The sequence below is a fragment of the Carex rostrata genome, chromosome 28 (genome assembly GCF_964058835.1).
Source record: "Carex rostrata chromosome 28, lpCarRost1.2, whole genome shotgun sequence".
Taxonomy (NCBI): domain Eukaryota; kingdom Viridiplantae; phylum Streptophyta; class Magnoliopsida; order Poales; family Cyperaceae; genus Carex; species Carex rostrata.
Genome location: NC_135945.1, coordinates 6,751,379 through 6,895,557, shown reverse-complemented (window position 1 = coordinate 6,895,557; position 144,179 = coordinate 6,751,379). Strand labels below are relative to the sequence as shown.

The 144,179-nt window shown below is 35.8% G+C and overlaps 8 protein-coding genes, 4 long non-coding RNA genes and 2 pseudogenes across 18 annotated transcripts; 11 read left to right on the top strand and 3 right to left on the bottom strand.

The window, feature by feature from the left end:
- Positions 1 to 12,429: 12,429 nt before the first annotated feature.
- On the top strand, positions 12,430 to 14,324 carry LOC144546022 (uncharacterized; annotated as a pseudogene).
- LOC144546023 (receptor-like protein kinase) lies at positions 14,324 to 17,200 on the top strand. Its single transcript, XM_078294574.1, has 2 exons — positions 14,324 to 15,434; positions 16,652 to 17,200. Exons 1-2 carry the CDS (start codon positions 14,591 to 14,593, stop codon positions 17,023 to 17,025), a joined length of 1,218 nt encoding a protein of 405 aa, XP_078150700.1. The 5' UTR covers positions 14,324 to 14,590; the 3' UTR covers positions 17,026 to 17,200.
- Positions 17,201 to 27,825: 10,625 nt separating this feature from the next.
- Positions 27,826 to 35,715, top strand: LOC144545775 (glutamate receptor 2.8-like). The gene is made up of 5 exons (XM_078294338.1): positions 27,826 to 28,147; positions 28,269 to 29,617; positions 33,950 to 34,262; positions 34,445 to 34,839; positions 35,009 to 35,715. The coding sequence occupies exons 1-5, from the start codon at positions 27,865 to 27,867 to the stop codon at positions 35,516 to 35,518; spliced, it is 2,850 nt and encodes a 949-aa protein (XP_078150464.1). The 5' UTR covers positions 27,826 to 27,864; the 3' UTR covers positions 35,519 to 35,715.
- Positions 35,716 to 36,285: 570 nt separating this feature from the next.
- On the top strand, positions 36,286 to 68,878 carry LOC144545783 (glutamate receptor 2.8-like). Of its 3 annotated transcripts, none has more exons than XM_078294351.1 (5): positions 36,286 to 36,915; positions 37,019 to 38,298; positions 39,334 to 39,649; positions 40,843 to 41,237; positions 41,802 to 42,167. In XM_078294351.1, exons 1-5 carry the CDS (start codon positions 36,630 to 36,632, stop codon positions 42,150 to 42,152), a joined length of 2,628 nt encoding a protein of 875 aa, XP_078150477.1. In that variant the 5' UTR covers positions 36,286 to 36,629; the 3' UTR covers positions 42,153 to 42,167. The 3 variants fall into 3 exon arrangements, with proteins under 3 accessions (XP_078150477.1, XP_078150475.1, XP_078150474.1); XM_078294349.1 differs by lacking the exons at positions 37,019 to 38,298; positions 39,334 to 39,649; positions 40,843 to 41,237; positions 41,802 to 42,167 and adding exons at positions 60,318 to 61,597; positions 66,451 to 66,766; positions 67,403 to 67,797; positions 68,340 to 68,878 and having other exon boundaries at positions 36,512 to 36,915; XM_078294348.1 differs by lacking the exons at positions 36,286 to 36,915; positions 37,019 to 38,298; positions 39,334 to 39,649; positions 40,843 to 41,237; positions 41,802 to 42,167 and adding exons at positions 59,863 to 60,229; positions 60,318 to 61,597; positions 66,451 to 66,766; positions 67,403 to 67,797; positions 68,340 to 68,878.
- On the bottom strand, positions 41,502 to 68,389 carry LOC144545797 (uncharacterized). Its single transcript, XR_013508589.1, has 2 exons — positions 68,272 to 68,389; positions 41,502 to 41,621 (listed from the first exon to the last, which is right to left on the bottom strand). It is a non-coding gene; the product is annotated as an uncharacterized LOC144545797 (long non-coding RNA).
- Positions 68,879 to 71,717: 2,839 nt separating the features above from the next.
- Positions 71,718 to 76,480, top strand: LOC144545776 (glutamate receptor 2.7-like). Its single transcript, XM_078294339.1, has 4 exons — positions 71,718 to 72,075; positions 72,696 to 73,912; positions 74,495 to 75,202; positions 75,758 to 76,480. The coding sequence occupies exons 1-4, from the start codon at positions 71,742 to 71,744 to the stop codon at positions 76,268 to 76,270; spliced, it is 2,772 nt and encodes a 923-aa protein (XP_078150465.1). The 5' UTR covers positions 71,718 to 71,741; the 3' UTR covers positions 76,271 to 76,480.
- Positions 76,481 to 86,135: 9,655 nt separating this feature from the next.
- LOC144545937 (glutamate receptor 2.7-like) lies at positions 86,136 to 91,862 on the top strand. The gene is made up of 4 exons (XM_078294489.1): positions 86,136 to 86,351; positions 88,241 to 89,469; positions 89,875 to 90,582; positions 91,140 to 91,862. The coding sequence occupies exons 1-4, from the start codon at positions 86,216 to 86,218 to the stop codon at positions 91,650 to 91,652; spliced, it is 2,586 nt and encodes an 861-aa protein (XP_078150615.1). The 5' UTR covers positions 86,136 to 86,215; the 3' UTR covers positions 91,653 to 91,862.
- A 5,306-nt stretch (positions 91,863 to 97,168) lies between these two features.
- LOC144545784 (glutamate receptor 2.8-like) lies at positions 97,169 to 135,668 on the top strand. 2 transcript variants are annotated; one of them, XM_078294352.1, is made up of 5 exons: positions 97,169 to 97,363; positions 99,269 to 100,587; positions 133,863 to 134,163; positions 134,310 to 134,713; positions 134,992 to 135,668. In XM_078294352.1, the coding sequence occupies exons 1-5, from the start codon at positions 97,195 to 97,197 to the stop codon at positions 135,412 to 135,414; spliced, it is 2,616 nt and encodes an 871-aa protein (XP_078150478.1). In that variant the 5' UTR covers positions 97,169 to 97,194; the 3' UTR covers positions 135,415 to 135,668. The 2 variants fall into 2 exon arrangements, with proteins under 2 accessions (XP_078150478.1, XP_078150479.1); XM_078294353.1 differs by lacking the exons at positions 133,863 to 134,163; positions 134,310 to 134,713; positions 134,992 to 135,668 and adding exons at positions 101,056 to 101,356; positions 101,507 to 101,910; positions 102,216 to 102,635 and having other exon boundaries at positions 97,174 to 97,363.
- Positions 101,321 to 104,772, bottom strand: LOC144545794 (uncharacterized). Of its 2 annotated transcripts, none has more exons than XR_013508585.1 (4): positions 104,620 to 104,772; positions 102,532 to 103,557; positions 102,190 to 102,451; positions 101,321 to 101,844 (listed from the first exon to the last, which is right to left on the bottom strand). It is a non-coding gene; the product is annotated as an uncharacterized LOC144545794 (long non-coding RNA). The 2 variants fall into 2 exon arrangements; XR_013508586.1 differs by lacking the exon at positions 104,620 to 104,772 and having other exon boundaries at positions 102,532 to 102,609; positions 103,397 to 103,603.
- LOC144545788 (uncharacterized) lies at positions 105,707 to 108,188 on the top strand. Of its 2 annotated transcripts, XM_078294358.1 has the most exons (4): positions 105,707 to 106,094; positions 106,898 to 107,004; positions 107,089 to 107,350; positions 108,055 to 108,188. In XM_078294358.1, the coding sequence occupies exons 2-4, from the start codon at positions 106,915 to 106,917 to the stop codon at positions 108,186 to 108,188; spliced, it is 486 nt and encodes a 161-aa protein (XP_078150484.1). In that variant the 5' UTR covers positions 105,707 to 106,094; positions 106,898 to 106,914. The 2 variants fall into 2 exon arrangements, with proteins under 2 accessions (XP_078150484.1, XP_078150483.1); XM_078294357.1 differs by lacking the exon at positions 105,707 to 106,094 and having other exon boundaries at positions 106,792 to 107,004.
- On the bottom strand, positions 106,654 to 108,059 carry LOC144545795 (uncharacterized). Its single transcript, XR_013508587.1, has 2 exons — positions 107,645 to 108,059; positions 106,654 to 107,324 (listed from the first exon to the last, which is right to left on the bottom strand). It is a non-coding gene; the product is annotated as an uncharacterized LOC144545795 (long non-coding RNA).
- LOC144545923 (uncharacterized) lies at positions 114,689 to 115,127 on the top strand. The gene is made up of 3 exons (XR_013508631.1): positions 114,689 to 114,770; positions 114,887 to 114,938; positions 115,060 to 115,127. It is a non-coding gene; the product is annotated as an uncharacterized LOC144545923 (long non-coding RNA).
- On the top strand, positions 118,438 to 125,634 carry LOC144545922 (glutamate receptor 2.7-like). Its single transcript, XM_078294479.1, has 4 exons — positions 118,438 to 118,843; positions 122,037 to 123,265; positions 123,668 to 124,375; positions 124,930 to 125,634. Exons 1-4 carry the CDS (start codon positions 118,516 to 118,518, stop codon positions 125,422 to 125,424), a joined length of 2,760 nt encoding a protein of 919 aa, XP_078150605.1. The 5' UTR covers positions 118,438 to 118,515; the 3' UTR covers positions 125,425 to 125,634.
- Positions 135,669 to 137,885: 2,217 nt separating the features above from the next.
- Positions 137,886 to 143,269, top strand: LOC144545452 (glutamate receptor 2.8-like; annotated as a pseudogene). Its single transcript, XR_013508528.1, has 6 exons — positions 137,886 to 138,356; positions 139,788 to 140,553; positions 140,827 to 141,105; positions 141,802 to 142,000; positions 142,229 to 142,643; positions 142,964 to 143,269. The product of XR_013508528.1 is annotated as a glutamate receptor 2.8-like (transcript).
- The last annotated feature ends 910 nt before the right edge of the window (positions 143,270 to 144,179 follow it).

The window sequence follows — 144,179 nt, the reverse complement described above, 5'->3', positions numbered from 1 at the left end:
TGTACTTTAATCAACATGACAAACTTATCATGGTACATTATTGTTTCATGCTAATAACCAAGTTTGTGAACATTTTAGAGATTTATGTTTGTCATCATATAGAGTTTTATGGTTCAAGACCAAGAGCATCTTCTTGAACACTTCTAAAGATAAACATAAATTTCATGGAACAAAATGCATATAACATCCAATTCATAAACATAACATATAAAAGTAATCAACATAAGATAACTTTTAAAACACATATCTAACACTATCATGCGACTCGCATCATCTCTGATGCGACCCGTATGATGCGACTCGCATCATCTCTGATGCGGGTCGCTTGGCCCTCGAGCTGAGCTGACATGTGTTCGTATCTAAGTTGATTTCTTGTGCGAGGCTTCAACCTGTAGCTCTCACCTACTGGTATCTAACATAAATTGATTGTCGAGTTTGTTAGAAGTATTCACAACCTTTCGATAATGGAAAGTTCACCTCTCGGCTACTATTGATCATAAATCTACTTCAAATACTAAATCTCAATTGCAAGAAACATCAAGGCCAAATTACTAGAAGAGATGCTATAGACATCTAACAGTAGACAATCAAGAATCAATCAAGCAATCAAAATCAAGCAATCAATGAATACTCAAACAAAGAATCACATAAGTTCAAACTTAGATCAAAACAACATGCAACTTAAAGACAAAGTTTAGAGACTACATCCTAACCCTAGGAACTAAAGATCTACTCAAGCATGGTGAAAGAAAGCATAAAAGAGAGAGAGAATAGGCAGATCATGATGAAGCTCGAAGATCCAAGATGGATTGGAGAGGATCTTGCAATATTCTCTTCTCTTCTTCTTCAAGCAAGCTCCAATCTCTTTCTTCTCTCTTGATCTCTGCTCTCCAAGTGATCTGGAATGTAAAGGGGAAAAAGCTCTCGAAATTCTGGCATAGGACCTCCTTTTATAGGCAACGGGTCTGACTTGGGGCTTGTCAGGTTCAATTTGAATTAGGCGGCAACCCGTGATGCGACTCGCATCAGGTGGATGCGACTCGCATCATCTGGTCTTCAAGTGAGGAGTGAGGGTCACATCGTAGGTCTCTTTGGGCTTTGATGCGACCCGCATCATGGGTGATGCGACTCGCATCAGATCTTCCTGAAGTCTACCATTTGCTTGATTTTGCCTGATTTCGCCTGATTCCTGCAAAGTAAGAACCAAAACATAGCAGTACCACATTCTATGGATATTCAATGTAAAAGGCACTATTTGTTGGTTCAAAAAATAGATTTTTGTATGGAAACAAGTCGAAATAATAGGTCTAATAAGGTGATATCACGTGTATAAAAATCAGAATTTGTTTGAACCGTTTGATTCGATCTAACACAAATATTTAGATCATCATAACCTTTAAAATTCAAATTTATGAACTATATTATATTCTGAATTGATTTGGCCTTTGGATTACAACCCAGCACGAATCTTGAAGCAGCCTTTAATAACTCCTCTCCCTTCTCTCTTTCTCTCCTCTCCCTCCCTGTCCGTAAGCCCCAGCCCCCCCGTCCCTTCCTCTTTCTACGCCAAAGCCAAAGGGGCTCCGTCCCCTCCCCTCTCCCGTCGCCGGCGAACCCACCAAACCCGCCCCCTTTCTCTCCTCTCTTCCTATCTGTCCGTGAGAGCCCTAGCCCCCGCTCCCTCTCCTCTCTTCCACGCCAAAAACAGGGGCTCCCCCCCTCTCCCCTTCCGTCGCTGCAACGACCACCCCACCGGCCGCCACCCCACCCTCTCCTCTCTCTCATTCTCGGTTCAGGAAACCCCATCACCCGCCCCCTCTTTCTCTTTTCCCGCCTCCCCTCCCCTCTCATGAAACCCTAGGAATTAGGGTTGAGGGGTGCTGCCTCGGTGTTGGCTTGGTGCCGTGCTGGTGTTGGCGTGGTGCTGCCTCGGTGCTTGCTTGGTGTCATTCTGTTCTGTGCTAGTGTTGGCTTGGTGCTGTTCTGGTGTTGATCTCTGACGGCCGTGTTGCTGTTCTCCTTCGTGCTAGCTCAATTCGGGTAATCTTTGAAATGCTCGTTTAATTGATCGGATTTTTGCCTTATCGGGTTTGTTAGATTAAATTTGCCCTTGCTCGGGTTATTGATTTTCCCGGCAAAGTTGCTGACTTGTGGCTTGTGCCTTATGAGATGTTCTGTTTTGCTGGTTGGTGCTGATTTGCTTCTGACATGTCTGTTTCCGTTTTACTGGTTGGTGCTGATCTGATTCTGGTCTGTCTGTCTGGTTTCGCTGGTGAATGTGGTGCCTTGTATCTGACCTATGCTTGTCTCTGTTTTGCTGGTTTTATTGTGCATGGCTGTGTTGTGTTGTATGAATGGCGAAGTGCTGGTACCAGTGGTACCAGCCCAGTATAATACTGGTATGGTGCTGAATTTTGCATGATTACCAGCATTTGACCTGACAGGGACCATATTGCAATTATTGCAAAACTTTGGTTGATTATGTGAGAAACCAGCCCTTGTAGAAATTTATTTAAGAGAGGGGCCTAAATGCAAAACTGTTATGCCTTGTGGTGAATCCGGCTTTAAAATGATGTGAATTAATTGTAACTTTGGACCTCTCCTTACTGGGCCGAATTGATGTTGTATTGTAACATGGGCCAAGTTGAAAATGTTAATTAATTGGATGGCTTAGGCCTTTAGTACATACATACATACTTAAAATTGACAAATGCAATTGGACTTGAATTAAAATGATTATAAATGAGCCGAAAGGTATAAAAGAATTGAGGGATTTAAAAGACGGCTTTTGAAATTTAAGTTTTGATAATGCAACCGAATTAAACCAAGTATACGTATAATATAGGTGTAGGCTCGGTCGAGCAAGATTTTGCGAGGTAATTCGAGACGCCCGATCCTTAGATTAAGCGGTACGCTTGTCATAATCAGGTGCGGGATTCTTGGACTTGTTTGATACTTTATTTTCAGGAATTAAACTGTGTTTTTGTTTGTCATGTTGAATATCATTGATTGCATCATTGAATTATGTAAAGCATTTGCATAGCCCAATCAAATTAAACTCGAATTGGTGTGACTTGAGTGATTTGCATGCTGGTATGGTTGTAGGTTGTGTCGATCTATTATGATCTGATTTGATTGAAAGTCACCACGATTTGATTTGATATGTATGTGAATGGATTTACGAAGTTAAGCACTTGGATCCAATGAATTTGCCAAGTCGGGCTGTATGCTGACTTGGATTCCCAGGATCCTAAATGGCCTTAGGTGAACGGCCCTCGATGTTCCCAGTACCGGTTGGGACGAGGGAGGGTGATTATGTTATGAGATGTGATTGGAAATCGTGGGTGACATGTGTAACGTCTGTGGCTCGGTGGCATTCTCCTACGTGTTAATGCATTTGGAAGATCAATTGAATATTACGACTATTGGAATGATTCTAAAGAGGATTTTCTTTATATGATTCGAACCAGACCTTAATAAACTGTTAAGCCAAGCGATTGCAGATGGGTGTCAGATAAAGGGTCCAGCGGTTGGCCATCTGTAGGCGTCTGTAACCCTACAGATGTGGGTTTGATAAAGGTCCAGCTCGAAAGAACATCTGTAGTTGCTACTAGCCCTAATGAATCGAGTTAAGCCAAATATATGTTGTGTTTGAAATTCATCTTGGAAATTCCGTGAACTGTGTTTCAGGTTGATTAATTGTTGTCGAGCATTGGCATACTGTTATTTATGATTATATATATCTGTTTGCATTGTTATTGTTTGGGTTTCATTTTTTAATATAGAGTTTGATTACAAGTCCAATAATCTAAACTGTGGCAAATTTCGCACTGAGGATTTATTCTCACCCCCACCCTTTGGGTTATTTTCAGGTTTATTACATGGAGGCAGCGAATGAGGATATTGGTAATGCATATAAAAAGATCCACTGCCTTGCGTGTGTTTATATGTGACACTTAATAGATACACGCGGTAGGCTGTCAGACCCGGGATTTGGGGTGTGACACTATGGTACTATGCATATCACGGGTTGATACCGTGCTACGGCTCTATATTCGAGTTTTTAAATTCTAACGGTCGATCCGAACCGTTCATCTTGTTCTCCATATTAATATGTGTTAGGAGACCAAATTTTACATTTTTTTTAAATTTTTTTACTAGTTTTTTAGATATTTAGAAAATCACTTGATATGAAAATTCTGGACCATCCAAAAACAGTGATTTTCAATAAATCTAAAAAAATAGTAAAAAAATTTCAAAAAATGTAAAATTTGGTCTCCAAAGACATATTAATATGGAGAACAAGATGAACGGTTCGGATCGACCGTTAGAATTTAAAAACTCGAATATAGAGCCATAGCACGGTGTCAAATCGTAATATGCATAGTACCATAGACTCACTCTTATATTTGCTATTTAACTATTGAAGTATTAAATGCACTGAACACTGTCTCCGTAGTGGACATATCATGTCTTACAGGACTGGAGATGATTTCACAAGTGTGATCTCGTTCCCAATCGGCTCCCCGCCTAGGGGTGAAAACGGGTTGGATATTATCCGTCCGTATTCGGATCTTTATTCGAATTTTTGCAAATTCGGATATTCGGATACGGATAGTTTGCGGATACGAATACGAATACGGATATTATTATTCGGATACGAATACGAATTTGGTATCACTTTCAGAATCGAATACGGATACGAATATGGATAATTATCCGAATCCGGATATTTAGTCTTTTCGGATGTCCGTTTTTTGAGTTTATTATTTTATTCAAAATCTCCATTTCTAGTTTCTCGCTCCTCTCAATTTCTTCCCACTGTTCATAAGAGCATATCTTGATTCTTGATACATCTTGCAAGTAGTGGGACCATGGCATGCACCTCTTTCTCTCCATCTTTGTTTATTGTGGCAATTTTCATGTATAACCCTGAAAATATTTTAATAAGAAAACATTACAAGGGAAATATCTTTTTCGGAAACATGGAAATTGGGTAACTGTTTGCATGTACATTCTAAAATTATAATAAAGTACAAAAAATATTTTTATCAAAGTTGCTTAAATTATACATTACACATATAAAAAAGCTAGAATTCATCCGTAAATTGATATCATGATATATGCTAAATTTGTGTCAAGACCTGCTAAGGTGCTACCAGTATGTATGATATCTTTCATTGATATCCTGAGTAAATTGATATGCTAAATTTTCGGTCTATTTTTAACAGGAAAAAATAATTTGTTATATAATATGTTAATTTTGTTGTAATATTCGTATTTGTATTCGACTAATATCCGATCCGTATTCGTATCCGACTAGTATCTGATCCGTATTCGTATCCAACTAATATCCGATTCGTATCCGTATCCGAAAAATAAAAATGAATATGAATATGATTTTATCACTATCCGATCCGTTTTCACCCCTATCCCCGCCACCACACAAAACGTAAGTATTGCTTTCCCTTGTGCTGGAAGTTTTCGGGAAAATTTACAAAATGACCTACATTGACAAAAAGTAAGTCAAAATATTCCCTCTTCAAATTTTTTGATTAAGTAACCATGTGGGACCCAATAATATAAAATTTTTCATTTCCTTAGCTTTACACCCATTCGTTTTCTTTGTTGATTCGTTTTTCTTGGACAAAGAGGTAGCAGAAGTCATCATTTTTAAGTAAATACATTGATGTTCCCGAATTTTTTATGAATATTCAAAAAAATAATTAAATTTTAAAAATTAACCAAAGTTGTACATGATTTCGAAATTTACCCGAATCGCAAATTTTTTTTGCTATAATTCAGTCTAAATCTGCAAAAAAAAATTGCAGTTTTGAAATTCCAAAACAGCAGTTAAAAAAAACCGTAATTTTTTTTTACGGTTTTGGAATTCCAAAACAGCAGTTTAAAAAAAAAATTGCGGTTTCATTTGTTTTTTCATTTTTCATATTTTTTTTTATTTAAATAGACTGCTACAAATAACCCGGATCAATATTTTTCATGCTGGATTTTTTGCGACTGTAAGAAAAGTTAATATATTTCTTTATGTGTTATTGGAAAAAAAATAAAAATGCTTGGATTCTCGGTTATTGATCCCGGTTCAAAAGTCACTTTTAAGTAAATACAAAAAATATTGTCATCCTTCTAGTACATTTAATTTCTAAAAGTTGTATCTATTTTTGAAAAAAAAAATTTAAGTTATTTAATGATTGTTATTAAAAAGAATTCTCAAAATATATACAATTTTTTATAAATTAAATATACTAGAAAGATCACAATATTTTCTATATGACATAGAAGTGACTTTTAAACCGGGATCAATAACTTAGAATTCAAGCATTTTTATTTTTTTTCCAATAACTCATAAAGAAATATATTAATTTTTCTTACAACCGCAAAAAATCCGGCATGAAAAATGTTGATCCGGATTAATTGTAGCAATCTTTCTAATAAATCAAATTATATAGTATTGCATCTATTTTCAAATAAATAAATTAAATATTTTTAATATTTCAATACAATAAATAAATAAATTATAAATATTTCTATTTAAATAAAAAAAATATGAGAAATGAAAAAATTGAAACAGCAAATTTTTTTGCGGTGTCTTTTTTTTTAACCGCTGTTTTGGAATTCCAAATTTTTTTAATCACTGTTTTGGAATTCTAAAACTGCATTATTTTTTTTGCAGTTTTAGACTAAATTACCGCAAAATTTTTTTGTGATTTGGGTAGATTTCGAAATCCTATGTAACTTTCGTTAGTTTTTGAAATTTAATTATTTTTTTTGGATATTTATAAAAAATTCGGTTAATGTTTTATAGTCATCATTTTAAAATTAATTTAAGTCTATGATTCTTTATTGTTATCAAAAGTTATTTCTTTTTTACTTCTTTATAGACTGAAACATATGAATTTTATTTTATGACATATATGTGCAAACTTATCACATATTATACATACAAAAATAGTTGAAAAAAAATATTATGAAAAGTTCACTTTGTTTTAATGGAAATTTTAACAAAACGATATCTATTAATTATATCCATGATACTTAAATTTTACAAGATGAATTTTGCAAGAGAGATCATAGAATAACAATAAATATAGTTTGACCCCCTTTATATTATAAAGTTTTTGCCATGTCCTTGGTTACGAAATATGACAAATATATTGAGATAACACATGCTTCTGATTTCATAACAGAGTTTGCTCTACTACCACTTACCAGTGTTAATGTGAAAAAAATATGTGGATGAAGACTAACAAAATTCCAATTGAGTTCCAAACTTTTTTTTTATTTTAAAAAATTGGCAGCAGCTGCATGTTAGTGTGATTATATTAACTTTAAAATGTCATTGCAGTACACACAAAGTAATCTAGGTTGCTACTCCAAACTTGAACATTAAGTAAAAATTACAACAAATTAACTATAGAATCTAGCAACCTTCAATCATCCAGCTAACACTAGCATACCATCATCAGTGTAGAGTTGTACCAGCGGTAGTGAAGCACACTATTTTTGTCAAATAAATTAAAACAAATCAAATGAAATATGAAACAAAGTTAAAAAAGTTAAAACAAATAAAATTTAAAAGGTTAGATTAAAAAAATCAGAATGTACTCAATTAATATTTTACCTATTTTCACTCGTATCAGCAAAGTGAAGCACATTATTTTTGCCTTTTTTTATAGTACTTTGTGCTTATCCCCTTTAGTTCCCCTCAAGAAAAAAAATTCCAACTATAACAAATAGTTAGGTATAGCAAGGTCAGAGATTTGGTAGTTAATGATTTGCAATTATAATCTCCATCTAAATTTGAAATTGTTGAGGGTGTGACATGATATAACTAATAAATGGGGTCCATTTTATACATTTGCAAAAAAAATTCTAGTAGATGAACTATATGAAAGTATATTTATACAATAATTTGTAACGTTATTTTCCCATTGTATATTTGAAAGTCCATTAAAAAAAAATCATCATCAGCATATATATTTTTTTTTTACTTTTACCAGAAAAATAATTTAATTATAATCCAACAATTACTTATTTGGACACATAAACTGGTAGTTACAAAGGTACTCAATCATAATTCACATAAACCTTGATAAGCTCAATTATGGCATCTATACAACTGATCTCATGGTATTTACAAAGGTTTCAATTTAATTATCATTCATTCATCATTCGATCAGAAACTGAAAAAGGCATAGAGCATAGATGGGTAGCGTAGAACTAGTGGGGGCGGATAGCATAGATGGATGGAGTCGAACTGGAGGGAGGGAGAGAGGGCAGAGATGGGTGGAAAGGGGGCAGAGAAGGATGTTTTTAGCTTAGAAATTAATTAAGAGAGGAAAGAAATCATAATTTTTTTTGGAGTGGCGAAGAGACGGGAAAGGGTGAGAGTAAACTGGAGTGAGAGAGATTTTTTATTGTGGGGTTTCATAAAGTTATTTTGTCAAAGAATTTGAAGAGGGGGTATTTTGATTGACTTTTTTAATCAAAATAGGTCATTTTGTAAAATTTTCCGTAATTTTTCTATGACCAGTGCATTATAACCTATGATGTCTCACACATACAGAGGTCAGAGCCTCAGAGGGAGATAAAATGAACAACATCCTCAACTCGTTATAGAAACTAAATAGCTCAAGGGACACAGAGGAGTTCACAGTCAGTAGTGTACCAACCAGGCCACACTGTGAAGTGTGAACTAATACTCTAATAGAAAAAGACGAGTTCAGATCCAGTACGTGAAGTAATCCAGAGATTGGGTTTTAAATCGGGACAGTCCGATTTGAATCCGTGATAATTTATTCGAAGTGGAGTGCACACATTCTGAGAAATGAATTCGAATGGAGAAGCAATCTCGAATGACGGATTCGAATTGGACGGTCACGATCCAAAATTCAAAGATTGGGTTACTTTAGGGCAGTGCCGGCCCTGGTGGGAAGCCAGGGTGACTGCCCCGGGTCCCAAGATTCAAGGGGCCTCAAAAGAATTTTTTTTTTGCATATATTGAAAAAAAATAATCTTTATATATTAAAATAAATAAAATATTAGGGTCCAAACTTTGAAAGGTTCAAACTTTTCTACATATAGGTATGATCTATTAGCATTAGGGGGTGAAAACGGAGTCAGATTATTTGGCAGATATCCGCTCTGAATCCAATTCCAATTCGGATAAATGGATTCAGATAATTATGAATTATCGGATATCCCATAGAAGATTCGGATTCGGATACGGAGTCCTAAACGGAGCGGATATCCGGACCATTCGAAACCCAATAATTTGGCCGGACCCAAATAAAAGAGGAATTAATATTGCTATAGGTGAGATTTGAACCCATATACTTCTATCTCAAGACCTTTGAACTAAGCTTCAAACCACTAAACCACAACATCTTTTGTGACAGTTCCTTTATTTGATATATATATTATATGAATATAATATCTTCCATCTCTCCATCAACTTATAGTTATCATTAATATTTATATTAAATTTTTTAATTAATATTTGTATCTTAGTAGTTGATATATCTTAATTATCCGACTATTATTCATTTTATATCCATATTCGAATTCGAATCCATGGACTATCCGTATCCGTATCCGTTTAAGGCATATTTGGTTTTGAATTTTAATATCCGTTTACTATCCATATCCGTATTCGTATCCGCTCATTGAAAGACAGATGTGGATATGGTATTAGCATTATCCGCTTCGTATCCGCTCACTCAAGTTAGTTTGTAATAACAACTTAATTTAATACAGAAACATGCTATATTAATTGAAAAAACTACATCAGTAAGTAAGAAAAATATATGGTATATAAATAATAGAGGAATTAATCAATCAATTCAAAATAAGAAAAAAAAAACATATATAAAAAAATTAGATGTATAGCTAAGCACAAATAAAACTGTAATGCATGTTTATGAAACTTATTATCACACAGTCACATAAAAAAAATGTAAAAATAAATAATCACTGAAATAAACAAAATTAAATGGAAATAAACGGACGATCAAACGGGAATAAACAAAATAATTGGAAATAATCGAAAATAATCGGCCGATTAATCAGAAAAATTCACTAATAAACCTCCGATAAGTGTATTCATAACGGTTTAACCGCCATTAACGATTAAACAGGTATATAATCGGCCGTTAATACTATTTTTTTACAACACTAGTATATATAAAAGGTCCACAATTTTCTTCCGTCCCGGATCCTAAAATTTTCAAGACCGGCCCAACTTTAGGGGATTCGGACCCGAAAAAGACTGCCATCTCTTTCACGAGCTCAGCCCAGCCCTGTTTAAATTAATCTACCCGTTGCGCCATCTTTCTCCTCAAGCGAAGTTTTCAATCGCAAACAAGCTGCCTCCTTTCAAACGCAAACCCCTACTCAGTTCCATTTCAGGTACTTTCCTTGCTTGCTACATGTAAATTCCAAGGGAACTAATACAAGCAGATCAGTTCTATGCTTACTAAATCCGAAGCTGCTTGTTGTTTTTACAGAGAGTAATAGTTGGTTTCATCCTGTGTCATTAATCATTATTGACTTCATTAGTCGCATTTTCTTTTTTTTTTCTAGACATTTTTTTTTGTGTCCTTCAATTTATAAAGTAAAATAAATTTCTCTACGGCCTTAAAAAAGTTTGCAAATTTTCACTTTTGAACTTCAAGAGCTCAAAGTTCATACTTTCCTCTCCTAAATGCAAACTCTTCTCAAATTTTAATTGAGTTGAGCATATTTAGTTGACTAGTAAGTTTGATCATAAATTATTTAAATTTGTATTCCAACCCGAATTTTCTATTGACTTTAACCATACAATTGTTGGCATACAAGTTTCTACTTTGAGCTACAATTATAATTAAGCGATGATAGGAAGTTACTTTTGTTTTCTTATTTTATATTGGTTGTATGAACCAGTGTTGTAAATAACAGTATGCGCTTGTCGGACGGATGGGGTACTGCCAAGTAATTAATTGGTATGTAGCCGATTAATCGATATTATATGGACAATTTAACGTTTTTATTAAATTTAGGTATATATATATATTAATTTATAAAAAAATATTTATTTAACTCATTAAACTTATCAAATAAACTTAATTTAACTTAATTTCACCATTATAATATGACACTATGTTTATTTTTTCTTAACACAAAGCACTTTACATGTGTAAGTAACACATTTATTTATTGAAAAAATAAATTTAAAAATAATTTTCTTCTAATTACCAATAACATATTATTTGAAAGAAATGAAACATTCAAACATAAAATCACTAAATTTAGTTTATGGTAGCAATTTAGTTTCATAAATGAATATGTCGTACTAATTAAAAAAATTACATCAGTAATTAGTAAGAAAAATATATAATATATAAATAACAGAAGAATTAATCAATTTTAAAGTAAGTAAGAAAAAAAACAACATATATAATAAATATTGAATGGATGTCCAAGCACAAATGAAACTACAATACATGGTTTTAGGGGTGCAAACGGGTTGGATATTATCCGACCGTATCCGACTCCGTATCCGAAAATTTAATACTGATATCCGATATCCGAATATCCGTGCGGATACGGATACGGATATGGTTTTGAATTTTAATTATCCGTATCCGAATAGTAGATATATATTATATAATTTAATATGAATTATGAAAAAAATTATGCTATTCACTATTATAAAAAATGGATATCTGTATCCGTATCCATATCCGGTTAATATCCAATCCGTATCCGTATCCGTCTAATATCCGATCCGTATCCGTATCCGGAAAATAAAAACGGATACGGATATGGTTTTACCACTATTCGATCCGTATCCGATCCGTTTGCACCCCTACATGGTTTATTAAATTTATTATCATACATTATCACAAAAAAATGTCAATGTGAAAAATATATATTTACTGGAATAAATTGGAATAAACGGGAATAAATGGACAATTAAACTATAAAACTGCTGATTAATCAGAAAAAAATGGCCGATTAATCGTTTTCATCCTCAAACAGACATCCATTAAGTATTTTTGTAACGGTTTGATTGCCGTTAAGACCATTTTTTACAACAGTGGTATGAACTAGCAAGAATATTTTTTCATAAAATGGGCTGTTCAACTTAAATATTCCGAAGTTTCATTTTTTTCACTTCATTACTACTTGAACAATATGATTCCCATAGTTTAACAGAAAGGAACTTTTATATCGCTGGGCTTATTGGCAAAATTCAAAGTAATTATTTATTTTCTGGTTTTGTCATATGTAACAATAAGTAATGTAACTATAATGTACAGGTTAGCATTTTAAAAAATGATTTTTTATGAGGACAATATATATATCATATATGGTTCTGACAGGTAATTGTGAAGCTTTCAAACTTTCTAAGTTGTGCAGGAGCAAATATTCGTTTCTCTATTTTCAACTTAAGTTGATATTAGTTTGTTACTTGAAAAATTGTAGGATTTAATGGCTCCCTCTCTACTCTGGCAAATTTCTGTACTGTTTTCTTTCTACATCACATCTTCTCTCTCCTTAAACTCAGAAGGCCAAGCACTCCTTTCTTTCTCTAAAAACCTCACCTTACCACCTTCAATAGCCACTACATGGAAAGCTGACGACTTGACTCCATGCAACTGGAGAGGTATCAAATGTAATAAGCACAAATCTGTGATTTATCTAGATCTCTCTGAGAATGGCATTTCTGGTACACTTGGCCCCCAGATTGGTACGCTAAAATACCTCCAAACCCTAGACATGCAGAACAACAACCTATCAGGCGCAATCCCTTTGGAATTGGCCAATTGCACTCGGCTAGAAAATCTTGACCTCTCGATCAATTCCCTTTCGGGAGAAATTCCTGATTTGTTTTCTAACATGAAGAAGCTTAGGTTTGTTTACCTTCTTCACAATTTTCTGAGTGGAAATATACCCAAGTCCTTATTTCAGTGCATTTTCCTTCATACAATAGACCTTAATTATAATAAATTAACTGGGCAAATCAATCCTGCAATTGGGAGCTTGACCAATTTGAGATTTCTCTGGCTTGGGGGCAACTTTCTATCGGGCATTTTACCAGATTCAATCGGTAATTGTACAAAGTTAGAACGTCTATACTTGTACAATAACAACTTTAGTGGGCCTCTCCCGAAAAGTCTAGATAATATCAAAGGATTGAGGCAAATGTATATACGTACAAATAATTTTGGTGGTGAGATTGTGTTTTATTTTAATGAGTGCCGATTGGATAGTTTGGTGTTATCCTTCAACCAATTTTATGGAAAGATCCCTCCATGGTTGGGTAATTGTATCAGTCTGACAACTCTGGAAATTGATCAGAATGCCCTCTCTGGTGAAATACCAGCCTCTCTAGGGTTATTATCCAATCTCTCTTATCTTCATTTATCTCAGAATAATTTATCTGGTCGTATTCCACCTGAAATTGGTAACTGTATTTCTCTGAACTGGCTTGACTTGTCTGGAAATCAACTTGAGGGTCCAGTTCCCAGAGAATTGGGAAAGCTAGTTAATTTACAAGGGATTTATCTGTTTACAAATCAGTTAACTGGGGAGTTTCCACTTGAAATTTGGAAAATTCAAAGTCTTCTAGATGTATTTATCTACGGGAACAAGTTCACTGGTAATATCCCGTTGGAAATTGCCGAGCTCGAGAATTTGACACAAATTTCCCTTGCGGACAATCAATTTACAGGGCTGATACCGCAAGCAAAGTTTAGGGATGAAGAGCAGCTTATTCTTAGTTGATTTAACTAACAATACATTTGTTGGAGAAATCCCAACAAACATTTGTTTTGGTCAAAATTTGTGGGTTTTGGATTTGGGTTTCAATTTCCTCAATGGAAGCATACCTTCAAATGTGGAGAATTGTTCAAGTTTGGAGAGGCTAATACTCCGAAACAACAAACTAACTGGTTCAATACCCGAGTTTGCAAATGAGCTGAAATTGAGTCACATGGATTCAAGTTTTAACAGTTTGAGTGGTTCAATACCTTCCAGTATCGGAAAATGTACTAATTTAAACATGATAAATTTGTCTGGTAATAATCTCTCTGACCTGATTCCACTGGATATTAAATATTTAGCAAATTTGGGAGTTCTAAATATTTCGAACAATGGCTTCTTTGGCTCCCTACCCTGTCAAATTTCTAACTGTACCAAGCTGTATATTCTTGATTTGAGCTTCAATTCGCTTAATGGATCGATCCCACCGGGTCTAAATAACCTAAAATTCCTCTCCCACCTGGTATTACATGAGAACGGCTTCACTGGATAGGTACCTGACCTCTCTCAATTGGAGAGGCTAATCGAGCTCCAACTCAGTGGAAATCATCTTCAAGGGAATGTACCATCGTCACTGGGGAAACTAACTAATCTGTATATTGCTCTCAATCTTAGCAGTAACAGGTTAACGGGTCCCATACCACTTGAATTAGGGAACTTAGTTCTTTTACAAAATTTGGATCTATCTCGCAACAATCTCTCTGGAGCCCTGGCCCCACTTGCCAGCCTCAGCTCTTTGCAAGGTCTCAATGTTTCAAATAACCTTTTCATGGGGCTGGTACCAAATAACTTTCTGAAATTTCTCAAATCCTCACCCAGTTCATTTTATGGGAACCCTGGTCTCTGTGTAACTTGTCTTGCTGATGACTCCACATGTGTTCAACCCAACACCCTTAGATCATGTAACTCATCTAATAATAAAAAAAAAAATCACAAGCTTTTGATTGTAATTCTTGGTTCGTTTGTCTTCTGTGCATTAGTTGTCCTTTTACTTTGGTACCTCTTATGCTTGCGTAAAACTGTGAAAAGCAAGGAGCCAATGACGGAACCGTCATTATTCAATGAAGTGATGGAGGTGACCGAAAACTTGAACGAGAAATATTCAATTGGTAGAGGGGCCCAAGGAACAGTATACAAGGCCGATCTTGGTTCTGGTAATGTATATTCTGTGAAAAAAATCATGTTCACACGGAAACAAACTGTGGATACTAGCATGATTAGTGAAATCAAGACCGTCGGTAATATCAAGCACCGTAACTTGGTCAAACTAGTTAATTTCTGGATTAAAAATGATTATGGTTTGATCTTGTATGAGTACATGGAGAATGGGAGTTTACATGATGTGCTACACGAGGCCGTACCGGCGCAGAGGCTGGAGTGGAGAGTAAGGTACCAGATTGCACTTGGCACAGCCCACGGGTTGGAGTATTTGCACAATGATTGTGACCCGTTGATAGTTCATAGAGATATTAAACCAAGGAATATATTGTTGGATAGAGATTGGGTACCGCATATATCTGATTTTGGGATTGCAAAGCTGATTGAACAGTCGTCAGTTTCACTTTCACCGCCTTCAACAGCTGTTGTGGGAACCATCGGGTACATGGCTCCAGGTTAGTTTTAAAAGAATTATGTTTTTGTATATAATATATTATATAAATTAGAAGTACTTTGGGCTATGTGGGGTTAAGTACTAATCAATTGAGGCAAACTTGCACAATTTGGGGTTTGATCTATTGGAATTGAGTCAATTAATGCTTAATTGAGTTAACTTGGGCTAATTTGTTAAGTTGGAGGTTCTGGTAACATACTGTACCAGTAATGCCATTATATTTAGTGAAACAAATTTGACATTGATTTTTTTTTTTCCTGTATTTTACCATAGTAGTATTTATGTTGCTTTCTTTCACAACTAAGGGAGTGATTATAAAAGTTGAAAGTTTAGCATTATTGTTTTGTATCGAACAGTCTATCCGTGATTTTTATCTCAATCTGTCAATTATAAGTATGGCCGAAACCGTATTAAATTGGTTCAAAACCATTGCCAGCCTATATAAACAACCTAAGCCTGATTATGTGTTTTACTTTCATTTTTTGTTGAGTCTGGTTAGTGGTTTGCTTTTACCCGAACGGGTATGACCCGTTTTACCCGACCCGTACCCGTTACCCGAGGTACCCGTACCCGTGCCCGGGTATAGGCGGGTAAACGGGTACACGGGTACGGGTTTGAGACGGACCGGACTCAATGATTCGGGAAAAAACCCGCCCAACCCGTACCCGTTTTACCCGTACCCAAAACCCGTCTACCCGCACCCGTTTTACCCGTACCCGCACCCGTTTACCCGACCTACTTTACCCTTTTACCCGTGTACTTTTACCCGTTTACCCATTACCCTTTACCCGTTTACCCGTTTTTTTTAAATTCAAAATTCAAAATTATTTTGCCGCCGAAAAAAATAATATTAAAAACAGAAAAAAAAACTAAAAAACAGTATTAAAAAAAAAAAAAAAAAAAAAAAATACCCGTACCCTACCCGCCCTACCCGACTACCCGTACCCGAGGTACCCGTACCCGTTACCCGGGACGGGCACGGGTTTGAAACGGGTAGGGTACACTTTTTTAAAACCCTACCCGACCTACCCGTACCCGCCTACCCGACTACCCGCCCTACCCGTACCCGCCCTACCCGACTACCCGCCCTACCCGTACCCGAGGTACCCGTACCCTACCCGAATTCAATCCACTAAGTCTGGTTTTGGAATTGTTTTGCTTCAAATTCATTTCCAATTAAGCCCTTGACTCATACACTATTTTAAAATTTTAATATAGAAGCAGCATTTTTAATAAAGAGGAGCACGGAATTGGATGTTTACAGCTATGGGGTGGTCCTGCTTGAACTCCTAACCCGAAAGAAGGCTCTTGAACCATCATCTCCTTCTGACAGCACCGACTTGGTAGGCTGGGTCCATGCAAATTTAGAAAACTTGAACGGTAGTGATCAACTGGGGGCAATCTGTGATCCAGATCTGTTGGACGAGGTTATAGGCTCGGCCAAAATGGAGGAGGTGCACAAATTGCTTTTACTAGCCATTAGGTGCACGGCTCGAGAGGCAAGTGAGAGGCCTATTATGAGAGAAGTTGTGAAGCAGCTGAGAGATATCAAGTTGAATGCTCCTAATGGTGTTTCCCTAAATATTTTGTAAATATGTCCTTTGCTTTTTTCTTTTTCTTTTTTGTGAGGGGTTGTTATTTTTGTAAATAGGCCTTTTTTTTTTTAGAATATATTAAGTGCTAGCATGAAATATAAGTGTTTTAAGACTTGACAAAAGAAAACAGAAAACATCAGTATACAACAAATCATTTGGTTGGTTTCAGAAAAAGATGAGAGGTCCAAGCCTCCAAATCTGATCAGTTACTCTTCACGCTTTGATTTGGTAACTTATTCATGCTATTATTTTCTAGTGGCACTTGATAAAAAAATTTAGATTACATTTAGTATTTAATTCACAGCAATAGCAACAACAAACAAAGAAGTTGCGAAAATCAAACACAATCAAAAGAAGGGCACAAGCACACAAAAGTAAAATGCAAACAGAATACGAACATGGTCCCTGCTTCCAATGTAAATTGGGGCTTGTTGGAACATGGCCCAACAAACTTTCATTTCAAATCAGGTAATTGTGACATGATATTTTATTTCACCTTTTAGCCCAAAAACCACCGTATATGTAATGTAATTAGAGCGTAGAATAAAATGTAGCCCAATAATACTTGAAACAATTGAAAGTGGATCTTCGTATGATATGTCACGTCTGAAATTTGAAGAAAAAGGTTCCTTGTGAAAATTAAATATAGTGACTTGACTTGTAGTTTTTGGATTCAAATGTGCTGTAGTTTCTCAGCCTTCAATTGAGCGAGGAAGTGAGAAGCTCAATAACATACCTCTTTATCTTGTTCGATCATCAATTTAAAATCATTGGTTGGTTTAAATTTTATTATCAAATTGTTGAATCATGCCTTGTCATGATATCATTTTTTATTTTATTTCGAATATGTCTATTACCATAATAACTAGATTTCTCAAAAAAAAAAAAATATATATATAAATATGTTTTTAACACTTATTTATTATTTTATTTTATTTCACCTCTCCATTTTGGGGTTGCGTAACAAAGAAAAATGTAACAGGGAATTTGCAATTTTGGAATTCATTCAGCGCTAGACCAGTCAGTCAACATTTCAATTTTTATTATTATTATTTTGTGGTGGTTCCACTTCCAGCCTTCAAGTTCAAGGCGCATGTCTAGTCTAGGACTCTAGGTCTAGGGTCAAAATATTCAATTTTCTTTCATGGCGACAGGAATTTGGAATTCCTGTAGAAGTACATAATATATGTATATGTAGAGTAGAAGTATTTGGTGAGCTTAACTCCAAAATTCATCAAATCGGTTTCAAATGACGAATTCGAACTGTTGAAATCCATCTATCTTACGAGTGATGTATCTATATGTGAAAATTTTAAACATTCGAATTAATTTAGTATAAAGTCAAACATTCAAAAAATGAATGCACTAAAATTAATTTATTAACCTTCTAATTTTGACCGCTTGACTTTATACTAAATTAATTCAAATGTTTAAAATTTTCACATATAGACGAATCACTCGTAAGGTAGGCGGGTTCTAACAGTTCGGATTCATCATTTGAAACTGATTTGATGAGTTTTGGAGTTAAGCTCATCAAAGTATTTGATGAGCTTAAGAACACCCTAGTTCTACTCGTATATGTATAGTTCATACGAATTTTGGTGGTGTTTCGGTATAATTGGTTTAAGAGTGAGGCTATGATAACTACGGATTGATTTGTAATATAAAATTATATATATATTTTTTTTTTCAAATTTCAATTAGTTGATCTGAACCAGTAAACATAATCTCTATTATATGAAACATGTACTAGAAACCAATATTTATATATGTTTTCAGAATATTTTTACTATTATTTAAATAGGTAGAAAATTACTACAATGGGATGGTCCAAAAATTTTATATTACAAATCATTTTGTAACTATTTGAAAAAATAATAAAAAATTCTTTAAAATGTAAATTGTTTTCTCCCATTACGTCACTAAGCAAGATAATTCTTAAAAAAATATTATTTTTCACACAATTTTGTATTGACATAAACAATAATATTTTTAATGTCAGAGCTGAAATATATCTTATGCTTTTAATATTATTGTGAAATAAAAGAATGCTTCTATTATTGAATCAACAACTTATTAAAGAAAAGTCACGTGAAAATTAAATTACGGAGGCACCATGAATTATGTTCAATACTAAACTTTGAGTGAGGGTATGATACATTGCAATGTATGGATCGGTTCATGCATTGAATTATATCTTCAATTTCAAAATTTAAATAATTAATTCGAATTGTTCGACATTATTATCATATGAATTTATACCTGGAGATCAAATTTTATGTTTTGTTGATTTTTTATTTGTTACTATTTTTTAGGTAGCTAGGTAGAAAACCACTACTTTCGGATTCCATAATTTTTTGATCAAGTGATTTTCTAATTGTTTAAAAAAATCATAAAAAGTTTACATAAATATATAAAATTTGATTGTCAAATATATAAAAGTTTTCATACAATAATAATTATAATATTGAACGATTCAAATTAATTATTTAAACTCTATAAACAAAAACAAATACACACACATAGAGAGAGAGAGAGAGAGAGAGTGAGAGAGAGAGACTGACTAATATGTTTTCAGTAGCACTTCGGCTGAAGTGCTACCGATTCAAATTTCAAAAAATCAAATTCGAAACTTCGAACTAAGTAGCTCAGTAAATTGGTTATATATTGAACTTGTACAATACCAATTTTTACTATTTTTGAATTTTTTTATATTTTTATGATTTATGAAAGATGACAATAAATGATCTAAAAATAAAAGAAAATTGTTAATATTTTAGGCCATTTATTGCCATCTTTCATAAATAATAAAAATAGTAAAAAAATTTCAAAAATAGTACAAAATTGGTATTCTACAAGTGCTGTAAATAACGGCATGCGCTCGTCGAACAGACAGGGTACCGTCAAACGATTAATCGAAAATAATTGAAAATAATCGGCTAATTAGTCAAAAAAATATGTAACGAATTGATCACCGCTAACAACTAATCGGCCGATTAATCCTTCTAAACAGCCTTTTTTTTAAAACACTGATCCCCACATTGCATTTAACCACAGCCTCACTCTTAAACCTTTTTTTTTTGCTCGTAACGGTTATAGAAATATTTGATTTTTTTTTTTTTTTTTTTATCTCAATCCGATATCTTCTCTGAACAACTCCACCTTATAAAGCAATTCTGCAACTTTTTCATGACCTGAGCCGACACCTGTGCGGAATTGTGTATAGTGGATATAAAATCAAACCTTTTCCAAACTAAGATCCTAAATAAAATGAAAATAAAAGCACTTTAACACCAAACTATTTTAATAAAGCCACATAAGATCCTGAATAAAGTTGTTGGGGAGGCAGGACACGTGTGGCGTTCTATTGGGGGAAGGAGCAACTGGCCCGCATGGCCAGGCCAGGTTCTCCCAACATGTAGGATGTTCTGTGTTCGCCCTTTTCATCTAAAAGTGAAACGGGACATCATTTGTGCCCTTTATCTACTGAATTTGATCCGCTACACATTTTTGAAGTATGTTCATGCCATAGAGAGCGTGTGCAATCTTCATCCTGTTTTTTTTGTTTTTGTTTTTGAAAAAAGAAGAATATCCTTCTTGTGTATTAATTAAATTAGACACAGAGCCTTCTCCGAAGGGCTCCGCAGTATGAGTATGACTGACTGGTGACTGGTCCATGAGCCTAGGCCTAGGCCTAGGCCTAAGTTAAGTAGTAGTTTTTAATTTATAGCAAAAATGGGGATAAATTTTGACCATAAATTAATTAATATCTAATGAATAGAGCCTTAATTAGCTGGCCTGCTAAATTCGTTTTTATTGACTGAATTCTTCGAGTAAGTGTGTAATACGTCTAGAAGATTAAGACAAGTGTTGACAATTGCCAAAACATATATATTATATATATTACATTGAAATAGACAACTATGCATGCATATTGCATTACGACCATGACTTCAATTCTTGGGTCAATTGTCTCCCATTGCGACAGACAGATACATGGAATTTCTACACCCATTGTTTTCGTATAATTAATTTAAATATATATTATTCTCATAATATATTAATTCTACAATTACAAACCTAAATTACAACTACATACGGAGCTCAGTTCATATCTCTTAATGTTGTTTTTTCAATAAATATCCGAGGTCAACTTATCAAATTATTTAATATTTTAAAAAATTCTCTTATTCGGATTTCAAATGAAGACGAATATATTAGTATCAAATAATCATCGATAAATTCAGTTTATAAAGTCACCTAAAAAAACTAAATCAAGCATAATTTATTTATATAATTAATTTTGGATCCAAGTAGCATTTCATCCTAGGTATGTTAAATTATGATATAATATAGAGAATATTTTCTTGCACAACCAATAATTTGATACTTATGTTTTTTTGTTTAAAAGAAAAGAGATCATATATAATCAATCTCTTTTTGTTATTTTTTTTAATTACGATTTATAAAAAAAAAATCGAAAAAAAAATTCATAGAGATGAGAAAGAGTATGCGCACTGGTCAATTAAGAAGAATAGTAGCAAGGCTAATTGACCCAATTTCAGCCTTCTTGTGTACTAAATTGGGGCTTTCTGGGGATTTTTTTTTTTTCCAATAAAGAGAATAACAAGTCTCTCTCAATTTAAATATTTAATAAAAAAAAATTTGATCGAGTTTTCAATTTGTGATTTATCACACAAAAATGATATATATATATATATATATATATATATACCACAAAATTAAATGTTGGTCTTTATTCATGAGCCTAATCTTGAGATACAATTGTTATTTATTTATTTATTTATTTTTTTTCATTTTGGTCCAGACTGAGAATTAAAGAAAAGAAAATAATTTCACTGCAAAATAAACAAAAATGGCTCCCTTTCATGACGGAGACAATTTATGTCAGATCGCTTTGACATCCATTAATTATGTGTACATATCAAATAACTATGATAAGACTTTGAAGACTTACTATTATTCTTTAACATCTGAGATTTCAATATTTTTCTCTATGCAGTAATTTATTGACAGCCATATGTATTTTTAGTGACAAGTAACAACATATTGAGCTTTAATTATAGTTTTTAAATATTAAAATAATATTATAACATTTCTAGCAATAGGGCTTTTTTTGCAATCAAATTAATATAATCATACAAAACTTAAATTACATACTGAAGCATCACCAAAGTTTATATTAGTTGACTCGACTTCATTTTCATCTTCTCAATTGTCTATTAAATTAATTATAGCCTTCTCCCAAATTTTCAATATCTAATAGAGCCTAAGCCTAAGTTTTTTTTTTTTTTTTTTTCTTTAGCAAAAATGGGTATAAAATTTGAACATAAATTAATATCTAATAGAAGCTATGCCTGCTAAACTCTTTTTATTGACTGAATAAACGTCAAGAAGATATTTAAGACAACTATTGACAGTTGTCAAACATATTTTTTATTTGGTCAAAATCTAATTGTCAACAATTATTTCATATTAAAATAGACAGCTATGCACTATGTTATAAATAAATAAATATATTTATTATGAGTTATTTATTTTAATACATTCATTTTTCATTATTTTTAAACGACTTAACTTTATACTAAATAAATTCAAAATTCAAAAATTTTGTATACACACTAAATTTAGTAGACTTTTTTTTGTTTTTTGTTTTTGATGAAAACTAAAGTAGATCGATATTTAACAGTCTCTCAATCAATCAATCAGTGAGTGGCAGTGGGTCAGCGGTAGAGCAGTCAGTCAACAGATGAATTGTTTTTTATTTTTTATTTTGTCCTTGTTCTACGCACATGCTCATGTCTACTGGATCAATTCAACGTTTTCCATTGTTTTGGTATAATTAATTTAATTATTATTACCATTATATATTTTATAATTTTCAAACTAAATAGAAATAGAAATAAAATAATAAATTCTTTAATATTGTTTTTAAGGCGAATGCTATGAATTTTATTATTTTATAAACCATTATATTAGTTTCAAATAATTATCAATAAAGTTTATAAAGTCACCTAAAAACCTTTTCACACGCAAATAAACCAAAACAGAAATTTTACCACAAAATTTTCTAATAAGGAGTCTACAAAACCTTTAATTCTGCAGACCCCTTTTTAATACTTTTTCAAGGTTTAGTACATATTTTTTAAGACTTAGTACAAAATTTTTAAAGTAAAAAAATGAAGTGTACCGAATCAAAACTTCAGTACACCCCTAAAAAAAATGACGTGTACCAAATTATAAATTCGGTACACCATTTTTTTTTCTTCCAAATTAGTGGGATCTTGTATGCAGGGTGTGGCAGGGGCATATGAACCCTTAATTCAATATCCTCTGGAGTATACTGAATCAAGAATTCGGTACTTTTTTATTTTTTTTGTAAAAAAAGAGAATCAACTTCTTTTGTTATTTTTTATTTTTTAATTACGATTTATAAAAAAAACGAAAAAAAAAGAATTCATAGAGATGAGAAAGAGTGTGCGCACTGGTCAATTAAGAAGAAGAATAGTAGCAATTAAGGCTAATTGACCCAATTTCAGCCTTCTTGAAATTGTGTACTAAATTGGGGCTTTAATTATGAGGATTTTTATTTTGGAAGCAGCTAACAGTCCCCCCAACTCCAGTTTCCCAAAAATCTCCGGAGATTTTCAACTAATTCTGTAAACATCAATACTAAATCCTGTAAACTAATTCAACAAATCCTGTAAACATAAAAACGCGTGAAAGCTGTTAAAAACGCATGAAAGCGGTTAAAAACGCGTGACAGCTGTTGAAAACGCGTGACAGCTGTCGAAAACGCGTGACAGCTGTTGGGGACCACCTTCTGTGAACATACACATAATATCCTGTAAACATACACATATTATCCTGTAAACATACACATATTATCCTATAAACATATACATATAATTCTGTAAACATACACAGTGTACTTAAAATTATAGCAGTTGAAATATCCTGTAAACATACACATATTATCCTATAGACATACACATATTATCCTATAAACATACACATATAATTCTGTAAATATACATAGTGTACTTAAAATTATAGAAGTTGAAATTATGGCAGTTGTGGCAGTTAAAAACGCGTCAGAACTAAGCTAAAGAGGGAAGACTTTTATACACGGAGATTTTTGGGGGATTGTAGCCCGGGGGACATTAACTTTTCTCTTTTCTTTTCTCCAATAAAGATAATAACAAGTTTCTCACAATTTAAATATTTAATAAAAAAAACTTTTAATCGAGTCTTTAAGTTTGTGATTAATTTCTCACACAAAAATGATATATCTTTATCCTAAAATTAAATGCTGGTTTTTATTCGTGAGCTTAAATTTGAGATATATACCTTTGTTTTTTTATTTTATTTTACTCACGACTGAGTCGAGAATTGAAGAAAATAATTCCTTTGCAAAATAAAAATAATGGCTCCCTTTCATGACGCAGACAACTTATTTCAGATCACATTCGAATGTAATGTGTATATATCAACTAACTATGATAAGACTTTAATTTTATGACTTACGATTATTCGTTAACGTTTGAGCTATCGATAATTTTCTCTATTCGTTATTTAATTGACACCGATATGTATTTTAGTGAAATTTTGTACTATTTTTTTTTTTTTAAAAAGAGGTTCAAATCTATTATTTTTGGACCATAAAAAAAGCAACGATTTTGTATTTATCTAAAATATAGTACAAATTTCCAAAAAAATATAAATAAAAAATTGTTCGCAACTAAAGCACGTTTTAATACAAAGATTATGTTGAATAGTTCGAATTGACTATTTAAACTTTAAAATAGAGATGAAAATATAACATAATAAACATGAGACATTTAAAATCTACTCTTATAATTTGAACTATCCAAAAAAATTTAAGATGATCCCACAAAACCTTATAATATATATATTAAAGCATCCCAAAAGAACAATGAAAAGTTAGGCACAGTAGATCAATAATTATGCTCGATACCATTTCCATTCCCTAGTTACATTCAATTGCTTTATAAATTAAGCTTTTTTTTTTTTTTTTTTTGAAACCTTGACAGTGTAGTTATCAAGTATAATTTTTATTAATTAAGTATGCTTTATAAATTAAGCTTCAAACAACATCTTTCTACATGTTTGGTGTGTTTATTACATGCATGTCGGTAATAATAACAAGAAAAGTAACAGAAAGAAATTGACAACTAGCATATAGCTAGCTAGTAAACGCAGTCTTTTTCTTTGTACAAAAATTAATGTGTAGTCGTGGAAATGCCAGGACTTCTAAAGAGATCACATATTTGTCCAATCCATTATATTTAACATTAATTTTCTATTATTCCCATTTTACCCTTCTTTTATTTTTCCTTCTAGACCGGTGTATTAAAAAACAGTATTAAATCGTACCAGTATCAGCACTGAACCGTACCAGCACCAGCACTGAACCGTATTTGTACCAGTACCATGAATTTTTTGCTGTATTAAACACCTTGATTGCATAAAGAAAAAATAACAGTATATTTCAAAAACAACGAAATTCACAATAGATCAAAGGTCCATGAATTTTTTGCCTCCAATTATCTTCTAGATAACCATTGGTTCCTTAGTTAGTGAAATAATACCAAAACGTCAATGCACTTTTATTATAGTAATAAAGCTTGCTTAACATTTTGCAGCATACATAATTAGACCCTTAAACAAGTCAAGTTTCAACCATAACAGTGACAGCTTGGCCAGTAAAACAGACTCTCTTATATTTTTCATCCAATTCTATGTGCAATACAATTCATCAAATTGAGCATGGCGGGTGATATATAGTCTAGAGGTAAGAGATAGGAGGTTTTGGCACTGCCAAGACTCAACAGATTAAAGAGAGAGAGATGAAGAAAGGGTAGAATGGTCATTACAAGATTAATTAATATTGGAAAATAAATTTTAATATTTAAAAAATATTATTTAATTATATTTGGAGATATTTGATATATAATAGAGTTAGATTGGATAAATATGTGAGTTTTTATAATTTTTAAGGATAAATATGTAATTATAGATTTTAGAAGGATAAATATGTAATATTGAAACTTTTGAGGGATATACATGAAATTCCCCCAAAAATTAATGTGGTAGTCATGGAAATGTCACGACTTCTAAACAGATTCTTGGACCCACCCTCCCATGTCTCATCTTGGGACCACCTGTCATTTTGACTGTTTCAAGTTTCAACCCATTAATTCGATCTAGCTAGCTACTGTGTTAAATCATATTTCAATTTTTACAATTAATATGATTGAGTAGTTCCTGTTTGTACGTAAACTGACAACTTGACTTATTCACTATTCTTCTGAAAATTTTCACTTGAATTAGTCGGGGTTGGTTATTTCATCGCAATTTCACTTTTAACGATTTTTTTTTTTTTTTTTGGCGTTTTTAACGGACCTAATTAATGCATGTACCTGCATATGTTGTTTCCTTATTTTGCTTGTTTTGTTTTTCTTCTCCATATTAATCGATCGCTCAATAATATTATCTAGCTATATTTGTTTTAATAAAAAATAATTAACACATCAATTTTGTCTTCTATAAGAATCAGTTTTTAATTTAGTGACAAAAAATAATTCTATCAGTGTGGGAGATCGCAAACTTGATAAAAAAAAATTATATTTTGCTTCCAGAGATGGTATTTTTTTAATTTACAAATAAGTCCTTATGTCCATAGAAGCATCACTCTAAAAAAAAATGTGCCATTCATTGGCATTCTAGCAAGTGAATGACCTTAAAAATCAAACTAGAGAAGTAGCTTTTGTGGCATATATAAATTTTTTATTAATCATTTGTACTGATAGATGATAATTTTTTTAAGCTGCAGTTATTTCCTACACAAAATTGAAAAGCTTGACTAATTAATCATTCCGTTCATTTTTTTAAAGAAAGAGATATTTCTATTTCGATTCTCTAATTGACTATATAATATATAAGAGGGTAGATAACTCATATTATTAAAATTGAAAAGCTTGGCTAAGTGTATGTATACAGAATTTTGATTTAAAAAGAAAAGTATTGGACATATATATTCTCTAATCATCAGCAGAACATATTCAATTAATATAGATTTATTCTGTTAATAAAAAAATAATTATGACAGTAAATGTTACCTAATTTAAACATTACAAAAAAGAATTTCATGACATCTTAAAATATTTAATTAAATCCAGATTTATATTTCTATTTCTATATAATATATTAAGGGAATAATGAGGTACAAAATCCAAAAGTGTAGAATTGTATCATACATATATATAATCCGCTGCCGCTAATTAATTAAGGTTGTCACATAATAGAAGAAATGCTGGCCGTCTGATCCGCTTAAAGATCTTTTGAGTTAATGCATCAGGATCGTCTGATCCGCTTTAAGATTCCATTAGAATTGACTTAATTTGTTTAAAATCATATGATCTAAATGCATTAACTAACTCGAAAGAACAACTTTTGAGTTAATGGAGACGAGGCAGATATATTCCATTATAATTAATTGGATCTATATATAACGAACGGAGTCGTAGGATGAACATCAGATCTACGGTCAGTCATGCATGGGTCCCCCGTGCACTAAACGAGAGATTAATTTCCTCTTTTAATCCGCAACGGTTTCCTTTAAAAGTATAATTAAGGATCCAACATCATAATCCAACCCGTTTACCGCATATATATATACAACCCGCACCCGCACCCGCACCCGCTCCTTTATATCTCCACAAGTCCTTGTGCCTTTTGATATTATTCCAAATCAAAATTCTCTTCTCCTCTACCTCCTATTCACAATAAGCCATGAAAACAAAACCGCTTCCTAATCTTCTTTCCCTCTTTCATCACCACCTATTCATTACTTCTCTGCTGTTCATCATACTCCCAACCCTAACTTCATCTCAGCCCATCAATTTCAAAGTTGGATTTATTTACCACCCGGACTCGCCAAACGGGATGATCGCCAAGACCACCGTCCCGATGGCTTTGGATGATTTTTATGCTAAATACCCCAACTCCATCAACCGTGTAAGTCTCGTACCTCGACCCTCACCGGGCGGTGATATAATCACCTCTGCTTCTGCCGGTTAGTTCCTTCTTGCATCTGTATTAATTTTACTGTACAATTAATTAGTTGTGGAAATTATAAGGTCTACTTGCTCAATCAGATAATAATATTATATATTTCATTCTTTGTATCTATTCAGCCTTGGAGCTAATTATGGATGAAAAAGTGCACGCTATTCTCGGTCCGGGTACGTCGCCTGAATCGGCTTTTGTAGCTGAACTGGGAACCAAAGCAAAAGTTCCAATAGTATCTCCCTCGGCTACTAGCCCTTCGGTGTCACACTCTGAAGCTCCATATTTCATCCGTGCTGCGACAAATGACACAACGCAGGCTCGTGCAATCGCAGCTGTCGTGAAGGCATTTGGGTGGCGCCGTGTGGTACCTATTTACCAAGACGATGACTACGGTTCCTCATTAATTCCTTACCTCGTGGATGAGCTCGATGGTGTGGAGGCACAAATTCCGTACCGTCAACCCATCGCAACCTCTGCGAGCGACAAAGATATTGAAGATTTTCTTGCTGAGCTCATGAATGGACAAACTCGAGTTTTCATCATGCACATGAGGATTCCGTTAGCCACAAAAGTAATTAACGTGGCAAATAATCTGAAGATGATGTCCGATGGGTATGTTTGGATACTGACAGATGCCCTCACAAGTCAGCTCAGCTGCATTCATGCTATCACTCCCCCCGGATCATTAGAAGGGGTGCTGGGCCTCACGACCTACTACAACATGACGGGCACGTTATTACAGAACTTCAGAAAGAGATGGACCCGACAATTCTTACAAGATCATCCTGATGCGGACCCCGTTGTTGCCCGTGACATCAATCGTTATGTCATATGGGCATACGATGCTGCCTGGGCTGTGGCTATGGCTGCAGAGAACATGAAACAAATTGATCACAATCAATTTGTTAATGCTAGAAAAGGTAGCACTGATCTTTTGAGCATGGGTGTCTCGACCACCGGCGAGGAATTCCTTAACTCTATCTTGAACACAACATTTAATGACAGCCTAGGTGGTGTGTTCAAGTTAGTAAATGGTGAGCTAGACTTGTCACAATTTCGCATTGTTAATGTAAATGGTGGCAATGATAGGAATATAGGGTATTACACCCCAGAACTTGGGTTATTCAAAGAATGGTCTGCTGAAATTAGTAACGCTTCATACTCGACCTCTCCCTCTCGAAGCGACCTTGGGTCGGTGATATGGCCTGGTGATTCGACAGTGCAGCCAAAAGGGTGGGTGGAACCTACTGTTAGCAAAAAGATAAGAATAGCAGTGCCGGGGCCTGTTCAAGAAGGATTCAAGGTGTTTTTGAATATGGAGACAGACAACGTTACGAACCAGACAACAGCATCAGGATTTGTGATAGACATGTTCGAGGAGGCGGTGCAGAAGTTGCCATACGCATTGCCGTTCGAGTATGTACAGGTGCTGCATAAGAAATATGACGACATTATGAAGATGATCGGTGATGGGGTACGTAAGCTAGCCTTTTCTTAATTTAAATCCTTATTGCATTTAATTTATGCTTACTAAGTAAATCTGATGCTTTAGCTAAGTAAACTGGAAGGTGGAAGCATATTAATTATGATAGCTATACTGTGGATATTATAAATTTAATTACAATTTGATTCGGTCAAAAGCTTAAGAACTAGAACAATCAGGAATGATTAATTTTGATCGATCACACTTGCGTTACTTATTGAATAAGGCACACATTCACTATCACAAAAATTGTTATATAGTCAAATATAATATGAAAGATTCAAACATCAAAATTACAAGGCTCATGAGACTCCAAATTTGAAAGATTAATTCAAAGTCAAACAGTATACTTTATATTCTAACTTCCTTGCTCTTGGCCAGGGCTAATTTAAAAAATACTTTCATATTAAAACGATATGTTTATTCAGAGTTCACATACATAGTATAAATTTGGAATGTGATATATAGTAATAACTTAATAATTATGACAATTAAATTAGATTTAATCGCTGGATTAATTAATTACACCTTTTTGCAGAAGGACCAATTTAATTAGTTCCGTTAACTGAAAGATATATATATACATTCCAAATCTCTAGTATATATTAAGCATATGTACATGCATGCATGTACTTTTATGAATATATATATATATATATAGGTCTATGTAAGACCTATACCCTCTTGAGTACTGAAAGCTCATAATATAATTCCACCATCAACACTATGTAATTGATTTATATTATAATTATGAATATAGGTTTACGTAAGACCTATATATATATATACACACACCCTCTTTTCAGTACTATTCCTAACTACTTTCCCTACTTGGAGACCCACTAGAGCAACTAGTGTTTACTTTAAGTAAATTTATATGGTTTGTATGAAATTAATCATGACTCATGAGAGATCGATGAAGCATATATATATATATATACGAGTTAGGCTGAGGTGCTATGGATAGCATAGTGGCCTCCCGTGCTACGGCTCAATATTTAAGTTTTCAAAATCCAAACGGTCGATCCGAACCGTTCATCTTATTCTCCATATTAATATATGCTTGGAGACCAAATTTTATAATTTTCTGAATTTTTTTACTATTTATTAATTCACTTTGAAAATCGCTAATCCAACGGTTTTACTGTTTTGTGCAGCCACCGTTGGATCAACAATTTTGTAAAATACTTAATAAATAGTAAAAAAATTCAAAAAAATGTAAAATTTGGTCTCCAAGCAGATATTAATATGGAGAATAAGATGAACGGTTCGGATCGACCGTTTGGATTTTGAAAACTCGAATATTGAGCCGTAGCATAGAGGCCTCTATGCTATCCATAGCACCCCAGCCTAACTCTATATATACTTACCACTATATGTACTTACATCATTTGTCATATCTATATATATGACATTAATTAAAAAAAATGTAAAAGTTTCTTGTCTTATTATTAATGATATTTGAGAATCTTAAAGTCTTTTTGGTCGTTCTTTTGACGACCAATAACAATTAATTCTAGTAAAGAGGAACAATTAATATTGGTCGTTGCACATATCTTTTCAAACCGGTCAAATTATACATAGAAATTAATGAATTTGACAATATTGGTGGTCAATTGTTATAAATCAGAGAGAATCTATATATACCAACCATATATTGGATCCCTATAGCTATCCATCTCTATCAAAATTGTGGGGGCATTGATTGGTTCCATAATTAATTATTAGCTATTGAATTGAAGTTTGAATGAATTAATAAATCACTGGTCACAAATTTAGTTTGAATTCTACATTGACTGGAATCGTTCAAATGCAATCCCTATCCGTCTCTATAAATGCGACTTGACTAGCTATTAATTAATTCCTCAAGTCAACTATATATATTTTTCTTTTACTAAAAAAACTATATACTTTTATTTTTGCTATAACTAATAAATAATTTAAATAATTTATGAGTGATCGATCCACACAATTAAAGGATAGATATATATATATATATATAGGGTCTGTCTAAATTGCTGCTGGCAGCATTTCGGCAGAGGTGCTGCCGGGGCTATATTTAGCCGTGTGATGTCCAAACAACAAATCCAAACCGTTAGATGTTTAATCTATATTATAATCTACTTGGAGACCAAATTTTACATTTTTTGGAATTTTTTTACTATATATTAAGCTGGTTTGAAAACCGCTGATTTCAGTAAATTTCTGCAGCATTGAAATCAGCGGTTTTCAAACCAGCTTAATATATAGTAAAAAAATTCCAAAAAATGTAAAATTTGGTCTCCAAGTAGATTATAATATAGATTAAACATCTAACGGTTTAGATTTGTCATTTGAATATCAAAAAATAGAAAAAACAGTGGCAGCACCGCCGGCAGAAATGCTGCCGGCAGCAAATTAGCCACAGCCTATATATATATATATATATATATATATATATAGATAGATAGATAGATAGGCTAATGTGCTTTCGGTAGTATATGGGTCGAAATACACACGGTTCAAATTTGAAATTTCAAAATTCAAAAAGTCGATCTGAACCGTTCATCTTGTTCTCCATATTAATATGTGCTTGGAGACCAAATTTTATATTTTTCTGATTTTTTTTACTATTTATTAAGCCACTTGGAAAATTGTTGATCCAACGGTGGCTTAACAAAACAGTAAAACCGTTGGATTAGCGATTTTCAAAGTGGCTTAATAAATAGTAAACAAATTCAGAAAAATATAAAATTTGGTCTCCAACCACATATTAATATGGAGAACAAGATGAACGGTTCAGATCGACTTTTTGAATTTTGAAATTTCAAATTTGGACCGTGTGTATTTCGGCCCATATGCTACCGAAAGCACATTAGCCTATCTCTCTCTCTCTCTCTCTCTATATATATATATAAGATGCTGGCCCAATAGAATAGTTAATTATTAGTTGTCTTTTTCAATGAGGTTACTATATATACCATTAATCATGCATATAATTATGTCTTACTGTTAATATATGGATTGGAATTGATTGAAAATATATAATTTAATAATATGACAATATATATCTAAATAATTAAAAAAAAAAATTAAATGATAGAGAAATTAAGTTCAAATGCAACTTTAGTGCCATTTTAATTGATATCATGTGTGGATCATGATGCAAATAAAATAGTATAGGATAATAGTAGGAGATGAGTGTTTAAAATGCTTTGATTCTCAACCTCTTTTATGGAGAGTACACAATTTATATTTCATCAAATAATGATAAATATAAATTGTTACAAATGTTCAGTCATCTGATGGATTAATGGTAAAACTTTCATCAAATCCCAGCATTTTTGGAAGATCATGTCTTAATTTTTCTTGTCATGATTAATTGTCAAGTTTGCAAGTTTCGGGAGTGCTATAACTAAATTATTAGTTACTAATTACTACTTTTAGTGTTTTTTTTTCTAAGATTTTTGGAAGACTCTTTTTGATATACAAACAATTATTATTTTTATTATCTTTTAACCATCTTTCCAAAATTCAAAAAATAGTAAAATAAATTATAAAATATTAAAATTAATTTTCTGCAAAATTTTAATATGTGCACTAAATTTAATAGTTTCGAAGGGACCGTATATTAAAAGGCTTGATTTGAGCTGTTTGTATTTTATTAAAATTTATATTACTCGAATTGGCTAGATGCTATAACCCAGCGCTGGAGGGGATGAAGATTTAGGAACAAAGTTTTGAAAGTATTCCCTAATTTAAATAATGTAAAGGGCTAAAATGAAAAAAAAGACTTCCAGTAATTTGTCTTATTGTCGTCACATATTTATACGCCATCAATGGCCCACCATCTTATGTCATCTCTTACGAATGTATAAAAACAAATAAACGCTAAAAGTGACATCTAAACGGTGAGCCACACTCATCTACAATTATATCAAGTATAATCTATAGAGATTTTTTTTTTTTTTTGAAGGACCTTTGTGAAAAGTAGCTTTCCAAATCTGAGTTCTCTCTTGGAATAAACTTGTGCATCTGTTATATAAAAAACACCAACCTACCGCCATTTTGATATTCAATTGGCCAACTACTTGTGGAAGACATTTTCCTACTTATCAATTGGGTGAAATTAAAAAATTGTTTAGATCATGATGCATCATCTTCTAGGCCACTTATGCTAATTATAATTTAAATGTTATGATAAGGTGTATATATATTCTCATTTTCTATTGGAGTATATCAAGATACTGCTGCTACTCAACATTCAATTCTATTTTCAAATTTTCCACTGTAATTTTGTATTAAGAAAATAAGTTAAAATTAAAATAATCAAACTTGTTGCAGATGTATGATGCAGTGGTTGCTGATATGACGATCACCTACAACAGATCACAGTACGCTGATTTCACACTGCCGTATATGGCGTCGGGCTTGTCAATGGTGGTGCCGGTGAGGAATGAACGGAGCAAGAATGCATGGATCTTCCTCAAACCCCTCAAGGTTGATCTCTGGTTGGGTAGTTTCGCATTCTTTGTTTTCACCGGTGCGGTCATCTGGGCTTTGGAGCACCGCATCAATGATGATTTCAGAGGACCGCCAGCGAACCAACTCGGCACCGTTTTTTATTTTTCGTTCTCTACGCTTGTGTTCGCTCACAGTAAGTTTGATTGCCTCCAACTTTGCCCTTTTCTTTTACTACATAATTTCACAAAAAGAAAATAATTAGCAATCATCTCTTCATCACAGAAGGACAAACTGATTTCACCGAAAAAAATGATTACATACTTGAAAGAAAATTAAGGGAAAGAAAAAAGGGTCTAACAATGCACCTTATTGCAGGGGAAAAAATAATTAGCAACTTATCAAGATTCGTCATAATTGTGTGGGTGTTCGTGGTGCTCATATTACAAGCAAGTTACACTGCTAGCTTGACATCGATGCTAACAGTTCAGCGCCTTACTCCAACTTATTCTGACATAAATGATCTTGTGAATAGTAAAGAGAAGATTGGTTACCTAGCAGATTCCTTCACCAAAGATTTCTTGCTAAGAATGCGTGTCGATGAAAGTAGACTACTTGCCCTTAAATCACCCGACTCATATGAAGAAGCAATGTCGAATCACTCCATTGCCGCTATTGTGGACGAGACGCCTTATCTCCAAGTTTTTCTCAACAAGTATTGTGACAACTATACAATGGTCAACCTACCCAACAAGACGAGCGGATTTGGATTTGTAAGTCTTCCTTGCTCGTAACTATACCAAATCTGCATAGAGTCAAGAGTATCAGATGAATTAAAATGTTGAAAAAAAAAATATCGACATAAAAAATGTCCAAAATTCTGTTTTTTTACGGGTTCAGGAACAAAACCAAATTATAATAATGCTCAAAACAATTATACAGGTATTTCCGAAAGGCTCTTCTCTGGTCACCGATCTCTCTAGAGTAATCCTAAACCTAACAGAAGGGGATACAAGCACAAGGCTAAATGAAAAATGGTTTGGTGAGCCGTTGTCATGTCCGAATCAAGATAGCCTCTATTCCCAAAGCCTCGACATCGTAAGCTTTTGGGGGTTATTTCTCATCACTGGTGTGACGTCAGTGCTGTGTTGCCTGATACAGTTAGCTATGTTTGTAATGCAAAACAGCCACCACATAAGGCACATTACTTCAATAAATTCTTTCAGATCGAGCCTTCGTACAGTGGCAAGGATATATGATGAAAAAGACTTATCTAGCCATACATTCCGGAAAACGCAACCGAGTTCCCCTTACAATTTTAATCCAGGCACTCCGATGAGCATATCAAATCACGGGGGACCATTTTCATCTGAGCGGATGAGTCCTGACACATATGAGGTGGAAATGCATGGTAATGCTGGAAATGAAACCCCAAATAATGTAAATATTTAGAGCTTGTATATGTTGCTAAAAATTTAACTTGTATACTATGTAATTATTTAGTAATAGTTACCTTAGAAGAAGTGTCTCATTTGAGAATGGCCCAGGTTTGAATAGGTTTCAATAGGAGCCCCGGATATAAAATTTTATATTGTATTTGTAACGTAATATGTAAATTTAGAAAGAAAAGAAGATCAGATTAACTCCTACTTGAAGTTCGTGCTAATGAATTTTTTTTAATGGGTGTGAAAGAAGAACTCTCATATTTTCACATATTTCTGTTAAAAATCTATAATTTCAAAATAAAAGATGCATAATAAAAGATGCAAAAAAAAAAAGAAAAAAAAAAGAAAAAAAAGAAAATCACCCCCCGGCACACAACAAGAAAATACATCAACCACAAAACCCAATGTGATGAGGCTCTTGTTGACAGGCACACACATCATATTGTACACCCCAAACATATAACCACAATCACTTCTAATTATGCAAAGACTGTAAAGCATGATATCTTACGCCCGGTACCAGCCCTAGTACCTGTTTCTAATTATGTAAAAGCCTCAGCCCTCACCTGGTTCCCCGAAATCTCCTTGTCAGTCAAAGTTATTGGGAGGTGAGATCGAGTACCAACCATCCAGGACAGAGCCTGCCACTTACTTAGAAGAGGGGGAGGGGGTCTAGATTTATTAGAATAATAATTTGTTAAGTGTTAAGTGTTAACCACCAATTATCATACCAATAAAAAACTCGGTGTGTATGGAACACTTTTTCTCTGGTCAAAGTCTTTGTTTAGTGTTAGTTCAGCTCCTCTCCATTTCAACAGAATCTTGAGTTCATCTAATTAAAATCAAAACATCTGAAAAAACAACTCCATGCTGCATTGGTTTCTATTCTTCCGGTCATTGTCTCCCAGGACTCAATTATTCACCAAAGGACAACTCTAACATTTTTAATAGGTAATGGAAAAGAAACAAAAATTGCTGCACTGACTCTGTCTTCTTCCTATTTTTTCTTTGCTGATATCCCAAAGTAGTCTCCCTATTTCATAAATCTCTCTTCCACAGTTACTGGTTCTACAGGATTCACATCCTTCTTGCACTACCCGGCCCATACCTTCCCAGGCATGAAAGACCCAAAAACACAACAAGATACTAAAAAGAAGCACATTTTCTTCCTTTTTTACATAATGCTCCACATTCCAAACCCAGCATCCACACAACCAACACAGACAGCTGCACCATTCAAGGTGGGGTTAATCCTTGACACCAATTACCCGATTGGTCAGATTGCTCTCACCTCCATCAAAATAGCCATTGCTGACTTTTACACTGTGAATACAAATTCCACTAAACACCTCGTAGTTGTGCAGCGTAACTCCTCAAGCAATGTCCTTACTGCTGCCTCTTCCGGTATATATATGCCTCATTTTTTTTTTTTTCACATAAGACCTGAGGTTCAGTAAAATTCATATACTAAATATATACTAAATAGAAAAGTTGCCCCTTCATGCAGCCTTGGAGCTTATTACAGGGGAATCAGTTCATGCAATTCTCGGACCGGATACTGCTTCAGAAGTTGCATTTGTTGCCGATCTTGGAACAAAGGCAAACATACCCATTATATCATACTCAGTTACAAGCCAATCAGTTGCCCCCAGTTACGTCCCCTTCTTTGTCCGAGCTGCCCCAAGTGATGCCCTCCAGGTAGATGCCATTGCAGCACTGGTACACGAATATGGGTGGCATCGTGTCGTGCCTATTTACGAAAATGACGACCATGGAGTAGCACTTCTTCCATTCCTTGTCGATGCTCTGGATAACGTTGAAGCAGTGATTCCTTACCGTTGTGGTATTCGGTTTTCGGCAACTGATGACCACATTTCATCTGAGCTCTACCGGCTTCAGACATTACAAACTCGTGTATTTGTCATCCACACTTGCGTGCAACTTGCTGTACGCATTTTTACCGTTGCTAACAGGATTGGCATGATGTCTGATGGCTATGTTTGGATTCTGACTGAGGGGCTAACAAGTCTTCTTGGTTGGATTGAAAGCAAATCGGTGCAAGGTGTGCTCGGAGTATCCACTAAAATCCCAGATTCAGAAAGGCTAAATGGTTTTAAGCGAAGATGGACACGTCAATTCTTAACTGAAAACCCAGTTGCTGACCCTTCAAGAGTCTCATCAGAGCTAAGCAACTATGCTGTTTGGGCATATGATGCAGCATGGGCTCTGGCCCTTGCTGCTGAGCATCTAGGCCCGGTGACAAACTCAACTATGAGAACAAGTAACAGGTACGACGATCTCTCCACCATGGCTGGATCTGACACAGGGAAAAGCCTTCTACAAGCTATATTTAGCATACAATTTGATGGCCTCGGTGGAAAATTTCAGTTGGTGAATGGAGAACTATACAGGACAGGAGCATGTCGAATTGTCAATGTCATTGATGGGAAGGCACAAGAAATCGGTGTTTGGACACAGAATGAAGGGTTGAAGTGGCGGCTCAGGCCTGTGATATGGCCAGGAGAATCAATGGTCGTACCAAAGGGGTGGGATGTGACGACTAGTGGTAAGAGGCTCAGATTAGCTGTACCAGGATCAGTAGATCCTGGGTTCGAGTCATTCCTAAATTTGAAGGTGGATAAAACAACCAATCGAACCTTGGCAAAGGGTTTTGTCTTTGACATGTTTGAGGCAGCAGTACGGCAGTTGCCATATGCGCTGTTGTTTGACTACATACCGGTTGAGCATGACAACTATGATTCACTTGTGGAGTTAGTCGCCAATGGGGTAATTTAGTTTCTCTATTCTCTTATTTCATACATAGTTGGTTTCTCTCTTTGTTTTTTCTTTTCTTTTCTTTTCTATATTTGATAGTTACTTCCATCTGTATATTCAGTTCCATAATTCCACACACGTCCACACATATACACTTGTTGATTTAATAACTTGTTAAGATAAAACTTTCCCCATGCTTGGTTTATTGATAAAGTGTGTTTTCTTGATGAATTAGGAGGATAAGGCCATAATACTTGTTTTTAGTTATAATGAAAATGGGGCACATGTATAGAGAATAACCTAATAGGATGACCCTTCATGTGCGCAAACATATATATGCAATATAAAATTCTCACATTGTAAAATATGAATAAGATAACACCAACTTGTAGAAGTTGCACATGGGATTCTTCTGAGAAAAGTTTGCCTCGTCTCCCCTTTTTGTTTCTTTCTCCAACAATACTATTGGAGGAAAATTGTTTAGTGCTTATCCTTGCAAAATGTTAATTAATAGTAACTTCTGAGAAAGAACGAAAAAGGTAATAGGGAACTTAATTATTTGTTGGTAAACTTCTCATGTCTTGTCTTCAGTCCCGCAGTACTAAAATAATTGAAATACTTTCAAGTTAGGCAAGATAAGTATTAAATCAATCTAGGTAAGATTCCATTTTAGTTGCACCCAAGTACCAAAGAAAAAATAATAACAACGTAAGTCCAGCTGTATCACTGCCAAGATTCCACTCCTAAAGTGTCACATTCCAATTTTTATGGTACTAACCCAATATAATATGGAGTAGTTTTGTCATGTTAACCAATTTAAAAATGACACAACCCAGTTATCAAAAAAGTAATTAAAAATCTGTGGATAACAGGCACAATTTCTGGCAAAAGTAGCTGTAACCAAATGAACCATATAGAAAATACTGAGACACAATATATTCACTGTTGGTGTTGTCGTTGTGGGCCATTTATTGAATTTTATGCGTCTCTGTTTTGAACACAAGTTACCATGATTCTAATTGAGAATATGTCTTTATTCAATTTTAGAGTTATGATGGCATTGTAGCCGATATGACCATCACGGCTGAGCGGTCCATGTTTGTTGACTTCACTCAACCGTACAAGAAAACTGGCATTTCAATTGTGGCGCCGGCAGTAACAGACAAGGGCAGCAAGTGTACCTGGGTCTTCACAAAACCACTCAAACCAAATCTGTGGGTCATCAGTGGAGCCTTCTTTATTTTAACAGGAATTGTCATCTGGTTAATGGAACATCGGGTGAACGAAGAATTTAGAGGGCCATGGTGGAGACACCATGGCCCCATCATCAGCTTTGCATTCTCCACACTAGCTTTTTCACACTGTAATCTACTTTCTTCATTTAATTTCTTGCAAATTGTTCCTATTTTTGCAAAAAGTAAATTACTACCTTGAACAGACTACCAATTTGCCGTATCTGGTCATGGCCAAATTGTTAGGGTTCTTGTCCCAACAATTATGTTTACTTGGGCAATATCACAAACAACAGTTGTGCAGCTGAAAACAGACCCATAACAGTACTGGTACAGCCAGAGTTCCGCACCAATTTCAGCAAGAAACATGATTAAAGACAACCAGAAATAAACACACAAATTTTAAAACCAGAGACACTTTAATTGATGAATATCAAGGACTTTACAAACTATACACACACATCTTAATCTTGTACAAGTTGAAGAGAGAGATCAAACCAAATGAGATAAACAAAAAGAGGTGAATAGAGGAAACTAGAAAGGTTCTAACAAAGCCAACTGTCACAAGTCAATTTGGACAGCCGACAACTCCATTGTACTCAGGGGCAGAGGAAGACTTTCAATTTATGGGGTCGAACACGCAATGAGGGTTGATCATATAAATTTTTCACAAAAATACGGGGGTCAATTTTATAGTATCCTTATCATTTTACTCTAAATTATACTATAAAATCATGTGTAAGCACCGTATTTTTAAAATAAATAGGGGTCAGTTGACCCCCATTTACCCAAGGTGGATCTGCCACTGACTGTGATTGGCTCAATAGGAGCTTGTACCAGTCTTCAATACCAGCCTATGCATTTCTGTCTTCTTTTACTTTTCTCTCTCCCTGCTCTCTTTTAACCATGATAAACAGAACTTAGAGGGCTAGGCATCAAGCTTCTAGAAAAATACCAAACAGCTCTATTTATCTCTGTTTTTTAAAATGGACCCTAGACTTAATAAAATATTGATATAGCCCTCTCTACTAAACTGACCCAAAATTAGCCCAAATCGATTTGGGCAGGAATAACAAGGGAGCCAACACAAATCAAACTGGTACTGAATATGCACCAATTGGCTAATGAGAGTAACTCACATGGAATTTCCATTGTCTTTTCTTTAGTTTTTACGGTGATACTCATCCTCGGGGACTTCCATGCTATGTTGAGTTTACCATGTTTCCCAAGCTATTATGAACAATTGGCATGCGATTCAAAACAATATATCATTACAATAGAAGGGTCTCAAATTTGTTTTTTTTTTTCGCCCTGTATAACATAGCGGAGAAGATGCGGAACAATTTCTCAAGAGTTACCCTCATCGTGTGGTTGTTCGTTGTTTTCATCTTGACCAGCAGCTACACTGCCAATTTGAGCTCGATGTTAACGGTGAAACAACTCAAACCATCTGTCTCTGATATCAATGACCTTAAAAAAAGTGCAGCTAGCGTGGGATATCTGCAACCTTCATTTGTAAAGGATAATTTACTGAAGTTGGGATTTGATAAGTCGAGGCTCGTGCCATTAAAATCGCCTCAGGAGTATGCAGATGCATTGTCAAGTGGCCGTGTTGCTGCCATTGTAGATGAGACTCCATACCTTGAGGTGTTTATAAATGACCATTGTGATGGCTATGAAATGTCAAGTGAGATTTACAAGACAGGCGGGTTTGGATTTGTGAGTTTTTTTTTTTTTTTTTTTTAATATAAAAATCCTTGCATATACGGTATTAAATTGGGACTTCCATCCTGGCGTTATATACCAGTTGAGTTATGCAGCAGTAATACTCCTTGGATTTTGTGTCAGAATCTAATATTAAGGCTAAGTTAACCCTCAATAATTTAATTATATAGATAGTCAACACCATGGAAATTGATAGAACCAAAGAAAACTGAAAAACAACCTAATTGTCAGGCAAGTCAATGAAACCGAGAAAACTGGAAAACTGCAGTATTACTCCAGGTATAATAATATATTGAAAATTTTGTGGGATTCATTGAGGGATGTTATGCACATTTGCAGACCATGCCAATAATGGAACCTACTGGTAAAGAAACATATCTGGTACAGCAAGAATTCATACCACTCAGCTTATGGGTATAAATGGAAAGATTGGTTGGATAGATGGCACTTGCCTTCTTTTTTTTCTTACAAAAAACTATGTGCATCAAACATATCATATGATCATGCATTAATTTTCTGACTCGCTACCTCTACCAAATGTTTGCATTAAATTATTAGGTCTTTCCAAAAGGTTCAATGCTAGCCGCTGATCTCTCAAGAGCAATACTGAAAATAACCGAGACTGATGAGAGCTCTTCTATACAACAAAAATGGTTTGACCTAGACCAGAATACTTGCTCTTCCGGAGATAGCTTACTCTCATCAAAACAACTCGGTTTAGACAGTTTTGTAGGCCTATTTTGTATAACTGGTGCTATATCGAGCCTGTGTTGCATCATTTTTCTTATCAAGTTTTACATCCAAAATAAGGATGAGTTGAGGGAAATTGTAGCGAACAATCCCTGGAGAACTTCATTGCATGAAATTTGGAAGCTCTTTTTAAGGGATCCAACTCTGCTGTTATCCTAGGAACAATAGCAGGGTGGTGCTCTCCATTTCTCTCTCTCTCTCTCTGGAAAAAAGGAGGAGAGAGAAATAGAAGAGAGAGAAAGAGGAGAGCATGGATAACAGGGCTTTTGGATAGCAGCGGATCTTATTCCCTTTTTAAGTGGTTGATGATACGAGCAATTCTTCTGGAGCATCTAGTGCGTTTGTGTAGGGAGAAAGTATTAGTTTGGTAAGTTACTAAGGTTTGTAGTCTACATTTATTAGGATCGCATAAGATTAGGTTTAGAAGTTATGTAGCCGAAATTTTGAGCAATATGCAGAACATTTACTTCTGTTTTTCATATCTTTTTCATATTAACGGGGCATGTCCATTCATTTTTCTTCTTTTCTTTTATGCTTGTACACTCTAGCCAGCTCTACGACATGAACCATATAAGGTGTAGGGAAACTACAATAGACTATGCATTTTCCTATTAGGATTTACATTTTACAAGCCGATATCTTTTTATGGAGGCACAATAGAATGACTCCCTTTGGAGCTTAATGGAATAGTTTAGAATGAGTCCCTTTCTGAAACCACCCAAAGAATGTATTTGTATAATGAAATTGATTATCTATGCTGTCAGTTGTACAAGAAAAGCCTTTAACTGGAAGAAGAAAAGACAAAATAAGCTGCCTAATTTGAATATATATAGGCTGTGTGCACAGAGAGAGGGTGGTGCAATGGTCAGCTTAATTACATGGTCGTGGCTAATTTGAGTATAAAACAAATCACCTCAAAACCATGTCAGCGTCATCTTCTTGCTGTTCCAAACCTGAAAACAACAGCTGCAACTCAAACAAGTTACTAGTCATTGTAAATGGTTAATCGAATAATTATGCATAGCCAGGAACTAGATGTGCACGGGCACGGTACCGGTGTGGTGGTATAAGGAGAACTGACCTTGTGCAATTCAGTTCACATCAAACCAGACCTTGGTGCAGTAGCCTACAGTTGGCTAAGTCAAGAAGGAGGTATGCATGGCATTAATAGGTTACGTATAAATCAATTTCATTTAGAGACTATGTATGGAGCAAACGGTCGAACACCTTATGTGCATTACGTAGACGGGCCGGGGTGGTGCGGCTACTGTGACATAATTCCTGGGTAATTTCATTTACAACAAAAGAAATCATGGGCTTCAGGCCCATGGGCTTCAAGGATGAGGCATGGTCAGGTCATAGTACTGCCATTTGAAATCAGTTGGTTTCTTGTCAATGATAAGGTTACATTTCAGCTCTAAGAGAACACACATGAGAGATGAGAAAAGGCATCTTGAAAAAAAAATATTGTTTCGGGATGGTACAATGATGTAAACCTAGGGGTGAAAACGGAGCCGGATTATTCGCTCCGTATCCGCATATAATCCGAATCCGGATTAAACGGATTCGGATAATACCCGGATATAATCCGAATCCGGATTAAACGGATTCGGATAATACCCGGATACGAATTCGGATAATTTTTGGATATTCATAAAAAATCCGGATTCGGATACAGAGTCTTAAACGGAGCAGATATCCGAATTATCCGATACCCAATAACCAAATACAACCCACTTAAAATAATTTATTCATTAACAAAATAAATCTAGATTTCTAAGATCCGAAAATATTCAGATCCATAATTCATTGTTTGAGTCCCAATTCCGAAAACATTCAGATCCAAAACCCATCTAGGTGCTGTACCCAGCCATCCCACTCAAGGTGTTGTTATATAGTCTCTCTACTTACCTCTCTTTATTGTTATTAAATATTGTGGGACTTAACCAAGTACATAAAAACCGGAGCTGCTGAGTGGTGACCGGTGAGGCGTTAGGCGCTGGGTCAATCGTTCTCATCTTTTAAATATTAAAATCTGGGCTGAGGCGCTAGGCTACTATCTAAATCTGGGCTGGGCCTGTAAATCATGTTTTGATTGATTTGAGAAGTAATGTTTTTATACTTTCATCTTTTTAAATATTAAAATATTCATATTCATGCATGATTAATTGATTATGGATCTGAGTCCCCGGATTTATTCAAAAAAAAAATACTAAAAGCTTATTAAATATTTAATTGAATTGAGGGTATCATATTAATATTTTACGAAGTTCATATATCTTAATTATCCGATAATTATTCGTTTCGTATCCGTATTCGAATCCGTATCCGTGAACTATCCGTTCCGTATCCGTATCCGTTTAAGGCGGATTTGGTTTTGAATTTTGATATCCGTTTACTATCCTTATCCGTATTCGTATCCGCTCGTTATCCGACGGATGCGGATATGGTATCAGCATTATCCGCTCCGTATCCGCTCCGTTTTCACCCCTATGTAAACCCCTTTAACCCGCTGTTCTCATTTGCTTTGAACAAACTTAACCCTCCCTTCACCGAGAAACACGCTCCGTTTACCCGTTTCCTTCCTTTGTGACCCGACCTCATTAAATCTTTTGCATTTCTTCTCAAAGGGTAAAAGATTTTATTTACAAATAATTTTATGCATAATTTTTTTTTTTCATAAATGATTTGTTCATAAACATGTATTTTAGTGTTAAATAACCGAATTTTTTATTTATACCATAATAAAAAAAATAAACCAAAACACTATGTTTTTAGAAGAATCACAAATCTACCCAAGCCGCCAAATAATTTTGTGACGCCAAAGACTAGGGGCTGCCAATTGACCCCACAACCCTAGTTTAGAGGTCTTCAAATGCTTCTACGGTTCTATTATTATCTCTTTTTTTGTTAAATGGCACAGAGAAAAATATTTTTTATCTGGAAACCAATTCTCCAAAAGTGACACAAAGATCAAGAATTTTTGTTCTTTAATTTATGTCGTAAATTAGTTATATACCTAATTAAATTTCTGTAAAAAAAAATAGGACCGCTAAGCATTAGGCTTCACCTAGACTGAGGCAGCAAAATTATTGGGCGGCTTTCAATTTTTGAGGCCGCAGGAATATTTGGTGGCGTGAGTAGTTTTCGAATTCTCTCAAAAACATGGTGTTTTAGTTTTATTTATTTATCATGGTATACATAAAAAGTTCAATATGCATCATTTATTTTTTCTTAATTGAGATTGTTTTTGGGTTAAACATACACGAAAAAAAGTACGACACACTGCATATTTGACAGTGACAGAGCAACATAAAGTTAAAATATCTATCTATATCTATATTAATTAAATATCTGTTTATTTGACCATTTTTCTTGTGCGGTCATTATCAGCTGGTCCACTTGTATCTCTTAAAGTTAACACGCCTAACTAAATTACCAGAAATAGAAAACCAATAACTTGTAATTAGTGATCTTGTCATTTGCACTGATTGGTCCTGAAAATATAAAATAATTGTTATTTATAGAAATAATATTAAAATAATATGGGGTTCTTTACGAATTACATTGATATTTTAATTCGGTAGAAAGAACCGAAATTTTTCTTGATATACTGAATGACAAGACAATTTTTTCTTTTTTGATAAGGACCCAAAAAAATTAGTTCTCTTAGAAGAAATCGAAATTTTTTCCGTTTAGAAATGAGTATTATTTTAATATTATTTCTATAAATAAAAAATTATGGAGAACATATAAATAGGCACACTGCTTCGATCATCCCAAAGTAGATGTAAGTACACAAAATCAACGGTTCTCAATTCTTTAATAAATGAAGAGTACTACACTACAAGAATATATATATATATATATTGACTTGACCGGGTCTGGACTCTGAGACTGAGGTTAACTGCTTGTCTGGAGAATTCTCTCCATTGTATAAGAAATGGAGAGTTTGTCGGATTTTTCTGGAGAATTTTTGAAGAATTTCTCGGATTTTGTCAACAAAATTCTAAGTTGAAAAAGTTAACACTACTTATATTACCTACATATCGTGACAATTGAGTTAGGACTCCAGTTACTTATTTTTTGTCTTCCATAGCGCCACATTAATATTTTCTTTCTCAGTTACATGTTTTTTTTTTTTTTTTGTTTCCTCGCTATGCTACTATAATCGCTATTTAGAACATTGATTCAGATCGATCATTAAAATTTTGAAAACAAAAAATATTGATATGTATTACAGACCAACCCGTGATATGCATAGTACCATAATCTCACTCAATATTTCAAAATATACAATCCAAACAACATTTTTATTAATCCAAATAACACTATATTAACATTATTTTTACACTAATTTAAAAATCACTGTATTTTCTCTATTCTCATCTCTAATTTCAATTCCTCTATTCTTACCCAAATTCTTTGAACGATCCAAACATACGTCCAGAGTCTATTTATTTTCATGCTTTTGCTGGTCAAGTCAAGTCCACTGTCAACTTATCTACTATTCTCCAAAAATTAAGAAAGGCTTGCTTTCTTGGAAAGCATAAAAAACAAAGTGATATGATATCCCCAAAAGTTGGGAATAATCGAATAGAGTAATGGCCTCTCATGAACATGGTCACCATCTACCACATCTCATTGTTCTCTTTTTCTTTTTGATTTATTCACCACCTGTTCTTGTTCTTGGAGCTGATCAGAACAGTAGTACTAGTGAAAGGAACAATGTCAGAGATATTGTAAAAGTGGGTGTTATATTGGATACTTCTTCATGGAACGGTGGTATCAGTTGGAGCTGCATGCAGCTGGCCTTGGAGGATTTCTATGTGTTGAATCCGGATTACAGGACGAGAATCTCGTTTGTGTTGAGGGACTTGAAGAACAGCCGTCCTCACCGTACCGGTACCGGCAATGCAAATGGTGATGTCTTTGATGCTTCTGTTGCTGGTTTGTTCCCTTCTGCTTTTATTCATATTTTATTTATATTCAAGGAGGAAAGGGGAGGCGTGATGTGCATAGCAAATATACAAATTAAACTAATCTGAGCTTACATTGGAAAATAGCCGAGAAAACAGAACATTATGTTATTTATTTTTTCTTCATCACCATCTCTCTCTCTCTTATTGTTAGGAAATTATATGGGTTCATTATATCTCTCTCTTATTTTTTGTTTCTTCATCACCATATCTTTAGCGGTCTCTCTGTTTTTTTTTCTTTTCTTTTCTTTTCTTTTCGCAAGCATATTATACCCATGATGCTTTCTTTCAATTTTCTGAAAGCCTGCCGAATTGAACTTGAACAATTAAAAAAGAGTTTACAAGTATGTCAATCAAATCGATCTGGAAGGAATTTTTTTTAATAAGATGGAGAAAAAAGAAAAAAGAATATAAAAAGCACAACCACACATCCAAAATACTAAAAAAAAAAACAGCCATACTAATTGTACGCTGTTTCTATGTTAAAGTTTATTTTTTATCTTTAGATTATATTCCAAGATTCGGAGTTATCACAAGCACTTTACACTCTGCATTCTTGAACATGTTAAAGAAGTATTTTGTTGTTAAAAATATGCAGCTGTTGATCTTCTAAAAAATGAACGAGTTCAAGCAATCATCGGGCCACAAACATCATCTCAAGCGAAATTTCTCGTTGAGCTCGGGAACAAATTAAATGTACCAATCATTTCATTCTTAGCAAAGAGCCCATCTATTTCTTCCAGCTCAACTCCTTACTTCATACGCACCTGTTGGAATTACTCATCCCAAGCCGCTGTCATCGCCTCTATTGCTCAACACTTCAAATGGAGGGAGGTGGTGCCGGTTTTTGAGGATGCCAATTCTGGCAACATGTTTGTCCGGTACCTAATTGACACTTTACAGGGAATTGATACGAACGTCCCTTACCGGTGAAAAATCCCTTCAGGGGCAAGTGATAGTGAAATAAATGCAGCTCTCAATTACCTAAATGCCAATAGAACCAGAGTATTTGTTGTTCACATGTCGTACCAATTAGCTCTTAAGTTTTTCTCAAGTGCTAAAGAGAAGAACATGACCATTACTAATGATTTTGTTTGGATTACAACATACGGGTTAACAGATATTGTGGACCTTGCCGGGTCAAATGCAAGCAAAGTGATGCAAGGTGTGTTGGGTATACGGCCATTCGTACCAAATACAACGAGTCTTCAGAGTGTTTCCATGAAACTGAAAACTAAATACCAGGTGAACAGAGGACACACAGTTTTTGGTTTATGGGCATACGACACGGTGTGCTTGCTGGCCAAATCAGTTGAGAATGTAAAACATGTAAATTTATCCTTTAAAGCATCTAATGCACTGTATAACTCAACTGATTTCTTGAAAATCGGAGTTTCCGAGATGGGGCCAAACCTGAAAGCTTCATTAGAAAGTGTTGAGATTTATTGTATGTTTTCGGTATTTTGGGTTTTATAGGGTTCTTTTGGTAAAAAGGATTATAGAAAAGTTTAGGGACTTGAATGAAAGATATAACGCCTATATAGGCTTGTATGAGAACAAAGAAAAATACAATTCATTTTTTCCTAGAAATCTACTTGGTATCAGAGCCGACCTAACCCTAACCCTAGCCGCTACAGTACCCGCGTCGCTACAGTACCGGATCGCTACAGTACCCGCACAGCCACAGTACCGGATCGCTACAGTACCGCGCGCCTCTACAGTCCCGGGTCGCTACAGTACCCCCGCCGCTACAGTACCGGATCGCTACAGTACCCGCGCTGCTTGGTGCTCTCTTCTTCTAAAGTCGGCCGGCCACCAAAGGTAGCTTCTTTGTGTTGTTTTGGCCGGCGTGGGGGGCCTCTACCCCACGATACCCGAGAAGCGGGTTTGGATTGAGATTTGATCGGGTTTTGAACTCGAATCTTGATGAGATAGATCAAGATCGGGTCAAGGAGAAGAAGAAGAAGAGAGGGGGAGATAATGTGGATCTCGTCTTGAGGGATCAAGATCGGGTCAAGAAAAGAAGAAGAAAGGGGGAGATAATATGGATCTCGATCTTAACAGTGTAAGATCGGGTCTAAGAGAGTAATAGGAGGGATTCGGACTCGGATCAATGTCAGAGGAGGAGACTGGTAATGCGTTTGCGAAGGCTTGCGCGAAGCTGACCTCTGATGAGATGGCTGTCATGGTGCGACGAGCGTTGGCTGTGTACCAAGCTTCTGTTGAGAGCAAGCTGAAGGAGAAAAAGGTTGAGCTGCCACCTATTGACATGAGACTCGAAGGGCCAGCTACGTACTTGACTGAGGAGGAGAGCCGGATTAGGCTACAGGCTGGGGCAGCGGGACTTCCAGGGGTGAAGTCAGCACTAGCGGTCTCCAACTCAAGTCACATAGGTAACACAGGGTTCAGAGGCGAGCCTCGACGATGTTACAGATGCGGTGAGGTAGATCACCTGAAGCAGGCTTGCCCTAAGCCACCAAAGGAGAGAGATACAGGTAGGAGGGGGCAGTCTGAGAACTGTGAACGCGGCCGTGAGGGCCGAAGAGGTGAAAGAGGAGGCAACTGGGCAAATCTGATGGTTGCAAAGAAAGCGAAAGAAGCTATTGTGGGGTTATCCGAGGAGGATCTGATTTTGGAGATAGTCAGGAGGAGGCAGAAAGGAGCTAGTGAGGGGAAGAGTGTGGTCGCTGACACACTTGCTCTTGCCTCTAAACCTACTACTAGATCACCAAATTGGATAGTAGACTCTGGTGCATCTCGCCATGTGACTGGTGCTGTTAAGGAGTTTTCTTCCTATACTCACCTAGCAGTCCCAGATAGCATTCAGATAGCCGATGGTACTGTCCGGCCCGTGGTTGGTAAGGGTACTGTGAGATGTACCGATTCAGTGACTCTGACAAATGTGTTGCATGCTCCTTCCTTTCCCGTAAACCTGGTGTCCATTAGTGCTATTATTCGTGAGCAGAAATGCATTGTGACCTTTGATATTCCAAAGATGGTCTTTCAGGAGAAGGGGACAGGTCGAATACTTGGAACTGGCACATGGCGTGATGGGTTGTGGTACATGGATAGAAAAGGTATGGACACAGCGCTGGCATCTGTGGTCGATAGAGTGGAGGCAGGAGGATCTGGGGTGAGTGTGGAGGATGAGTTGCTTCTGATTCATCGACGGATGGGGCACTCTTCCTTCAGCCTACTGGAACATTTGTATCCATCAAAGTATGAGAAAGCTAACAAACAGAAACTTGTGTGTGATGGATGCGAGTTTGGGAAGCACACAAGGAGTTCGTATGCAAGCTCAGGAAGTAGGAGTTCTCATGCCTTTAATCTGGTACACTCGGATGTGTGGGGGCCTTGCTCAACAACTTCGATAAATGGGTATAGATTTTTTGTGACTTTCATCGATTGTTATTCTCGTGTCACATGGTTGTACTTGATGAAAAACAAGAATGATGTACTTGCTTGCTTCAAGGATTTTCATAAGGCGGCTCAGACTCAGTTCGGTGCTGTGGTGAAGGCACTGAGATCCGATAATGGGACCGAATATACAAACAAGGCATTCGAGGAGTATTTGTCAGTTCATGGGATACATCATCAGACCACGTGCCCTTACACACCAGCACAAAATGGAGTGGCAGAGAGGAAGAATATACACTTGTTGGAGGTAGCCCGGTGCATGATGATCTCCATGAATGTTCCGAAATATTTGTGGGGACAAGCAGTCATGACAGCCGCACAATTGATCAACAGAATGCCATCTAGAGTGTTGGACTGGCAGACTCCGTGTGTGATGTTGAAAGGAGATAATGGGGGTATTATTTCTCCAAAGGTATTTGGCTGTGTGTGCTTTGTGAAAGACAACAGACCAACAGTGGGAAAGTTGGATCCCAGAGCGGTGAAATGCATCTTTGTGGGTTACTCTGGTACTCAAAAGGGTTATGTGTGCTGGAGTCCAGTAGAGAGGAGATTGTTTGTGAGTATGGATGTTACATTTCGTGAGCTCGAACCTTACTACTCCTCAGAGACTACATCACCCTTTGGAGACTCGCTCGATACAAGAGGTATGAGGCGAGAGGGGGAGAGTAGTAGTGATGGTGAGAGGAGGATGGTGAGTGTGAGTGGTATTCCTTGCCCACTGATGGATTCGACTAGGGTTGAGCCGGAAAATGAGGATTCGGCCAGGGTTGAGCCGCGAAGGGAGGATTCGGCTGTGGGTGAGCCGGAAGTTGAGAGAAATGAGCCCGAAGGTGGTAGCACTCAGGCTCAGGGGGAGTCGAGATACCGTGAGGTGTATGTGAGGAGAAATAAGCAGAGTGAGGGAGTCGTGCCTACAGTGCCACCTGTGCTAAGTCCCTTGTCCATGCCTACTTCGACTCTTGCGGCACTTACACCATCCACCTCAGATTCAGAGTACTCAGGTGATATAATTCCTCTTGATTCTCCTCCCACTCCCATGTCATTGAGACGGACCTCTCGGTCCAATGCGGGACATCCTCCTGATCGCTATGGTTTTCCACATGACATTGCCCAGTTTGTCTCTTACTCTAGCATATCACCAACACATGGAGCATTTATTGCATCGTTGGACTCTGTTATTTTACCCAAGTGTTGACAGGTTGCTAAGGAGGATCCAAAGTGGAAAGCAGCCATGCTAGAAGAGCTCGAGGCTCTCGCTAAGAACAAAACCTGGAAGCTTGTGTCACTACCACCAGACAAGAAGGCAGTTGGATGCAAGTGGGTCTTTACTGTGAAGCAAAGCCCAGAGGGTCGGGTTGAGCGTTACAAGGCCCGATTGGTGGCGAAGGAGTACAGTCAGACTTATGGTATCGACTATGATGAGACCTTTGCACCCGTGGCGAAGATGAGCACAGTACGGACACTTGTTTCCTTAGCAGCGAATGGGGGGTGGAAGTTGCACCAGCTCGATGTGAAGAATGCCTTCCTTCACGGTGATTTGTTGGAGGAGGTATACATGGAGGTCCCACCGGGTTTTGGCACAAAACAAACGGAGGGTAAGGTGTGCAGGCTCAAGAAATCTCTTTATGGGCTGAAGCAGTCCCCTCGGGCCTGGTTTGATAGATTCAGGATGGCTATGGTAGGTATGGGCTATCAGCAGATCAATGCCGACCACACGGTGTTCTTTCGACAACATGGTGGTCACATTACTATGCTGGCTGTGTATGTCGAAGATATGATCATTACCGGGGATGATGAGGGGGAGATTGCACAGTTGAAGGCAAAATTGGGGAAGGAATTCGAGGTAAAAGATCTGGGACAACTTAGGTACTTCCTTGGGATTGAGGTGGCTCGCGGAGCAGAGGGGATTGTTCTATCTCAGAGGAAGTATGTTCTGGACTTACTCAGTGAGACAGGCATGTTGGGGTGCAGGCCTGCAGTTTCTCCAATTGATGTGAAGGCCAAGATGAGTGCAGAGGCAGGAGAACAGGTTGATCGTGAAAGGTACCAGAGACTGGTAGGCAAATTGATCAATTTGGGTCACACTCGTCCTGATATCTCATTTGCAGTAAGCGTGGTGAGCCGCTACATGCATGGCCCTAGGAAGGGCCATATGGACGCAGTGTATCATATCCTAAGGTACCTGAAGAGTGCACCGGGGAAGGGCTTGATCTTCAGGCAGAATGGGCACATGAACATTGAGGGCTATTGTGACTCTGACTGGGCTAGTTGCCAAGATGACAGGAGGTCCACATCTGGCTACTGCATGTTTGTAGGGGGCAACCTGGTCTCCTGGAGGAGCAAGAAGCAGCCGGTTGTTGCGAGATCGACGGCAGAAGCTGAGTACAGGGCTATGGCATTGGGAGTTGCCGAGATGCTGTGGCTGAAGAGGTTACTGGAAGATCTCAAGGTGAATCACGGAGCCAAAATGAAGTTGTGGTGTGATAGCAAATCAGCGATCAGCATTGCCAACAATCCTGTGCAGCATGACAGAACCAAGCATGTGGAGATCGATAGGTTCTTCATAAAGGAAAAGCTGGAAAGTGGACTATTGGAGCTGAGCCATGTAGCTACGGGAGATCAAGTAGCTGACTGCCTCACCAAAGGACTTAGCTCGATAGATCTAGCTAGATTATGTGACAAGATGAGCTTGATGGATATCTTTTGCCCATCTTGAGGGGGAGTGTTGAGATTTATTGTATGTTTTCGGTATTTTGGGTTTTATAGGGTCCTTTTGGTAAAAAAGATTATAGAAAAGTTTAGGGACTTGAATGAAAGATGTAACGCCTATATAGGCTTGTATGAGAACAAAGAAAAATACAATTCATTTTTCCCTAGAAATATACTGAAAGTACCAATTTTAGGGGGATAAGCGGTAATTTTAATTTGGTTTACGGCCAAAGTCCGGAACCTTTGAGATAACCAATGTTGTCGGGGCATATAATGATCCAGTTGGCCTCTGGACTAGTGGAAATATTTCCATTAACTGGCCAGGAAAGAACCACACTGTACCGAAGGGATGGAAATGGCCGACAACCAATAATACACTCCGTATTGGAGTACCCATCAAACATGGATTTCAAGAGTTTGTGAAGCCGGACAACTCAACCCCACACAAGTTCTCTGGCTATAGCATAAAGGTGTTTGAAACGGCGATTAATCAACTGCCTTACAATGTCTCTTATACATTTGAACAGTTCAATGGCACTTATGACGAGCTTGTGTACCAGGTTTATCTTAAGGTTTGTTTCCTTTTCTTTTTTCCTTATTTTATTTCAGTAGTTTGCAATGACTTCAGTCTTTCTTTAATTTCTAAATAGGCTTTGGAAGAATTCCTAAAATGGCTAGTGTAAGTTAAATTAATTAATGTGTTTAATATAATCTTTCATCGTACCAAGTATAATTTTCAGTTATAACTATAAAGGGACTATATATCAATAATGTCTCAGGCCATCAGCATAACTAAACTCAAGTTTCTCAATTAGCTTTATTATAAGGGGGAAAAATGTTGCTGTCACTATTTCTTATTTCCATAGACAATCTAATAAGAATCAAGAAAAACAATTAGAAATTAGCCTATATCAATTCCGATTGTACAGCTCCAAATGGACATCACCTTGCTTTGTCCAATAACAATTAGAAGTATCCACCTGATAGATAACTTGTAATTTAAAATTTACAGAAATACGATGCTGTTGTTGGTGACATCACCATTTTGGCCAATCGCTCCATGTATGCAGATTTCACACTTCCTTACACAGAATCTGGAGTACGCATGCTTGCCCCGATAAAGGATGTGAACAAGAAATCCCCATGGACCTTCTTAGCACCCTGGACTCCCAAATTATGGGTCACAACTGGCACCTTCGTCCTCCTCACTGGCATCACAGTCTGGTTGATTGAGCACCGAATTAACGAGGAATTCAGAGGAGATCCTGCAAACCAAATGGGATCTATATTCTACTTTGCTTTTTCCACACTAGTTTTCTCGCACAGAGAGAGGATGGTCAGCAATTTGTCACGGTTTGCAGTGATAACTTGGGTCTTTGTTGTGCTCATCCTACAACAAAGCTATACTGCAAGCCTTAGCTCCAAGCTAACGGTTGAACAACTCCAAGCGACAGTGACGAGGATAGAACAGGTTGTCAAAGCAGGGAAGAATGTGGGGTACTTGTATGATTCATTCATGCCGGATCTTCCGAAGCGGCTGGGGTTCAAAGAAGAAAGGATGATTTGTTTATCATCGCAATCTGAGTATAATGAGGCACTATCCAATGGAACAGTGGCAGTTATTGTTGATGAGATACCATACCTAAAGGTGTTTCTCAAGACGTATGCTAACAATTATTCCATGGTTGGGCCGACATACAAGACTGATGGATTTGGATTTGTACGCTCTCTCTCTCTCTCCCTCTTTTTTTAAAAATCCTTGGTAGTTGCTACCAAGCTTTGATTAATTAAAAGAGTTTTTACATCCATCGATCTCATCATATCAATGTAAACAACAACAACTCATCACATCTCTAAACTCTCTCTCTCTCTCTCTCCCGATTACCTCGTGACACCTGCACACATGTGGGTTTTGACTACCAAAGTACCAATTCAATGCTTCCAGGATACCAAATTATTTGGGATTGTCCAAATTGTTTCGATGGTACATTCAAATCTCATTGAAAGGCTGCCTAACTAGTGGAGACAACAAAGGTGCCTTTATCCTTGGCCCTGTTTTGATTCAGTGTTTTCTGACTGTTTTTGTAGGTTAATGTTATATATTGGTGCATTTCATGCTGGTAAATGGATATAATTGTTACTATATTATCACCACTAAATAACAAACTTGTATTGATCTACCATAGGAGCTTGTACATAATCCATACATTTATACCACAAAAAACAAATGAAGCATGCCTTCTTGCACTGAAACAGAGCGTTGACACAGACAAAAATAGTACAGTGATCATGCTTTTATTGGCTTTTTAGTTTTTTTTATTCTAATTTGTAATCATTTACCATTATTTCCCCCCTTTTTTGTCATTGTTTGCTTAGGCATTTCCAAAAGGATCACCACTGGTGACAGATGTGTCAACAGCAATCCTGAAAGTCATGGAGAGCGATAACATGACAAACTTTGATGACAAATTATATGGCAACAGTACCTTCACTGACAAAGGAGACACCACCAGTTCGACCAGTCTCACATTCTATAGCTTCATGGGTCTATTTCTTTTAACGGGAGTCTCGTCCATTTTAGCTCTAATGATCCACATGTTTTTTTCTATCTACCAGCAACACAATATTTCAACAAACATTGAAGCTGTACAAAACTCTTCCGAGAGGGATGAGCCAAGAGAACAAGATCAACCAAACAATCACACAATGGCATCAGCTAATTCTAGCAATAATGTGGAGATCACCATAACTTCACCTGATTCCGAAAGTGATTCAAATGATGAAGGGACACTAGGGATGGAAATTTCAAATAACGAGATTGAGATACCTTCTTTTAGAGTGATGCTCGACCATAACATTGAGGGATAAAATGGATAAATCTGTGTGAGACTGTGAGTAAAAGAATTATCTACATTGGTTATGTTGTTTAGTTATGTATCATAATCTTGTTGAAAGATGATCTATGCCTGTCATATGACACTTATGGTGTCAATCCTCCAACTTCCTAGTTTTTTTAGACAGATGAAACAGTTGGACATTTTGAGAATTACATTTGGAGAGTTATTGATTTTATAATGCTCCGAATCGATTACATGTCTGAGACACCAGAACAGTAGTTTCTTGGCTTAAAGTTGTAGGTCTTATAACCAATATAGTTTTTTGGTCAAATTTTCTATTGCTATGCTACATAGGAGTTCAGATTAAAAGGATTTGAAATTTACGTTTCGACATCTCATTGGGGCATTTCATCAAACACCTTCGATACTAGCAATTCAATTAACTTCATCAGTCAATTACATGGCAACTCGCCTAACAGTGAATATATTTTGACTAAAAAACAAAAATATATATATATATATATATATATTTTGACTAGAAGTTGCCACTGAAAGTAAAATAATTGTTTTGACTATATGTTAATATATTTCAGTGAAAGTAATTGTTTCCGGTAATAATTTTTTTATGTTATTATTTTGAAATCCAAGCTCAAATAATAAACTTGATTAATTATTAATTTTTCTATGCCACGATTGATCATGCACATTAAATTTATAATTTCCAGATTCTCTTGTAACGCAAGGCTAACTCCAAAAAATTATTTTTGTTTCCAGAAAAGTCACTGATGAACATATATATATATATATATTTTTTAATGTTTTCTACTAATCCTACTTTTCTACAGAGAGGTACTTTCTCCGCCTACCTAATAAATAAAATTGAAATATCTCGAAATGGTTAGAGGCTATATAAGCTAAATGATCTATAGAACTAGCTGGTAACGAGCCGAGCTATGCTCGGCCATGAGCAAGCTAACATTAGAGTTCGAGGTAAAAAAGTGGCTCATGGCTTGCTCACTTTCGGACCTAGTTAGAAACGGGCGAGCCCCAAGCTGCATGAAAATTTTTCCACCCCACCGGCAACGAGCTGAGCTAGACGTAGCTCATCACTCGCGTTTTTCCAAAACAAGTGAGCTAACATGAATGTTCGAGCTAAAAATAGCTCACTTGTTTTCGGACCGAACTTGAGCAAGCTGTGAGCTTTTTTGCCACCCGTACTCAGAACAAATACCATCCTTGTACTTTGCACGCAGGGCCGGAGGGGATAAAGATTTAGGAACAATTTTTTTTTTACAGTGTTCCCTAATTTAAATAATGTAAACCCTAATTTAAATAATGTAAAGGACTAAAAGGGAAAAAAAGGACTTGCAATAATTTGCGGTATTGACGTCAATTAATTCCCAAAGGCTTTCGTCATATTTATACGCCATCAATGGCCCTTCAACTTATATATGTGATGTCACATTAAAATAAACACGACAATGGACCGCTAAATAAATGCCACATTAAATTCTATTCGGCCAACAACTTGTGGAACACATTTTCCTGCTAATCAATTTGGTGGAATTAGAAAATTGTTTACATCCTGATGATCTTCTAGGCCACTACTAGTGCTTATAATTAAAATGTTATGTGTTAATGTGTATATATGCTCTCATTTTTTATTAATTGGAGTATAGCCATAAACTACCGAATTTTTTATTGATAAGAAATCATAAAAAAATAATAAATAAAAATGAGATCAGTAGAAATATTTTTTTTAAAATAAGAAAACAGTTTTAGATTATGGTGTCCTTAGGACGCCATAGCAAATACTTGTTCACAGAGAGAGAAAAAAATAAATTAATTGTCTGTTAATATTTTTTAAGTAATGATGTGATGATTAATTTAATGAAATAAATGAAATTTTTTAGTAATAATATGCTGATTTTTAGCAAATGAATATTTAGTTATACGACTTACTAAATCGTGTTGTGTTGTTAAATGTGTTGTGTTTTATCTCATCAGGTACTGTGTCGTGATGTGCTTTGAACGTGTGATGTGTTTCGGCATGTCTGGAACACGACACACGTGTTGTGTCGTACTTCGAACGAGTGTCATTTTTATGTGTAGAGAACACGACATGACACGTTCGAAACACGGTACACATCACGTGTGTTGGGAACACATGTCGTACTTCAGACATATGTCATGTTTCCACATGTTTAGAACATGACACGACATGCCGGAAATACAGCACATGTGTTTCGATGTGTCCGAAACACGTGCCGTGCCGTACTAACACATTAAAATTTCTACACGATTAATAAGCAATTAAAATTAAAAACTATTACTAATTTAATTTAACTAACTAAAACCTAAATATTCATTTACTAAAATCAATCATATTATTATTAAAAACATTCATTACTTAATTCACTAAAAGTTTCTAATCAACAGTAACTTAATCTATTTTTTCCTTTTCTTCGTGATTGGGTATTTGTATGGTATCTTTAAGGGACGCCATAGCCTACGGCTATTTATCTATTTAAAAAAAAATATTCTTACTAATCTCATTTTTAATTATTAGTTTTTATGATTTCTTATAATTAAAAATTTCGGCATAAACTACTACTACTCAACATTCAATTCTGTTTTCATAATATATTTTCAATTTTTCCACTATAATTTTGTATTAAGAAAATAAGTTATTATTGAAATAATCAAACTTCTCACAGACCTATGATGCAGCAACCCAACACCATATAGTTTAATTTTTTGTTTTTTTTTCACAAAATCCAGAATAGAGCATATGACCATAACTGGACTATATTGGCAGCTGGTTCTGCCACTGTTGGAATGTGAGAGAATACCATTATACCAACTAACAAGGACAGTCTCTGTCTTGTGATTTCCAACCCTGATACAGTATCAGTAATTGTTTAATAAACTAAGACTTGACACAATTTCTTCCTGTCATTTCATCCCAGGACTCAATTACGTACTTAATTACCTCAGATCTAACGAAGGACAACTCAACATCTATAAGGCAATGGAGAAGAAAATAAACTTGATGCACAGAATCTGTCTTCTTCTGTCTTTAATTTTTTTGTCTTGGTTGATATCCAACAGTAGTCGACTAGTCTCCCCGAATTTTTTTTAGTCTCCACTCTAATAAATAGGAATTGAATGATTACCACTCTATTAATCAGAATTCAAATTATACCAGGAACTCATATTCAGTATGTGCACGGATCTAAATAGGAACGCATACTGAGCATGCGCACTGATTCGGTGTGCGGATTGGGTATGCGGACCGATCGGTGCGCATATTAGGCAGGCACACCTATCCGTGCGTATACTGAGTACGTGTTCCTATCCATGCGTATTGAAATTCAGTCATTCTAGCAAGGCAGAAATTTTTCAGAGATTTTTTACACTTTGATCCCTTTATTTTTAAAAAAAATTATATTTGGCAATATTTTTAATTTAGTGTAAATTTTTTAATTATTAGATTTGTTCCTTATTTCAACCAACTATGATTGAAATTGCTTATTATTTTGGTGGTGAAGTATTACAAAGACCAAATGACGCTTATTACAGTATCCAATCTCAGAAAATATTCAATATTGGCTCAAGTTTGGATTTTAGAGATATAAATAAGGAAGTGTACCAGCAACTCGATATTGATCACCATAATTATAAACTGATAATTACTGCAATGATCAATATTGGTCAAGGCAACCAAACCTGATTCCAATAGCTTTCGGTACAAAACGATACCAGTTGGGGGTTATATGTCCAAATGACAATAAATATGACCTCTCATTTCAAATTCCTAGATCTAACGAAGGACAACTCAACATCAAGTCAATGGAGAAGAAGATAAACTTGTAAGGCAATTTCTTCCTGTCTTCGTCTGTCTATAATTTTTTTTTGTCTTGGTTGATATCCAACAGTAGTCTCCCTATTGGATATATCCTTCTTCCCCATTGTACCCTTCTTGCACTACCCCATACTTTCCCAGGTATGAGAGACCCAAAACCACAACAAAATACTAAAAAGAAGCAGATTTACTTCCTTTTTCACATATTGCTTCACATTCCCAACCCAGCATCCACACAACCAACACACACAGCAGCACCATTTAGGGTCGGGTTAATCCTTGACATCGACTACCCGATTGGTCAGATTGCTCTCACCTCCATAAAAATAGCCATTGCTGACTTTTACAATGCCAATGCAAACTCAACTAAACACCTCGTAGCTGTCCAGCGTGACTCCTCAAGCAGTGTCCTTACTGCAGCCTCTTCCGGTATATATATGCCTAATTTGTTTTCCACATAAGACCTGAGGTTCAGTAAAATTCATATACTAAATACAAAAGTTGCTCCTTCATGCAGCCTTGGAGCTTATTACAGGGGAATCAGTTCACGCGATTCTCGGACCTGATACTGCTTCTGAAGTTGCATTTGTCGCTGACCTTGGGGCAAAGGCAAACGTACCCATTATATCATACTCTGTTACAAGCAAGTCGGTTGCCCCTTGTTGCTTCCACTTCTTTGTCCGAGCTGCCCCAAGTGATGCCCTCCAAGTACAAGCCATTGCAGCACTGGTACACGAATATGGGTGGCGTCGTGTTGTGCCTATTTATGAAGATGACGACCATGGGGTAGCACTTCTTCCATTCCTTGTTGATGCTCTGGATAATGTTGAAGCAGTGATTCCATACCGTTGTGGTATCCGATTTTCGGCGACTGATGACCATATTTCATCTGAGCTCTATCGGCTTCAGAAATTACAAATTCGTGTATTTGTCATCCACACATGCGTGCAACTTGCTGGACGCATTTTTACCATTGCTAACAGGATTGGCATGATGTCTGAAGGCTATGTTTGGATTTTGACCGAGGGGCTAACAAGTCTCCTCGGTTGGATTGAAAGCAAATCGGTGCATGGCGTGCTTGGTGTATCCACTCAAATCCCAGTTTCAGAAAAGTTAAATGGTTTTAAGCGAAGATGGACACGTCAATTCTTAACTGAAAACCCAGATGCCGACCCTTCAAGAGTCTCATCAGAGCTAAGCAACTATGCTGTTTGGGCATATGATGCAGCATGGGCTCTGGCCCTTGCTGCTGAGCATCTAGGCCCAGTAACAAACTCAACTATTAGAACAAGTAACGGGTACGACAATCTCTCCACCCTGGTTGTATCTGACACAGGGAAAAGCCTTCTACAGGCTTTATTACATGTACAATTTGATGGCCTCGGAGGAAAATTTCATTTGGTGAATGGAGAACTAAACATGACAAAAGCATGCCGAATTGTCAATGTCGTTGATGGGAAGGCACAAGAAATTGGTGTTTGGACACAGAATGAAGGGCTGAAGCGGCGGCTCAGGCCTGTGATATGGCCAGGAGAATCAATGGTTGTACCAAAGGGGTGGGATGTGACGACTATTGGTAAGAGGCTCAGATTGGCTGTACCAGGATCAGTAGCTCCTGGCTTCAAATCATTCCTAAATTTGAAGGTGGATAAAACAACGAACCGAATCTTGGCAAAGGGTTTTGTCTTTGACATGTTTGAGGCGGCAGTAAGGCAACTGCCATATGCTCTGTTGTTTGACTACGTACCAGTTGAGCATGTCAACTATGATTCACTAGTGGAGCTAGTCGCCAATGGGGTAATTCAGCTTCTCTACTCTCTTATTTCATAAATAACGGGTTTCTGTCTCTTATTTTTTTGGGAAAATTGTTAAAATGCCACTCCAAAATCTTGAAATTGTGAAAATGTCATCCCAAACTTTGAAATTGAAAAAATGCCACTCTAAACTTCTACAATTTGTAATTTTGCCATTTATACTTGTTAAAAAATAAAAATAAAAATATTGACTAAAATACCCTTAATCAGGAGTACAGACGAGAGAACCCTAAACAGTTCAGATTGAACTGCTGAACAAAGAGCACAGATCCTATTTTAATCTCAATCGCCTAAAAGTTCAGAACTGCTGAATCGCCTTTCACCTCATCGCCTCAATCTCCTATACTTTAGGAGGCGATTGAATCACTTGTACTCTCACAGTTCAATCGTTCAGCAAAATTGAGGTTCTTTGTATGGACGAAAATGCATGCCAAATGGTGTATTGGTGTTCAATTTCAAGAATTTTGAGAACCTGACCCTACTTGCACAGTAAACAGAAAAATAAAAAGTTCAACTTCAAAAATTCAAAGAGATCAATTTATAAGTCCAAAAAAGAAAAAAATTATATAGGAATGCTCAGGGTGATGTCCTATAACTGTCTGTAAAGTGACATAGCCTAATTAGGTATGCAGCTATTTTTAATATTTTTCTTTGTGTTTCTGGTCATTTTTGTACCAGTTAAGTCCCTTTGTCATTTCCTTTATCTTTGTCATTTCCTTTTCCTTTATCTTTGTGCTTATTCATATACATGACTGACATAGGATTTGACTTGGTTCTACATGAAAGACTGTTTTTAGGGTTCTTATTATTACCATTCTTTTACCAGAAAATGAATAAACATAAAATCAAGGGCTAAACATTGGTAGAGTGCATGTTCTTGTCAGTTTTGTTAGTGGTTTTATTCAATTTATCCCCTGGTTTTATTTTTATTACATTTCTGTCATTGAAAACACTTTTTTAATAGAGAATCTGAGGGGAACAAAGCTGAAACCCAATAGATTTGATAATTCAACTTTTTTACCCTTTGTCAAACTCGCAGACCTGGTCATTGTCCTTGTATTTTTGTTTATTCACTTTTTAGCAGAAAACAGTACCTTTTTTCATTGAAATCCTCTTATTCTTATGAACATCCTTGACTGCATTATATTCAATTGAGTCCAGTGACTCGTTTTTTTTTTTTTGAGAGAAAGCCCTTGGGCATTTGATTGAATTTAAAAACATTCTACATTACATGGTCTAAAATGCTAAAGTAAAACATAAGAACAGAAAAGTAAATCATACACTACATCTAGCGCTAGCAATTCAGAATTTAAAAAACATCAAAGGTAAATGAACTAAAATCTAATTCCCTACGCAGATCCATTTGTTGCTCACTGTTTCCTTGCCCAGTCCTCTCATAGTTCTGCATATGCCTTCTCACCCAGTTTGCTACCATGTGAGGCTGCTGTAGCCTACACCTTCTTGTGTATTTCACAATCACAGAGGTTCCCATTTGGTCCATCTCAGTGAAGCATTTTTCTACAGTTGGTACCGCCTTCCAGGATGGTACATCTAAGAGATCCTTTTTATCAATCACTTGTGAGAGTGTCTGGCTATCTGTGTAGATTATAAATTTATTTCCCCTTTGTACCGTCCCTAGTTGGTGTACCTGTTTCAATGCCTCCAGCAATGCCTCCAGAAAAGGTTCCTCTTGCCTCCACTAATTGTCCCCTCAGATCATAACTAATTATACATGTACCGGTTTTCTTGGTTTGTTCCCATGATGCATCTATTAGGATTGGTATCCTTCCCTGTGGTATGACCTCCGGCAGTGTTACCTTTTGCGGTACTAATTGGGTTTCATGTTCCTCGATCTCCATTAATTTTGCCCTTGCTATCACTGATTCTGGTGTTGATTTCTTACCAGAAAATAGCTCTTCGTTTCTCGATTTCCATACCATCCATAATATATTACAAAAATGAACTACCTGTTGACCTTGTAGTGCACCGGTTATTGCAAGGAGGGTGGTGACTCAATTGAATAGGCACGAACCATGCTCTGACACAATCTTAATTTAACAGCAATCACATAAATCAAGCATCAAATACAAGTATTTAACGAGGTTCGGTACCAGTTTAGTACCTACATCCTCAAGCCCGGGCCTCTCTCTCTGTCTTTTATTAATTTCAGAATTGTGTTACAATATTTTTGGATGCTCCTTTAGGTGGCTCCAGAGAGAGTTAAATAGAAAAATAATAGAATCACAATACAAAAGGATTTCCTAATTCTATTTCTATTTCCCATTTTCCCTTTCAACCAAGGAGGAGGCGATGCAGTAACCTTCCCTTTCAGCCAACGACTGGAGGAAGGAGGAGGAGGCGAGATTTCTTGGAGTTTGATGGAAGAGGCAATGCAGCAGATTTGGCGATGGGATTTTGATGGAGGCGGCGAAACCTTTCAGAGAAGAGAACGACTGAGGAAGGAGGTGATGGGATTCCCTTTTTCTGTTTTTTTAATTATCGGAAATACATGAAGGATATACAATGAAGGAGGCTATAATTGGAAATACAGAAATATATATTTCAAAATAGTATTTTTCAATTAATTTTTAATAAAAATAGTATAAGAATTGAGTATAAATGACAAAATTACAAATTGTAGAAGTTTAGAGTGGCATTTTTCCAATTTCAAAGTTTGAAATGACATTTTCACAATTTCAAAGTTTTGGAGTGGCATTTTAACAATTTTCCCTATTTTTTTAGACAGTTACTTCATTCTGTTTATTCAGTTCCATAAATCCACACAAATGTTCACACCAATACACTTGTTGATTTAATAAATTGTTAAGAGTATAAGTTTTGTCATGCTTGATTTTATTGATAAAATCTGTTTTCTTAATGAAACAGAAAATTGAGACCATTATACATGTTTTTAGTTCTGATGCAAATGGTGCTTAACTACAGAATATAACATTAAAATAAAATTTAAAGGTATGTTGCTTAACCCATTGAACTTTCGCTCCTTTTTTGGGGTATCAGTGGAATGCAGATATGAGGAACCTTCAAGTGGGCAAACATATGCAATATAAAATTGCCACATTGTAAAATATGAATAAGATAACACTAATTTGCAAAAGTTTCACCTGAGATTCTTTCGAGAAATGTTTACCTTGTCTCCCCGTTTTGTTCCTTTCTCCTACAAATAGTATTGAAGGAAAAAATTTCAGTGCTTATCCATGCAAAATGTTAATTTATAGTACCATCTTGATTCCTTGAAATGAGAAGCAAGTTGATTTTGTTATGCATGAAGAATGAAAAATATTAGTATATTACTTCTATAATTCATCTCTCATTTCGCTCATTTTCAGGAGAATAAAAAAAATTTGGGAAATTGGAAAAATGCCATTTCAAAACCTTCAAATTTGAAAAATGCCATCCCTAACTTTGAAATTGTAAAAATGTCACTCTAAACTTCATTAATTCCTAATTTTTCCATTTATACTATATTAGTCTTTTTAAAAAAAAAAAAAATAATAATATCTAAAATACCCTTATCAGAATAACACGAACCTAGCCTCAGAACAGCATCGCCTCCGAATGAATTGCAGTAAAATCAAGAGAGGTATGAGGATATTTCGACTAACATCATAGTTTTGTCACTCACATATGCCAAAATCTGATAAAAGCAAGAGAGGTATGAGGATATTTACCCAAAGGGGCAGAAAATTTTTTTTGGCATCCTGTGCTTCAATTCCCTCATGAACCAGCATCGCCTCCGCCTAGCCTCAGTTAATCACAAGGAGGAGGAGGTGGTGATTACAAGGAGGAGGAGGCGATTACAAGGAGGAGGATGGAGAAGGAGGCGATTGAGCATGGAGAAGAAGCCGATTACAACTGGAGAAGGAGGCGATTGAACATGGAGAAGGAGGCAACAGAGCAGTATAGAATCAAAACAGTTGTATCAAGGGTATAATTGGAAATATAGAAATGCATATACCAAAATAGAATTTTTCATTTAATTTTTATTAAAAATAGTATAAGAATACAGTATAAATGATAAAATTAGGAATTAATGAAGTTTAGAGTGGCATTTTTACAATTTCAAAGTTCGGAATGACATTTTTCAAATTTGAAGGTTTTGGAGTGGCATTTTTCCAATTTTCCCCAAAAAATTTACATTATATTTTTTAAGCTTTCAAGAGATATTCTTGGTATTAATATCCAACATAATGTGCAAAGGTTAATATCATAATTGATTTTCAAGGGTTCATATTATATTATGAGATATTGACAGGATTAGGCAAATAAACAGAAAGAAAGAAAAAGGTAGTAGGCAACTTACATTTGTCATCTTCTCTGCAGTACTGCAGCACTAAAACAATTAAAATACTTTCATATTAGGCAAGATAAGTATAAAATCAATCTAGGTAAGATTCCATTTTAGTTGCACCCAAGTACCCCAAAAAATGTATCACAGCCAGGGTTCCACTTCTAAAGTGTCACATTCCAATTTTTATGGTACTAACACCAATAAGATATGGGGTAGTTTTGTCAGGTTAAACAGTTTAAAAATGACACAACCCAGTTATCAAAAAAGCAATTAACAATCAGTGGATAATAGGCACAATTTCTGGCAAAAGTAGCTGTAACCAAATGAACCATATAGAAAATACTGACACTCAATTTATTCTACAACTTATATGATCACCATCACAAAATATATTTTCCCTTTTTTGCCTTTTATTTCCTTCACTGTTGGAGTTGTCATTGTTGGCCATTTATTGAATTTTCTACATCTCTGTTTGGAACACAAGTTACCATGATTCTAATTGAGAGCATGTCTCTATCCAATTTTAGAGTTACGATGGCATTGTAGCCGATATGACTCTCACAGTTCAGCGGTCAATGTCCGTTGACTTCACTCAACCGTACAAGCAATCTGGCATTTCAATTCTGGCACCAGAAGTAACAGACAAGGGGAGCAGGAGTGCCTGGGTCTTCATAAAACCACTCGAACCAAATCTGTGGGCCATCAGTGGAGCCTTCTTTATTTTCACAGGAATTATCATCTGGTTAATGGAACATCGGGTGAACCAAGAATTTAGAGGGCCATGGTGGAGGCACCATGGCACCATTGTCAGCTTTTCACTCTCCACACTATCTTTTTCACACTGTAATATACTTTCTTCATTTAATTTCTTGCAAATTGTTCCTATATTTGCCAAAGTAAACTACTACCTTGGATGGACTACCAAAATTTTGTATCCGGTTATGAACAAATCAACCTAGTACTGAATGTGCACCAATTGGCTAAAGAAACTCTTTAAATAACATGGAATTTCCATTGTTTTATATTTAGTTTTCTTTTTCAAATAGAGATTATTTATCCTCAAAACTTGATGCCGAGAAATTATGTATAGGTCCCACTGTGACATACATTTGTTACTAGGTTCCGCTAGATATGTAATACTCTTCCTCTAGGGCTTCCATGTTTTGTTGTGTTTACCATCTTTCCCAGCTATTATGAATGATTGGCATTCAATTCAAACAATATATCATTCAGATAGGATGGTCTCTAACAGGACCCAGGAATTGGGCCACGGATTGGCAAGAACATGAGTTGGGTTGGGAAGAAAATGATTTCGGCCTACAGATAGACAAACTTGTTCATCGGGGGTAGGCAATAGCCCAGAAATGAATGGACCAAAATTATTATTCAAAATCCAGGGGTCGATAATTGCCTACCCCTGCCTTATTGGGTCTGCCCCTGGTCTCTAATTTTTTATTTATTTTTCCTTGTATAACATAGCGGAGAGGATAGTGAGCAACTTCTCAAGAGTTACCCTCATTGTGTGGTTGTTCGTTGTTTTCATCTTGACAAGCAGCTACACTGCCAACTTGAGCTCGATGTTAACGGTGAAACAACTCAAACCATCTGTCTCTGATATCAATGACCTCAAATATAGTGCAGCTAGCATAGGATATCTGCAACATTCGTTTGTAAAGGATAATTTACTGAAGTTGGGGTTTGATAAGTCGAGGCTCCTGCCATTAAAATCGCCTCAGGAGTATGCGGAAGCATTGGCATGTGGCCGTGTTGCTGCCATTGTAGATGAGACTCCCTACCTTGAGGTGTTTATAAATGACCATTGTGATGGCTATGAAATGTCAAGCGAGATTTACAAGACAGCCGGGTTTGGATTTGTGAGTCTGTCTCTTTATATAAAAACTCCTTACATATTACTGTATTAAATTGGGACTTTCATGCTGGCCTTATATACTGGTCAAGCTATGTAGCAGTAACCCTCCTCTGATTTTGGGCCAACACCATGGAAATTGATAGAACCAAAGAACACTGAAAAGCATCCTAAATGTCAGTCAAGTCAACGAAAAACCGAGAAAATTGGAAAATTGCAGTGTTCCTCCAGGTATAATTATTAATTAAATACTGTATGGGCTTCATTAATGGATGATATGTACATTTGCAGATATTAGTAAAGAAACATATCTTATGGTTGTAAATGTAACTTACTGGTAAAGAAACATATCTGGTACAACAACAATTCATACTTGTCAGCAATAATTATCTTACGGGTATAAAAGGAAAGATTGGTTGGATAGATGGCACTTTCCTCTTTTTTTTGTTGTTGTCAGAAAACAATACAGTGTGCATCTAACATATCATATAATCATGCATTATTTTTCTGACTCTTACCTTTACCAAAATGTTTGCATTTAATTATTAGGCCTTTCCGAAAGGTTCAATGCTGGCTGCTGATCTCTCAAAAGCAATACTGAAAATAACTGAGACTGGCCAGAGCTATTCTATACAACAAAAATGGTTTGAGCAAAACCAGAATACTTGCTCATCCGGAGACAGCTCAGCCTCATCAAAACAAATCGGTTTGGACAGTTTTCAAGGCCTATTTTGTATAACTGGTGCTATATCGGGCCTGTGTTGCATCATTTTTGTTATCAAGTTTTACATCCAAAATAAGGATGAGTTGAAGGAAATTGTAGCAAACAATCCCTGGAGAACTTCACTGCATGAAATTTGGAAGTTCTTTTATGAAGCAGCTGATGAGACAAGCAATTCTTCTCGAGCATCTAATGTGTTTGTGTAGGGAGAAAGTATTAGTTTGGTAAGTTACTAAGGTTTGTAATCTAAATTCATTAGGATCGCATAAAGTTAGGTTTACAAGTTATGTGGCCGAAATTTCAGCAGTATGCAGAGCATTTGCTTCTGTTTTTCATATCTTTTTCATATTAATGTACCGGGCATGTCTATTCATTTTTCATATTTTCTTTGATACTCTACGCACATGAAAAATATAAGGTGTAGGGAAACTACAAAAGATTTTTTTTTTGGTGAAAGCCCATGGGCAGGGAAACTACAAAAGATAATTGAACTTTAGAATGCTGAAACCGCCGAAAAAATTATCATTTACAGCAAAACCAATAATGGGCTTTAGGCCCATGGGCTTGATCACGTTGCTGTCTTCAAACGATTGAGGCATAGGCATCGTACTGCCGTTTGAAAACAGTTGCTTTCTTGTCAATAATGAAGTTTTATTTCAGCTATAAGATAAATCCACCTATGAGAGAGAAAAAATAGACCCTGAAGAAATTTATTGGTTTCCGTATTGGTATTGGATGTTACATTGTTGATGTAAACCCGTTAACCCACTGGGTTTTCATTTGCTTTGACTTTCACCGAGAAATCATAGTCACAAGATTCCCGAATTAAATTTGAATAATTCGTTTTTCGGTGATACCGAATCGAATGCCGAATTATTCGGTTAACCGAATTTTGACCGAATTAAACCGGAATAATTTGTAAATTTTAAGGACATTTTTTGAATTTTACAAATTATTTGCAAATTTTTTTCTAGAATTTTTTTTTTTTTTTTTTGCTCTCTTGCAGAACTAGTCCTGATAATTTTGAATCAATCTTGAATTATACTCAAACTATTTCTAAATTACAAATTTTTGACCTCGCCTAACTAAATCCGAATAATTCATTTATCACTATGCGAGAAACACGCTCCATTTTCCCGCTCCCTAGTCCCTTCCTTTGTAATCCGACCTCATTAGAAATAAATCTTTTCTGCATTTCAGCTCAAAGGGCCAAATATTTTATTTAGAAATAATTCTACATATGTGTAACCAAAATTATTTGTACACACATGTATTTTAGTGGTAAAAATTGCATCATTTTTTTCCTTAATTAAGATTAAACATATACAGAAAAAAAAAATACAACACACGGTTTGCATATTTTATAGTGAAGGAGCTACACAAAGTCGAGGAAAATACTTGCCTCTGACTAAAAAATAAAATTAAAAAAAATATTCTTCTATATTATCTTTTATTCAGAAAATATAAAAAAAATATACTTCAAATTCAGAAAATTGTAAAATTATAATCTCATCCTATATATACTCTTAATTAAAAATAAATACCTACCATGATTTTATTAAAAGGAGAACTAGAGTTAATTTTACATATACTCTTAACTAATGATTCTAGCTAGCAATTATAATAGCCGTTCATTTCCGTCCTTTAAAATTAGGTTAATTATTTTTATGGTCTTCGTTCTCCGTTCAATAGTCTTTGATTACGTGTCTTTCAGAGGTTCCACATGATCCTGACTAGAATCTTTCATTATTAAAATATCTATCTATCTATCTATCTATCTATCTATCTATATTAATTAAATATCTATTTATTTGACAATTTTGCTTGTGCGGTCATTATCAGGGGAAATTACATGACGCAACAGGAAATTGCCTCGAACCCCACAAACCGCGTAACTCATAATTGGAAAAAAGACACCAATAGTGATGTTGAGATTTGGATTAATTTATTGGTCATGAGAATATATATAGATAGGTACACTGTGAATTTCTTATTATCTAAGGTAACATAATATTTATGTTTGGATCTGAACCGTCCAATCAAAATCTGCACGACTGTTAAAGTGTCTGTGCACGTCTTATCAAGGATTGAATTGGTTCGGATTCTGATCGGACGGCCGTAATCCAAGGAGAAATATTGTGTTACCTCAGAGGATATTGATTCGGTACACTGCTTTGATCATGCCGAAGTTGATGTAAGTAGTACATAAAATCAACGCTTCTCAATTCTTTAATAAATGGAGAGTACGACACTACAAGATTATATATATATTTGACTTGACCGGGTCTAGATCTGATACTGATGTCAATTTATTATCTGGAGAATTCTCTCCATTGTTTTTGAAATGGAGAGTACTGCAAGAGAGTTTGTTACCAGCTAAAAATGTATGTGACAAGTTAGCTACTGATAAAATTTGGAATTTTATTCATGAAACGTATATATTAATTAACCAAAGTTTAGAGAAGAAAATTAAATTTCACGCATATATATATTTAAAATTTAAACATGAAATATTTCAATTGTTTAATTTTATTTATTTATTTATTTTAAAGCAGAGACTGCGCTCATGTTGTTAAACAAAAAGGTACAAAATTTTTGATATATATAAGAAGTATTAAACAACTAAATAATGCGGCTTTACTCCTAAATTATATATAAATATTGTAAAATTATCTTTTTAGCAAATGGTGAGCTGATATAGCTCAATTGGTCAGGAGGGTGGAACATGGATGTGGGATTTTATAAAAATGGTTCAGTTTTCTAAAATTAATTAATTACAAACCACTAACCTTAAAAAAAAATAATTAATTACCCGGGTGAAAATATTATGGTGGTTTATAATTTTTACATTTAAAAAAATTGAATTGACCAAAAAACCTAAAAACTAGACAGTAATTGCATATTATATTAAAATTATATCAATGCAAAAATTAGCTAATTAGAAATTTAGTTATTACTGATAAATTCAGTCATGCAAGTTAGATTCACTTGGTTCTGTTTACATCCATTTATTGAATAAATTATATGTCTTAGCTAATTTTTGTTCTGTTGAAGAATAATGAAGAATTTATTTATTTAATGCTAACTAAGTTGATCATTCAAACATAGCTTTTGATAGTCAAGTCAACAAAATGGAGATGAATGGATTGTCTAAGAAGGCAGGCTTGGTTTCTTGGAAAGCATAAAAAAGAAAGAGATATGAGATATCCCCAAAAGTTAGGAATAGATTAATGATGGCCCCTCAAGGACATGGTCACCATCTACAACATCTCATTTTTATCTTTTTCTTCTTGATCTATTCACCACTTGTTCTTGGAGCTGATCAGAACACTAGTACTAGTGCAAAAAACAATGTGAGAGATATTGTAAAAGTGGGTGTTATATTGGATACTTCTTCATGGAATGGTGGTATCAGCTGGAGCTGCATGCAGCTGGCCTTGGAGGATTTCTATGCGTCGAATCCGGATTACACGACGAGAATTTCCTTTGTGTTGAGGGACTTGAAGAGCGGCAATGCCAGCCGTCCTGACCCAAACGGTGATGTCTTTGCTGCTGCAGTTGCAGGTTTCTTTCCTTCTTCTTTTTCATTTTTTGTTTATTTCTACGGAGGAAAGGGGAGGCCTGATCGAGGTGCCTAGCAAATATACAAATTAAAGTAATCCCAACTTACATGGAAAATAGCAAAACAGAACAATATTTATGTTATTTTTTGTTTCTTCATCACCATATATTATATTTCTCTCTTATTGTTAGCCAATTTAAATGGGTTCCCATTTGTGCACATTATTTTTGTTCGATATTCAAAGTTGCAATTTATTTTTCTTTTTTTTGCAAGAATATTATGTACCGATCAATGATGGTTTCTTTCATTTTTCTGAAAGCCTGCTTAATTGAACTTAAACAATTAAAAAATAGTTTACACTGGAAGAACAATTTTTGAGTAAGATGGAGAAAAAGGAAAAAACAAGATAAAAAACACAAGCACATCCAAAATTCTCAACAAAAAAAAGAAAAGAAAAAAAATGATGCTTTCCATTAATTGTTCGCGGTTCCTCTGTTAATTTTTTTTTTTTTTTTTTTTTGTCTTTAGTTTTTATTTCAAGATTCGAGTTATCACAAGCACTTTAATTGCACTCTGCATTCTTCAACATGTTAAAGAAGTTTATTGTTTGCCACAAATGCAGCTGTTGATCTTCTGAAAAATGAACAAGTTGAAGCAATCATCGGGCCACAAACATCATCTCAAGCAAAGTTTCTCATCGAGCTCGGGAACAAATCAAATGTACCGATCATTTCATTCTCAGCAAATAGCCCATCTATTTCTTCCAGCCAAATTCCTTACTTCATTCGTACCTCTTGGAATGACTCATCCCAAGCCACCGTCATCGCCTCTATTGCCCAACACTTCAACTGGAGGGAGGTGGTGCCTGTTTTTGAGGATACCGATGCTGGCAACATTTTTGTTCCATACCTAGTTGATGCTTTACAGGGAATAGATGCATACATCCCGTACCGTTGCAAAATCCCTTCCGGGGCAAGTGACAGAGATATAAATGCAACCCTCGAATACCTGAAGGCCAACAGAACCAGAGTATTTGTTGTTCACATGTCGTACCAATTAGCTCTTAAGTTTTTCTCAAGTGCTAAAGAGAAGAACATGACCATTACTGATGATTTTGTTTGGATTACAACATACGGGTTAACAGATATTGTGGACCTTGCCGGGTCAAATGCGAGCAATGTGATGCAAGGTGTGCTCGGTATCCAGCCATTCATACCAAACTCAATGAGGCAGAATATTTCCATGAGATTGAGAAATAAATACCAGGTGAATAGAGAGCCCACAGTTTTTGGTTTTTGGGCATATGACACGGTGTGGTTGCTGGCAAGATCTGTAACACATGCAAATTTATCCTTTACAGCGTCTAATGAACTGTATAACTCGACTGATTTTTCGAAAATTGGAGTTTCTGAGATGGGCCCGACTCTGAAAGCATCTTTAGAATCTGCCAATTTTAGTGGGACAAGCGGTGATTTTAATCTGGTTAACGGCCAATTACAGTCCGGCATCTTTGAGATAACCAATGTTACCGGTGCATATAACCATCCAGTTGGCAACTGGAGTGGAGGTAATATTTCCATTAACTGGTCAGGAAAGAACAATACTGTACCAAAGGGATGGCAATGGCCGACGACCAATAAAACACTCCTTATTGGAGTCCCCAAAAAACCTGGATTTGAAGAGTTTGTGAAGCCGAACAAGACAGCCTCACACAATTTCTCTGGCTATTGCATAAAGGTGTTTCAAGCGGCAATTGATCTACTGCCATACAATGTCTCTTATACATTTCAAGAATACGATAGCAGTTATGATGAGCTTGTGTACCAGGTTTATCTTAAGGTTTGTTTCCTTTTATTTTTCCTTCATTTTATTTCAATAGTTTGTAATGAGTTCAGTCTTATTTTAATTTGTAAATAGGCTTGGAAAGAATTCTTAAAATAGTTAGCGCAAGTTAAATTAATTAGTGTCATTGATATAATCCTTCATTGTATGAAGCATAATTTTCAGTCATAAGTTAAGGGACTATATATCAATAGTATCTCCAATAGCATAACTAAAGTTTCTCGATTAGTTTTGTTGTAATGAGAAAAATTAAATGCAGCTTCCGCTTAGTTAAGAATGGACAGCCACTTTTTCTTATTCCCATAGACAATCTAATTAGAAGCAAGAAAAACAATTAGAAATTAGCTTATATCATTTCTAATTGTACAACTCCAAATGGACATCACCTTGATTATAAAACAATAACTACTGCCATGTCCAAGAGAGACGAAAACAAACAAGGGCACAACACTTATTCTTAATAGGATTTAGTTACGAATGTGTTCATAGCCTAATTGGTTTAGTAATAACTCATGAAAATATCAAATATAGTTATATCAGTACCCATTTGATAGGTGACTTGTGAATTCAAATTTACAGAAATACGATGCTGTTGTTGGTGATATCACCATTTTGGCCAACCGCTCCATGTATGCGGATTTCACACTTCCTTACACAGAGTCAGGATCACGCATGCTGGCCCCGATAAAGGATGTGAACAAGAAATCTCCATGGACCTTCTTGGAACCCTGGACTCCCACATTATGGCTGACAACTGGGGCCTTTGTCTTTCTCACCGGCATCACAGTCTGGTTGATTGAGCACCGAGTAAATAAGGAGTTCAGAGGAAATCGTACGTACCAAATGGGATCTATATTGTACTTTGCCTTTTCCACACTAGTTTTCGCACACAGAGAGAGGATGGTCAGCAATTTGTCACGGATTGTGGTGATAACATGGGTCTTTGTTGTGCTCATCCTACAGCAGAGCTATACTGCAAGCCTTAGCTCCAAGTTGACAGTTGAACAACTCCAGGCAACAGTGACAAGCATAGAACAGGTTATCAAAGCAGGGCAAAAGGTGGGGTACTTGGAAGATTCATTCACGCCGGCTCTTCTAAAGCGGCTGGGGTTTAAAGAAGAAAAGATGATTTCTTTATCATCGCCATCTGACTATAATGAGGCACTATCCAATGGAACAGTGGCAGTTGTTGTTGATGAGATACCATACCTAAAGGTGTTCCTCAAGAAGTATCCTAACAATTATTCCATGGTTGGCCCAACTTACAAGAGTGATGGATTTGGATTTGTACGTTCTCCCTCTCTCTCTATCTGCTTCTCTCCCTTTCTCTCTCTTATTACCTTGTGACGCCCACACACATGTGGGTTGACTACTGATGCAATCCTTCCAGGGATAGCAGGGGTACCATATTATTGGCCCTGTTTTGATTTGTTTGAATAATACATTCAAATCTCAATGAAATGCCACCTAACTAGTAGTGACACAGCTGCCTTTATCCTTGGCCCTGATTTGATTCAGTGTTTCGAACTGTTTTTTTTTTTTTTTTTTGAGTAAGAATAGGAGTCATGCTCCTATTTTATTAACCACAATTCAGTGTTTCGAACTGTTTTAGGAGGTTAATGTTATATATTGGTACATTTCAAGCTGGTAAGTGGATATGGTTGTTAGCAATCTCCACCAACTGACATACATGTTTGGATGTACCATACCAGCTTGCACAAAATGCATACATTGATAAAGAAAAAAGTAGTACGGTGGTGATCATGCTTTTATTGAATTTTTTAATGTTTTCTAATTTTTAATCATAGAATATTTCCCCCTTTTTTGTCACTGTTTGCTTAGGCATTTCCAAAAGGATCACCACTGGTGCCGGATGTGTCAAGAGCAATCCTGGAAGTCATGGAGAGCAATAACATGACAAAATTTGATGAAGAATTATACGGAAGCAGTACCTACACTGACAAAGGAGACACCTCAAGTTCAACCAGCCTCACATTTCATAGCTTCATGGGTCTATTTCTCATTACGGGAGTCTCGTCCATTTTAGCTCTAATCATCCACGCATTTCTTTCTAGCTTCCAGCGACACAATATTTCAACAAGCACTGAATCTGTGCAAAATCCTCTTCAGAAGGATGAGTTAAAAGAAGAAGATCAGTCCCACGGTCACACAATGACATCACCTAATTTTAGCGATCATACGGAAATCACCATAATTTCACCTGATTCTGAAAGCGACTTTGGAGAAACTTCAAATGATGAAGGTACACCAGAAAGGGAAATTTCAAATAGCCAGATCGAGATGCCTTCCTTTGGAGAGATGCTTGACCATACCAGGGAGGGATCAAATGAATAAATCCTTGGTTATGTACTTATTTTCTTTAGTTGTGTATCATAGTCCTTTTAAAAGATGATGATGCCTGTCATGTGGCACTAACGGTGCCCTCCAATTTTTCAATTCTTTTACACAGATAAACAGTTGTAAATAATTTGATAATTATATTTGGAACAGTAGTTTTTTGGATTAAAGTTGTAGGTTTTATAATCCCAAAGTAGATTTCCGGTCCATTTCTAGTGCTACAGAGGTGTTCATTTCAAAAGGTTTTAAAATCATGTCATAAACATGATGACATACATATCTTATAGTTCCGTGATATTTGAAGATCTCATTTGGACATATATTATATATATAAAGTAAACTATACAGATTATAATCCAAGGAAAGTAACCTGCAATTACCACCCTAATGAATGAATTAATTAATTAGTTTAGTCATCTGGACTGGGAGCATTGATTCAATCTATATATATGGATTTTTAATTTAAGAAATTTTTCTCCTAATATATATATATATGTTTATTGGAGAGTCCACGACTTCAAATTTTAATTTAAAATCATCACCATTCTTCATTTGAATTCGTCAACAACAATACCATATTTTCTTTCATGATGACGTGGTGACTATATAGCCCAACTTAAAAGCAGCAAGGTCTGTGCCTTACTAGGCTGCAATTACCTCAAGCTCAGATGCATGGTTTTCAAACTTGTAATCAGAATCGGAATCGGAATCGGAATCGGAATCGGAATCGGAATCGGAATCGGAATCGGAATCAGAATCGAAAGAATTGGTCATAATTGGTTGAATCAGATCAAAAATTCGGATTTTTTTGACAGAAACTTGTTTTGTACTTAAAAAAAGGTAAAAAAATATGTTAAAACAAAAGTAACACTAAAATAATTCACTATTAGAAATAGACTATTCCGTAAGATAATAAAAAAATAATATTCACAAAAGAGAAATAAAATATATAATTTATATTATATATTTTTATAACAATCAAACTTGTAGGCTGTAGCATTATATTGGGACTTTTCATAATAAAAATACACCCACAAATTAATAATTTAAAAATGTACTTAATTTGGTATTTTGCACCAGTATTTAATTGACGAGAAATATTTAGCATAATATTTTAAGTCAAATAAATGATTAAAAAAACAAGCCACTTAAAGAGGTCTACGTGGAACTCTCTTAATGGGAGTTATATAAAGGCACGGATCGAGACAAGATGTATTTCTTGTGCGCAATCTTAGCCGTTGATCTAGTTTGGGTGAATGGCCAATAGCTCTCAGTGATTTTTTTTTTTTTTGAACCTTTACTAGCCTACAGCTGTAGTTTTGGAAGTTGAAACGGGGTAAGAAATGTCATGATTTTTAATTTTGTGATCCTGGTGTACATAAACCTATTAATGCATTGATATCTAGAAACAGGAAATTTATACACCATGTTTATTTATAATATTTGTCAATTAGTCTTTGAGTTCTTCTTCAAAGTTCAAAACACGTACGGCATGGAACTTTCTTCAGAAAAAAAACGAAAATGGCGTGAACTTCTTCTCCGAGAAAAAAAAATGGCTTGGAACTTTTTGGCACGGCTGAACTCAGATGACTCGGACCAAAACTCAGGTGACTCGGACCAAAACTCAGGTGACTCGGATAAGAAATCGGCTAACTCGGCCGAGTCAAGCATTGTTCATCCGAGTTTTGCTGAAAAACTCGCTTAGGCGCGAGACTCGGGTAAAACTCGGCCCGGTCCCGTCTGATTCCGAGTCAACTCGGCCGAGTTTCCAAACCATGCTCAAATGTACCTTTTCCTTGCTTGACTTTGTCAAAGTAAACTCATGAAGTTATAATATATATGTGCAGCCTATTAATAGAGAACACACAGAGAAGAGTGTACTATGCGTAAAAATGGACCCACCAAATGCACTAATGTTTCTCCTACACATACAGAGAAGAGTGTACTTGAATAAACAACCTAGCTCACCATTTATTGTTGTTGTTGGCATCTCTAAAGTGCTTTTCATTGTTTGGGACTCATATTTCCTGCAATATCTCTAATATAACTAGTGAAAAATGAGAATATTGTATTGTTGTTCTTTTTGTTGTTGTATAATTAAACTTAAATAGACTCGCTATAAATTATCCCCAAATTTTGGTGTGCGACATTACAAAACCATTTAACAAGCAACGACATGAGATTGGGAGCATGGTTCCGGAAATCGGAATCGGATTTTTGACCACCGAGTCAGAATTGGATGAATCGACTGGAATCGGAAAAATCGGATTCGTAACTCAGGTATTTTTTGCAAAAACCTTGTTTTGTAGCCAAAAAATAGGAAAAAATTGATAAAAATAATTTGTAAAAAAACTATGTTAATTAAGACAATATTACACTCACATAATCCACTAATTATATAATGTATTACAAACATTACAAATAGAACACAATTTTATTGCCAGAGGCTATGCTGAGCTGGCTGGATCATCTCATCGTCCTCTGTATTAAAATACGAATGGAAATATTGTTGTACAGAGCCAAACAATAAAAACATTAATGTATTGTCAAATGAAAAAATATTAGCATCCTTATATCCAACATATGGATTGTATGTGCAGTCACTTGCACTACTAATTGTCTTAGAATTAATCAACAAAACCAATTCTTCTTTATTCTAGGGTAAAATGAAAAAAAAAAGAGTAAAAAAGTAAAATGTAGAGGGGCCATCTGTAAATTTTCATTTCTATCTTCCCTTCCGACATCTCATTTCTCCCGGCCATTTTTTTTAATACCCAAAAAAAAAATTATAAAAATAACCTTCGATTTTTTTTTTTATATATGCCTCGACCGCTGGGCTGCGGGGCAGGCCAAAATTCAAGCGACCCGCCTCATGCCCGGGCAGTCCACCCCTATACCAACCCGCCCCACCTCTGGGCGGTCCACCCCTGCGAGTTTTTTATTTTTTATTTTTTTTATTTTTTTATAGAGATCTTAGTATTTTGATTTAAAAAATTTTGTGAAGAAAAAGTTGTTTAGAGTGTATGCTAAAAAATAAAACATTTGATATATTTATGAAGTGATGTCGTAATTCTTTATAACTTTGATTTTTTTTTTTGTGAACTTTGATTTTATTTGTCACTTGGATATCACAAGTCTAAATATAACACTAATTAAGGACTTGATGTCACACCCCGCGGCCACGGGTCGTAACAGTCCCCCGCCGTAAGCATACAACACCGTGTATGCTTACAAGGCAATTAACAATTCAATCCAAACAATTAAATATAAAACCAAATTTATAGTATATAATCAGAGTACACAGTCTGGACAGTAAATAATACAACAAAAGTATCACATCCGGATACCAACCATGAGGCCTACCCTAAATCTATACAACAAAATATATCTAGGGTTATCAAGTGGTAAGCTACTAAGGCCTCCTACTCTCGTGCCTCTCCGGAATCAGTCGCACCGGTACCTGTAAAGTAACCCAAAGGGTGGGGGTGAGAATAAATTCCCAGTGCGAAATTTGCCACAGTTTAGATTATTGGACTTGCAATCAAACTCCATATTCAACAATGAAACCCAAACAATAATAATGCAAACAGATATATATATAATCATAGATAACAGTATACCAATGCTCGACAACAATTAATCAACCTGAAACGCAGTTCACGGAATTTCCAAGATGGATTTCAAACACAACATATATTTGGCTTAACTCAATTCATTAGGGCTTGTAGCAACTACAGATGTTTTTTCGAGCTAGACCTTTATCAAACCCACATCTGTAGGGTTACAGACGCCTACAGATGGCCAACCAAGTAGGACCCTTTATCTGACACCCATCTGTAGCTGTTTGGCTTAACCATATCCTAAGGTCCGGTTACAAGTCACCTATACAGGTCAACTTGACACAAAAGCAAACACACGAAATCAAAGTCAGCCATACCGCTCGACCTTGCAATTTCATTCAAATAGAATCACAAACAACTATCAGCCTTGCACAATTCATTAAACAGGTCAACGGATAGGTCACCGTCACCTTATCCAGCCACCTAAACAGGTCGGTCTGGCAAATTCTAACAGGTCAACGCATAAGTCAGCAGCATCACCTTAATCCAGCCACCTAAACAGGTCAGTCTGGCAAATTCTAACAGGTCAACGCATAAGTCAGCAGCGTCACCTTAATCCAGCCACCTAAACAGGTCAATCTGGCAAATTCATAAACACAGGTCAACGGATAGGTCACCGTCACCTTATCCAGCCACCTAAACAGGTCGGCCTGGCAGATTCATTCACATCAAGAACAATTAATAGAACTAATCAAATAATAACCATACCAACATGCCAATTAACCTTAACCGAACAATTCAAATCATTCTCATTTATGCAAGAATCAATATACAGCATGAATTCCAAAATATGCAACAATTAAGCATTCAACATGACAAACGAATAAACAGTTTAATTCCTGAAAATAAAGTATCAAACAAGTCCAAGAATCCCGCACCTTAGTATGACGAGCGTACCGCTTAATTTAAGGATCGGATGTCTCGTATTGTCTCGCAAGTTCTTGCTCGACCGAGCCTACACCTATATTATACGTAAACTTGGTTTAATTCGGGTTCAGTGGTCCATACGTTTGCTTATGGTTTACACAGTCTTAAATCAATTCTTATGTTATGGTATCGATCCCTTTCGGTTCCTCCTTTCTCATTAAAAATTTCATATAACGGTGCACAATTGCATCTAGGCCCTCTAGCCATATACCATTTCACTTTGGTAACCATCAATCACCGTTTCACTACTTTGGTTCTCGGATCAATTCCATTTACCGATTGGTTAAATCCTAATTTGGTCAAAACCTCAAATTAACCGTTAAACGTTCTAAAAATTCACGATCAGGAGGCAACCCTACCGATTACAAGTCTAATTGGTCGGGTTAAACAAATCAAATCACGATTATGCCAACTTTCATTTTTGGCACGAAACCCTAGAAATCAGATTTCACAAATCGGAAGAAATCGGGAAAAAGATTGACAAACAAACTAGTAAGGAGTGTAGAGGAACTAGTCCTCGAGCAATTCGAACACAAATCTCGAGTTTAAAACGAGAATCTGAGAAATCGAGAAAATTCGAGGTTTTGAAAGAAAGAAGGAGAGAAAGAAATACCAAATAGGAGAGTTCGGAGAGATCCTCGGCTGCTTTCTCGGTTCCAAACTCGATTTCTCGCAACAATCGGGAGTCTGAAAGAAACGGAAACTCACGCGCTCTTTTTCTTCTCTCTTGGACGAAAATCACTTAAAAATGGGGAATGGTGAAGAGAGAGAGAGAGAGAGAAGCTTTGATTTGGGTTTTAGGGTTAAAATTACGCTGAATGCGGATGCACCCATCCGCACTGCGGGTGGCTTGACCCGCACTCGGGACTTAGAAAGTTTTCAGTCCAAATTCAAGAAAATCCGAGCGTGGTGCGGATGAACTCCACCCGCACTGCGGGTCAACCTCATCCGCACTCAGTACTTAGCCGATTTTCAGGAAATTCAGTTCAATACAGAAATTCATGAGTGCGGCTGGACCCATCCGCAGTGCGGATTCCTCACCCGCACTCAACACTTAGTCAATTTTAGACAAAATTTCAGAAAAAGTATGAGCCAAATGCGGATGCCTTCCACCCGCAGTGCGGGTCCATCCATCCGCACTCAGTACTTAGAAAATTCATACCAACACAGAATTGCATGAGTGCGGATGCACCGACCCGCACTGCGGGTCAATCCCATTCGCACTCAGCCTATAAAGTTTCAAAATCTCGAAATTTCGACGCGGTTTCGATTCACACTTAACTTACTTATTTAGGGGAACCTTAATTAAGGTTTAAACTTCTATTTTGTTAACATAATTTATCTATTCTTTCTTTTAAATCATTTGAATTTAATTGTAAAAATTTCGTAACGTAACACTTGATCTTTATTCAAAAATTTTGAACCTCCTTGTTTTTTGGGCATGCAAATAGTGGGCCAATTAATCAGAGCATATTTTTTATTGTTAAATCTATAGACTTGCCATAAGAACTGTCTCCTAAGTCTATCAATTCTATCTAGTACTGTGGAGGGAATTCTGAAAAGAGACAATGCACAGAGAAGGACAGAGGAAATAACAGAATTAAGCAGGGTCAATCTGCCTCCAATGGAAAGAAGCTGGCTTTTCCAGCTTTGAAGTTTGTGGGATAATTTGTTGAGGAGGAAGTCCCCGTCTTTGACTGCTAATTTTTTATCAGGGAGTTTAGCAACTGTATATAAAGTATGAATTGTAATTTGAGATAGATATAGGAACTTTTGTAAATAAACTTTTTTATTATTAATATATTTGTTGGTGTTTTTGTCAACCATAAAAAAAAATATAATAGCTATTGATTTCTGTCCTTTAAAATTAGCTTAATTATTTTAGGTATTGTTCGGCGGACACATGAGATTGGAAAAAGACTTGAGGTATGAATCAAATTGAACCGTTTATTACTGTGCGCGTGGAAAAAAAAATTGAGAACTGAATTTTTTTTTCTTCCCACGCACACAGTAATTGCGCTAAACAGGAACTTATGGTCTTCGTTCTCTATTCAAAAGTCTTTGATTACGTATCTTTCAGAGGTTTCACATCATCATGTGGAACTAGAATATTTCAATATATTATTAAAAAAATCTATCTATATTTCACAAATATCTATTTATTTGATAATTTTTCTTGTGCGATCATTATCAGCTGGCCCACTTGTTTGTCTCTTAAAGCTAATACATTTAACTAAATTACCAGAAGAAATTACATGATGCAACCGGAAATTGCCTTGAACCCCACAAACCGCGTAATATAACTCATAATTGAAAAAAAAAAAAACAATAATCAATAATTTGTAGATAGTGATGTTATAATTTGGATTAATTAATTGGTCATGAGAATATATAGATAGGTTAGGGGTGTAAACGGTCGGATACGGATCGGATAGTGGCCTTACCATATCCGTATCTGTTATAATTTTTCGGATACGGATACGAATACGGATAGTCTCGGATACGGATCGGATATTAAATGGATACGGATACAAATAGGATATCGGACGGAAACGGATACGGATATGAATATAATTCGGATAATTGAAAATAAATTACTAATATACATTTTAATAAAGAATAACATCTAAATAGAACTTTTTTCATCCATAAATTAGATCTAATATTTTTCATAAGAAATTCTTTGGTTTCAATCATAAGTATACATGTATATGTACTTATGTAGTTCAATAACTCATATATATAGGCTGGGGTGCTATGGATAGCATAGTGGCCTCCCGTGCTACGGCTCAATATTCAAGTTTTCAAAATTCAAACAGTCGATCCGAACCGTTCATTGTTTAATCCATATTGAAATGTGCTTGGAGACCAAATTTTACATTTTTTGGAATTTTTTTGCTATTTATTAAGATGGTTTCAAAATCGCTGTTTTTATTAAAATTCTGCACCACTGGAAAACAGCGATTTCAAACTATCTTAATAAATAGCAAAAAAATTCAAAAAAATGTAAAATTTGGTCTCCAAGCACATTTCAATATGGATTAAACAATGAACGGTTCGGATCGACCGTTTGAATTTTGAAAACTCGAATATTGAGCCGTAGCACGGGAGGCCACTATGCTATCCATAGCACCCCAGCCTAACTCTCTCTCTATATATATATATATAGAATTTGGCTGGGGTGCTATGGATAGCATAGAGGCCTCTATGCTACGGCTCAATATTCGAGTTTTCAAAATCCAAACGGTCGATCCGAACCGTTCATCTTATTCTCCATATTAATATCTGCTTGGAGACCAAATTTTATAATTTTCTGAATTTTTTTACTATTTATTAAGCCACTTTGAAAATCGCTAATCCAACGGTTTTACTGTTTTGTGCAGCCACCGTTGGATCAACAATTTTGTAAAATACTTAATAAATAGTAAAAAAATTCAGAAAAATGTAAAATTTGGTCTCCAAGCAGATATTAATATGGAGAATAAGATGAACGGTTCGGATCGACCGTTTGGATTTTGAAAACTTGAATATTGAGCCGTAGCATAGAGGCCTCTATGCTATCCATAGCACCCCAGCCTTACTCTATATATATATATTTGGTTGAAATTGTCCATAGGTCCTTGATTTATAAACAACAATATACAAATACATATATACAGTACATTGCAAAATGGAGAAAGAGTGGTACACAGAGACAAAACAACTTTAGGGAAAATTAAACAACTTTAGTGACAGAAGAATTCGGATATCCGAATTATATAAGTTGTCGGATACGGATAATTATCCGTATCCGATTCAATATCCAGAACCGTATCCGCATCCGTATCCGGTAAAAAATTATCTGAATCCAGATCCGTATCCGAATATCCGAATCCGGAATTTTTCAGATTCGGATCCGGATGAATGCGGATAATATCCAATCCGTTTACATCCCTAAGATAGGTACACTGCGAATTTCTTAGATAAATTATCTAAGGTAACATAATATTTATGTTTGGATATGGACCGTCCAATCAAAATCTGCACGACTGCTTAAGTGGCTCTGCACGTTCTATCACGGATTGAATTGATCTGGAATCTGATCGGACGGTTGTAATCCAAGGAGAAATATTGTTTTACCTCAAGAGGATATGGATTCGGTACACTGCTTCGATCATGCCGAAGTTGATGTAAGTAGTACATAAAATCAACGTTTCTCAATTGACTTCGACCGGGTCTGATACTAATGTCAATTTATTGCCTGGAGAATTCTCTCCATTCTGTTGAAATGGAGAGTACTGCAAGAGAGTTTGTTACCAGCTACTGGAAAAAAGAAAGAATGTATGTGACAAGTTAGCTACTGATGAAATTTGGAATTTTATTCATGAAATGTATATATTAATTAACCAAAGTTCTAGAGAAGAAAATTAAATTTCACGCATATATATATATTTGAAATTTGCACATGAAATATTTCAATTGTTTAAATTTTTTTGTGAAAGCAGGAACTGCATGCGCTCATGTTGTTAAACAAAAAATGTAGAAAATTTCTGATATCCAAAGTATTATAAACAACTAAAATAATGTGGCTTTACTCCTGAATTTTATTTAAATATTGTAAAATTATCTTTTTAGCAAATGATCTAGCCAATATATAGCTCAAGGGATGAGGAGGATGGAATATGGATGGGATTTTATAAAAATGGATCAGTTTTCTAAAATTAATTAATTAGCCGGGTCGCCTACAGGCATCTTCTAAAAAAAAAAAAAAAATAATTAGCCGGGTTAAAATATTACGGGGATTTATAATTTTGACATTTAAAAAAAAATTGACCTGACCAGAAAACCTCTATAGTAGCTAATAATTGAATATTATATTACAATTGTAATATAATACTTATGAATGCATAAATTAGCTAATTAATTAGTAATTTCATTATAACTGATAAATTAAGTCATCCATATCTATTGTCTTATCTAAATTTTGTTCAATTGAAGAATATGAAGAATCTATTTAATTATTTTATCCTAAATAACTAAGTTGATCATTCAAACTTAATTTTCAAGCTTTTGATAGTCAAGTCCACAATCAACTCATTACCTACTATTCTCCAAAATGGAGATGAATGGAATGTATAATAAGGCAGGCTTGGTTTCATTGGAAAGCATAAAAAGGAAATAGATATCCCCAAAAGTTCGGATAGATCGATTAATGGCCCCTCAAGGTCAAGGAGATGGTCACCATCTACCACATCTCATCATTGTTCTCTTTTTCTTTTTGATTTATTCACCACCTGTTCTTGTTCTTGGAGCTGATCAGAACAGTAGTACTAGTGCAAAAAACAATGTCAGGGATGTAAAAGTGGGTGTTATATTGGATACTTCTTCATGGAATGGTGGTATCAGCTGGAGCTGCATGCAGCTGGCCTTGGAGGATTTCTATGCGTTGAATCCCGATTACACGACGAAAATTTCCTTTGTGTTGAGGGACTTGAAGAGCGGTGATGGCCGTGCTGACCCAAACGGTGATGTCTTTGCTGCTGCAGTTGCTGGTTTGTTTCCTTCTTCTTTTTCATTTTTTTATTTATTTCTATGGAGGAAAATGGATCGAAGGCCTCAGGTGCCTAGCAAATATACAAATTAAAATAATCCAAACTTAGATGGAAAATAACAAAGAAATCATAGCATATTTGTTATTTTTTGTTTATTCATCACAATATATCTCTCTCATATATATTGTTAGGCAATTTAAATGGGTTCCCATTTGTGCACGTTATTTTTGTTGAATATTCAAACTTGTAATTTTTATATATCTTTGGCGTTCTCGCTCTCTGTATTATTTTTCTTTTTTTGCAAGAATATTATGTACCGATCAATGATGCATGGTTTGTTTCATTTTTCTGAAAGCCTACTTAATTGAACTTAACCAATTAAAAAAGAGTTTACAAGTATGTCAATCGAAACCTGGAACAACAATTTTTGAGTAAGATGGAGAAAAAGGAAAAAAGAAGAAGATAAAAACAACACAAGCACATAGGGTGAAAACGGAGCGGATAATGCTTATACCATATCCACATCCGTCTTTTAATGAGCGGATACGAATACGGATATGGATAGTAAATGGATATCAAAATTCAAAACCAAATCCGCCTTAAACGGATACGAAATGGATAGTCCACGGATACGAATTCGAATGCAAATATAAAACGAATAATTGTTGAGCATTTTAAAATACAAATACTAATTAACAAAATTAAGAAAACAAAATTAGAAAAAGTACTATTTAATTTTCTCTATGTACCATTAGAGTGGAAAAAACGTGCCGTGCCATGACTAATACACCATGACTTTGATCTCGTGCCGTGCCGTGACCAAAATGTTAAGGGGTGGTCACGACATGCGAATGGTCACGGCGTAACTCGTGTGCCATGTCCAAACGTAACTGGTAACTTCTCTCACATTTAACTATTTTTTTCATAATTTAAGTTAGTTTATTCAAGATTCACCATTTGATTAAGACCTAACTGTCCTAATTTCACGTAACTTGTGTGATTACGTGTCGTGCCGTGACCAAAATATCAAGGGGTGGTCATGACACGGAATAGTGCTGTGCCGTGACATGCCGTGACCAGATCTTAACGCGTGCCGTGCCGTGATGTGACCAGATCTTTTGCGTGTTGTGCCATGACGAAAATGTCAAGGGGTGGTTACGGCATGCGACACGCGAGTCACGGCACAGAACAGTAACATGTGCCGTGCCGTTCCGTGATGAAGCCATCTCTGCCGTGCCATTTTTCCCACTCTATGCACCATGGGTGCCCCCAACACAATTCTCACATTCTCGCCTATGTTGCATAGATACGGGTACGGGTATTGTATCGGATACGATACGAGTACGGGTATCATATCGGATACGATATCGATATGGCGATACGGTAAATTTCAAAAATATAAGATACGATACGTCTATTATATATATTATTTTTTATTATTTTAATTATAATATTTGAATTAATCATAATCATAACTTAAATTAAATTTGTATAAGAGGGAAACCAAAGGTTAAACTCAAGCATAGATTGAATACAATAATTACTAACCTACAACACATAATTATTAGTGCAGTGGTTATGTATTTTGGCTCTCTACTAACGAGGCATGGGTTCGATTCACGAGAGCTACTAAAATTCAATTATTTCCATAAACAATCTGGTCTTAAGATACGTGGTACGAGACCTTATAGTTATATGAAGTATGGCCGTATGGGGGGTAACATATTAAAGAATTCATTCTTTTATAAAGAGATTCAAATAACACGTGATGCTAAACAAGAAGCCGGTTATAACCGGCAATAACCGGATCGGATTTCAAAGAACCCACGTTAATTGCACTCTGCATTCTTGAACATGTTAAAGAAGTTTATTGTTTGCCAAAAATGCAGCTGTTGATCTTCTAAAAAATGAACAAGTTGAAGCAATCATTGGGCCACAAACATCATCTCAAGCAAAGTTTCTCATCGAGCTCGGGAACAAATCAAATGTACCGATCATTTCATTCTCAGCAAAGAGCCCATCTATTTCTTCCAGCCAAATTCCTTATTTCATTCGTACCTCTTGGAATGACTCATCCCAAGCCACCGTCATCGCCTCTATTGCCCAACACTTCAACTGGAGGGAGGTGGTGCCTGTTTTTGAGGATACCGATGCAGGCAACATTTTTGTTCCATACCTAGTTGACGCTTTACAGGGAATAGATGCATACGTCCCGTACCGTTGCAAAATCCCTTCTGGGGCAAGTGACAGTGAAATAAATGCAGCCCTCGATTACCTGAAGGCCAACAGAACCAGAGTATTTGTTGTTCACATGTCGTACCAATTAGCTCTTAAGTTTTTCTCAAGTGCTAAAGAGCAGAACATGACCATTAGTGATGATTTTGTTTGGATTACAACATACGGGTTAACAGATATTGTGGACCTTGCCGGGCCAAATGCGAGCAATGTTATGCAAGGTGTTCTCGGTATCCGGCCATTCGTACCAAACTCAATGAGGCTTCAGAATATTTCCATGAGATTGAAAAATAAATACCAGGTGAACAGAGGGCCCACAGTTTTTGGTTTATGGGCATATGACACAGTGTGGCTGCTGGCAAGATCAGTTGAGAATGTAACACATGCAAATTTATCCTTTACAGCATCTAATGAACTGTATAACTCGACTGATTTTTCGAAAATTGGGGTTTCTGCGATGGGGCCGACTCTGAAAGCTTCTTTAGAATCTACCAATTTTAGCGGGACAAGCGGTGATTTTAATCTGGTTAATGGCCAATTACAGTCCGGCATCTTTGAGATAACCAATGTAACCGGTGCATATAACCATCCAGTTGGCAACTGGACTAGGGAACATATTTTCATTAACTGGTCAGTAAATAACCATACTGTACCGAAGGGATGGCAATGGCCGACGACCAATAAAACACTCCTTATTGGAGTCCCCATAATGGGATTTGCAGAATTTGTGCAGCCGAACACTACAGCCGAACACAATTTCTCTGGCTATAGCATAAAGGTGTTTGAAACAGCGATTAATCTACTGCCTAATTACACTGTCTCTTATACATTTGTAGAGTTCAATGGCACTTATGACAAGCTTGTGTACCAGGTTTATCTTAAGGTTTGTTTCCTTGTATTTTTCCTTCATTTTATTTTAATAGTTTGTAATGAGTTCAGTCATTTTTTTAAGTTCTAGATAGGCTTGGATAGAATTCTTAAAATAGTTATTGCAGGTTAAACTAAGTACTGTCATTAATATATATAATCCTTCATCGTATGAAGCACAATTTTCAGTTATAAGTAATGGGACTATATATCAATAGTATCTCCAACAGCATAACTAAAGTTTCTAAATTAGCTTTGTTGTAATGGGAAAAAAAATGAAAATGCAGCTGCCACTTTGTTAAGAATGGACATCGATCCACTATTTGTTATTCCCATAGACAATCTAATAAGAACCAAGAAAATATCAAATAGTTATATCAATACCCATCTGATAGGTGACTTGTGAATTCAAAATTTACAGAAATACGATGCTGTTGTTGGTGATATCACCATTTTGGCCAACCGCTCCATGTATGCAGATTTCACACTTCCTTACACAGAGTCAGGAGTACGCATGCTCGCCCCGATAAAGGATGTGAACAAGAAATCCCCATGGACCTTCTCAGAACCCTGGACTCCCGCCTTATGGCTCACAACTGGAGCCTTCGTCTTCCTCACCGGCATCACAGTCTGGTTGATTGAGCATAGAGTAAATATGGAGTTCAGAGGAAATCGTGCGTACCAAATGGGATCTATATTGTACTTTGCCTTTTCTACACTAGTTTTCGCGCACAGAGAGAGGATGGTCAGCAATTTGTCAAGGATTGTGGTGATAACATGGGTCTTTGTTGTGCTCATCCTACAGCAGAGCTATACTGCAAGCCTTAGCTCCAAGCTGACAGTTGAACAACTCCAGACGACAGTGACAAGCATAGAACAGGTTATCAAAGCAGGGCAAAATGTGGGGTACTTGGAAGGTTCATTCGTGCTACATCTTCTGGAGCAGCTGGGGTTCAAAGAAGAAAGGATGATTTCTTTATCATCGCCATCTGAGTATAATGAGGCACTATCCAGTGGAACAGTGGCAGTTATTCTTGATGAGATACCATACCTAAAGGTGTTCCTCAAGAAGTATCCTAACAATTATTCCATGGTTGGCCCAATTTACAAGAGTGATGGATTTGGATTTGTATGTTCTCTCTCTCTCTCTATCTGCTTCTCTCCCTCTCTCTCTCTTATTACCTTGTGACGCCCACACACATGTGGGTTGACTACTGATGCAATCCTTCCAGGGATAGCAGGGGTACCATATTATTGGCCCTGTTTTGTTTTGTTTGAATAATACATTCAAATCTCAATGAAATGCCACCTAACTAGTAGTGACACAGCTGCCTTTATCCTTGGCCCTGATTTGATTCAGTGTTTCGAACTGTTTTTTTTTTTTTTTTTTTTGAGTAAGAATAGGAGTCATGCTCCTATTTTATCAACCACAATTCAGTGTTTCGAACTGTTTTAGGAGGTTAATGTTATATATTGGTACATTTCAAGCTGGTAAGTGGATATGGTTGTTAGCAATCTCCACCAACTGACATACATGTTTGGATGTACCATACCAGCTTGCACAAAATGCATACATTGATAAAGAAAAAAGTAGTACGGTGGTGATCATGCTTTTATTGAATTTTTTAATGTTTTCTAATTTTTAATCATAGAATATTTCCCCCTTTTTTGTCACTGTTTGCTTAGGCATTTCCAAAAGGATCACCACTGGTGCCGGATGTGTCAAGAGCAATCCTGGAAGTCATGGAGAGCAATAACATGACAAAATTTGATGAAGAATTATACGGAAGCAGTACCTACACTGACAAAGGAGACACCTCAAGTTCAACCAGCCTCACATTTCATAGCTTCATGGGTCTATTTCTCATTACGGGAGTCTCGTCCATTTTAGCTCTAATCATCCACGCATTTCTTTCTAGCTTCCAGCGACACAATATTTCAACAAGCACTGAATCTGTGCAAAATCCTCTTCAGAAGGATGAGTTAAAAGAAGAAGATCAGTCCCACGGTCACACAATGACATCACCTAATTTTAGCGATCATACGGAAATCACCATAATTTCACCTGATTCTGAAAGCGACTTTGGAGAAACTTCAAATGATGAAGGTACACCAGAAAGGGAAATTTCAAATAGCCAGATCGAGATGCCTTCCTTTGGAGAGATGCTTGACCATACCAGGGAGGGATCAAATGAATAAATCCTTGGTTATGTACTTATTTTCTTTAGTTGTGTATCATAGTCCTTTTAAAAGATGATGATGCCTGTCATGTGGCACTAACGGTGCCCTCCAATTTTTCAATTCTTTTACACAGATAAACAGTTGTAAATAATTTGATAATTATATTTGGAACAGTAGTTTTTTGGATTAAAGTTGTAGGTTTTATAATCCCAAAGTAGATTTCCGGTCCATTTCTAGTGCTACAGAGGTGTTCATTTCAAAAGGTTTTAAAATCATGTCATAAACATGATGACATACATATCTTATAGTTCCGTGATATTTGAAGATCTCATTTGGACATTTCATCGAACACCTTGGACACAAGAACTTCAATTAATTAACTTCACCAGTCACTACATATATTGCAACTCGTCAAGGCCCACTAAAAAGCAAAGCTCAATAAGCAATGGGCCAACAACCAAATATGAAAAAACAAAATGTTTCTCAAGCAAAAACCTCAAGTCTGAACTAATTATCATAGGGCTCTAGGTAAGTCCAATAAGATTAAAAGGAGGTCACAAATTAAATATCTATCTAGAAATAATCTCGTTTATCATATTTTACAAACGTAAATCACTTTAGAAATAGAAAGAAAACTAAACAATATTAATTAAGGGTCTCATTTGGAAGAACAATATTGATCAAAAGAAGCATTTTGAGTCAAAAGTTTTCCAAGGCCCAAAATTTATCCAACACCTCTATATTCTACTATTTTGAAGGAGAAAAAAAAAATTACTCACTTCAAAATTAAAGAGGTGAGAATCAACACCTATATATTCTACTAATTAAAACCACTGTCATAGTTTCACCTCCATCCATCGCACTCTCATCTCAGCACTTCTTCCCACCCGCTTCTGCTAGATCTTTCCCCTTTCTCAGCCTAGGGGAAACTTGCTCCTAAGCCCTCCTTATACTTCCTGTAAATCTAACCTCAATACTAGGCCTGGCAAAAAATAAAAAATAAAAAAATAAAACCCATAGCTCATGGCTCGCTAGAGATTGGCTTGGAACAAACTCATCATTTGCTCGCTCGATTCTTACTCGGCTCGTTGTTGACATCTCTCAAATCTAGTGTTTTTCATTGTTTGAGACTCATATACTTCATCTCTAATATAAATTGAAATATGATAATATTGTAATTCATTTTTTTTTTCTTTTTGTTGCTGTATAATTGAACTTCAATAGATTCGCTTTGTCGGCAAAACCTATTGTGCAAACATCAATATCCATTTAACAAGCAACAAGAGAAAGAGAGGCAGGGAGGAGGGAGGGAGTGGGCACCAGTGTTCATATTTGCATGTTGAATGATATGGAAGCAAGGAAATGCACTGCTGTCAATTTGGGAACACTACCATCACATTTACCGACTCAAATATAATTAAGATGTTTGATTTAGAGGGCCTGCTTGTACTACAAGAATCTTTTTTATCTGCGAGGATAAAAATGACTATTGCCGACAAAAAATACTATTCCTGAGGGTATCGCTATTACGGATAGGAGTATCTACAAAGATACAACACTTTTATCCTCGCATATACAACCAGATTCTTGCAAAAGCAGACACAACAGAATTTTAAGTTTTCAGGGAGCACTGACCTGAGGAACTTTCCATGTGCATTTGCCCATTTATCAATTGGTTGCTTAATTAGTGGGTCAAACATAGATTTTTAATTAATTTTGTTTTGCTTGAAGTATGATTAATGAATAGTCAACAATCATCACCATTCTTCAATTGAATGGGCCAACAACAATAAGATAATTTTCTTTAATTTTGAGATGATGACTATCCCAACATAAAATGGGCAAGGTCAGTGCCTTAACTATGCACATTAAGTCAAGCTCAAGCTACCTCACATCTACCTTTTTCATGCTTGACTTTGTCAAAGTAAACTCATGAAATTATAATATATGTGCAGTCTATATATAGATAACATACAGATACTGTACTATGCATAAAAATGGAGACACCAAATGCACTAATATTTCTCCTCCACATTATCTTATTTTCAGTTGTTACTGCTCATCAAAATTCAAACAAACAGATACCAGTCGGAGTTATACTCGATTTAACAAATAATTTAACAAATTTATTTTAAAGACACATGGTTGAGTTTCCATACAGGTTGTTTGTTTCCTAGGCCAATGATGATCAGTTTGGATCTGCAGTAGATAATAAACAAAGAAAAGTAAAATATATTTAGCATAGTGTTGTCTTTCTTGCCTGAAACACCGGGCTTCCCGGAGATAATGTGGGCTTCAAAGATACAGACTTGAATACTCCATTGCTGGCCTTATATCCCACCACGGTCTACCAAACTCTAGTGCCATTAAGTTAATAAAGAGGAAGTCTGTTTCAATATTCAATCCCTATTAAAAAAATGTACTGATGAATTGATGCAGGGAGTATTCTGCCCTTTCACGTGAACTATTTTTGAAACAAGTTCTTTTTAACTTTCCCTACCCTCCCCCTATAAAAGTCAACTCTACATTATCATATCGTCTCTGGGTGTGTTAACTTGAACCAAAACCTCAAGTCTGAACTAATTATCATAGGGCTCTAGGTAAGTCCAATAAGATTAAAAGGAGGTCACAAATTAAATATCTATCTAGCAATAATCTCATTCATCATCTTTACACATAAATCATTTTAGAAATAGAAAGAAAACTAAACAATATTATAATTAAGGGTCTCATTTGGAAGAACAATATTGATCAAAAGAAGCATTTTGAGTCAAGAGTTTTCCAAGGCCCAAAATTTATCCAACACCTCTATATTCTACTATTTTGAAGGAGACAAAAAAAAAAATACTCACTTCAAAATTAAAGAGGTGAGAATCAACTTCTCTTCCTTTACACAAAGTTTTTGCCGAAGCACCGACACCTCTGTCCTTTAATGCTATGCTATAGAGATTGGCTCGGAACAAGCTCATCATTTACTTAATTGCTTGATTCTGGCTCATATATCACGGATCATATATAAAGCATTGAAAGCGCAATGTATGGAGCATAAGATTTCACTTCTCTGTAATTGCACATCTCTAACTTTAATTTTTCAATTGCATGTTTTTTTAGTTAAAGAATTTCAAAACCGTATTTCTTGTTTTGAACTTTTTTGCATTGATAAAAAAAACAATTTAGTTGGAACTGATTGCACAATTGTATTTTGATTTTTATATTAATAATATGATTCCATGTGTGAAATGAATGAGTTTTGATAATCAATTTGTTAAAAATAAATAATAAAACTAACTATTATATTAGTTTAATTCGTTATTCGCTCGCTATTGTCTCGTTACGTATCCTATAATTTTAATGGATAAAGATAGGAGAAGATAATATCATTTCATAATATTTAAGAATAAACTATATATAGATAATGTCATATTTAATGAGTATGGACATGAAAATATTTTCACTCAAACCAAAACCGTATCATATATACCCATTGACATTTATGACAAGTTGTACTGACCAAAAATATATTTTATAACTTTTAAATTAATTAACCATAACAATCACCATGGTTTGTGTCATGTGTCATGGTATATATATAACGAGGTGAAGGGGGGGGGTCTAGGGTGAAATCCAATAATGATAAATTATTATTTTGTATTTATGATGTGAAAGATATGATTAATTTATGGTTGTCTTGGTCCCAATTAATCTGTGAAAAAGAAGAAGTGACAAACAATTTATGATATGACCAATTAATTAAGTCCGTCGGAACTGTATGTATATCGTGTCCTTGAGCTGTATGTATATTGGAATTCGGATCCTCTAGGTACCGTAAGGGTATTGTTCATTAATATTAGTAGATTCGGAATGAGGTACCGGATTGAGTATTCATACCTGTGCTTGAGCTAGAGATACTCGTTCTGTATATTGAGGTGCTTTTAAACCTACGCCATGGATTCAATAGTTCAATTAAATTGTTCAAAATTTTGTGTATAGCAGTGTTATCAGACCAGTTTAATTTGTTTAAATGATCACTTTTGTTGTTGAATTAGTGAAATCCGGTTTAATGAACCGGTTTAATTTATATATATATATAAAATACAAATTTAGTGTGGTCCAACATACATAGATTTTTAATTTAAGAAATTTTGCTCCTAATATATATGTTTATTGGAGAGTCAACGACTTCAAATTTTAATTTAAAATCATCACCATTCTTCATTTGAATTCGTCAACAACAATACCATATTTTCTTTCATGATGACGTGGTGACTATATAGCCCAACTTAAAAGCAGCAAGGTCTGTGCCTTACTAGGCTGCAATTATACCTCAAAGTTGAGATCTACCTTTTCCTTGCTTGACTTTGTCAAAGTAATTCATGAAGTTATAATATATATATGTGCAGCATATTAATAGAGACCACATACAGAGAAGAGTGTACTATATATATATGCGTAAAAATGGACCCACCAAATGCACTAACGTTTCTCCACCACATACACATACTGAGAAGAGTGTATACTTGAACATTTAAACAACCTAGCTAGCTATCTCACCATTCATTGTTTGGGAATTGGGACTCATATTTCCTGCAATACCTCTAAATATAACTAGCTAGTGAAAAATGGGAATATTATATTATATTATTGTTCTTCTTCTTGTCGTGTAATTAAACTTAAATAGACCCGCTATAAATTATCCACAAAATTTGGTGTGCAAAACATCACAAAACCATTTAACAAGCAACGACATGCATGAATGAGCGAATTAGGGAGGCAAGGAGGAGGGTGGAGACTGGAGACTGGAGAGGACACCAGTGTTCGTATGGAAGCAATGAATATTTAAATACAATCCCATTAATTTACTCACTCAAATGTTGTTAAGTTTTTTTATATTTAGGCCCTGCTTCAGCTTGTAGTGTACGTTGACATTTAATTTCTTGTCTTGCTGTACTTCATGTATAATTGCCTCTTGATTTTTTTAATAAACCTCGTCAGCCCCAGCTGGGTTCTCCAAAATATTGTGAGACAGGAGAGTATAAACTATACAGTTTATAATCCCAGAGAAATAACCTACAATAACCAATCTCAATGAAGTAGTTTAATTAGTTATCACTATCAGCACTGACCTGAGGATTTTTCCATGCACTTACCCATTTATCAACTTGTTGCTTAATTATTGGGCTGTAACATAGATTTTTTTTTTTTCAATTTGACAAATTTTGCTCCAAATATTGAGGATAGTCAACGACTTTTAATTTTACTTGTAATTTTATTTGCAATCATCACCATTCTTTAATGATATTATTGTATTTTTTTTCTTGAACGACTATCCCAGCATAAATATTTTTTTCTGTATATATACGTTAGCTACATGTCCTTTATTGACTTTGTCAAAGTAAACTCATGAAGTTATAATAAATAATACATGTGCATGCAGCCTACAAATAGAGAGGACAGACAGAAGATTGTACTATGTATTAAAATGGAGACACCAAATTCACTAATTTTTGTCCTCCATTTTATCTTATTTTCAGTTGCTACAGCTCAAAATTCAAACACACAGATGCCAATCGGGGTCATACTCGATTTGGACACCCTTTTCGGAAAAATGGCACAAACCAGCATTACAATGGCTTTGGAAGATTTCTACACAATACATTCGAATTATAGTACCAGACTTGTGCTCCACACCAGAGATTCCAACAAGGACAATCTCAAGGCTACATTAGCAGGTGACTGATCAACTTGTATAAATGTTCAATTATTTTTAGTGATTGTGTGAAATAGTATACTTCTATTTTGATGTAAAATATTCATAGTTTATAAAAATATATAGTCATCAAAATTGGTCATTCAATTCTGGTAAAAATAGTCAATGGTCATTCATAGTTAATAGGCAAACTAATTGTACAAAAATAAAAACCTTATTGAAATCCATTAGCCCATTTCTTGGCATGCTTCTGTCGCCGCAGCCCCATTTATTCTTTGTACATTAATTGTTTTCCCTATTCAAATTTAATCAGATAAACTGTAATTAAAAGATCAATTTGTTTCCCCATTTATTCTTTGTACATGGTTGATTATATATTGAAACATGGACCACTTCAGGCATATAGATTAGCAGAGACAACGAAACAAACAGAGGAATCCAATTTATTTCAAGGTGTATTGATTATATGTAACCACAGAAATAGTTACTTATAGCAAATAATTTAACCAATTTACTTTAAAGACACATCTGGTTGAGTTTCAACTGGTTGTTTGTTTCCTTGGGCCAAGATCAGTTTGGACCTGCAGTACACTATAACTCAATAACCAAGTTTAAACCTGCAATAGAGTATACAGTATACACAAGAGAAGGAAAAAACATTTAGCATAGTATTGTTTCTTGCATGAAACACCAGGCTTACCCGTAGATGACTTGGGCTTCATGGCTTGAGTACTCCACTTGTCATCATATACCCCGCCCAGGTCTAGCAAACATTGGTGCAATTGAGTTAATAAAAGAGGGAGCATTCTCATTACAGCAAAAAGTACTTTCTGTGACCGGAATTCCGGTCTCAGAAAGTAGTTGCGTCGGTCACAGACAATAAAACCGGTCGCTGATAGTTGATTCCGGTCGCTGAAAGTCCGGTCGCAGATGCTCTTCTGCTGACGTAAACGATCGCTGAATGACGTCAGCTGGTCGCTAATATTTTTTTCTACGACTAAAATTTTTTGGTCGCTGTTTTTTTTGCTGACGTCAGGAAATAGTTTCAGCAACCAAAGTAACGGTCGCTGAAAGTCAAAAACAGGTCGCTGAAAGTTTTCTGTCAGTTTTTTAAAATTTTTTTATTATTTAAATTTGCACCATTTAATAATTGGTACGACACGTACCAACATATAACATAAACATACGAACAAATTTAAACATAAACATCGATATATACAATACATAAATACAAAACATCGATACATACACATAATACAAGACATCGATACATAAAAAATAGATATAAACATAAATATCGGAAAACTGATAATATATCGATCAAACATAAACATCGAAATATCAAGTAATATATCGATCTAAATGTCTCATAACATAAATAGATAATCTAATAAAGTACCATAAACAAATAATCTAAATGTCAAGACAATGGCCGGCGGCGACGATTTTCGGTGGCTGGCGAGAGATGGGCTGGTGCGAGAGAACGAGGGGCTAGGGTGCTGTCGTCGACGGAGAGAGAAGGGTTTGGGCGCGCGCTAAGGGTACTGTTGTCGATTTTCGACACTGGCGCCTTATTTTTTTTCGCGAAAAAAACTTTCAGCGACCGACGCCTTCGTCGGTCGCAGATATGGTCGCTGAAAGTCATGGTCACCGTTGATTTTCGATTTTTTTGTTTTTAACAAAAACAACAATCTGCGACCGGCGTCAACACCAGTCATAGTAAAATAGTTCTGCTGTAGTGTCTGCCCCTTTATAGTGAACTGTTTTGAGAAAAGTACGTGCCTTTTATGCCCCCCCGAACCAAATCCCACAGTTAAATTCTATACCTTCTTTATCAACAAAACTAAAGTAGATCTCTTTTGATTTTTTTATTTAATTTTAAACTCCCTATAAAATTAGGATGTAAAATTCTTTAATCTTCTTGCAGCACTAGACTTGCTACAGAACAAGACGACTGAAGTCATCATTGGACCTCAGCAGTCCTCACAAGCTGTTATTGTCTCTGAAATCGGCAACACAAGTCACGTACCAGTAATTTCATTCTCAGCTACCAGCCCCACTCTTTCCTCCATACATTTGCCCTACTTTATTAGGACAACCATAAATGATGCAGCTCAGGTAAAAACCATTACCTCTCTCATCAAAGCCTATGGATGGCCAGAGGTAGTTCCAATCTACGAGGATACTCATTTTGGACGGGGCATTCTCCCCTTCCTTGCTGATGCCCTTGAAGAGATCAATGTGCGAATCCCTTACCATAGCTTTATATCAAAATTGTCAACCGATGCCCAAATTAAGCAAGAACTCTACAAGTTGCAGACCATGCAAACAATGGTTTTTGTAGTACACATGTCACCTTCCTTGGCCTCTAATCTATTTTTGAAGGCTAAAGAAATAGGTATGATGGGTGAAGGGTATGTATGGATTATGACAGATGGAGTGACAAACATGGTTGATTCCTTAAATGAAAGTGTTACCAGCGCAATGAAGGGGGCTCTAGGCATACGGCTATATGTACACAAGACTAACGAGTTGAATAACTTCACAACTAGATGGAAAATGAGATTTCATGAAGACAATCCCCAAGAAATGTCTAACGACCCTAGCATCTATGCATTATGGGCATATGATACCATCTACGCACTAGCAATGGCAGCTGAAAAAGTAGGGGTTCAAAATACCGAAATTGACAACTCTACAGCTCCTCCACCACTGCATGTTTTTCCCAAAGGACCACAACTTCTTGAGGCGATAACCAATATCAAGTTTCAAGGATTGAGTGGCAACTTTGAATTAGTCAACGGACAGTTGCAGTATTCTTCATTTGAAATAATTAACATTGTTGGAAGGGGAATAAGAGAAGTTGGATATTGGAGAGCGGGACAAGGATTATCAAGGGAAGTAGATAAAAGCAACAACAAGAGTTATTACTCAACATCACCTGGAGATTTAAATCCTGTTATCTGGCCAGGGGAAACAATTGTTGTGCCGAAGGGTTGGGGAATCCCAGTCAGTGGGACAAAATTACGTGTTGGAGTTAAAATGGGTCGAAATCCCCAGTTCATGAAGGTGGAGGTAGACCCTCAGACAAATGCAACAAGAGCAAGCGGGTACTCAGTTGATGTGTTTGAAGCAGCAGTAAAGCGATTGCCTTATGCAGTCCCATTCGAGTATGAACATTTCGGAGGGACATCTGGTGAAAGCTCACTCACCTACAATGATTTGGTCTATCAAGTTTATGTTGGGGTATGTATTTCCTTATGATATAGATAAATATTATTTTTATCACAAATAATATAATTAGTATTCTTACAACTGCTATTAATTTATAGTTAAATATGGTTGAGGCTTTTGCTAATGTACTTCGCACCTCAGTGGATATATATATAAGAATAAATCCATTTGACAAGTTAAATTTGTTCTAGACACTGATAAATTTGTACTGTATTTCTACTCTACTATATATCATGCATATTATTTGAGGCACTATCAAGTACCTACTGATAATTACAATTAGCGAACATTTTTTAATCAAGCAATGATGTATATGTCTGTGCCCTATCATCCATTATTTTTGTAGGACTCATTTATATACTTGCAATAATAAAAGTTAGCCTTCATTTTTTAACTTCTCTAACTTCTTTGATCTATGAACAATACTTGAAATTAAACACAAAATTACCTTTTGACTAAAGAAATTGCTTCCTCTTGCAGAAATACGACATAGTTATAGGGGACATTACAATAAGATACAACCGTACACGCTATGCTGACTTCTCAGTGCCATACACCGACTCAGGAATAGCAATGATTGTGCCAGTTAGGGATGCCGTAAAGAAAAGTACTTTCATTTTCTTAAAGCCATTAACTGCTAATCTATGGCTAGGATGCTTTGCGTTTTTTATCTACACAGGTTTCACCATATTGATACTAGAGCCAAATATTAGGTCTTCCCTCAAGGGTTCATTATCAGGATATCTTGGAACTATAGTGCATCTATCACTGTTTGGATATCGTAAGTACAAGTTTTTTTTTAATAGAAAAAGGTCTAAAAAATACCTACAGATTTTGTTTAATCTGAAAAGAACCGTTGAATCTATTGGCTACCATAATTAGTAGATCTATAATTAATTAACAAACTACTAATTTTGCAATTAAATTGCAGAAGAGAAGCTAAAGAGCAGCCTATCGAAGATAGTTGTTATAATATGGTTCTTCGTTCTCCTTGTCTTGGCGTCGAGTTATACTGCTAGTCTAACCTCCATGCTAACGGTACAACAGCTTCAACCAACAGTAACTGACATCTATGATATCCAAAGGAACGGTGAATATGTTGGATATAAAAGTGGTTCCTTTGTGGAGGGCTTGCTTCAGGAGCTCAATTTTGACAGATCAAAGATGAGAGGTTACTACCCCGAGGAATTTGCAGAGGCCCTTGAAAGAGGAAGTGCAAATGGTGGAGTTGCTGCAATTGTCCATGAAATACCATACATCAAATTGTTCCTAGCCAAAAATTGCAAGTCATATACTATGGTTGGACCGATTTACAAGACAGCAGGCTTTGGATTTGTAAGTTTAACATTAATTATTCATATTCATATGCAAGACACTAATTGCATCAACATGCTTACACATACAAAAAGTTGTTCCCAAAATGACAACAACAACCTGTAGTTAATTAAAGAAAGAATCCTTGATAATTAATAAGCATGTTATTGGGTCTCAGCAAATAAAAACCAAGAGTCAGTATTATTCAACACCATAATCTTATGTACCACTAAAACAAAGGAGCATTATTTTCATGTTCACTTTGTTCGTTAATCTTTAAATTATGGATACCATATTTACCTTTCCGATCTCCAATTTATGGACAGGCCTTTCCCAAGGGCTCTCCACTAGTCGCCGACATTTCAAGAGCAATCCTCAACATAACGGGTGGCAATGACATACTCCAAATTGAGAAGAAATGGATTGGAGACTCAAACTGCCTGAACAGTGGTAGTATCACCGTGGAGTCAAACAGCCTGAACTTTCTCAGCTTCTGGGGCCTTTTTCTCATCACAGGAGTTGTTTCCACTATCTGTCTACTAATATTTGCAACCATGTCACTCTGTAAAAAATGGCCAAAGAAGATTAACTCAATAAGAGTTGAACCAAACACTGATGAGATAATTGATATTGAAGCCTTACCTACTATGAGCCAAGAGGACGACCAAGTCGGTGATGCTGTTGGCATAGCACCTGCAGAAAGTGACACTGACACTTCACCTACAAATGCCAACACGATATCATGATCTGAATTTTTAATCTAGTTTATTTTTACAGGTTGTGCCAGCACTTCGGGCATTATCTGATGTAGTTATTGATAGTCGATAGGAAATGAGGATAGTAAAATTAATCCATTAGCTGGTTAGCTAGTATGTTTTAATGTAATAGATACGTGATCTGAATTTTTCAGATGTATACTTCTAGCAAGCCTATAAAAACTATACATAGTGGTTTAACTTTTAATTCTCTTCCAACCCAGAGAATCAAAGAAGTCACGAAGTTTACTAGTCATTTTCTTTCCTCCTATGATACCTCCTCATTGTTATAATGAATAATGTTTTGCGTCAGTGTCCCACGATGAAATGGCAGGATAAACAAGCAAGGGACATCCCAACACCATCCAACTATGCAAAGGTGCCTGCTATCAGTAAATAAAGCAGACTTGTATGGAGTCTAGTTTCTTGATTAGAGGTACACAACATAATCAGATACCCCATGACCAATTTGCCATTCTTGAAGTGGAAGAAAGATTACGTGACAATAGCTTAAATCAAGGCAGTGATCTCTTTGTATTGAGCCCTAACAAAAGATTGTTATTCTACAATGGTTGAAGATACAAATGCTGGCATGCAAATGCATATAAATTGTCAGTGAAAAGTGTATGATTTGCACTTAGACCTGACAATATGTCAAACAACTGATGGAAGTACAAATAAAAATAAAAAAGCAATAATGCACAACAGCTACTTGTCCTATTTACTCACCTCTCGATGCCAAAAAAGCATACCTGTATGTTTAGAAATCAGAGCATTCTTTGTTTCTTCATCAATTTTATTGTCACTGTGAGGTGAGGTTGCGTGCTCTAAAGAACCAACCTTATATCTGGGTTAGAACCACTTTTTCTAGTCTCTAAAACTCTTCTAAAGAGTAATGAAGCAGTTAACTGTCCTGAAATATAAAATGAAATAAGAACTTATAATTGAGGTTGGCATAGAAAAAAAAATGAATGACATCAAAAGAGAAATAAAATGTTTAATTTCCACTTTTCCATTGTCATAACAATCAAATTCCTAGCCTAGTATAGTCCCATCCTTTACTTTAAGAAAAAAAAAAAACCCACTGTCAACAGCTGTATGGATCTCCTTTACTTTAGTCAAATAAAACAAATAGGGGCTTCACAGGATACACGCTTAGTAGGTTAGTACATCAACGTCTATCATTTAAAGTAACTCGAGTACCCTACTAGTCTAGTACATCAAATATGCAACAGGTCTACATGCTACAGCTTCGCAGATACGAAAAAAACACAGAACCAGGAAAGGAATCGGTTCAGATCTGAAGAATCGGCCTAACTCGAACAAAAAATTGGTTAACTTGGCCAAGTCAATCCGGTTCAACCAATTTTTGATGAAAAAATGCTTGACGGGAAATAAATTTTGGCTCGGACCCGACCGGTACCGGTCCGACTTGGCCAAGTCAACTCGGACCTGGCTGATTTTCCAAGCCATCCATATAATGGTTGGGAAACCCTAGCTGGGCCACGCACCAAAGTGTTGCTTAATTGCACATTTGAGGGTAATGAGGAGGCTAAATTGGGTTAAGCTGAGTATAATTGAACAGCTCAATTTTTGTTTATCATCACATTTTAGGGAACCCCTATCACCGAATTTTGCAGAACACCAAATTGCAATAATTCCATATGTATACTATAAAAATATCAATTCCTACTGTAGCAACAAACTGCTATTTTTTCAAATAAGAATGTGCAGTAAAGTAAAAAGGTTTTCATAAAGAGAAGTTACAAGAGAAACTCAATTAGAGTAGCAGAACTTGCTGAGTAGCAGAACTAAACTGCTCTAATTGAGACCTTAAAATAAACCTGTTTGGATCCATCTCCAGTCTGTTGCATTCAGCATTCCTCAATGCACAACAATTGCTTATCCATAAATGAAATAAAATTCAGTTCGTTCTTCTAATCTAAATACCAGTAAGAAAATAACTTCTAAGTACCTTAGATCTATACTGATGCAGCCCCCTTCTCCAATGAACCCTCCAGAGAGAACCTCCAGCTCAATAATCCGAATCACCAATCTGTTGAATCTTCTTCTGTAAAAAACTGGAAAAAAATGTAGTCACTTTAAACCAGGAATGAGGATTCATTACTTAATTCTCTCCCGTAATTTTAATTTTTATTTCGCATTTAGCTAGAGAGGAGGAGGTGAGTTACTTGAGTCCGTATCCTCAGGTACCTGAGATAAAATCCAACAAAACAGACGGTCCAGATTAATCTAAGCTGATTCAAATTAGATCCGGTGCCTATTGAAGATATAGGGGTTTACTTTGAGATTCGTTCCAGGTAAAAAGAACGGTCTAGATTTGACACTTGCACATCTGGTACCATAGGGTGATACGGATTCGACTTTCGAGTTACTTGATAGAGAGCGAACCTCTGTAGACTGTAGTGGAGGTGAGTAGGTGGATAGGAGGAGGTGAGTTTTATCCTACGGGCCTTGTAAACACAAAAAAGGACAAATGAAGTTAGTACGATTGTTCTCCAAAAGGATTTGGAAGCCCATGGGCCTTGCATGTATGGGGAGAAACTGTATAGTTCCTACAAGCCCATTACGAATTTTTCTCCAATAGGATCTTCCCTGGCGGACGCTTCTGTTCTCTCGTCTCCGGCTCTCCGCCTCCGCTGTCTTGGAACTTGGGGCACGAGCGAGGTGGAGATCGTAACCACCACACTCACCTCTGCAGATTTCGCACTCTCCGCTACAACGAATTCTCTCTCTATCAAGTAACTCACAAATCACAATGCGACAAAATAAAAGAGATTGGTGACTAGGATTATCGAGCTAGAGGCATCTCTGGAGGCTTCATTGGAGAAGGGGCTGCATCTCTGAGAGTTGTGCTGCATCTGGGCTCAGACAGTATAGATTTAAGGTACTTCCAAAGTTCCTTTTTGTTGCTCTAATTGGGATTTTTGTGTAAATTTTCTTTATGATTTCTTACTTTAGGGCACTTTTTTTTTTTGTAAAAAGAGCCATTTGTTGCTATGTCAGTAATTTGACATACTTATAGTAAACTTATGCAATTTTTGCAATTAGGTAATCTGCAAAATTCGGTGAAAGAAGTTCCCAAAAATGTGATGATAAACCAAAATTGAGCTGTTCAATTAAACTCAACTTAACCCAATTCAACCTCATCACTACCCTCATATGTACAATTAAGCAAGCTTTGGTGCTTTGCCCAGCTAGGATTTCAGAACCGTTCCATGTCAACTTCAATCTTCAAGTTCTTATTTCATTTTATTTCAGGACAATCAACTGCTTTATTACTCTTTCAAAGAGTTTTAGTCTTTTAGAGGCTACAAAGTGGTTCTAACCCAGATATAAGGTCAGTTCGTCAGAGCATGCAAGCTCACCTCACAGTGACGATAAAATTGATGAAGAAACAAAGGATGCTCTGATTTTTCAACCAACCAGGTATGTTTTTTTGGCATCAAGAGACGAGTAAATAGAACAATTAGCTGTTGTGCATTATTGTTTTTTTTTCTTTTATTTGTACTTCCATCAGTTGCTTGACATATTATCAGGTCCTAAGTGCGAATCATACACTTGTCACTGACAATTTATATCCATTTCAGTGTCAGCATTTGTATCTACAAACATTGTAGAATCACAATATTTTGTTGGGGCTGAATACAAAGGGATCTCTGCCGCAATTCAGTTATTGTCCCGTAATCTCTCTTCCACTTGAAGAATGCATGCAAATTGGTCATGGGGCATCTCATTATGTTGCTATACCTCTAATCTCTCTTCCACTTGAAGAAACTAGACTCTGTATTAGTCTGCTTTATTGACCAGTAACAGTCACCTTTGCACAGTTGGATGGTGTTGGGATGTGCTTTGCTTGTTTATCCTGCCATCCTGGGACACTGAGGCAAAACATTTTTTCATCATGACAATGAGGGGGGCATTATAGGAGGAAAGCAAATGACTAGTAAACTTTGTGACTTCTTTGATTATCTGAGTTTAAAGAGAATTAAAGTTGAACAACTGTATATAGATTCTATAGGCTGACTAAAGAGAAGTTTACATCTGAAAATCTCAGTTCACATATATATTACATTAGAACATACTAGCTAACTAGCTACCGGATTACTTCTGCTATACTCATTTCATGTCAACTATCACCAACTACAAAAGAAAATGTTTGAATCTTCTGTTAATTAACATAGTTGCTTGTGCTCTGTTGATGCAACCTGTAAAAATGTACTATATTAAAGATTCAGATGATGATATCATGTTGGCATTCGTTGTTGAAGTGTTGGTGTCACTTTCAGCAGGTGATATAGCGACAGCATCACTGACTTGGTCTTCCTCTTGGTTCATGGTGGGTAAGGCTTCAATATCAATTTTCTCGTCAGTGCTTGTTTCAGGGCTCATTATGTTAATCTTGATTTGCCGATTTTTACAGAATGACATGGTTGCATATATTAGTAGACATATTGTGGAAACAACTCCTGTGATGAGAAAAAGCCCCCCGAAGTTGAGAAAGTTCAGGCTGTTTGACTCCACGGTGATGCTGCCACTATTCTCGCAGTTTGAGTCTCCTATCCATTTCTTCTCAATTTGCAGTATGTCATCTCCACCCGTTATGTTGAGGATTGCACTTGAAATGTCGGCAACTAGTGGAGAACCCTTGGTGAAAGCCTGTCCATCAATTGGAGACCGGGAAGGTAAATATGGTATCCATACTTGCTATGAGGATTAACAAACAAATTGAACATGGATGGTATAACAACTCTTGGCTTTAGTTCTTCCCTATTGGTAATTAAAGATTATGGTGTTGAAGAATACTGACTCTTGGTTTTTATCTGTTGAGCCACAATGCGATGCTTATTAAATATCAAGGATTCTTTCTTTGATTTGCTACAGGTTGTTGTCATCTTTGGATAACTTTTTTCTTGTGTAAGCATGTTCGTGCAATTAGTTTATAGCATAGGAAAATACATAATTAATGTTAAACTTACAAATCCAAAGCCTGCTGTCTTGTAAATTGGTCCAACCATGGTATATGACTTGCAATTTTTTTCAAGAAATAACTTCATGTAGGGTATTCAATTCGGATGTGCATGTTGAATGATATGGAAGCAATGAAATACAAGAGTGTTCAATTCGGATCCACTCTATACCATCCCATTAGTGAATTTTAATTTCTTGTCTTGTGGTACTTCATGTATAATTGCCTCTTGATTTTTTTAATAAACCTCTTTAATTACAAACTTGTTCATCGGGGGTAGGCAATAGCCCAGAAATGAATGGACCAAAATTATTATTCAAAATCCAGGGTTCGATAATTGCCTACCCCTGAAACTTTTTGGGTCTGCCCCTGGTCTCTAATTTTTGTTTTTTTGTTTTGTTTTTGCCTTGTATAACATAGCGGAGAGGATAGTGAGCAACTTCTCAAGAGTTACCTTCATTGTGGTTGTTCGTTGTTTTCATCTTGACAAGCAGCTACACTGCCAACTTGAGCTCGATGTTAACGGTGAAACAACTCAAACCATCTGTCTCTGATATCAATGACCTCAAAAATAGTGCAGCTAGTGTGGGATATCTGCAACATTCGTTTGTAAAGGATAATTTACTGAAGTTGGGGTTTGATAAGTTGAGGCTCCTGCCATTAAAATCGCCCCAGGAGTATGTCGAAGCATTGTCATGTGGCCGTGTTGCTGCCATTGTAGATGAGACTCCATACATTGAGGTGTTTATAAATGACCATTGTGATGGCTATGAAATGTCAAGCGAGATTTACAAGGCAGCCGGGTTTGGATTTGTGAGTCTGTCTCTTTATATAAAAACTCCTTGCATATTACTGTATTAAATTGGGACTTTCATGCTGGCCTTATATACTGGTTAAGCTATGTAGCAGTAACCCTCCTCTGATTTTGGGCCAACACAATGGAAATTGATCATAGAACCAAATAAAACTGAAAAGCATCCTAAATGTCAGTCAAGTCAATGAAAAACCGATAAAATTAATTGGAAAACTGCAGTGTACCTCCAGGTATAATTATTAATTGAATACTGTATGGGCTTCATTCATGGATGGTATGTACATTTGCAGATATTGGTAAAGAAACATATCTTATGGTTATAAATGTAACTTACTGGTAAAGAAACATATCTTATGGTTATAAATGTAACTTACTGGTAAAGAAACATATCTGGTACAGCAAGAATTCATACTTGTCAGCAATAATTATCTTATGGGTATAAAAGGAAAGATTGGTTGGATAGATGACACTTTCCTCCTTTGTTTTTGTTGTCAGAAAACAATTCAGTGTGCATCTAACATATCATATAATCATGCATAATTTTTCTGACTCTTACCTTTACCAAAATGTTTGCATTTAATTATTAGGCCTTTCCGAAAGGTTCAATGCTGGCTACTGATCTCTCAAAAGCAATACTGAAAATAACAGAGACTGGCCAGAGCACTTCTATACAACAAAAATGGTTTGACCAAAACCAGAATACTTGCTCATCTCGAGACAGCTCATTCTCACCAAAAAAAATCGGTTTGGACAATTTTGAAGGCCTATTTTGTATAACTGGTGCTATATCGGGCCTGTGTTGCATCATTTTTCTTATCATGTTTTACATCCAAAATAAGGATGAGTTGAGGCACATTGTAGCAAACAATACCTGGAGAACTTCACTGCATAAAATTTGGAAGTTCTTTTATGAAGCAGCTGATGAGACGAGCAATTCTTCTGGAGCATCTAGTGTGTTTGTGTAGGGAGAAAGTATTAGTTTGGTAAGTTACTTAGGTTTGTAGTCTAAATTCATTAGGATCACATAAGGTTAGGTTTAGAATTAAGTTACTAAGGTTTGTAGGGAGAAAGTATTAGTTTCAGCAGTATGCAGAGCATTTGCTTCTGTTTTTCATATCTTTTTCGTATTAACGTACCGGGCATGTCTATTCATTTTTCACACTTTCTTTGATACTATACGACATGAACAATATAAGGTGTAGGGAAACTACACCTTATAGACTATGCATTTTTCTATTAAGATTTACAAGCCGACAGCTTGGTATGGAGCCACAATGGAATGAGTCCCTTAATTGAATAGTTTGGAAGCACCTCACGTGCATAGTGCAATTCAGTTCGCATCAAACCAGATCTTGGTGCTGGAGCCTACAGTTGGCCAAGTCGAGAAGGAGGCATGGCATTAATAGGTTACATATGGACCAGGTTCGTTGAGAGATTGGAGCAAACAGTCGAACACCTTGCGTGCATTAAGTTGACGTAGGTGGTGTGTCTCCTTTGATATAATTCCCGGGTACTGGAGCGTAAAGTTGGCCAAGTCGAGAAGAAGGCGTGGCTCAGAAGTTAGTTACATAGGAATGAGGATCGTTGAGAGACTAGAGCAAACGGTCGAACACCTTACGTGCATTAAGTCGACCGAGGTGGTGTTGCTACTGCGACATAATTCCCGGGTGCTTTCATTTACAGCAAAACCAATCATGGGCTTCAGGCCCATGGGCTTCATCACGTTGCTTTCTTGTCAATAATGAAGTTTCATTTCAGCTATAAGATAAATCCACCTATGAGAGAGAAAAAAGAGACCTTGAAGAAATTTATTGGTTTCCGTAGTGGTATTGGATGTTACATTGATGATGTAAACCTGTTAACCCACGAGTGAGTATCCTCTGAGATCTCTCAACTTTTGCGTGACTAACGTGTTCGGTGCCTATTTGGGGGTGATGTATGGGGGTAAGTATTAGTGCTTTGAGATTCGTGCATAACGTATTTAAACGGTTGGGATTTTCCATAAAGTCACACAAATTTTGAGATATCTCAGGGTATACGAATTCTTAACCCACTGCGTTTTCATTTGCTTTGAACCAACATAACCCTTGACCTCTATTTATCACTATATATGCTCCCTAGTCCCTTCCTTTGTGATCCGACCTCATTAAATCTTTTTGCATTTCAGCTGAAAGGGCCTAATATTTTATTTAGAAATAATTCTACATGTATATCCAAAATTATTTGTACACACATGTATTTTACTGTTAAAAGTTGCATCAATTTTTTTTCTTAATTAAGATTAAACATATACAGAAAAAAAAAAATACGACAGACGGTTTGCATATTTTATAGTGAAGGAGCTACACAGAGTCGAGGAAAATACTTGCCTCTCACTAAAAAATAAAATTAAAAAATATTCTTCTATATTATATTTTATTCAGAAAATTGTAAAATTATAATCTCATCCCACATATACTCTTAATAAAAAATGTATACCTACTATGATTTTATTAAAAGGAGAACTAGAGTTAATTTTACATATTGTATAATACAGGAGCGTTATTTCCATAAATGGTAATGAACTAATGATTATAAGCCTGACGGAAACACGCGATCACATCATGTGGGATTGTATTTATGCGCAAAGATTTTGGAGAGGGCTCTTAGCCCAACACAATATGGCAATACGAGGGGAAGGAATTCGAGACATCTGGATTAAGGGGCTATGCAACCTTCCGCTGCATGAAAAAGTGCGATGGTCTATTGTTTGGGCAGTCGGCGCATGGGCACTTTGGCGGGACCGGAATAGAAGAGTTTTCTCTAACAAACAATGAATGGTACACTTCCTAGTAAATGCCGCGGCATTAGAGATAGGACAGTGGTGGGACCAAGTTTAGCAACTGTATTTTTTTTTTGATAAAAAGGCTGAGGAGTCTGTTTCATTACGAAACTGATAATATTACAGACTACTTGCTCAAAGAAACGACAGAGATTAAGGGGGTAAACATTCCCCAAAAGAAACTATAGTGATAACCAGCATCTCAAACAGAGAGAGAACAAAATGTAGTAAGAGTAATCTAGTACTAGAATAAAAAGAGGTAATGTTTTTGAAGTTATATGTTTTTGAAGTTATATGCTATGATAGTAGCACTGATTACTTTATATTCAGCTGGAGCACTTGGGTAGGAGGAGCCACTTGTACAGGAATGAGGTTGGTGTCCTGGGGCATCCATCTATTCAGCTCAGCATCTTCTGCAGCCAGACCTGTCCAATAGAGCATTGTTGTCATAATAGAGAGAATAATAGTTTTACCAGTAGAGCAAGGTTTATGTTCAAAACAAATCAGATTTCTTTGTTTCCAGATACACCAAGCTAGAGCCCCAAATGTGACTAAAAAGGAGTGTATTTACCTAGAAGGGAGAGCAACAGCAAAATGCATGATATCCTCAATGGAATTACAGTTAATAAAAAACTCTTGATAGTCCCCTAACCAGAACCAAATTTGTCTGACAAAGGGACATTGAATGAAAAGATAGTCTATTGTTTCTTCCAAATGGCAAAAATGACATAGAGTAGAACCTATCCAACCTTTGTCAATCAAATTGTCCTTAGTTAGGATTCTGTTTTGGGTCAAAAGCCACATGAATTTTTTTTATTTTTGCGGGTAGTTTGGTATTCCACCATACCATACAATTGTCTGGTTGGACCCCTCTAAATGTAAGGAAATTGTACAATGATTTAACAGTAAAGTTCTGGTGAGACTCCCTTGTCCAATGAAGAGTGTCATGGGGTTGAGTGGGGGAGAAGTTGCGGATGATGATGAGGAGCTCCTCCCAATCTCTGACATCAATTCCAGTGAGGGATCTTATAAAATGTAGCACCTAACCTTTAGTGAGAAGGACTTCTTGGAGGCCTACCTTAGGGTTGGAACAGACTTGGAATAGGTAATGGTAATACAGGGAGAGAGGACAAGACCCAAACCAGACATCATGCCAAAATCTAACATTGGTAGACAAACCAGGCACTAGTGGAAAAACTGGAATCAGGATCGGCCTATTTGGATCGGCTCTACGAACCAACCGATACTAATACCTATCTGGATCGGGTTTATTAATAAAACCGATACTAAAAGCTAATGAAAGCACAACATATGAACTAATTGGATCGATTCTTAGTTTAAAACCAATCCAGATAGTATCAGGATCGGTTCTAAGCTAAGAACCGATCCTCATACTTGATAATTAGGATCGGTTCTTAGCTTAGAACCGATCCAGATACTATCAGGATCGGTTCTTAGATAAGAACCAATCCTGATAGTGCATATTTAGCTTTTTCCAAAGTCTGATTCTTCATAGAATCATTTTTCTTTCCTCCTCATACCTCGCCTCCATTTCTTGGCGCAGCAGCTATCTTACTGGGCATTGATCATCTATCTCACTCTTCATTTTCTCAGGTTCATTAATTGATTGATCATCTCTTTTCTCAAGTTTGATGTTAGATATAGCACCATTTAGGCTCTATTCGGCTCATTTTATAAACCCTAATCTCTCTTTTAGGTTTTAATATATTTTATATTTCAAGCTTTTCTTTATATGTGAAGATGAGCACATTCATGCTATATATGAACTTTTGATATAACTATATTTGCACATGCATGCTATATATGAGCTTTTGATATATACCCATATATACCCTAGCATGCATCATATATATGTTATATATATATATACATCCCTTATTTTGGTTCCGATGGTTTAATTTTGTAGTTTGGCTATTATTGAGAGATTTGGTGCAGCGATCTTCATCTCACTCGGTATGGCATCTAAAAAAGTTGTAAGTACAACATAAAACTCATGTTTAATTAGTTTTGTGCATGAATGTGTATTTTGATAGCTAGAGTAAATGTATTTATATTAAGTATGTAGTTAGAGTAAATGTATTTATATTAAGTATGTAGCTAAAGTATTGTCTTATGAACTACAACCGCCTGATTAATGTTTTTAGGTCATGATACCCGTTCAAAATTAATCCATTAGGGATTAATTTTGAATAGTCCCCATTTTGGGACCGCTCTTTGAATACTTTGTCTCATTTAGGATGTGGCCACATGTTAGTCGTGTTTTAGCATTTAAGAAAATTTCGACAGCATTTCTTCTTATTAGTTCCCTGAATACTCGGGGAACTAAGGGGAAATGCTGTCGAAATTTTCTTAAATGCTAAAACACGACTAACATGTGGTCACTACTGAGACAAAGTATTCAAAGAGTGGGATAAGATGGTAACCCGGCCCCATGTAAGCCCTATATATTGTGAACAGAATTGAGTACCCCCAACCTTGTTCTTTATTAATTGTGTTTTATTATAATTGCAGATGGACCGCATTTGGATGTACGAAGCATCACGTCTATCTGATGAATATATGATAGGTGTCGAGGAATTTATCATAGTTGCTATGGAAGATATGACGAATAAGGGGAGTACACTGATGTCGTGTCATTGTCGTGATTGTAACAATGGTCAAAAATTTTGCAACCCGAACCAAGTAAGGAACCATTTAATCCGTCGTGGATTCAAGCAAGGATATAAGTGTTGGATATGGCAAAGAATTAGACGTTCCTGGAGGTCCGAAAGCAACGAGTCACTGCAAGGCATTTGATGGTATCAATTTTGGCAAGATGGGACGGACATTCAAGCAGCTTCGTGATCGGTTTTTGGAGCTAGATGGCAGTCCAATCGAAATCGATTCGCCGGTTGATCTTTTATGTTCAGATGACTCCATATGCGTCTATGCAGATGATTATGCGGCCTTGCTTACACCACGGGAGTGGCTCACTGTACCAGTTGTTCAGATCTGGATGTTGTGAGTTAATATTCGTAATAATTGTAGAATTTTAGTACTTGTAATTCAAATTTCACAAAATTGAGATCACATTTATGTCTTTATTTTGTAGGTATTGGCACAAATATCTCAAGGAGGAATATTCCGATGAGCAGGTTGGTTTCATGGACCCTAATCAAACGAATGCCAACATGTTGAATGATGACCGAGGACGTGTTCTTCAATACATAGGGAAAGCACTCCGAGAAAATCGGGACAAGAGATTGATCTTCATATCTTACCATCAGATGTTAGTGTTATATATATATATATATATATATATTCTAATTTTATTATATTTCTTTCAATTCATATAAATTGAATAATATGGCATGCTACAAACCTAACATGCAGAAATAATTGGATATTGGCCGTGCTTATGCCAAAAGAACGTGCATTGTACGTGTACGATTCCGATAAGAAGTGTAAAAGAATGCTAATGATCACTGCTGCTATCGAGGAGTAAGTGCCTTCCTAAATTTTACGTTTGTTTAGAATACTAATGATTTTATTATTATATTATCATTTTAAATATGTCTCGTAAGTACTGATTGTCCAATGTCTTCATATTTCAACAGCGTCTTCATGAGGGAAATGGGTACTTCTTTAACGGTTCGTAACGATTGCAAGGTAATAGTTTCTATTGCGATATGATTATAATGACCTAGATGCACACATTTGTGAATATACATACAAGCCATTTGTATGCTCGTAGTACAAACATTTTATTTTTTTGAAACTTGTTATATAGTGTCCACAACAACTAGCCGGTTGGGAATGTGCATATTATACCATGTTGCTCATGCAAGACATAATAAAGGAATTCCTCGATGTTTTTCCGCAATTAAAGGTATATATGCATTTATAAATTTTTCAAAAATAAGCATTGTTGCTTCAAATATAATAAAATACACAATTTAATTGTATATATATGCTCTTCTAAATTCTAAAAATGCATGATATTCCCGCTAAATATACGGTACAACGCTTGGCCGACTTTTGTCAAATGTGGGTCCAAATTTTGCTGAAAGAGATAAAGCCGAGAAGAAGTACAACAATTTAGGGTGTTTTATCCGAATTTGCATGAACATGAATTTTTGTAATAATTTAGGATGTGTATGATATATAATTAATTTAGAATGTGTTTTATTGATAATTAATTTAGGATGTGTTTTATTGATAATTTAGGATTGTGATAAATTAGCATGTTGGCCAGCTAAATAAATATGGAAGCTGGCCATTTAATAAAAAATATTTTTTTAAAATTCAATAAAGCATCAGGATCGGTTCTTAGCTAAGAAATCGACCCAGATAGCATTTTTTTATAAAAAAAAGACAAAACAACTATCAGGATCGGTTTTTACATAAGGACCGATCCTGATAGTTGTTTTCTGAATTTAAAAAAAAATTAATTAAAAATATACATCAAGATCGGTTCTACCGTAGAACCGATCCAGATAACTGATCCAGATAATTAGTTATCTGGATCGGTTCTACTGTAGAACCGATCGTAAATGTTAGTATCTGGATCGGTTCTTTACAACAACTGATCCAGAGACTAACTTTTAGGATCGGTTGATTAACCGATCCAGATTAATTTTTGTATCTGTAATGCCCTGGTCAGGATCGGTTGTATTTCAATACTAATATGGGTATATAACCGATCCTGATGTTATTTTTTCAACTAGTGAGGAGTGATGGTGAGACTGCAGTCTAATAATTGTTGGAGGGACATGATACTATCCCAGAAATGAGAGGGAGGGAGGTGGTAGACAGAGTAATTGATGATGAGAGAGGTTTTCCAAAGTCCTTGGTAGGAAGGATTTTTAAGCTTCCACAGCTATTTTGTAAGTAGAGCAATGTTCATATGGTCTAAGTTAAGAATTCCCAAACCTCTTTGTTTTTTGGGCATGCAAATAGTGGACCAATTAATCATAGCACATTTTTTCTTGTTAAATCCATAGCCTTGTCATAAGAACTATCTCCTAAGTCTATCAATTCTATCTAGTACTATGGAGGGAACTTTGAAAAGAGACAATTCATAGAGAAGGACAGAGGAAAGAGCAGAATTAAGCAGGGTCAATCTGCCTCCAATGGAAAGAAGCTGGCTTTTTCAGCTTTGAAATTTGTGGGATAATTTGTTGAGGAGGAAGTCCCAGTCTTTGATTGCTAATTTTTTGTCATGGAGTTTAGCAACTGTATATAAAGTATGAATTGTAATTTGAGATAGATATAGGAACTTTTGTAAATAAATTTTTTTATTATTAATATATTTATTGGTGTTCTCGCCAACCATCAAAAAAATAATAATACCTATTGATTTCCGTCCTTTAAAATTAGCTTAATTATTTTAGGTATTGTTGGGCGGACCCATGAGATTGGAAACAGACTTGAGATATGAATCAAATTAAACTATTTATTACTGTGCGCGTGGAAAAAAAATTGAGAACTGAATTTTTTTTCTTTCCACGCACACAGTAACTGCGCTAAACAGGAACTTATGGTCTTCGTTCTCTATTCAAAAGTCTTTGATTATGTGTCTTTCAGAGGTTTCACATCATCATGTGGAACTAGAATATTTCAATATATTATTAAAAAAATCTATCTATATTTCATAAATATCTATTTATTTGACAATTTTTCTTGTGCGATCATTATCAGCTGGCCCACTTGTTTGTCTCTTAAAGCTAATACATTGAACTAAATTACCAGAAGAAATTACATGATGCAACCGGAAATTGCCTTGAACCCCACAAACCGCGTAATATAACTCATAATTGAAAAAAATAACAATAATCAATAATTTGTAGATAGTGATGTTGTAATTTGGATTAATTAATTGGTCATGAGAATATATAGATAGGTACAGTGCGAATTTCTTAGATAAATTATCTAAGGTAACATAATATTTATGTTTGGATATGGACCGTCCAATCAAAATCTGCACGACTGTTAAAGTGGCTCTGCACGTTCTATCACGGATTGAATTGATCTGGAATCTGATCGGACGGTTGTAATCCAAGGAGAAATATTGTTTTACCTCAGAGGATATGGTTTCGGTACACTGCTTCGATCATGCCGAAGTTGATGTAAGTAGTACATAAAATCAACGCTTCTCAATTGACTTGGACCGGGTCTGATACTAATGTCAATTTATTGCCTGGAGAATTCTCTCCATTCTATTTGAAATGGAGAGTACTGCAAGAGAGTTTGTTACCAGCTACTGGAAAAAAAAAATGTATGTGACAAGTTAGCTACTGATGAAATTTGGAATTTTATTCATGAAATGTATATATTAATTAACCAAAGTTCTAGAGAAGAAAATTAAATTTCACGCATATATATATTTGAAATTTGCACATGAAATATTTCAATTGTTTAAATTTTTTTGTGAAAGCAGGAACTGCGGTCATGTTGTTAAACAAAAAATGTACAAAATTTATGATATCCAAAGTATTATAAACAACTAAAATAATGTGGCTTTACTCCTGAATTTTATTTAAATATTGTAAAATTATCTTTTTAGCAAATGATCTAGCCAATATATAGCTCAAGGGATGAGGAGGATGGAATATGGATGGGATTTTATAAAAATAGATCAGTTTTCTAAAATTAATTAATTAGCCGGGTCGCCTACAGGCTTCTTCTAAAAAAAATAATTAGCCGGGTTAAAATATTACGGGGGTTTAATATTTTGACATTTAACAAAAAAATTGACCTGACCAGAAAACCTATATAGTAGCTAGTAATTGCATATTATATTACAATTGTAATATAATACTTATCAATGCATAAATTAGCTAATTAGTAATTTCATTATTACTGACAAATTCAGTCATCCATATCTATTTAGCCAAACAGAAAAAAAAAAATTGGCTTTTGTGGATTGTCTTGTGATTTTGTGGATAGTCAGTAAGATATCCATGTTACATTAACATGGTTCTGTTTATATCGATTGAAAAAGTTATATATATGTCTTATCTAAATTTTGTTCAATTGAAGAATATGAAGAATCTATTTATTTTATCCTAACTAACTAAGTTGATCATTCAAACTTAATTTTCAAGCTTTTGATAGTCAAGTCCACAATCAACTTATCTACTATTCTCCAAAATGGAGATGAATTGAAATGTCTAATAATTAAAGGCTTGGTTTCTTGGAAAGCATAAAAAAGAAAGAGATATCCCCAAAAATTAGGAATAGATTAATGGCCCCTCAAGGACATGGTCACCATCTACCACATCTCACTTTTATCTTTTTCTTTTTCATCTATTCACCACTTATTCTTGTTCTTGGAGCTGAGAACAGTACTAGTGAAAAAAACAATGTCAGAGATGTAAAAGTGGGTGTTATATTGGATACTTCTTCATGGAATGGTAACATCAGCTGGAGCTGCATGCAGCTGGCCTTGGAGGATTTCTATGCGTTGAATCCTGATTACACGACGAGAATTTCCTTTGTGTTGAGGGATTTGAAGAGCGGCGATGCCAGCCGTGCCGACCCAAACGGTGATGTCTTTGATGCTGCAGTTGCAGGTTTGTTTCCTTCTTCTTTTTCATTTTTGTTTATTTCTAAGGAGGAAAGGGGAGGCCTGAGGTGCTGAGCAAATATACAAAATTAAAGTGATCCAAATCAGAGCATATTTGTTATTTTTTGTTTATTCATCACTATATATCTCTCTCTTATGGTTAGGCAGTTTAAATGGGTTCCCATTTGTGCACATTATTTTTGTTGAATATTCAAAGTTGTAATTTCTATATATCTTTGGCGTTCTCTCTGTTTTATTTTTCATTTTTTGCAAGAATATTATGTACCGATCAATGATGGTTTGTTTCATTTTTCTGAAAGCCTGCTTAATTGAACTTAAACAATTAAAAAAGAGTTTACAAGTATGTTAATCAAAACCTGGAAGAACAATTTATGAGTAAGATGGAGAAAAAGGAAAAAGAAGATAAAAACAACACAAGCACATAGGGTGAAAACAGAGCGGATAATGCTGATACCAAATCCACATTTCTTTTTCAATGAGCGGATACAAATATGGATACGGATAGTAAATGGATATCAAAATTCAAAATCAAATCCGCCCTAAACGGATACGGAACGGATAGTTCACGGATACGAATTCGAATACGGATATAAAACGAAAATTGTTGAGCATTTTAAAATACAAATACTAATTAAAAAAAATTAAGAAAATAAAATCAGAAAATAAAATAAGAAAAAGTACTATTCAATTTTCTCTATGTACCATTAGAGTGAAAAAAACGTGCCGTGCCGTTACTAATACGCCGTGATTTTGGTCTCGTGCCGTGTCGTGTCGTGACCAAGTGAACAGTGACCCGTGCCGTGCCGTGTCGTGACCAAGTGAACAGTGACCCGTGCCGTGCCGTGTCGTGACCAAGTGAACAGTGACCCATGCCGTGCCGTGTCGTGCCGTGACCAAAATGTTAAGGGGTGGTCACGGCACGCGAATGGTCACGGTACGTGAGTCACGCCGTAACTCATGTGCCGTGACTATTCGCGTGCCGTGTCCAAATGTAACTGGTCACGTTTCTCACGTTTAACTATTTTTTCATAATTTAAGTTAGTTTATTCAAGATTCACCATTTGATTAAGACCTAACGGTCCTACTTGCACGTGACTTGCGTGATTACGTGCCGTGTCGTGCCATGTCGTGACCAGATCTTTCGCGTATCGTGTCGTGACCAAAATATCAAGGGGTGGTCACGGCACGCGACACGCGAGTCACGGCACGGAACAGTAACATGTGCCGTGCCGTAACTGTGCCGTTTCGTGACAAAGCCGGCTTCGCCGTGCCATTTTTCTCACTCTATGCACATGGGTGCCCCCAAACAATTCTCACCTATGTTGCATGGATACGGGTACGGGTATCGTATCGGATATGATATGGGTACGAGTATCGTATCGGATACGATACGGGTATGGGTACGGATATCGTATTGGATACAATCTAGATATGGCAATACGGTAATTTTCAAAAATCTATGTATGTATAATATATGTATAGTATATGTATGTATATATAATATATGTATAGTATATGTATGTATATGTAATATGTGTATGTATAATATATGTATATGTATATCAAATGCGGCATATGTGGTTCATATCACATCTAATGGTTCAGATCGACTTTTTGAATTTTGAAAACGAAAAAATGACTTATAAGCATATATCCTCATATACTTATGTAAGTAGAGTAGCCAACCTCATATACATATACATATACATATACATATACATATACATATACATAAACGGTTCAAATCGACTATTAAAGTAATTGATTTAAACAACATTGTTTTAAAATAATTAGTAATTTTTATTTATAAAATATATTATCAATTTAAAATGAACCTTTAGAAAATATATTATCAACTTAAAATGTAAACTAAAAATTTCGAGATATAAATAAATTATGAAACTATATAATTAGAATGAGAATTTGAAAATAAAATAAAATGACTAATGTAAAGAAATAAATAAATACTATGCTACGGCTCAATATTCGAGTTTTCAAAATCCAAACGGTCGATCCGAACCGTTCATCTTATTCTCCATATTAATATCTGCTTGGAGACCAAATTTTATAATTTTCTGAATTTTTTTACTATTTATTAGGCCACTTTGAAAATCGCTAATCCAACGGTTTTAGTGTTTTGTGCAGCCACCGTTGGATCAACAATTTTGTAAAATACTTAATAAATAGTAAAAAAAATTCAGAAAAATGTAAAATTTGGTCTCCAAGCAGATATTAATATGGAGAATAAGATGAACGGTTCGGATCGACCGTTTGGATTTTGAAAACTCGAATATTGAGCCGTAGCATAGAGGCCACTATGCTATCCATAGCACCCCAGCCTAACTCTCTCTCTCTCTCTCTCTCTCTATATATATATATATATTATTTGATATTGAACTATTCAGATTTTAAAAGTTAAATTATAAACACGTAATAATATTTATACAACACTGTTAAAAAAAACAGAAAAAAAAAAAAACGGACCGGACCGGACCGCCCTACCCCTGAAGGGTACAACGGGCACGGGTATAGGATGGGCAGGGCACAGTTTTTGAAAAAAATACCCGGGATGCCCGGCCCGAGATACCCGTTTACCCGTGATACCCGTGCCCGTGCCCGGGTATGCCCGGCCCGCCATGCCCCTGCCCGAGATTAAAACACTATTACCGATACGTGTCCGGTACGAGACATTATATGAAGGATCGGGGTAACATGATGCTAAACAAGAAGCCGTAATAATCGGATCGGATTTCAAAGAATCCACGTAACCCGGTAATAACCGGATTGGATTTCAAAGAACCCACGTGATATGCTATTGGATTTTACTTACCCAATTCATTTCGGATATAACCGGATATCTGATCCATTTTCAAATCAACAAATTTATTCGTATCCGGATCCTATTCATCTTATGGTAAAATTATCCGAATCCGAATTCGTTTAATTCGAATACGGATTTTGTTTGAATTCGAAGCGGATTATCCATATCCGTTTTCACCCCTACAAGCACACATCTCAAAAAAAAAAAATGATGCTTTCCATTAATTGTACGCGGTTCCTCTGTTAATTTTCTTTTTGTCTTTAGTTTTTATTTCAAGATTCGAGTTATCACAAGCACTTTAATTGCACTCTGCATTCTTCAACATGTTAAAGAAGTTTATTGTTTGCCAAAAATGCAGCTGTTGATCTTCTAAAAAATGAACAAGTTGAAGCAATCATTGGGCCACAAACATCATCTCAAGCAAAGTTTCTCATCGAGCTCGGGAACAAATCAAATGTACCGATCATTTCATTCTCAGCAAAGAGCCCATCTATTTCTTCCAGCCAAATTCCTTATTTCATTCGTACCTCTTGGAATGACTCATCCCAAGCCACCGTCATCGCCTCTATTGCCCAACACTTCAACTGGAGGGAGGTGGTGCCTGTTTTTGAGGATACCGATGCAGGCAACATTTTTGTTCCATACCTAGTTGACGCTTTACAGGGAATAGATGCATACGTCCCGTACCGTTGCAAAATCCCTTCTGGGGCAAGTGACAGTGAAATAAATGCAGCCCTCGATTACCTGAAGGCCAACAGAACCAGAGTATTTGTTGTTCACATGTCGTACCAATTAGCTCTTAAGTTTTTCTCAAGTGCTAAAGAGCAGAACATGACCATTAGTGATGATTTTGTTTGGATTACAACATACGGGTTAACAGATATTGTGGACCTTGCCGGGCCAAATGCGAGCAATGTTATGCAAGGTGTTCTCGGTATCCGGCCATTCGTACCAAACTCAATGAGGCTTCAGAATATTTCCATGAGATTGAAAAATAAATACCAGGTGAACAGAGGGCCCACAGTTTTTGGTTTATGGGCATATGACACAGTGTGGCTGCTGGCAAGATCAGTTGAGAATGTAACACATGCAAATTTATCCTTTACGGCATCTAATGAACTGTATAACTCGACTGATTTTTCGAAAATTGGGGTTTCTGCGATGGGGCCGACTCTGAAAGCTTCTTTAGAATCTACCAATTTTAGCGGGACAAGCGGTGATTTTAATCTGGTTAATGGCCAATTACAGTCCGGCATCTTTGAGATAACCAATGTAACCGGTGCATATAACCATCCAGTTGGCAACTGGACTAGGGAACATATTTTCATTAACTGGTCAGTAAATAACCATACTGTACCGAAGGGATGGCAATGGCCGACGACCAATAAAACACTCCTTATTGGAGTCCCCATAATGGGATTTGCAGAATTTGTGCAGCCGAACACTACAGCCGAACACAATTTCTCTGGCTATAGCATAAAGGTGTTTGAAACAGCGATTAATCTACTGCCTAATTACACTGTCTCTTATACATTTGTAGAGTTCAATGGCACTTATGACAAGCTTGTGTACCAGGTTTATCTTAAGGTTTGTTTCCTTGTATTTTTCCTTCATTTTATTTTAATAGTTTGTAATGAGTTCAGTCATTTTTTTAAGTTCTAGATAGGCTTGGATAGAATTCTTAAAATAGTTATTGCAGGTTAAACTAAGTGTCATTAATATATATAATCCTTCATCGTATGAAGCACAATTTTCAGTTATAAGTAATGGGACTATATATCAATAGTATCTCCAACAGCATAACTAAAGTTTCTAAATTAGCTTTGTTGTAATGGGAAAAAAAATGAAAATGCAGCTGCCACTTTGTTAAGAATGGACATCGATCCACTATTTGTTATTCCCATAGACAATCTAATAAGAACCAAGAAAATATCAAATAGTTATATCAATACCCATCTGATAGGTGACTTGTGAATTCAAAATTTACAGAAATACGATGCTGTTGTTGGTGATATCACCATTTTGGCCAACCGCTCCATGTATGCAGATTTCACACTTCCTTACACAGAGTCAGGAGTACGCATGCTCGCCCCGATAAAGGATGTGAACAAGAAATCCCCATGGACCTTCTCAGAACCCTGGACTCCCGCCTTATGGCTCACAACTGGAGCCTTCGTCTTCCTCACCGGCATCACAGTCTGGTTGATTGAGCATAGAGTAAATATGGAGTTCAGAGGAAATCGTGCGTACCAAATGGGATCTATATTGTACTTTGCCTTTTCTACACTAGTTTTCGCGCACAGAGAGAGGATGGTCAGCAATTTGTCAAGGATTGTGGTGATAACATGGGTCTTTGTTGTGCTCATCCTACAGCAGAGCTATACTGCAAGCCTTAGCTCCAAGCTGACAGTTGAACAACTCCAGACGACAGTGACGAGCATAGAACAGGTTATCAAAGCAGGGCAAAATGTGGGGTACTTGGAAGGTTCATTCGTGCTACATCTTCTGGAGCAGCTGGGGTTCAAAGAAGAAAGGATGATTTCTTTATCATCGCCATCTGAGTATAATGAGGCACTATCCAGTGGAACAGTGGCAGTTATTCTTGATGAGATACCATACCTAAAGGTGTTCCTCAAGAAGTATCCTAACAATTATTCCATGGTTGGCCCAATTTACAAGAGTGATGGATTTGGATTTGTATGTTCTCTCTCTCTCTCTATCTGCTTCTCTCCCTCTCTCTCTCTTATTACCTTGTGACGCCCACACACATGTGGGTTGACTACTGATGCAATCTTTCCAGGGATAGCAGGGGTACCATATTATTGGCCCTGTTTTGTTTTGTTTGAATAATACATTCAAATCTCAATGAAATGCCACCTAACTAGTTGTGACACAGCTGCCTTTATCCTTGGCCCTGATTTGATTCAGTGTTTCGAACTGTTTTTTTTTTTTTTTTTGAGTAAGAATAGGAGTCATGCTCCTATTTTATTAACCACAATTCAGTGTTTCGAACTGTTTTAGGAGGTTAATGTTATATATTGGTACATTTCAAGCTGGTAAGTGGATATGGTTGTTAGCAATCTCCACCAACTGACATACATGTTTGGATGTACCATACCAGCTTGAACAAAATTCATACATTGATAAAGAAAAAAGTAGTACGGTGGTGATCATGCTTTTATTGAATTTTATAATGTTTTCTAATTTTTAATCATAGAATATTTCCTCCTTTTTTGTCACTGTTTGCTTAGGCATTTCCAAAAGGATCACCACTGGTGCCGGATGTGTCAAGAGCAATCCTGGAAGTCATGGAGAGCAATAACATGACAAAATTTGATGAAGAATTATACGGAAGCAGTACCTTCACTGACAAAGGAGACACCTCAAGTTCAACCAGCCTCACATTTCATAGCTTCATGGGTCTATTTCTCATTACGGGAGTCTCGTCCATTTTAGCTCTAATCATCCACGCATTTTTTTCTATCTTCCAGCGACACAATATTTCGACAAGCACTGAAGCTGTGCAAAATCCTCCCCAGAAGGATGAGTTAAGAGAAGAAGATCAGTCCAACAGTCACACAATGACATCACCTAATTTTAGCGATCATGTGGAAATCACCGTAACTTCACCTGATTCTGAAAGCGACTTTGGAGAAACTTCAAATGATGAAGGGACACCAGAAAGGGAAGTTTCAAATAGCCAGATCGAGATGCTTGACCATACCAGGGAGGGATCAAATGAATAAATCCTTGGTTATAAACTTATGTTGTATAGTTATGTATCATAATCCTTTTAAAAGATCATCATGCCTGTCATGTGGCACTAACGGTGCCCTCCAATTTTTCAATTCTTTTACACAGATGAACAGTTGTAAATAATTTGATAATTATATTTGGAACAGTAGTTTTTTGTATTAAAGTTGTAGGTTTTATAATCCCAAAGTAGATTTCTGGTCCATTTCTAGTGCTACAGAGGTGTTTATTTCAAAAGGTATTAAAATCATGTCATAAACATGATGACATATCTTATAGTTCTGTGATATTTTAAGATCTCATTTGGGCATTTCATCGAACAGCTTGGACACCAGTCAGTACATTGCAACTCGTCAAGGCCCACTAAAAAGCAAAGCTCAATAAGCAATAGACCAACAACCAAATATGAAAAAACAAAATGTTTCTCAAGCAAAAACCTCAAGTCCGAACTAATTATAATAGGGCTCTAGGTAAGTCCAATAAGATCAAAAGGGGGACACAAATTAAATATTTATCTAGCAATAATTAATCTGGTTGAAATCAGCACCTTTTTGGGCCGGGCCCAAATTGTCTATAAACTTCTTCTATCTCGTATAATCTTGATCAGAACTGTAAACCGACTTTGGTGAAGTCGGTAATAAATCAAATACATGTAATATCTAGAATGTCCAATTAGCACCGACATATAGCAATATAAATAGGATGTATGAATGAGTATGAGAAATCAGTCTTATATATCCTCGAAGGTAAAAATGACTATTGTTGTACAGAAATTGCTATTCCTGAGGGAATCACTATTACGGGAAAGAGTATCTGCAAATATACAACACTTCTATCCTCGCATATACAACCAGATTCTTGCAAAAGCAGACACAACATAATTTTAAATTATCAGGGAGCACTGATATTTGGCACTGACCTGAGGAACTTTCCATGTGCATTTGCCCATTATCAATTGGTTGCTTAATTAGTGGGTCAAACATAAATTTTTAATTTAATTTTTAATTTTTTGCTTAATGTATGTTTATTAGATAGTCAACAATCATCATTCATCACCATTCTTCAATTGAATGAGCCAACAACAATATACAAGATATTTTTGTTTAATGATGAGATGATGTCGACTATCCCAACATTAAAGGAACAAGGTCAGTGCCTTAACTATGCACATTAAGTCAAGCTCAAGCTACCTCACATCTACCATTTTCATGCTTGACTTTGTCAAAGTAAACTCATGAAATTATAATATATGTGCAGTCTATATAGATAACATAAACATAGACTGTACTATGCATAAAAATGGAGACACCAAATGCACTAATATTTCTCCTCCACATTATCCTATTTTCAGTTGTTACTGCTCAAAAACAGATACCAATCGGAGTTATACTCGATTTGGACATCCTTGTGGGAAAAATGGCTCGAACAAGCATTGCGATGGCTGTGGAAGACTTCTACACACTACATTCGAACTATAGTACCAGACTTGTGCTATATACCAGAGATTCCAACAATGACAATGTAAAGGCTACATTAGCAGGTGACTGATATATAACTTATATTAATGCACAAATATTTATAATGGTTGTGCAAAGTAGTAAACTATAATTTCATTGTTAAATATTCATAGTTAGAAAAATAGTCATCAAACTATTGGTCATTCTGGTTAAAAAAGTCAATGGCGATTCATAGTTTAATACGCAAAATAATTGTACAGAGTAAATGTTCTTAGAATCTATAAGACAATTTGTTGGAATGCTTATGTGGCCGCAGTCCTATTTATGTACACTGTTTTCCTATCAAAAAATATAATCAGATTAACTGTAATTGAAAGATTAACTTATCTACCCATATTATAATTATAAATAAAGGTTGATTATCTATTGAAACAGCACTTCAGGCCTAACTTAAGATAAATAGATAATGTATATACAGAAGCAGAGACAATGAAACAGACAGAGGAATACAATATATTTCCCCATGTATTGAATAGATGTAACCACAGAAATAATCACTTACAGAAAATAATTTAACAAATTTATTTTAAAGACTCATGGTTGAATTTACAATTACATACAGGTTGTTTGTTTTCTAGGCCAATGATGATCAGTTTTAACCTGCAGTAGAGTATAAACAAGAGAAGTATTATACTGGTGCCATTAAGTTAATAAAGAGGGAGTCTGTTTCAATATTCCATCCCTGTTAAAAAATATGTATTGATGATTTGATGCAGGGAGTATTCTACCCTTTCATGTGAACTATTCTTGATGCAAGTTCTTTTTAACCTTCCCTACCAATTTTCTGTATTATCAACACTACATTATCATATCGTCTTTGGGTGTTAACTTGAACCAAATCTCCCTATAAAAGTCAACTCTTTCTTTATCAACAAACCTAAATTAGATCTCATTTCTTTTATTTTTCAACTTTAATCTTCTTGCAGCACTTGACTTTTAAACTCCCTATAAAATTAGGATCTAAAATTCATTAATCTTCTTGCAGCACTAGACCTGCTACAGAACAAGTCGACTGAAATCATCATTGGACCTCAGAAGTCAACACAAGTTGTTATTGTCTCCGAAATCGGTAACACAAGTCATGTTCCGGTAATTTCATTCTCAGCTACCAGCCCAACTCTTTCCAACATAAATTTGCCCTACTTTGTAAGGACAACCATAAATGATGCAGCTAAGGTAAAAACTATTGCCTCTCTCATTGAAGCCTATGGATGGCGAGAGGTTGTTCCAATCTATGAAGATACTGATTTTGGGCAGGGCATTCTCCCCTTCCTTGCTGATGCCCTTGAAGAGATCAATGTGCGAATTCCTTACCGTAGCTTATTATCGAAATTTTCAACTGATGACCAAATCAACCAAGAACTCTACAAGTTACAGACCATGCAAACAAGGGTTTTTGTTGTACACATGTTACCTTCCCTGGGTTCTAACCTATTTTTGAAGGCCAAAGAATTAGGGATGATGGGTGATATCACTTTATTAGACCTATTATTTCGACTTGTTTCCATACAAAAATCTATGTTTTGAACCAACAAATGGTGCCTTTTACATTGAATATCCATAGAATGTGGTACTGCTATGTTTTGGTTCTTACTTTGCAGGAATCAGGCGAAAACGGGCAAAATCAGGGAAGTTATTGAAATCTGAGACATATGATGCGACCCTCATCACATCCGATGCGACCCTCATCAGAGCCGATGCGACCCTCATCAGAGCCGATGCGACCCTCATCAGAGTCGATGCGACCCTCATCAGAGTCGATGCAGGTTGCATCAGACCTGATGCAGGTCGCATCAGACCTGATGCAGGTCGCATCAGACCTGATGCAGGTCGCATCAGACCTGATGCAGGTCGCATCAGACCTGATGCAGGTCGCATCGCGAGTTTCCAGAGCAGACAGCAAAGGCCCAGAATTGAAGCACTCGTTTTAAAAAGCCTATAAATAGGCTACCCCTGCTACCAGAGAGGGAGTTCCGAAATTTAAAGATTCAAAGCCTCAAGGAGAGAGAAAAGATCAAGAGAGAAGAGGGAGATTGGAGATCGCTTTGAGAAGAAGAGAAGATTGCAAGATCCTCTCCAATCCACCTTGGATCTTTGAGCTTCATCATGATCTGCCTATTCTCTCTCTCTTTTATGCTTTCTTTTGCTATGCTTGAGTAGATCTCTAGTTCTTAGGGTTAGGATGTAGTCTCTAAACCTTGTCTTTGAGTTGAATGATGTTTTGATCTAAGTTTGAACTTGTGTGATTGTTGTTTGAGTATTCACTGTTTGCTTGATTGTGATTTCTTGATTGATTCTTGATTGTCTACTGTTAGATGTCTATAGCATCTCTTCTAGTAATTTGGCCTTGATGTATCTTGTAATTGTGATTGAGCATTTGAGGTAGATCTAAGATCAATAGTAGCCGAGAGGTGAAATTTCTATTATCGAAAGGTTGTAGATACCTCTAGTTAACCAGACAATCAATTTAGGTTAGATACCAGTAGGCGAGAGCCACAGGTTGAAGCCTCGCACAAGAAATCAACTTAGATACGAACACATGTCAGCTCTGCTCGAGGGCCATGCGACCCGCATCAGAGATGATGCGAGTCGCATCATACGGGTCGCATCAGAGATGATGCGAGTCGCATGATAGGTCCAGAGAAGGCAAAGTTTGGGATGAAACCTGAAACCCTAGGAACGCCTTTTATCATTGTTCAAAACCAAAACCTTCAATTGCTTTCATTTACTGTTAATTGAATTGACACCCGAAATTAGGAAACATAAACAAACCAAACCAAACCCAACTTTTCACACTTCTAGTACCTAGCTTGGATTTGTAGAAATTTAGAATCGAATTAAACCGTCCCTGAGGATCGATACCTTAATATACTACACGGATAGGGTTGTGCACTTGCAACCTTAGACGAGAGTAAATTCAAGGTTTAAACTGGTACAACTTGTTGTACCTGAAACTTTGTAGCGTACTTTTGTAAGCGAACAATGGGTGAAGGTTATGTATGGATTATGACAAATGGGGTGACAAACATGGTAGATTCATTAAATGAAACTGTTACTAGCACAATGAAGGGGCTCTAGGTGTACGGCTATATGTACCCAAGACTGATGAGCTGAATAACTTCACAACCAGATGGAAAAGGAGATTCCATGAAGACAATCCCCAAGAAATATCTAATGACCCTAGTATCTATGCATTATGGGCTTATGATACCATCTATGCACTAGCAATGGCAGTAGAAAAAGTAGGGGTTCAAAATTCTGTAATTGATAATTCAACAGTTCCTCCACCACTCCATATCTTTCCCAATGGACCACGACTTCTCGAAGCAATCACCAACATCAAGTTTCATGGACTGAGTGGCAACTTTGAACTAATTAATGAAGAGTTGCAGTATTATTTTATTTTATTTTTTTTTGTTAAAAGTGGGCAACTCCCACCGATTTTCTATTGAAAATCAAGCGTTTGGGTAATGGTACCAAACCACTGGTACCACATCCTTTGTCTATATCTAAGATATTACATCATATAAGCCTACCTAAAGAAAAGTCAATTAACAAAACAACTAAAAAATGAAGAACAAAACACCATACCATAATCCAACAACTAAGAAAATTAGAAAGTTAACAAAACAAACATAGAAGTCCTTCATCTTCATCTTTTAGGATATGCATCACTCCTAATCTATATCTCCTCTTGGCCTCTTCCACCTAAAAGAGGCAGGACCTCCTCCTCCTGAATAGCCACCTCTAAACCCTCCTGTATCATCAATCCATCAAAGGTAATTGGAAGAATAGAAACATCACTAGGTAGTATTAAAGAAAGTTTAAGCTTAGATCCATCATTTCTAGAATTAATCCAAAAATTTGTCAAAGATAGAATTTGAAGCCCAACATTCCGTGGTGTAGTTCTAACCCCTTGAAAACAAAGTTTGTTTCGAACTAACCAAACTGTCCATAGCACAGCTCCCCTTACTAATTCTACCAATAATGCATCTTTCAAAGGAATACACATACCTATAAACCATAAATCCTCTATAGATGAACAATCATACTCAAAGTTATTATAATTTGCAATCCAAGACCATATACACTTAACAAAAGGACAGTTAACAAATAAATGAGAAGTAGTCTCAGGCTCCCCACAAAATAAGCAACTCACATCCCCTTGCCAACCTTTTGCACTCAAATTTACCCTTGTTAGTAGTTTTTTTTGCTTAAGCAACCACAAAAATATTCTAACTTTAAATGGTATTCTACACTTCCATATTGTACAAAACTCCTCATTTTTAATACCACCATAATTCAACCATTGATATAAAGAGTGAACAGTAAACATAGAACTTGAAGTCCATCTCCACTTCAATACATCCAACTCACCTATATGCAATCTAACCTGTTGTAACATTGTTTGTAATTCGTACCACTCTTCCCTAAACGTTCCCACTAATTGGCATCTAAATCCTAAAGTAATAGTACCTCGGTCCAAAACCTGAGCTACCGAAATATTAGGGTGTTCCGCAATTAAAAATAAGTTAGGAAATACACTATTAAGGGGAATATCTCCCCACCATCTATCTGTCCAAAAACTTATATTTTTTCCATCTCCCAAAACTTTTTGAAACCCAATATTTACTATATGACTAATTTTAATAACACCTGCCCAAAAAGCAGATAGTCTACTCCCCATTCCCTGATTGCCATATTTTGATTTGAGAATAAATTTCCACCTACCAATTACTTTGGGATCATGAAATCGAAACCACCATTTAGCTAATAAAGATGTGTTCATATGACCTAAATTTAAAAGCCCTAAACCCCCTTGTTCTCTAACTGTACATACAACCTGCCAAGAAACTAACGATATTTTTTTCCTCACCGAACTACCCCCATACCATAAAAAACCTCCTCCTTAACTGATCAATCCTCTTTCTAATCCCTATAGGCATCTTATAAATAGCAAGCCAATACATCGGAATTGCTGAAATTACCGCATTTAGCATAGTTACTCTACCACCTATAGAAAGTAATCTACTTTTCCAACCTTGTAACCTTTGCTCAATTTTATCAATTAACACATTCCAACTTTCTAAAGGTAAAGTTTTCCAATGAAGAGGTACACCAAGATAAGTAATCGGTAAACTAGTGATTTTACAACCAAATATATCAGCTAAGATCCTACTTTCTCCCTCACTAATGTTCAAAGGTATCATTTCACTTTTATGATAATTAATTTTTAAACCTGTCATATTTTCAAAACCAGACAGTAGTAACTTTAAAGCCTCCACCATTTTTGCATCTGCCTCTAAAAATAAAAGGGTATCATCCGCAAAATCCAAATTCAAAATGTCTCCGACACCATCAAAATTTCCTAACCCTTTAATATACCCATTCCTTTTAGCATTACTCAATATCTTATTTAAAGCATCCGCTACAATATCAAAAAGAAAAGGAGATAATGGGTCCCCTTGAGTTGCAGTATTATTCATTCGAAATAATTAATATTGTTGGAAGGGGTATAAGAGAAGTTGGATATTGGAGAGAAGAACAAGGATTATCTAGGGTAGTAGATGAAAGCAAGAAGAAGAGATATTATTCAACATCACCAGGAGATTTAAATCCTGTCATTTGGCCAGGGGAAACAATTGTTGTGCCGAAGGGTTGGGAAATCCCAGTCAGTGGGAAAAAATTACGTGTTGGAGTAATGATGTCTCCAAATCCAGAGTTCATGATGGTAGAGATAGACCCTGAAACAAATGCAACAAGAGCAAGCGGGTACTCAATTGATGTGTTTGAAGAAGCTATAAAGAAATTGCCTTATGCAGTCCCATTCGAGTATGAACATTTTGGAGGAATGTCTGAGAAAAGCTCACGCACCTACAACGAATTTGTCTATCAAGTTTATCTTGGGGTATGTTTGATGTTTCTCCTTATGACATGATAAATCTTTTTTTGAAATTTGTTCTAGACACAATTAAATTTCTACTGTATTTCTACTCTACTATCATGCATTTATTTGAGGCATTACTTTTCAAGTATGTACTGATAATTACAATTAGATAACCATTTTCAATCAAGCAATAATGTGTGTGTGTATATATATATAGAGAGAGAGAGAGAGAGGAGGGATCAAGTTACAACATTTTTTGAGTTACAACAAGTTACAACAAACATTTTCTACATTTGGAAAGTTCAAATCGTCGATCCAAACCGTTAGATGTGATCTCTACAATAAAATGTGCTTGGAGGCCAAATTTTACATTTTTTGAAATTTTTTTACTATTTATTAAGATGGGTACAAAATTCAATGGTATGAATTTGACTAGTTTTTGTACCCATCTTAATAAATAGTAAAAAAATTCGAAAAAATGTAAAATTTGGTCTCCAAGCACATTTTATTGTAGAGATCACATCTAACGGTTTGGATCGACGATTTGGACTTTCAAAATGTAGAAAATGCTTGTTGTAACTTGTTGTAACTCAAAAAATGTTGTAACTTGATCCCTCCTCATATATATATATATATATATATATATATATATATATATATGCGCCCTATCATCCATTATTTTTGTAGGACTTATTTACATAGTAGGAATTATTGGTATCGGGATCGGGATCAGTCCCGGCTGATACCGATACGGGATCGGAGTATCTGCTCTGGATCAGGCGTTTTTTTTTTCTTTATGATTTGCTACGTGAGGATCGGCTCAGGATCGGATCGGACTCGGCCGATACCGATATGTATCGGCCGATCCGTATCGGTATCAACCGATATTTTCTACTATGCTTATTTATATACTTGCAATAAATAAAAGTTAGCCTTTATTTTTAACATTTCTAACTTCTTTTGATCTAAGAACAATACTTGAAAGCACCAAATATCTTTTGACTTAAGAAATTGCTTCCTCTTGCAGAAATATGACATAGTTATAGGGGACATTACAATAAGGTACAACCGTACACGCTATGCTGACTTCTCAATGCCATACACCGACTCAGGAGTAGCAATGATTGTGCCAGTTAGGGATGCCGTAAAGAAAAGTACATTCATTTTCTTCAAGCCATTAACTGCTGATCTATGGCTAGGAAGCTTTGCGTTTTTTATCTACACAGGCTTCGCCCTATTGATACTGGAGCCTAATATTAGGTCTTCCCTCAAGGGTTCATTAGCAGGATATCTTGGAACTATAATGCATCTATCACTGTTTGCATATCGTAAGTAAAAGTTTTTCTACTAGAAAATGGTCTAGGTACCTTGAGATTTTTTTTTAATCTGAAAAGAACTGTTGAAATTATTGGCTACCATAATTAGTAGATCTGTAATTACTTAACAAACTACTAATTTTGCAATTAAATTGCAGAAGAAAAGCTACAGAACAACCTATCGAAGATAGTTGTTATAATATGGGTCTTCGTTCTGCTTGTATTAGCATCGAGTTATACCGCTAGTCTAACCTCCATGCTAACAGTACAACAGCTTCAACCAACAGTAACTGACATCTATGATCTCAAAAGAAATGGTGACTATGTTGGATATATTAGAGGTTCTTTTGTGGAGGACTTGCTTGGGCAGCTCGGCTTTGACAGAACAAAGACTAAAGGTTACTCCAATGATGATTTTGCTGAGGCACTCGACAAAGGAAGTGCAAATGGAGGAGTTGCTGCAATCGTCAATGAAATACCCTACATCAAGTTGTTTCTTGCCAAAAGTTGCAAGTCATATACTATGGTTGGACCGATTTACAAGACAGCAGGGTTTGCATTTGTAAGTTTTAACATTAATTATATGTATATTCATCTGCTATAATCAAATTGCAAGTACATTCTTACAAAATAATCAGTAACCCTTGATATTTAATAAGCAAGACAATGTGTCTTAGAAGATAAAATCAAGGTTCGGTATTATTTAACACCATAATCTTGAGGTACCACTAGGGAAGAACTAAAACAAATGAGCATTCATTTCATGTTCAATTTGTTTGTTAATCCTCATAGTAAGTATATATAACATATTTACGTTCCCGATCTCCAATTAATGGACAGGCTTTCCCCAAGGATTCTCCACTAGTCACTGACATGTCAAGAGCAATTCTCAACATAACAGATGGGGATGGCATAATCCAAATTGAGAATAAATGGATAGGAGACTCAAACAAGTGCCAGAACAGTGGCAGCATCACCGTGGAGTCAAACAGCCTGAACTTTCACAGCTTCTGGGGCCTTTTTCTCATCACAGGAGTTGTTTCCACAATCTGTATACTAATATTTGCAACCATGTCATTCCGTAAAGAACGGCAAAAGAAGATAAACATAACGAGCCTCGAAACAAGGACTGATGAGAAAATTGATACTGAAGCCTTACCTACTATGAACCAAGAGGAAGACCAAGTCAGTGATGCTGTTGGTATATCACCGGCTGAAAATAACAGTGACAGTTCACCAACAAATGCCAACATGATAGCATGATCAAAACTTTCAATATAGCTTTTTATTTTTTTTTATGGGTTGTGGCAACAGATCTTAAGCAGCTATGTAAATTAAGAAAAGCTTTGGCCAGTTAGATAGTACATTTTAATGTGATAGACATGTGTCCCGAATTTTTCAGATGCATAGTTCTCATTAGCCAGCCTAAAAAAAACTATATCCAGTGATTTAACTTTGATTCTCTTTAAACTCAGATAATCAAAGAAGTTGCATAGTTTACTACGTTTTCTTTCCTCCTATAATATCCCCTCATTGTCATGATGAATAACGTTTAGCCTCAGTGTCCCAGGATGAACTGGCGGGATAAACATTTTGAGCACATTTTTTGTGTGACCGACGTGTAAGGTGCCTATTCGGGGAAGTATTATTTGTGCTTTGAGATCCGTGCAAAATGTCTTGCAACGGTTGAGAGGTTCCCAAAAAACACACAAAGTTTGAAATATCTGAGAGCATGCGAATTCGGAGAAGCATCCACTCGGGAAGATCCTTTTGGAGAAAAATTCGCAATGGGCTTTAGGAACTATACACAACCTGCGCGATACATGTACGGCCTATGGGCTCTACACCCGTTAATCTTCTAATATATACCAACCATTTTTTTTCCTGTAACATTTTAAAAAGTTAAAATATAAAATTTAAGTGAAATCATTTTCCAAAAAAAATTAATCTGTAACACAAACGCTGGTATTCATAACGTTCTGTATCAAAAACAAAAATTATCAACAAGAGTATTTTTGCCTCTCATTAATAATGATTTTGGAAGGTTTAATAGCACTCACTGCATGATTCTTCTCCCATTGATTAATTCTCTTTATTTTTTTTCTATAAAAATGTAGAGCACGCTTCCAGATTCCATTAATCAAGATATATACATTTATCCTTTGATTAGTGTGAAATGTTAGATTCTGTCTTTAAACAGAGTAATAGCTAGGTTGATACTTTTATTGTTTTTAAATAGAGTAATAGGTTGTTCTTTTTGTTTTTTTTTGTTTTTTTTATGTTGTCGATAATTGCCAACAACTGATATATTGATAAAAGAAATTTATTTAAATGATTTAAATATATAAGTTACAAATTCGCACACCTATACAAAAGAGTTTGTTTGACTCTCATCTCAACCCCTTACCCCTTGTTATACTTACCAAAAATATATTTATGACTTCTAAATGAAATAGCCAAAATAGTCATGATGATTATAGTTGTCTTGGATATTACGTTCTGGTAAATTTAACCTGATTATTAATTTACGCTCAATATTGGACACTTGCCTTTATTAGTTGGCCATTGTCCCAATCTGTGAAGAAGAAGAAGAGTGACAAACTATCTATGATATGACTAAGTCTGTCGGCACTGTGTATCAAACATACACGATGGATTCAAAAGTTAAAATTGTTCCAAAATATGTGTATAGTAGTGTTCTCAGAATCGGATCAGACTAATCGATTCAACCAGAAAAAAATGAGACTTGGTCATCTTTTTTTTTTTATAGTTCGTTAAGAAGACTATTTCTGCTATTGAAATGATGAAATTCAATTTAATGAATCAAATACTGATAAAAAACGATGACATTTCGGTATCAAACCGGACCGATCGGTTCAACCAGTGAAATTCAATGTAATAAATTGGTTATTGATAAAAATTAATGACTCTTCCTTGAGAAAATCGGTTTACCAGTAGTTCCAATTTTTTATATTTTTTTGAGACAAATCAAATTTAAGTGACTAATTTGTGATAAAGAACAAAGTTTAGTGACCTCTAATGAAATTTATCATATTCTTTTCATGCATTAAATAAAACAAAAACTAAAAGGCAATATGACGACAACACGTCAAAACTCTACTCCGCGTGTACAGATTTTGTTTGATTTAGTGAGATATTGAACAATAAGAAGAGGATGGATAGGTTGCTTTGATACCACTTGATGCAATATCGGTCCCAAATCTTGACTCCGCTAGTGACGGGTCTCAAAAGCGGTTTAGTGGAATTAAAAACAAAAGGGTGCTAAGTAGCAAAAGGCGAGAATAAATTCTCTCTCTTTCTTTTTTTTTTTTTTTTTTTTTTGAGATCCTTGGCAGTGACTACCAATTAAGTTGCATTAATATAGATGTGTTTATTACAACAAGTTCATAAGAGAACTATAAAACCCTAAGCATGAAAAAAGAAAAAGTAAAATACATAAAAGTGTTAATGCACCACTTCTAATCTGTTGCCCCTCCCACAAATTTCATCCATAAATCATTCTCCTCAGAAATCAACAACGCCTACTGTCTTGGAGGCAGTCTTATGTTCTTGAAAACAAACTCATTTCGTTGTTTCCGAATTCCCCACAGCACCCCCATAAAAGAAGTCACCCATCTCCTCTTCTTATCATGCATAGAAGAATTATAACGTCTCCAGGAAACATCCCATGTGCTATGAATCGTATCAGAGATATATATGAACCAAACCGCCCAACATAGATTAGTGTGGTCCAACATAGATTTCTAATTTAACAAATTTGCTCCGAATATGTTGGTTGGAGAGTGAACGACTTACTAGGCACATTAAGTCAAAGCTCAAGCTTAGATCTACATTTTCCATGCTTGACTTTGTCAAAGTAAACTCATCAAGTTATAATATACGGGCAGCTTATATAAAGAGACATCATACAGAGAAAAGTGTACTATGCATAAAAATGGAGGCACCAAATCCACTAAAGTTTCTCCTCTACGTCATCTTATTTACAGTTGTTACAGCTCAAAATTCAAAGAGAAGCATCCCAGTTGGTGTTATACTCGATTTGGGCACCCATGTGGGCAAAATGGCTCAAACAAGCATAGAGATGGCTGTGGAAGATTTCTACACGGTACATTGGAATTATAGTACCAGACTTGTGCTCTATACCAAAGATTCCAACAAGGACAATCTCAAGGCTACATTAGCAGGTGAATGATCAACTTATATAAGTGTACAATTATTTTGTTGTCACAGTCCATTTTTTGCTTTGTACATTGTTATCCTATTCAAATCTAATTAAAGAATTTGTTTGCCCATAATACAATTATAAATAAAGGTTGATTATATATTGAAACACCACTTACAGGTCTTACTATAATGTATATAGAGAAGCAGAGTCAGTAAAATGAACAGAGGAATCCAACTTATTTTTAGGGGTATCGATTATATATAACCACAGGAATAGTTACGGCATATAACTTAACAAATTTACTTTATTTTTTTGAGGTTAGTTGGCTTGACGTCATTAACAATTATATTAATAAAAAAAGTTTATTTACATAGTCCTATATTTTCCTAACTCCTCGATTATATATTGTAACTACTTGTTACCCAAACTTAGTAGTACAATTATATTAATAAAAAAAAGTTTATTTACATAGTCCTATATTTTTTTAGGTTAGTTTGGCAAACTACGTGCTAGACTCAAATTCCGGCCGAAACGGTCCAATTTCAGTCAAATTCCGACTGAAACAGCCCAATTCCAGTCAAATTCCAGCCGAGATGATCCAATTCCACCGAAACGGCCCAAACAATCATATAACAATCTCCCAAAAAAAATTTGCCCCCAGCATGATTCAAACTCTAAATCTCTTGAATAAATGCACATACAACTACCACTCCAACATTCTAGTCTTATTTATTAGAAACACAACTATATTTATATATAAGCCTTGTAATTTGTACTATATACAAGTATTGAAATGTTTGTATTATATTTTTTTAATGAATTATTTGATTGTAATCATTTGTTTAAACATAAATTGTTGACAAATTATATTTTTATCAATTTTTCTGATTTTTTAGTATAAAACAACCTTTTGACAAAAAGTCCGATTTTCAGAGCCAAATCGGCCGATTCACCAATTCCAGATCGGAATCGGCCAGGACCGATCCCGATTCCGATTCCGATTTTTCCTTCTATGATAATGTGCATAAATTTTCGAAGCAAATTTACAGAACAATGTTTTTTTTTTTTTTTTTGTTGCTTTGAACGCAGATTTAATGATAATTTTTAGCAAACGTGTATATAATATGTCATGTACTTTGCATTTTTGTAGTAGTGCTGGAACCACAGTACAGTAACCTCAATAACCTAGTTCAAATCTGCAATAAAGTATACACAAGAGAAGGAAAATATATTTAGCAGTGTTGTTTCTACACCGGGCATGCCCGGTAGATGATGTGGGCTTGAAAGCTAAAGACTTCATTACTCCATTTGTCGCCATATATTTACTTTGAACCGAATCCCATTGTAAAAGTCTACTCTTTCTTTAGCAACAAAAACAAAGTAGATCTCTTTTCCTTTACTTTCATATCCCTAAAAAATTAGGATATAAAATTCTTCAATCTTCTTGCAGCACTAGACTTGCTACAAAACAATAAGACTGAAGTCATCATTGGACCTCAGCAGTCCTCACAAGCTGTCATTGTCTCTGAAATCGGCAACATGAGTCACGTGCCAGTAATTTCATTCTCAGCTACCAGCCTCATTCTTTCCTCCATACATTTGCCCTACTTTATAAGGACAACCACAGATGATGCAGTTAAGGTAAAAACAATTACCTCTCTCATCAAAGCCTATGGATGGCGAGAGGTCGTTCCAATCTACGAAGATACTAATTTAGGACGGGGTATTATCCCCTTCCTTGCTGATGCCCTTGAAGAGATCAATGTACGAATCCCTTACCATAGCTTAATATCAAAATTGTCAACGGATGACCAAATAAAGCAAGAACTCTACAAATTACAGACCATGCAAACTAGGGTTTTTGTTGTACACATGTCACCTTCTATGGGCTCTAACCTATTTTTGAAGGCTAAAGAAGTAGGGATGATGGGTGAAGGGTGTGTATGGATTATGACAGATGGAGTGACAAACATGGTTGATTCCTTAACTGAAAGTGTTACCAGTGCAATGAAGGGGGCTCTAGGTGTACGGCTATATGTATCCAAGACTGACGAGTTAAATAACTTCACAACCAGATGGAAAAGGAGATTTCATGAATACAATCCCCAAGAAATGTCTAATGAACCAAGCATATATACTTTATGGGCTTACGATACCATCTATGCCCTAGCTATGGCGGTTGAAAAAGTAGGGTTTCAAAATGCCAAAATTGATAACTCTACAACTCCTCCGCTGCGGCATGTCTCTCCCAATGGACCACTACTTCTCGAGGCAATTAACACCATAAAGTTTCGAGGATTAAGTGGTAACTTTGAATTAATAAATGGACAGCTTCAGTATTCTTTGTTCGAAATAATTAACATTGTTGGAAGGGGGGTAAGAGAAGTTGGGTATTGGAGAGAAGATCAAGGATTATCAAGGAATGTAGATGAAAGAAAGAAGAAGAGGTATTATTCAACATCACCAGGAGATTTAAATCCTGTTATCTGGCCAGGGGAAACAATTGCTGTGCCGAAGGGTTGGGAAATCCCAGTCAGTGGGACAAAATTACGTGTTGGAGTAACAGTAGGTCCATATCCCGAGTTTTTGAAGGTGGAGATAGATCCTGACACAATGCAACAATTGCAAGCGGATACTCAGTTGATGTGTTTGAAGCAGCTGTAAAGCGATTGCCTTATGCAATCCCATTCAAATATGAACATTTCGGAGGGATAACTGAGAAAAGCTCACTCACCTACGACGAATTCGTCTATCAAGTTTATGTTGGGGTATGTATCTCCTTATGATATTGCTAAATCTTTTTTTGTCAGAAATAATATTAATTATTAGTAATTTAGCAATAACTGCTATTAATTTAGTTATTTATGGTGAATTTGTATCCTATGTGATATCTCAATATCTCAAACTTTGCGTGACATTATGGAAAATCCCAACCGTTTAAATACGTTCTGGACGAATCTCAAAGCACACATAATACTGACCCCCTACATCACCCCCGAATAGGCACCGGACACGTCGGTCACGCAAAAGTTGAGATATCTCAAAGGATACGCACTCATTTATGGTCGGGGTTTTCTTATAACTATTGTACTTCGCATATCTCTGTGGTTGAGTTTTCCTTCCATAGATAAGTGTACATCAATTTGTAAAGTTAAATTTGTTCTTGACATTGTTAAGATTGTATAGTATTTCTACTCTCCTATCATGCATATAATTTGAGGCACTACTTTTTAGTTAGCTACTGATAATTACAATTAGCCAACCATTTTCAATCAAGCAATGCTGTGTATATACACACACACACATATCTGTGCCCTATCATCCATTATTTTGTGTGACAGTTATATACTCACAATTATAAAAGTCAGCTTAATTTATACATTTTCCCACTTTGTCTTATCTATGATCAATACTTGAAAACACCAAATATTATTTTCCCTAAAAGAAATTACTTTGTCTTGCAGAAATATGACATAGTTATAGGGGACATTACAATAAGGTACAACCGTACACGCTATGCTGACTTCTCAATGCCATACACCGACTCAGGAGTAGCCATGATTGTACAACTCAAACAAGCTGAAAATAAAAACACATTTATTTTCTTACAGCCATTATCGATTGATCTATGGTTGGGGAGCTTTTTATTTCTCATCTACGCTGGCATCGCCATATTGATAATGGAGCCAAACATCAGGGCCCCCCTCAAGAGATCTATATCAAGGCTTGTTGGAACTATAGTGCAATTATCCTTGTTTGCATATCGTAAGTTCTTTTATCAGAAAATTGTCTCACAATACCTAGAGAGGTAAAACAATTTTTTTGTATACAATTGGCTATCCTTTTCCAAAAGAACTAGTCACAAGCTAACATATTTCCAAAAAAATGTAGAAGAGAAGCTCGAGAGCATCCTGTCAAAGACAATTGCTCTTGTGTCCATATTTGTTCTGCATATATTGACCTCAAGCTACACTGCCAGTCTCTCGTCAATGTTAACAGTACAACATCTTCAACCAACAGTAACGGACATCTATGATCTCAAAAAGAATGGGGACTATGTTGGATATGAAACTGGTGGAGTTTGCCAAGGCACTTGAGAAAACAAAGATAAAAGCTCGGCTTTGACAAAACAAAGATAAAAGCTTATTACCCTGAGGAATTTGCCAAGGCACTTGAGAAAGGAAGTGCAAATGGTGGAGTTGCAGCAATAGTCCACGAAATACCCTACATAAAGTTGTTCCTAGCCAAAAATTGCAATTCACATACCATGGTTGGACCGATTTATAAGACTGCAGGTTTTGGATTCGTAAGTTGGCTACTACAATGATTTTGCTGACTGTAAACATACTTAGTTACAAAAACTATACTTACAAAACTAAAGATATCCTTTGAAATGTATAGAACTTGTAATCTATGAAAATTACTTTTACTTTGTGAACATGAAAAGTGGGCCTCAGTAGACAGAATGTAAAACTTGTATTCTCTACAAGCTCAATCCTTACATGTCATTCATAAAAAAAAATAAAAAAAAATAAAAATAGGAGCATTTTTATTAATTTTTAATGTTTGCTAATTCGAACTTTATGTATAACGGTTTAATATTGCTAATTTCTTGTTCTTGGATAGGCATTCTCAAAGGTTTCTCCATTAGTCCCAGACATCTCACAAGCAATCCTAAACATAACTGGTGGAGATGACATAAACCGCATTGAGAAGAAATGGATAGGCGACCAGAACTGTCAAAACAATGGCGGCATCAGTATTCAATCTAATAGACTACACTTTGTCAGCTTCTGGGGACTTTTTGCTTTCATCGGAGTTATTTCCACCGCCTCCTTACTAATGTTCAAATTTAGAAGCAGGATAGTTTCCCCAAACCAAGAGGAAAGTGGACCCACCAACCTATCGCCAACTGAAGGTGCTAGTAACTGATAATTAATCATTCAATTAGAAATTGTTATTTCCATCAGTCATTTCATCTAACTTACTTTAACAACTAGCTAGCCTTTTTTTATTTTCTATTTTCTGGATTTGTAAAACTTCTAAAAATATTTCTCAGAGTAGAAAAATAAAATTTAACTTACACCAAGGAAAATAAAGGAGGAATGGATTAAAGCCTCAAACCAAACCAGCCTGAACTAGAAAGTAAAAAACAAGAAAATGAAACAGCAAACAGAGTCCAGTCCAGATAAGAGAAATAGCTACATTTTTTATTAATTTATTTACCTTTTTTTTTGCAAAAGTTGCTATAAGCTTGATTATTTTGTCATAACTCTTAAGACTACCATTTAAATGTTTATAACCCTCTAGTTCTATTATTTCAAATGAATTATATTTGAAGTCTTTTACATTATAAAAAAATTAAAAGATGTTTCTACTTCCCTAACAGCTCAATTTTGAGCACTAATAAGTAATAACAATTATATATAGCTGTGAAACCAAAAATGAGGGTAATCTCCGCCATTTCTTTATATTTACTGACTTAGTTCCCATGGTTTATGTTAGGTGCTCGTGTGAATCCTATAGATCAGAAGTTTGACCAGGAGCTTGCTGGTAGAGAAACCAGGGCCCACAGACACTCTTGGTAGTGAGTCTCTTGGTTTCACTTGCTTGTTCTTCGAGTTTAAAGTGCTGATTTACTTCATATATACATTATTCGTCAGTTGGGAATCATTCATGCACGTTTATGTATTTGAATCACCTTTCATGTAAAATTTGATTCACCAATTAATAATTTGGTTCATTAATTTATTGTAGGATTGTGGCAAAACATATCATCGGATAATTATGTCGCTTGGCCCACACACACAAAAGAATAAAATGAAAAGACAGTTTATTTTAG

What these genes read in the sequence shown, in the direction of transcription:
- LOC144545784 (XM_078294352.1), top strand. Translation starts at nt 97,195, where the DNA reads ATGCCAATCGGGGTCATACTCGATTTGGACACCCTTTTCGGAAAAATG. An exon ending in TCTATCAAGTTTATGTTGGG is followed by an intron (nt 100,588 to 133,862) that starts GTATGTATTTCC and finishes TTCCTCTTGCAG; the next exon opens with AAATATGACATAGTTATAGG. An exon ending in AGACAGCAGGGTTTGCATTT is followed by an intron (nt 134,714 to 134,991) that starts GTAAGTTTTAAC and finishes ATTAATGGACAG; the next exon opens with GCTTTCCCCAAGGATTCTCC.
- LOC144545775 (XM_078294338.1), top strand. Translation starts at nt 27,865, where the DNA reads ATGAAAACAAAACCGCTTCCTAATCTTCTTTCCCTCTTTCATCACCAC. An exon ending in AATCACCTCTGCTTCTGCCG is followed by an intron (nt 28,148 to 28,268) that starts GTTAGTTCCTTC and finishes GTATCTATTCAG; the next exon opens with CCTTGGAGCTAATTATGGAT. An exon ending in TGAAGATGATCGGTGATGGG is followed by an intron (nt 29,618 to 33,949) that starts GTACGTAAGCTA and finishes AACTTGTTGCAG; the next exon opens with ATGTATGATGCAGTGGTTGC.
- LOC144545776 (XM_078294339.1), top strand. Translation starts at nt 71,742, where the DNA reads ATGATGGCCCCTCAAGGACATGGTCACCATCTACAACATCTCATTTTT. An exon ending in TGTACCAGGTTTATCTTAAG is followed by an intron (nt 73,913 to 74,494) that starts GTTTGTTTCCTT and finishes TCAAATTTACAG; the next exon opens with AAATACGATGCTGTTGTTGG. An exon ending in AGAGTGATGGATTTGGATTT is followed by an intron (nt 75,203 to 75,757) that starts GTACGTTCTCCC and finishes CTGTTTGCTTAG; the next exon opens with GCATTTCCAAAAGGATCACC.
- LOC144545788 (XM_078294357.1), top strand. Translation starts at nt 106,792, where the DNA reads ATGTCAACTATCACCAACTACAAAAGAAAATGTTTGAATCTTCTGTTA. An exon ending in GGTCTTCCTCTTGGTTCATG is followed by an intron (nt 107,005 to 107,088) that starts GTGGGTAAGGCT and finishes CGATTTTTACAG; the next exon opens with AATGACATGGTTGCATATAT. An exon ending in ATCAATTGGAGACCGGGAAG is followed by an intron (nt 107,351 to 108,054) that starts GTAAATATGGTA and finishes TGTATAACATAG; the next exon opens with CGGAGAGGATAGTGAGCAAC.
- LOC144545922 (XM_078294479.1), top strand. Translation starts at nt 118,516, where the DNA reads ATGGCCCCTCAAGGACATGGTCACCATCTACCACATCTCACTTTTATC. An exon ending in CTTTGATGCTGCAGTTGCAG is followed by an intron (nt 118,844 to 122,036) that starts GTTTGTTTCCTT and finishes CCAAAAATGCAG; the next exon opens with CTGTTGATCTTCTAAAAAAT. An exon ending in AGAGTGATGGATTTGGATTT is followed by an intron (nt 124,376 to 124,929) that starts GTATGTTCTCTC and finishes CTGTTTGCTTAG; the next exon opens with GCATTTCCAAAAGGATCACC.
- LOC144546023 (XM_078294574.1), top strand. Translation starts at nt 14,591, where the DNA reads ATGGGGCTGGTACCAAATAACTTTCTGAAATTTCTCAAATCCTCACCC. An exon ending in CATCGGGTACATGGCTCCAG is followed by an intron (nt 15,435 to 16,651) that starts GTTAGTTTTAAA and finishes ATTTTAATATAG; the next exon opens with AAGCAGCATTTTTAATAAAG.
- LOC144545783 (XM_078294349.1), top strand. Translation starts at nt 36,630, where the DNA reads ATGAAAGACCCAAAAACACAACAAGATACTAAAAAGAAGCACATTTTC. An exon ending in TGGAGCTAGTCGCCAATGGG is followed by an intron (nt 61,598 to 66,450) that starts GTAATTCAGCTT and finishes ATCCAATTTTAG; the next exon opens with AGTTACGATGGCATTGTAGC. An exon ending in AGACAGCCGGGTTTGGATTT is followed by an intron (nt 67,798 to 68,339) that starts GTGAGTCTGTCT and finishes TTTAATTATTAG; the next exon opens with GCCTTTCCGAAAGGTTCAAT.
- LOC144545937 (XM_078294489.1), top strand. Translation starts at nt 86,216, where the DNA reads ATGCAGCTGGCCTTGGAGGATTTCTATGCGTTGAATCCCGATTACACG. An exon ending in CTTTGCTGCTGCAGTTGCTG is followed by an intron (nt 86,352 to 88,240) that starts GTTTGTTTCCTT and finishes CCAAAAATGCAG; the next exon opens with CTGTTGATCTTCTAAAAAAT. An exon ending in TGTACCAGGTTTATCTTAAG is followed by an intron (nt 89,470 to 89,874) that starts GTTTGTTTCCTT and finishes CAAAATTTACAG; the next exon opens with AAATACGATGCTGTTGTTGG.